The sequence below is a fragment of the Petromyzon marinus genome, unplaced genomic scaffold (assembly GCF_048934315.1).
Source record: "Petromyzon marinus isolate PM22_M1 ecotype Great Lakes invasive population unplaced genomic scaffold, UKy_Petmar_22M1.pri1.0 PM_G_Scaffold_105, whole genome shotgun sequence".
NCBI classification, from domain to species: domain Eukaryota; kingdom Metazoa; phylum Chordata; class Hyperoartia; order Petromyzontiformes; family Petromyzontidae; genus Petromyzon; species Petromyzon marinus.
The window spans coordinates 456,662-598,946 of record NW_027422657.1 but is presented as its reverse complement, the minus strand read 5'-3'; the positions used below and the strand labels follow the sequence as shown (position 1 = coordinate 598,946).

At 49.4% G+C, this 142,285-nt stretch overlaps 3 protein-coding genes, 2 long non-coding RNA genes and 1 pseudogene across 6 annotated transcripts; 3 read left to right on the top strand and 3 right to left on the bottom strand.

The window, feature by feature from the left end:
- LOC116938268 (putative RNA-binding protein 46 pseudogene) overlaps positions 1–1,214 on the top strand; it is a 5,152-nt pseudogene extending 3,938 nt beyond the window's left edge.
- A 2,429-nt stretch (positions 1,215–3,643) lies between these two features.
- Positions 3,644–20,734, top strand: LOC142908870 (dead end protein homolog 1-like). Its single transcript, XM_076059511.1, has 3 exons — positions 3,644–3,778; positions 10,956–12,277; positions 20,719–20,734. Exons 1-3 carry the CDS (start codon positions 3,728–3,730, stop codon positions 20,732–20,734), a joined length of 1,389 nt encoding a protein of 462 aa, XP_075915626.1. The 5' UTR covers positions 3,644–3,727.
- Positions 20,735–22,117: 1,383 nt separating this feature from the next.
- Positions 22,118–23,989, top strand: LOC142908866 (uncharacterized). Of its 2 annotated transcripts, none has more exons than XR_012932015.1 (3): positions 22,118–22,162; positions 22,462–22,530; positions 23,789–23,989. It is a non-coding gene; the product is annotated as an uncharacterized LOC142908866 (long non-coding RNA). The 2 variants fall into 2 exon arrangements; XR_012932014.1 differs by lacking the exon at positions 23,789–23,989 and adding an exon at positions 23,533–23,743.
- A 38,301-nt stretch (positions 23,990–62,290) lies between these two features.
- On the bottom strand, positions 62,291–123,540 carry LOC142908861 (uncharacterized). The gene is made up of 9 exons (XM_076059503.1): positions 123,401–123,540; positions 122,639–122,837; positions 121,322–121,500; positions 72,375–72,853; positions 72,001–72,166; positions 70,824–71,183; positions 64,628–65,305; positions 63,413–63,744; positions 62,291–63,238 (listed from the first exon to the last, which is right to left on the bottom strand). The coding sequence occupies exons 1-9, from the start codon at positions 123,495–123,497 to the stop codon at positions 63,191–63,193; spliced, it is 2,538 nt and encodes an 845-aa protein (XP_075915618.1). The 5' UTR covers positions 123,498–123,540; the 3' UTR covers positions 62,291–63,190.
- Positions 123,541–125,662: 2,122 nt separating this feature from the next.
- Positions 125,663–130,305, bottom strand: LOC142908860 (uncharacterized). Its single transcript, XM_076059502.1, has 2 exons — positions 130,238–130,305; positions 125,663–129,108 (listed from the first exon to the last, which is right to left on the bottom strand). The coding sequence occupies exon 2, from the start codon at positions 129,106–129,108 to the stop codon at positions 127,678–127,680; it is 1,431 nt and encodes a 476-aa protein (XP_075915617.1). The 5' UTR covers positions 130,238–130,305; the 3' UTR covers positions 125,663–127,677.
- Positions 130,306–136,339: 6,034 nt separating this feature from the next.
- On the bottom strand, positions 136,340–140,913 carry LOC142908859 (uncharacterized). Its single transcript, XR_012932013.1, has 4 exons — positions 140,775–140,913; positions 139,887–140,119; positions 138,926–139,270; positions 136,340–137,216 (listed from the first exon to the last, which is right to left on the bottom strand). It is a non-coding gene; the product is annotated as an uncharacterized LOC142908859 (long non-coding RNA).
- Positions 140,914–142,285: the final 1,372 nt, after the last annotated feature.

The following is a 142,285-nucleotide window of genomic DNA, read 5'->3' as shown; positions in this document are numbered from 1 at the left end:
GCCAGACCTGCTGCAGCCGGAGTGCACGGCCACCGGCAAGGCCGCGCACAGCCTGTTTGGGTGCTGGGGGGCAAGCACGTGGCTGTGGTGGGTACCTCTCCACCTGCGGCCCATGCCCGTGGCTCTCGAGGCGCTGCCGGAGGCGGCCATGCTGTCGTGGCAGGCGCGGCTGTGGATGCTGTGCCGGACCGCCGGCGTCAGCTACCCGACCTTCGAGCTGCACGCTCACTCGGGGCCCGGGATGCCCACGGGCCTCCTCTATAAGGTGTCGATTCCCAGGATGGGAGAAGGCGCCGGGATCTTCCCCGCATTTCTGAGCTCCAGCGAGGAGGGAGCACGGGAGGTGGCGTGTCAGCTCGCCCACAACATCCTCAGCGATGCGAATCCTCTGAGAATGCGCCCAGCCCCCGCCGCGACACCGCATCCCAGCCGCCTCTCCCAGGACCTCTCAGCGTAACCCGGCTCCTTCCCCATGACCCAGCAGGTGGTCGCCACGTGCTGTACCTGCTCCAAAAGCGACATGTACCCGTAGCGACATGCGTCCATTGCAGCGGCGTTCGTCAGACCGCTGACGATGTTCTACCCACGAGCCGTCACTTAGCGTTCACTCTGAACCTCGCGTCCATTGCGGCGTTCAAACTGCAAATTGCCCGGCCACTCGCTCTCCACGTTCACGTTCCCGCACGCTCTCTACTCAGCCATCCGCCCCCTTTCCTTTTTCCCTCGTGGGGGGGGGGGGGGGACCACCCCTGACTTCGTTGGACTCGTCGCTCCTCACCGGACCACGCGCCGCTACCTCGCTCGCTACGCACGTCTCACCAAATGACTCTCCACGTTAACGTCTCGTGACTGTGCCAGCTCTTCTTGGCCACGATTCCGGTTGGCGTCGTGACGACGACGGAGAGAGATGGCGGCGAACGACGACACGCCAGGACCCAGGACCCCACGCACGAGGCCCGAACTCCGGGTCCGCTCCCCCTTATATCCCCCCAGGCGTGGCTAGGCCCCGCCTCTGGCCACGCCCTCTCGTGGAACCTTTCGAGCAGGTGACCGGAGTAACTCGGCTAGCCCCACCTGTTGCCTTTGCCCCAGATGCGCCTCCTTCCCTGATTGGTTGTTACCTCTGTGGCCATACCCGTGAAGCCCTTGCCAGGCCAGCAGGTGTCACCCTGTCATGTCAGCAGGTGTCACCCTATGATGTCAGCAGGTGTCACCCTGGCAGCAGGTGTCACCCTGTGATGTCAGCAGGTGTCACCCTGTCATGTCAACAGGTGTCACCCTGTCATGTCAGCAGGTGTCACCCTGTGATGTCAGCAGGTGTCACCCTGTCATGTCAGCAGGTGTCACCCTGTGATGTCAGCAGGTGTCACCCTGTCAGCAGGTGTCACCCTGTGATGTCAGCAGGTGTCACCCTGTCAGCAGGTGTCACCATGTGATGTCAGCAGGTGTCACCCTGTCAACAGGTGTCACCCTGTGATGTCAGCAGGTGTCACCCTGTGATGTCAGCAGGTGTCACCCTGTGATGTCAGCAGGTGTCACCCTGTCATGTCAGCAGGTGTCACCCTGTGATGTCAGCAGGTGTCACCCTGTCAGCAGGTGTCACCCTGTGATGTCAGCAGGTGTCACCCTGTCAGCAGGTGTCACCATGTGATGTCAGCAGGTGTCACCCTGTCAACAGGTGTCACCCTGTGATGTCAGCAGGTGTCACCCTGTGATGTCAGCAGGTGTCACCCTGTCATGTCAGCAGGTGTCACCCTGTGATGTCAGCAGGTGTCACCCTGTCATGTCAGCAGGTGTCACCCTGTGATGTCAGCAGGTGTCACCCTGTCAGCAGGTGTCACCCTGTGATGTCAGCAGGTGTCACCCTGTCAGCAGGTGTCACCATGTGATGTCAGCAGGTGTCACCCTGTCAACAGGTGTCACCCTGTGATGTCAGCAGGTGTCACCCTGTCAGCAGGTGTCTCCCTGTGATGTCAGCAGGTGTCACCCTGTCAGCAGGTGTCACCATGTGATGTCAGCAGGTGTCACCCTGTCAACAGGTGTCACCCTGTGATGTCAGCAGGTGTCACCCTGTGATGTCAGCAGGTGTCACCCTGTGATGTCAGCAGGTGTCACCCTGTGATGTCAGCAGGTGTCACCCTGTCATGTCAGCAGGTGTCACCCTGTCATGTCAGCAGGTGTCACCCTGTCAGCAGGTGTCACCCTGTGATGTCAACAGGTGTCACCCTGTCAGCAGGTGTCACCATGTGATGTCAGCAGGTGTCACCCTGTCAACAGGTGTCACCCTGTGATGTCAGCAGGTGTCACCCTGTCAACAGGTGTCACCCTGTGATGTCAGCAGGTGTTACCCTGTGATGTCAGCAGGTGTTACCCTGTCATGTCAGCAGGTGTCACCCTGTCATGTCAGCAGGTGTCACCCTGTCATTACACTTTAATGAAAACCGACAACAGAATCCTTGAAGAAAAAAAACTCATTCAGGTGTTTGTCGACGCCATTTCGTTTTTGAAAATGCACGGGAGAAAAATATGTTTTGTTCACGTCGCATTCTGATGTCAGAACATTTGATTGTTTATCAAATTGAAAAACCCTTGAACAACTTTGCTGCACACGGAGATGTCCGTGCACCGCCTCGTTTCCACGGCCTCTATCCCGGTGCCATTTGTATTTCAGTTCTGTTCCTTCACCTGAAGAAGGCTACTTGTGTTGTGGCCGAAACATCGTGATTTTTGTTGTTTTATCTTTTTACTTACGTGGTGACTTTACCGAATAGAACCAAAGAGTACACATACAGCTGTTAAGAGTTTGATGTTTTATTGATTTTCAGTTTAGGTGTGTTTTTTTCCGGTAATGTTTCTGCTGTTAATGTTTCAGTGGAAATAAAGTCCTGAAAAGTCTCTCTCCACTCTCTCTCTCTCCACTCTCTCTCTCCACTCTCTCTCTCTCTCCACTCTCTACTCCCTCTCCACTCACTCTCTCTCCACTCTGTCCACTCTCTCTCTCCACTCTCTCCACTCTCTCTCTCCACTCTCTCCACTCTCTCTCTCCACTCTCTCTCCACTCTCTCTCTCCACTCTCACTCTCTCCACTCTCTCTCTCCACTCTCTCTCTCTCCACTCTCTCTCTCCACTCTCTCGGCCGAGTCTCTGCCACTTGTGGTTCTGAGTGTCACACGCTTGGGATCCTTCTTGCCCTCCTCTGCGGTTCTGTGTGTGACCGACGACGTGTGTGGAGAGCTGAAGGGTAGCGGTTAGATCTACGCTGCACCACGATCCTGGCGACCAAAGTTCGATTCCCACTCACATCCAACATCGCTGACGATTATCTGAACCGGTCCCGGCCCTCCCCTAGGTCGACTCCGCCTCAAATGAGTACTTGGTGCAGTGTGTAGTAAACATTGCCACTAGGGAGACAAAGGCGGCCGGGCGTGGTGCTGGCCACCCACCCCCTCGTGTACCGTGCTGGCCTTATAGGAGCTCGCTAACAGCACTTGCCCCTACGGTCTGTTAAGGGTATACGGGGGATCTTTGTCTGTGCGCGGCACGGTGAGTGTGTGCAGCGAGTGCCTCTGCTGGGCGTATCAGAAGGCAACGAAAATAAGGACAACTTGGCAGTCACACAGACACACACGCAGAGACACAGACACACACGCAGAGACACAGGCGCCATTTTGAGAGTCGTGAGGTGCGGATTTGAATTTTTTTTATTTCGGAGCAGAAATTAACGACGATGACGACCCCCCAGGGGTGCGAGATCGCCTCTCGTGAGGGAAAACGTGAGGTAAAAAGTGGCCTCAAATGTCCAGCCCGTGATTCGCAGATAGTTTAAATATGCACTGTTGAATTTATGGACAGTGCTGGGTCTATGGGGCAGTGCTGAGGCTATGGCCATTGACAAAATACAAACGATTTAATTTGTGAATAATAATGTAGCCTGGTTATTAAGTATGGTGAGTGTACTGACAGTCTATAATGTAGACTGTAGTAATGGTTATTAACCTGAGTGAGTGTACTGACAGTCTATAATGTAGACTGTAGTAATGGTTATTAAGTATGGTGAGTGTACTGACAGTCTATAATGTAGACTGTAGTAATGGTTATTAAGTATGGTGAGTGTACTGACAGTCTATAATGTAGACTGTAGCCTGGTTATTAAGTATGGTGAGTGTACTGACAGTCTATAATGTAGACTGTAGTAATGGATATTAAGTATGGTGAGTGTACTGACAGTCTATAATGTAGACTGTAGTAATGGTTATTAAGTATGGTGAGTGTACTGACAATCTATAATGTAGACTGTAGTAATGGTTATTAAGTATGGTGAGTGTACTGACAGTCTATAATGGATACTGTAGTAATGGTTATTAAGCTGAGTGAGTGTACTGACAGTCTATAATGTAGACTGTAGTAATGGTTATTAACCTGAGTGAGTGTACTGACAGTCTATAATGTAGACTGTAGTAATGGTTATTAAGTATGGTGAGTGTACTGACAGTCTATAATGTAGACTGTAGCCTGGTTATTAAGTATGGTTAGTGTACTGACAGTCTATAATGTAGACTGTAGTAATGGTTATTAACCTGAGTGAGTGTACTGACAGTCTATAATGTAGACTGTAGTAATGGTTATTAAGTATGGTGAGTGTACTGACAGTCTATAATGTAGACTGTAGCCTGGTTATTCAGCTGGGTGAGTGTACTGACAGTCTATAATGTAGACTGTAGCCTGGTTATTAAGTATGGTGAGTCTACTGACAGTCTATAGTGTAGACTGTAGTAATGGTTATTAAGTATGGTGAGTGTACTGACAGTCTATAGTGTAGACTGTAGTAATGGTTATTAAGTATGGTGAGTGTACTGGCAGTCCATAATGTAGACTGTAGTAACGGTTATTAAGTATGGTGAGTTTACTGACAGTCTATAATGTAGACTGTAGCCTGCTTATTCAGCTGGGTGAGTGTACTGACAGTCTATAATGTAGACTGTAGCCTGGTTATTAAGTATGGTGAGTGTACTGACAGTCTATAATGTAGACTGTAGTAATGTTATTAAGCTGAATGAGTGTACTGACAGTCTATAATGTAGACTGTAGTAATGGTTATTAAGTATGGTGAGTGTACTGGCAGTCTATAATGTAGGCTGTAGTAATGGTTATTAAGTATGGTGAGTGTACTAACAGTCTATAATGTAGACTGTAGTAATGGTTATTAAGTATGGTGAGTGTACTGACAGTCTATAATGTTGACTGTAGCAATGGTTATTAAGCTGAGTGAGTGTACTGGCAGTCTATAATGTAGACTGTAGCGGTACGTAGCTAACCGTGCTAATTGTGTTTTGGTTGCATTTTGCACAATTATAATCGTACAATATGGCACCAATCTTTAGCACGAATGTTCAGTTTTATCCTGAACATTCAGCTCTGACACTTTCAGTGAATACCTGAAATGATTTCCATTCAGAATGTCAATCTCTTGACGCTTAAGGGGAAAATACCCCGGTGGGTTATGACCACGCGATGCCTCGCATTCACCAAGACAATGCAGTGAATGTGCTGGGGGAAAGTAAGCACATTAAGAGCAAATATCCTAAAAAAAATGTTTTGATAAAACTTGACCATAACGTACTCTTTGGCTTTTTCGGTGAAGTCACATAACGGCCAGCATGTTTTTTTTTCCCTCCAAATGTTTTTGTAATCTGTGCACATGACCTGATGAAACGAATAACCTTTTTTTAAAATAACCCACGTGACAGATCCAACTAATCTCTCTTAAACTATAAACTAGTTTTTCTATTTTATTGTACAAGGTAAGGCCCACTGAGCTATGTAGCTTTTTTTCACAAGCGACCTGGCCATCACGAATGAAAGCTCAACACAAAGTGACTTCATCGTGTGGAAATGTATCGCAGTTAAATATTTTAAATGCGTGACGTTAATTCTAAATCTGGAGGGGGGAAACCGGAGGAACCAGAAATAAATCCATGCAACCACGAGGTAGAGACACGCACACTCCAAATATACTACCAGCAGCTCCACTATCAACAACAACAACCGCAGTTCGCCACTAAGTGGCGGTGACATCACCACGACGCTTGTGCCAGGCGATGTGCACCTTGAGGCCACGTGAATTGTCGAACGCCCGCTGGCAGGAGGTCACGGGGCAGACCCAGATGCGACAGGTCGACTGACTGAGACGACTGGCTGATGCACCACCTGTGCCCCCTACTGTGCCAACTTGCTGTCCTCAACGGATGGCACCTCAGCCAGCCACTCACAGGGGTGACTTCTTCCAATATTTGAGGCACCGCAGCCTCAGCAGGGTCATCCTCACTTTGTGCCACGATGTTTTCCTGGCTGAGGGATTTTCCCTCCCCCAGGACCTCACAGAAATGCTCAGCAAATCTGCGAACCTGTTCCTGGGGGTCGGAGATTGGATCACCGTTTTTTCCCCTAATGATGGTAATGGGTGTGGCGCTGCAGGTTACTTTTTTGATGGAGTTAAATAGAGATTTGTGATCACGGGCCACTGAGGCAGACTCCATCTCCTCAGCAACCCGCGACCACCACCCATCCTTGCAGTGCCTCACGGCTTTCCGAACCTCCGAGCGAAGGCTGCGGTAAGCCTCCTCATTCTCTGACGTGGGATTCTGTAGCCGATGACAGTGGGCCTGTCGCTTTTTCTCAACCATCCTGAACACCTCCTCTGTCAGCCAGGGTCTCTGGGGAGGTCTGGACCGCGTTCCCAAAGCAGCCATTGCAGCTGCATGAGTCACAGTCCTAAACCTCGCCCATTTACCCTCGACATCAGGAGGAGTCGGGGACGATGCCAATCCCAGCCGCAAGCGATGATGAAATTCTCGCTTGCAACTTTCATCAGATAACTGAGACCAGGCCACTTTATGTTGGAATGGGGTCCTGGGTGTACACCCACCACCGGAGTGGAAGAATGGCAGGCGCATCTTACAGATGACTAGTCGATGGTCAGAGGGCAGATCAGCTCCACGGTAGGTCCTGGTGTCAAGGACATGGGCTCGCATTCGCTGGTCCGTCACTATGTAGTCCAGCAGATGTTCTTGCTTGGACCCGGCATGCATCCATGATGTTGTGTGGATGCGCCGATGCCGGAACAGCGTGTTGGTAATTACAAGCCCATGGGCTGCACAAAAATCTAGCAGCCTCCTACCGTTGTTATTGAGCTGATCTGGCCCATGCCCTCCAATCACTCCAGACCAGGTGCCAGTATCATGACCAACTCGGGCATTGAAGTCACCCAACATGATGACTCTATCCCGAGGGGCCACTTTAGCCAGCACCTGTGACAGGAGGTCATAGAAGGCATCTGACTCATCGGCTTTGCCTGCATCCCTCCACGGATGTTCATCTTCGGTGGGGGCATAAGTAACCACGACCACCATTCCTCGCCTCCGGTTGATGGGAAGGCGAGCCCAAAGTAGCCTGGGGCTTACAGCTTCCCACACCTCACCGCCACGCTCCCACGCCCCCTTCATTCTTTTGTTCAAAAGAAGACCCACACCCTGTTGTTTGGCAGTCTGCTGCCCCGAGTAGAGGACTGTCCACCCCTCATGGTGGCAGGAGCCAGAGCCGGTCCACCGGACCTCCTGAATGCCGCATAGATCCAGGCGGTACCGGTCTAGCTCCCGACAGAGGAGTGGCAGCCTCTCCTCTGCAGTGAGCATTCGAACATTCCACGTGGCCACCCGTAGTGGCTTTTCGTTGTTTCTGGAGTAGCCCCGAGGGTAGGTATTCAATCTCTTGGCTCCGCCAATTGGGGTTTGGCCAGGAGACGTCATAGACGCCTGGCCCCCCGGGGCCTCCGGCACAAGCTTATTAGTTACATATTTCAGTTTAATTCGTGGTTTCGTGGTAATTAATTGAAGGTGGAGGGGTTACCAGCCCCTCGCACCCGTTCAGAGCCCCCGTTTAGCCCCTGTGGTGGACACATATGCCATGAGGGGAGGAGCCAATCAAAATTGGATCTCCCCCCACAGCACTGTCCACGACAGAGTTGCCCGTCCGGCACCGCGAGGAGGTAGGGGGTTGTTTTGCCGGACACACACTGACACACACACTGACACACCATGATACACACACTGACTGGAGGAGGTGGAGCGTGGTCAACACATCTACGCCTGAAACATTTTAGAAAGAAGCGGAGAATACGGAACAACCCACCTGTTGTCCATTTCGATTTCCGTGTTGCCTCTAATCTTCAGTCTTGCTGTGTATCCACCGTCTGCTGGAGCTCACCTTCTATAGCGAAGATATCCATCATCTCCAGTTTGTGTGTCTTTAATAAATTGTCTCGGATATTTCTTGCTGCTCTCTATGTCCTTCATACATGCTGCTGCATTGACATTAAGGTTTCCGCATGGTCCATGAATCATATTTGCGGTCACTACTGCAAACAGATTTTGGGTCTTCCTCTGGATTTGGAAACTCGGCAGATATAACATCGATTTGGATTGGATGATTTTTTTCTTTCAGCCAGATTAAAATCTGAGCATGGGGAAGTCATCTACATCATTAGACCACCTTTGGCGGTACCAAAATTAAGAACGGAAATGGTTTAAAACATCTTTCCTATGGTTACTAAGCCAGAATCTATCTTCTCGGTTGAAATTGTCTCTGTGCTTGTATATGTGAATGGCCTCATGAACAAATCTCTCATGGTAGCCGGTTGGTTTGCAAAGAACCTCCGTCTTGGAGAAGTCAATGTCATGTGAGCCCACTGAATTATAACAGTGATCTGCCACGGCAGAGGAGTTCGTTCTACCGTGTTTCAAGTCTGCTTTATGTTCGCGGATGCGGTCCGAGATATGTCGTTTGGTTTCTCCAATGTAGCTACTACCACAGAGGCACTTTAGTTTGTAAACGCCCGGGTACTGTATGTCTGGAACAGCATCTTTTACAGATGGAATCAGATCACGTATTTTATGTACTGTGTTGCATCGGACCTGGATCTTGTGTTTATTCAGGATTTTGGAGATCTTTTTAGTGACCCCTGCAATGTAGGATAAGGTGATGGTTTTGAGTGGATCCACAAGAGGATCCTTCATGACTGGAGTGATGGCTTTGCGGATTGTGTAGTCGGAGTAACCATTAGCCCTGAGAGGCTGAGAGCCTGGTGTACGTGCTAAAGTTGAGGGTAAGAATCCACCCATTTTTTCGCCATATAGCATTGTGATATATAACGACTTATTGTTGGTAGCTTAGCTGATTGGAGAATATATAGAGTTTATTGATAACATTGAGGTAATTTATATTTTAGTTTTTTATTGGTTCACTATATAGTATTCATTATATAGTGTAGTGTATACCCAGTTACTGTGAATAGCTCAGATGTGTAGGCTTTGACTTCAAGATAGCCATTTCTGTGACCAGTAACAAGCTGATCACTCAGCTATTTCAATGCTAAATTCTCCTAGTTATTTCAATGCTAAATTCTCCTGTTTGATTTGTAATAGGTGCCTCTGTGAATGTGTATGCTGACTTTAACATAGCCATTTCTGTGACCAGTCACAAGCTAATCACTCAGCCGTTTCAATGCTAAATTCCAAGCTAATTCCTTTGTCAAGGCGCTTTGTTTCTTCTAACACAGCTTAAAGGTTGCGATCTGAGCTTGGCTTTGTTCGCTCCAGCGCTGTCCTCCAGACAGTCTCGTCCCTTCACCTGATGAAGGCCGCTTGTGTTGTGGCCGAAACGTCGTGAGGATTTTTTGTGTTATTTTATTTTATCAATTTATTATTTTATTCTCATTCTACGTGACTTTACCGAAAGAACCAAAGAAGATATCCTGGATCGTTTTGGTGAACGCTACAACAACAATACTCATTTCTATACAACGTCTGCCTCACGTGATTACTCTGTGTGGTTCATAAGGTGGGGCGTGTGCTGCTTTGATGATGGCAATTCAACCCCCGACCCACCACCCTCCCCAACAACTCGCTCCAACCATTCTGCGGTCATGATTTGGGACTGTGATTCCATTTGCAAGTAAACTCACATTTCAACAATGAGGGTTTGAAAGCATTAAGCATTAGCTCTGTCTGCATGTCTGCTCTGTTGTAAAGATGATCCAATATGAACACAATTGTAGTACAACAGCTCACGTTGCTATTAGGGACCTAACAATGTTGAAAACTGGCCAAAATTGATTAAACGGCCCACTCATGGTCCAGAGCAGAACTCGGTACCACCTAAGGTAGCAAAACTTCAGTCGTACCCATTTATTTGGATGGAAAATGAAAGTAAATTACTTGATAGTCTCACTCATTGCATTTGTTTATCACTGGCCACATAGAGAAATTGAAACTGCTCAATGTAGGCCACCTCACGTGGTACCGACAAAGGAGACATCTCATGGGCTATGAAAAAATAAGAATAGGTTGTATCCTTTCTGGCAATAAAACAGATCTTAAGATTCATTGAAGAAGGTTTCTGTTTGGTGTTTGAACATTTAAACACCCGTTTTATTGCCAAAAAAGGATCAAATCTATTCTTATTTTGTCATACTTTGATACCGGCAAAACGGTCTCATTTTGAAGCGTCTCATGGACTATTGGATGGGGAGAAAAAAACCGGCGCTAAAAGTCAGCGCCGACCTCTCCTGTCGTGCCCAGTGACGTCATCACGGGCGAAGTTCACCGCGCGAAGTCAAACGCCGCCTCGTGAGCGCCGCTCGAAACGCAAAATCATCGCTCGGTGAACATTTCCGAGGACAAACAAATGCATGCCGGGAACCGTGTGAGTTTGTGTTTCTTGTTTCCTCTGCGCAATGTGGGGGAGGGCTTCATCCAGCAGTGGATTGACAAAAGCGCTATATGCATACTGCACAGGCTACGCTAACGTCACATTTAGGCCCATGGACCGAACAAACGCGGCTCTCTTTCTCCATCCGTCTCCACTCTCTCTCTCTTCCTCTCTCCACTGCTGGCCTGTAGGTTTGGGCCGAGCGAGTTCCTGCCGGGGATTTGGCTCTTCAGGAGCTGATTCCCCCCGTGGCTTTGTCGGCACGAGGCGACTGCGCGGAGTGTCAAGGGCTCCACCGGGCCCCAAGGCGCCGCCCCGGCACCACCGTAGTAGCCAAACCATCGGCGCTCGGCATGGCCTGTATGAAGGTCCTGCTGGACCGCATGTTGCGCACGGGGTACAACATCGTCCAGGAGAACGGACAGAGGAAGATCGGACCACCGCCCGACTGGCAGGGGCCCCCTCCCGCCCGTGGCTACGAGGTGTTTCTGGGGAGGATCCCGCGCAACCTCTACGAGGATGAGCTGGTGCCCGTGCTGGAGACGGTGGGGAAGCTCTACCAGCTCCGCCTCATGATGGAGATTAGCGGAGAGAACCGCGGCTATGCGTTCGCTACCTACGCGACGCTCGCCGAAGCCACGGATGCCGTCAAGAAACTCAACAAATTAGAGATCCGTCCCGGACACCGCATTGGAGTCCACTTTAGCGTGGACAATCGCCGCCTCTTCATTGGGGGGCTGCCAGAGGACAAGAAGCGAGCGGAGGTGATGATGGCGATGAGCGGTGCCACGGAGGGCGTGGTGGACGTCAAGATGAGCGTCTGTCGCTGGGACAAAACTCTCAACCGAGGCTACGCGTTCATCGAGTACGGGAGCCATCGCGCGGCCGCCATGGCCAGGAAGAAACTCCTTCGAATCACCTTGCAGCTATGGGGCCGGACCATCAAGGTGGACTGGGCCATCTCGGAGCGGGTGGCTGCGGCCGCGGCGGTGGAGATGGAGGCGGCCGTGCCAGACCTGCTGCAGCCGGAGTGCACGGGCACCGGCAAAGCCGCACAAAGCCAATTTGGGGGCTGGGGGGCACGCATGCAGCTGTGGTGGGTACCTCTCCACCTGCGGCCCATGCCCATTGCTCTCAAGGCGCTGCCGGAGGCGGCCATGCTGTCGTGGGAGGTGCGGCTGCGGATGCTGTGCCAGACCGCCGGCGTCAGCTACCCAATCTTCGAGCTGCACGCTTACTCGGAGCCCGGGATACCCGTGGGCCTCCTCTATAAGATGTCGATTCCTGGGGTGGGAGGAGGCGCCGGCATCTTCCCCGAATTTCTGAGCTCCAGCGAGGAGGGAGCACGGGAAGTGGCGTGTCAGCTCGCCTACAACATCCTCAGCAATGCGAATCCCCCGCCTCCGGCCACGCCCTCTCGTGGAACCTTGGAGCAGGTTACACGAGAGGGCGTGGCCAGAGGCGTGGCTAGGCCCCGCCTCCGGCCACGCTCTCTCGTGGAACCTTGGAGCAGGTTACACGAGAGGGCGTGGCCAGAGGCGTGGCTAGGCCCCGCCTCCGGCCACGCCCTCTCGTGGAACCTTTCGAGCAGGTTACCGGAGTAACTCGGCTAGCCCCACCTGTTGCCTTTGCCCCAGATGCGCCTCCTTCCCTGATTGGTTGTTACCTCTGTGGCCGTACCTGTTAAGCCCTTGCCAGGCCAGCAGGTGTCACCCTGTCATGTCAGCAGGTGTCACCCTGTCATGTCAGCAGGTGTCACCCTGTGATGTCAGCAGGTGTCACCCTGTGATGTCAGCAGGTGTCACCCTGTCATGTCAGCAGGTGTCACCCTGTGATGTCAGCAGGTGTCACCCTGTGATGTCAGCAGGTGTCACCCTGTGATGTCAGCAGGTGTCACCCTGTCATGTCAGCAGGTGTCACCCTGTGATGTCAGCAGGTGTCACCCTGTCATTACACTTTAATGAAAACTGACAACAGAATCCTTGAAGAAAAAACTAATTCAGGTGTTTGACATGTCGACGCCATTTCGTTTTGAAAATGTAGCAGAGAAAAATACATATTGTTCACATCGCATTCTGTTTTGTCAATGATCTCTGTAACGTGTGACTGCTCTGCAAGCCATGCATTAACCCCTTTCTGTCTCAATTTAATTCCCAGCATGCAATTCTCCAAGCCTCAGATTTTATAAAATCTTTCGCGCAACTTTAATCCTAGTAAATATATTTTTTTCTTTTAAAACACAAGCATTATATTTAGTCTATTGCATGGCTAAAGTATTCTAAGTAAAAATATAAATTGTATTAAACCAATGTTAGATCATCGCTATGATAAATATATTTCTACCCTACAATATACAAATCTACATTGTGCTAATGTTTCAATTCTACTTTTATTAACTTACAAATATATATAGTCTAGGACACATTTTCAAAGGAATATTTTCATGTACCCAGACAATATTTGCACGTGCCCACATAAAAAACTTGCAGCCTGCATACGTAGCTACGACAACAGAATCCTTGAAAAAACTAATTCAGGTGTTTGACATGTCAACGCCATTTCGTTTTGAAAATGTAGGGGAGAAAAATATATATTGTTCACATCGCATTCTGATGTCAAAACATTTGATTCTTTATAAAATTGAAAAATCCTTGAACAACTTTGCTGCACATGGAGATGTCCGTGCACCGCCTCGTTTCCACAGCCTCTATCTCGGTGCCATTTGTATTTCATGCACATACCGCTGTTAAGAGTTTGATGTTTGATTGATTTTCAATTTTGGTGTTTTTTTGCTGTAATGTTTTTTTGTTACTTTTTTAGTGGAAATAAAGTCCTGAAAAGTCTCTTCCTCTCTCTCTCCACTCTCTCGGCCGAGTCTCTGCCACTTTTGGTTCTGAGTGTCGCATGCTTGGGATCCTTCTTTCCCTCCTCTGTGGATTTAATTTGATTTGCTGATTTACACGTCAACATATTTCAGACTTTTTCCTAATCATTACCAACGTTTCCATGGCCATGCACTTTAGAGTAACTTATTACCTTTTACCACAGCATCATAATATAATTTTCCCGGATCATCGCCTTCATAGCTTTGATCAATCATCAATGGTTTACTCGTTCGTTTTTGTATTTACTTATGCCACCGTCTTTCCCCGTGGGACCATGTGGTGTGAAGTTGTGTCGCACATAAACAAAATCTGTTCACATCACGATTTTCCATACTCGACTGTCAGTTGCCATCCCCGGGGCGATGTGCACATTTGTCGACTCGGCGAATCGATTTGATTTCGGGGCCCCGTTGGGTCGCCCCTTTTGTGTTTTTGCGTGAGCCGGATTTCAACGCAATTCCTGATCCGTTGTGGTGCCACGGTCTCGGAGCAACTCTGTCATCGCCTCGACTCCCCCGTGGCCCCCCACACCGAGCACGCACCTGCAGCGCGCACACGTAGCGTCCTGGCGGGGGATTGCCCGTCACGACGGGTTTTCATCCGAAGGGTCTCTGGGATGAAAGTCCCGCGGTTTCCCGGTGCCAGGAGAATGGCCGACCCTCGCGGAGCGAGTCACATTGCGGCGCCCCTGAGTTGGCTTCAAATTGTTTGGGCGCGCGAAGGTTCGCCGGGTCGGCGGCGACGAGTCGCGCGCGACGCTCCCCGCCTTCTCGAGCCGCTCGCGGCATCCGTGCGACGCCGGTGAGCGCCGCTATGAGGCGGTGATAGGCAAAGTTCCCTTTTGTCTTCGTCCCTCTCACGGCCGCGAGGTACGTGATGGGGCCTGCGAGCATTTGCGGACTTGGGTAGCGGTAGGCCTAGGCTCCGCTCGTAGAATATTCCCTCCGGGCGGTGCGGGGTTTGCGCCACGAATAAAAGTTAGCAGAGAGCATCGGTGTGGTGCGTGTGTGATTCCTGTGCGGAGTGGCTCCGTGGGCGGATGCGCGGCGAGAGCGAGGGCGGAGCCGCGGCCGGAGCTCGCGCGTTGAGATCATCGCCCGTCGGCGGGGCCGCGAGTGGGCCGCCGCGTGCTGCGTCAGCGTCAGCCGTAGTGGGCGCGCGGCGTGCACGGACGCGCGTTGAGATAATCGCCCGCAGGTGCGAGACCGTTCGGGCCCCATGTTAAGGACGGCTGCGGTGCGCGCGGGGGTGCGTGGGTTTACTCCGTGCGGCCGTGAGCCAGCAGCACGAGTCTGTCCCTCGGAGAGGGCGCTAGCGCGGGGGGCCCGATCGCTCGGTCGGCGGGGGCCCGGCGGGAGCCGACCGACGCAGTGGAGGAGGCGGCGGAAGGGGCGGACATCGCGCCCCACCTGCCCAGCGAGGGCGGTGGGGTGGACGTCGGCCCCCACACCGCCATGGCCCTGTACACGTTAAAGTGTTGAGCACAAACTCAAGGAGCAGGGAAAATGGTAATGTTGCTTGGATTTAATTTTAATATCATTGCAACTGTATAGTTTTGATATGTTTTATTGAAAAACATTCACGTGCATTGGCATGTCCCTATGTCTCAAACATTAATAATGTATCATCTGCAAATGTCCTTTAGCAATGTAAATGTTTGTTCAACATTGGTATGCAGCTTGAAGAATGATGGAGTCTTATAACTGAAGACACTTTGGATTTTCAATCAAAATTTACAAATAATCCACTCTACCATAAACATGCTACATTCCAGCTAAAGTATAGTAGTATATTACTGTAAAGTAGTATGGTGTATAGCACAGATATTTTGTACAAACCCAGCGAGATGGGAGTGCTGCTTTGATGCATTACGCTAACCCCTAAGGGTACAATTTTATTTTTACAGTTTCAATCGGACCAAGTACCTGGGGAGGTTTATCCCAAGTCAACGTGGCTTAAAATCTGCCATGCTGAAATAAAATATCTGGACGTTATTGCTTCTGATGTGAGTGCAGGACTCGCTATCCATGCCAAGGTGCGGAGGCTCATTTGGGCGACCAAAGGAATTCCGAATGCATGTTACAATGACGTTCATTTCAGATGACTGGATTCATTTGGTAGAGTGCTCCAACTTGGGCAGAGATATCTGGCTGGAAAGTGATGTGGTTAAAACGTTTGTCTCGCAGTTTTAAAGGTTGCAATTTCAAAATACAGTTTGGGCATCAGAGCTCAATAAATTGAGTACTACTCTGTGTGAGGTTAACAGGAGTCATCCAATGGAGAGACTGGGCTACGCCATATAAATGTGGAATTTATATCAGTTGACAGGTCAAACGTACTCTTTGTCCTTTTTGGTCACTTTATTATTATTATAGGCTAGTGGTGTTTGTGTGTTTTAATCACACAGATGGGGGGGGAGGGGGGGCATTGCACCTCGCTACACCCATCCACTGCTGACGGTAGAGGTTGTGTCTGTGTGTGTACACACACACATTGTACACACACACAGTGTAAACACACAGTGTACACACACAGATTGTACATTCACAGAGTGTACACACACACAGTGTACACACAAAGTGTATACACACACAGTGTACACACACACACTGTACACACACAGTGTACACACACACAGTGTACACAGACACAGTGTACACACACAGTGTACACACACACACACTGTACACAGACAGTGTACACACACACACAGTGTAAACACACATAGAGTGTACACACACAGTGTACACACACACAGTGTAAACACAGTGTACACACACACAGTGTACACAGACACAGTGTACACACACACAGTGTACACACACACACTGTACACACACAGTGTACACACACACAGTGTACACAGACACAGTGTACACACACACACAGTGTACACACACACACACTGTACACAGACAGTGTACACACACACACAGTGTAAACACACATAGAGTGTACACACACAGTGTACACACACAGTGTAAACACACACAGTGTACACACACACAGTGTACACACACAGTGTAAACACACAGTATAAACACACACAGAGTGTACACACACACACAGTGTAAACACAGAGTGTACACACACAGTGTAAACACAGTGTAAACACACAGTGTACACACACAGAGTGTACACACACATTGTGTACACACACACATGTACACACACACACATTGTGTACACACACAGTGTACACACACAGTGTACACACTGTGCACACACAGTGTACACACACACAGTGTACACACACACAGTGTACACACACAGAGTATACACACAGTGTACACACACAATGTACACACACACAGTGTACACACACACAGACACAGTGTACACACACACAGTGTACGTGTACACACAGTGTACACACACACACAGTGTACACACACTGTGTACATACACACAGTGTACACACACACACAGTGTACACACACAGTGTACACACACAGTGTACACACACACAGTGTACACACACTGTGTACACACACACTGTGTACACACACACAGTGTACACACACACACAGTATATACACACAGTGTACACACAATAATGTCCACGTTGTTGTAGCTGAGCCCACGCACCCAAGGGAGGGAGCAATGAAAATGAATCTAAATCAACTTAAACTCCAATCCCGCTCTGTGACGTCACCACTCAGCATTACTTCATCGGCGTGAAACGCCAGGGGGAGGTGTACCTCGCTAGTGACGTCATGTCAACAAGGTATTACACCGCGCTCTTGAGCGTGACGTCAGCTCCGCTTGTGTCACTGCCGATTGCGTTCCAGTGCCAATCCTTATTTGGGCAAAGCTACGCCCAGTGACGGCAACTCATTAACATAATTTATTCGTTAAAGCCGACGAGATCATTGTCCACGACACATGGGACAAGTAATATTAACATAATTTATTCACTATTTAGTTACGGACCCGCTCATTGTGGGAGGAGCGTGTATCGTTCCCCGGATCTGACGTCACGTCACCTGCTGCCGCGTGACGTCACGAGGTAACACTGCACTGAAATCCGAGGTGAGAACTTCTCATTGCGATTGTGGTGTGGCGGTTGTGGTGGTTGTTGTTGTTTACCAAGGTAGAGCCTCTCTCGTAGGGATGTCAGTTGAGTAGCAGCGAGCATGGGAATCGATGTCCAGGTTGGAACTTTACAACGCGGGGCCTAGCCACGCGGGGCCTTGCCTCCTGCCCTCGCCTGATTGCGTTTACTTTAATTATCTCGCTTAAGTTTAATTTGTCTTCACCCGGCTCGCCACTTTGTAACTTTGTTTTATTGTAAATATTCAAGCAGTTTTTATTTTTTCCACCAGGCCAAGCCCGCTTGAGCTGCTATACCGCTCTTGTTATCAGAAGCGACCTGCCCACAACAACAATAACAACAACAAGGTGGGACTTGATAATTGTTTTTTTACACCGAAACAACTTTCTTTTTGGCGTCTTCTGGTCCAACACCAACATGAGACGAGGCTCTAAAGAAAGTTGTCTCGGGTGTGGACCAATCAATTTCAAGGACAGTGCCACATACATTATCAGAGTTGTTGTTTTTTGTTTGCATTCTGACCGCAGGTATTGTGGTCAATGTAAACATGACTCCTTGTAAAAAAGGTGTCAGTTTTGTTGTCAGATAAAAGGGTAAAAAACCAATTATCATTTTGTTACTGGCAAATGAGGTTTCCAATGGTGTAAGGTGGGGCTTGTCAACAGCGTGGTGGTCACTCTAGACGCCTTGGCGGTGTTCACTCTAGACACGTGGCGGTGTTCACTCTAGACGCGTGGCGGTGTTCACTCTAGACACGTGGCGGTGTTCACTCTAGACACGTGGCGGTGTTCACTTTAGACGCTTGGTGGTGTTCACTCTAGACGCGTGGAGGTGTTCATTCTCTACATGTAGAGGGGAGACCGTGGGATCGGAAAGGAAATCCGCACGACCACGGGGAGAGAGAGAGAAACGCAGCCTCGGCTGTGTTGATTGATCCTCAATTAACTACTTGGTGGAGTGAGGAAGCATTAATACTGAGCAGGTGAAGGTGGCCAGGCGTGGGTCTGGACACACCACCACCTGTGAACCATGCCAGTGTGTGACAGTGGTGGAGCCAGTGGGGGTGGAGTGGCACGTGCCCCCCAACGATCCGATAGAAATCCCTAATTTTGATAGGATCATTGGGGTTTATTAGTAACGAACTTCACTACCCAGCTTCGCCCGGAACTTGGATTCTTGTCTTTGGTTAACTTCGCATTCCCTTCTATTTAACTGAAAAACCCTGGAAAGAATTGATGCTTGCAAGAAAGAAAAAAGCCAAAACAAATCAATTTTAGATTTAAAGCTTCCGTGACTGCTAGGATCCATACTCTTTGGTTCTATTGGGTAAAGTCACGTAGGTGAAAATAAAATAACAAAAAATCACGACGTTTCGGCCACAACACAAGCGGCCTTCATCAGGTGAAGGGACGAGACTGTCTGGAGGACAGCGCTGGAGTGGGAGAAGCCACGCTTAGATCACGACCTTTAAGCTGTGTGAGAAGAAAAACACAAAGCGCCTTGACAAAGGAATTAGCATATAATTTAGCATTGAAATGGCTCATTGAAATAGCTAAGTTAAAGTATACACATCCGCAGAGGTACCCCTTGACAAAGGAATTAGCATAGAATTTAGCATTGAAATAGCTGAGTGATTAGCTTGTAACTGGTCACAGAAATAGCTATGTTAAAGTCAGAGCATATACATTCACCGAGGCACCAAGTACTCATCAAACAGGAGAATTTAGCGAAACACAACCACGCTCAGACAGCGGACCTTTAAACTGTGTGCGAGCAAACAAGGTGTTCTGACAAAGAAATTTGCATAAAAATTAGCATTTGATTGGCGGATTTTAGGAAAGAGGTGGTGTACGTGCCGTTTGGTGCGGGGGGGAAGGGGGGGGAGGGGGAGTTTACCTATTGATGGTGTGAAAAGGGAATTTATAAGAGCTGCGAAAGTTTGGGGTACCACTACTTAAAAAATATACTGTATCATTGAAATTAGTTTAATGTTTTGTTCGGTTTAGAACATCTTTCCAATGGTTGCTTAATTTGAAACCATCCTCTCGGTTGAAATTGTGTCTGTGTTTGTAGATCTGAATTGCTTCATGAACAAATCTCTGATAACAGCCCGTGGGTTTGCAAAGAACCTTGGTATCGGAGAAAATTATATCGTGATCCCCCACAGCGTTGTATCAGTGATCAGCCACGGCAGAAGAATTCGTTTTGCCGTGTTTCAAATCTGATTTGTGCTCGCGAATTCGGTCAGAGACATGTCGCTTTGTCTCATCGATATAGCAATCACCACAGGTACAACTCAATTTGTAAACCCCGGGGTACTGTAAATCAGGAATGACATCCTTCACGGATGGGATCAGATCACGAATTTTGTGCACTGTATTGAACCGGACCTGGATCTTGTGTTTGTTTAGAATTTTGGAAATCTTTTTAGTAACGCCTGCTATATATGGAAGTGTGATGGTTTTGACCGGAGTATCAAGTGGTTGTTTCTGTATGGAGGGAGAGACAGCTTGGTGGATGGTACGGTCAGAGTAACCATTCCTTTTGAGGGCCAGGTGTACATGTTTTAATTCACTGGTCAGGTGGTGTTGGTCCGAAATGTAATGAGCCCTATGGTATAAAGTTTTGATGAGAGATTTATTTTGGGCTGGGTGGTGGTGGGAATCAGGTTTCAAGTAGGAATCTGTGTGGGTGGGTTTCCTGTAGACAAAATGCCCCAATGAGCCATCAGGTCTCCTCTCAAACAGAACATCTAAGAATGGTAGCTTGCCATCTTTCTCCACTTCCATGGTGAATTTGATGGCGGGATGTCTGGAATTAATGTGGTGTAGGAAAAGGTTCAGAACTTGGAGGCCATGTGGCCAAATGACGAAAGTGTCATCCACATATCTCTTCCACAGGGAAGGTCTGAGGGTGGAAGTCTGGATGGCGTCTGATTCAAATTTGTCCATGAAAATATTGGCTATCACTGGTGATAAGGGGGATCCCATGGGGGTACCCTCATTTTTTTTGTAGGAGCGATTCCAAGTAAAGTAGGTATTGTTGAGGCAGTGCCTAACCAGTGCAGGTGTGTCGGGGTCTAGTCCATGTTGGACCAAATTTTCAATTATTTCAATGGTATCAGGTACTGGGACCTTGGTGAACAAAGAGACCACATCGAAGCTGACAAGGATATCGTCAGGGGACAGTACAACGTCTTTGACCTACGTGACTTTACCCAATAGAACCAAAGAGTATGGATCCTTGCAGTCACGAAAGCTTTAAATCTAGAAGTGTACACACACACACTGTACACGCACACAGAATCAGAATCAGAAAGGGTTTTATTCGCCATGTAAGTTCACACCGACACGGAATTTACTTTGGCAGGATGGTGCATACATTCAACATATAGGAATCTAAAATCTTAAATAAGTTTTAAACAAGTCTTACTATAATAAGGGTTAAAAGTCTAACACTAAGGGGCTGAAGTATATAAAATTAAATAAATATCGAATATAAAATAGCTTTAAGATATAATTTAAAAATACAAATAGGGAAACATAGTTAATATCAGCAACGTGTCGTTATGTAGATCAAATGTTAAAAACAGTGTTAGCCCTTGGCCTTGTTTAACAGGCCAGCAGCAGATGGGAAGAAACTGTTTTTATGGCGTGAGGTTTTGGTCCTGATGGACCGAAGCCTTCTGCCGGAGGGGAGTAGTAGCAGTACACAGTAGCAGTGTACACACACACACAGTGTACACACACACACAGTGTACACACATAGTGTACACACACACAGTGTATACACAGTGTACACACAGTGTACACACACACGGTGTACACACACACAGTGTACACACACACAGTACACACACACACTATACACAGACACACAGTGTATGCACACACAGTGTACACACACACACAGTGTACACACACACAGAGTATACACAATAATGTCCACGTTGTTGTTGCTGAGCTCACGCACCAAAGGGAGGGAGCAATGGAAAATTAATCTAAATCAACTTAAACTCCAATCCCGCTCTGTGACGTCACCACCCTGCATTACTTCATCGGCGTGAAATGCCAGGGGGAGGTTTACCTAGCTAGTGACGTCATGTCACCAAGGCATTCCCCCGTCCACCACGCTCTTGAGCGTGACGTCACCTCCGCTTGGGTCACTGCCGTTATCGGTCCAGTCGCAATCCTTATTTGGGCAAAGCTACGCCCAGTGACTGGCGGCTCATTAACATAATGTAATCTTAGAAGCCGTCGCGAATTTATTGCGACGGGTTCAGCACCTACAATATATCGAATGGCACATTAACATAATTTAATCATACTCTAATTTATTTACGGAGCAGCTCATTGTGGGAGGAGCGTGTCTCGTTGCCCATAAGTGATGTCATGTCACCTGCTGCCGCGTGACGTCACGAGGCAACAGGAAGATATCGCTTCCTGCACTGAAATCCGAGGTGAGAAATTCTCATTGCGATTGTGGTTGTTGTCGTGGTGGTTGTTGTTGTTGTTTACCAAGGTAGAGCCTCTCTCTCTCGTAGGGATGTCAGTTGAGTAGCAGCGAGCATGGGAATCGATGTCCAGGTTGGAACTTTACAACGCGGGGCCTAGCCACGCGGGGCCTTGCCTCCTGCCCTCGCCTCATTGCGTTCACTTTAATTATCTCGCCTAAGTTTAATTTGTCTTCACCCGGCTCGCCACTTTGTAACTTTGTTTTATTGTCAATATTCACGCAGTTTTTATTTTATTTTGTTAGCAGGCCAAGCCCCCTTGAGCTGCTATACCGCTCTTGTTATCAGAAGCGACCTGCCCACAACAACACAAGGTGAGGCTTTGTCAACGTGTGTGAATGTTTTGACTTAAAACTTTGGTGACTGCAGGAATTAATATTCTTGGTTCTTTCGGTAAAGTCACGTAGATAGAAAATAAAATTAAAATAACAGATAATCATTTTTCTTTTTTTACAATGAAGCAAAAAACCCCACAACGTTTCTATGGCAACATTAATGTTGAAGATGCGAGGGCTTACAGGAATATTTATGACATTTGCCCTCTCATTGCGTGCCATGACAGTGCTGTTTGCACAGTCACACATAGTCACTGTAAGATGATTTTCTTGGTCGTGTTGTTGTTTTGTTGCTTGTTGTGGTTGCACCCGATTCAAGAGCCGAATGGCTCACGGGACTATAACCAAAATAAATCAAACTGAAAATCAAAAAACTGAAACCGCGTGATGAATTTGGGAAAGTTTTTCACTGCATCTCCAAATATATATAAAAGGCAAAGTTGTGATTGTGTGTGTCCGTTCAAAATGTTTAGCGTACTTCCCGACATGCAACAAACTGTAAATTTGCCATGTGGGTACTTTCCAGACTGTACACCGTGCAAACATTATACAAATACACTTTTGTGTTTTTAGGGGGGGAGGGGAGCTCAATAATGTATAGATTTTTTGGATGGCAAGTGAGCTGTGACGTCAAATCTGTCACGTGACCCTCGCATGTGGAAGAGTAACGCGTTGTAGTGTAGTGGTTAGCGTTGTCTGTGTGTGTGTGTATGTGTGTCTGTGTGTGTGTATCTGTGTGTGTGTGTCTGTGTGTGTGTCTGTGTGTGTGTCTGTGTGTGTCTGTGTGTGTGTATCTGTGTCTATGTGTCTGTGTGTGTGTGTGTCTGTGTGTGTATGTGTCTGTGTGTATGTGAAAGCGTAACGCATTGCAGTGTAGCGGTTAGCGCTACGCCGCACTACGAACCCGGTGACCCGAGTTCGATTGCCGCTCACGGCCACCACCGGCGACGATTATTTGAACCGCTTCTGGGCCTCCCCTAGGTCGACTCAGCCTCAAACGAGTAACTGCTGTGGTGTGAACATCGCCACTGGGGAGACAAAGGCGGCCGGACGTGGTGGATCCAAGTCCCGGGCGAAGCCGGATAGTACAGCTAGTCATGAATACATGAATGAATATAGACGTGTAAGCCACGTGTGACTGTATATATTAATTCCTCCATGGCTCGATACTGACGTGTAGATGGTGTGGATATTCTTATTTTCTGTCTGCAGCTGACGCTGGTCTGATGGAGCAAAGGCAGTCAGCACAGCAAGCCGGGACGACAAGTCAACAATGCGACCAGCGTGCATACAGCACGGATCGGACTGGAAATTTGACACAGCACCAGAGAACTCGCAAAGAAGAGAAACCCTTCAAGTGCAGTGTGTGTGACAAGGCATTTGCATGGCCATCAGTTCTTGAGACCCACCAGAGAACACACACAGGAGAGAAACCCTTCAAGTGCACTGTGTGTGGGAAGGCATTTTCACAGTCATCTGCTCTTAAAATACACCAGAGAACACACACGGGAGAGAAACCTTTCAAGTGCAGTGTTTGTGGGAAGACATTTTCAGATTCATCTACTCTTAAAACACACCAGAGAACACACACGGGAGAGAAACCCTTCAAGTGCAGTGTGTGTGGGAAGGCATTTTCAGATTCATCTCATCTTCAAAGACACCAGAGAACACACACGGGAGAGAAACCCTTCAAGTGCAGTGTGTGTGGGAAGACATTTTCAGATTCATTTGCTCTTAAAACACACCAGAGAACACACACGGGAGAGAAACCCTTCAAGTGCAGTGTGTGTGGAAAGGCATTTTCACAGTCATTTGCTCTTAAAAAACACCAGAGAACACACACGGGAGAGAAACCCTTCAAATGCACTGTGTGTGGGAAGACATTTTCAGATTCATCTACTCTTAAAACACACCAGAGAACACACACGGGAGAGAAACCCTTCAAGTGCAGTGTGTGTGGGAAGATATTTTCATGGTCATCTGCTCTTAAAACACACCAGAGAACACACACGGGAGAGAAACCCTTCAAGTGCAGTGTGTGTGGGAAGACATTTTCAGATTCATCTACTCTTAAAAAACACCACAACACACACGGGAGAGAAACCCTTCAGGTGCAGTGTGTGTCGAAAGACATTTTCAGGTTCATTTGCTCTTAAAACACACCAGAGAACACACACGGGAGAGAAACCCTTCAAGTGCAGTGTGTGTGGGAAGACATTTTCAGATTCATCTACTCTTAAAAAACACCACAGAACACACACGGGAGAGAAACCCTTCAGGTGCAGTGTGTGTCGGAAGACATTTTCAGGTTCATTTGCTCTTAAAACACACCAGAGAACACACACGGGAGAGAAACCCTTCAAGTGCAGTGTGTGTGGGAAGGCATTTTCAGATTCATCTCATCTTCAAAGACACCAGAGAACACACACGGGAGAGAAACCCTTCAAGTGCAGTGTGTGTGACAAGGCATTTGCATGGCCATCAGTTCTTAAGACCCACCAGAGAACTCACACAGGAGAGAAACCCTTCAGGTGCAGTGTGTGTGGGAAGGCATTTTCACGGTCATCTGCTCTTAAAATACACCAGAGAACACACACGGGAGAGAAACCCTTCAAGTGCAGTGTGTGTGTGAAGGCATTTTCAGATTCATCTACTCTTAAAAAACACCAGAGAACACACACGGGAGAGAAACCCTTCAGGTGCAGTGTGTGTGCGAAGACATTTTCATGGTCATCCGCTCTTAAAACACACCAGAGAACACACACAGGAGAGAAACCCTTCAGGTGCAGTGTGTGTGGGAAGACATTTTCAGATTCATCTACTCTTAAAACACACCAGGGAACACACACGGGAGAGAAACCCTTCAGGTGCAGTGTGTGTGGGAAGACATTTTCAGGTTCATTTGCTCTTAAAACACACCAGAGAACACACGGGAGAGAAACCCTTCAAGTACAGTGTGTGTGGGAAGACATTTTCAGGTTCCTCTGCTCTTAAATCACACCAGAGAACACACACGGGAGAGAAACCTTTCAAGTGCAGTGTGTGCGGGAAGGCGTTTGCACATTCATCAAATCTTCAAGTACACCAGAGTACACACACGGGAGAGAAACCCTTCAAGTGCAGTGTGTGCGGGAAGGCATTTGCACATTCATCAAATCTTCAAGTACACCAGAGAACACAGAAGCATCAAAAGATCTGCAAGGAGTGGAGTCTGAAATCAGCTTGTGAAAGTCAAAGTGCCGCAATGAGCCCATCCCTCATGAAACACGAACCGGAAGAAAATCCCAGCCTGGACACTTTTAAAGGTATCGAGCTGAAATATGAAGAGGTGAAGGTAAAATGTGAAGAGGTGAAGAGGGAAGAAGTGATGGTGAAGAACGAAGAAGTGAAGGTGAAATGTGAAGATGAAGATTAAACACCAAAATGGGACCTTCACATCGATGGAGGCAACGTAAAGCAGGAGGAGAATTCTGACTGTGAGGGAGAGCGAGGCAACTCCCAGCAGTTTGTGGAAGTGGAGGTGTGGGTGGACTTCCTCCGAGACAATACAAAGTCAAGTGGAGACCCGGTAGATGTGTAAGCCAGAGACGATGTCGCTACAATAGATGCACCTTTGTCACAGGCCTTTAATGACAGGAATGTGAAGTTGAACACTCATTTCTTAGGTTCATCCTGCAGAGTAAGGGCGGCCAGTCTTTGTGGACCTGTGGGTTGGGTAGATCTCTAACCAGGAGCGAGAGACAATAAGCTCCCAAGCATTCACTATGTTATAACAATTGCATTTACACGGTGCTTGCTTTATCGCCTCAGCAACTCAAAGTTTCGTGTCGTACCTCGTCTGAAACACTCGAAGAGCATCCCCAAGTTGCAGCTGCCCCTGTGTGGCACAAGGTGGTGGCCCTGCACCGGCCTGCATGTGGACAAGAGCCTGTCAGTAAGGGGCGATGATTGATGTGTCATCCCAGTTGTGTAGTTTGTAGGCAATCTTGATTCCAAGCTTTCGTGACTGCAGGAATCCACACTCTTGAGTTCTTTCGGTAAAGTCACCACGTGGGTAGAAACATAACACATCACGGCATTTAGATCACAACACAAGCAATCGTCATCAGGTGGGACAACCACAGCAAGAGAAACTGCTGAAGAAGTAGGCGCCTACTCCAGCAGTTTCTTCTTGCTGCTGTGCTTGTCCCACCTGATGACGATTGCTTGTGTTGCCATCGAAACGCCGTGATTTATTATTTGTAGCGTAATGGTTTGAATTTGCTACATTTTGACCCAGACGCCAGCATGCAACGGCCTACTCATTTTGAATGACGCAACAATAGTACGTTGTACATACACTGTTAAGCAGACGGTGCGCATTTGTAAAATAACTTCTTGTTAATGCGATGTAACGTGATGCAGTCAATTTCGCTGCAGTAATTCAATGTTGTTAATATGCCCGTCAATGATTTAGAATGAATACTTGTCTGATTGTGCGCGTGCATGTAACATTTTGTCTGAGGGTCAAACATTGAATAAGTGATGTTAGGACAATGTGTGTGTGTGTGTTTTGGAAGTAACCTGTACAGAGAACTCGGGTGAGACCCGTTGTTCTTGTGATACAGGTCAAAGGGTACTTTTGTGTTTCACGAAGCGTCTGCCTCTGGAGCAACTCATTGTCTTTGAAATAGGGAGCACGCTCGGATCATTCATCAGTTACAAGGCATACCACTTGAAAGTTACACGTATAGGAGGAGGTACATTCTCTACAACACGAATTGTAGTTTTGTCTTACGTGTTGACGTAGATTTTGTCTTACTGGGACTATAAATGCTCCTTGCTGATTGACGTCTGGATGTTCGTACCTATCGGTTGAAGCAAACCCCACTGCTGTTGTTGAGACGCTGTGCACCAATAAGGGTCCAAGCATTTTAGGGCCTTCGGCCAGGAAAGTCACAACATTTGCACACGAAGGACGCATTCACGCAAGCGCCCCGTGCTCCATTTTGAAGTTTTAAAATGAAACATCTTTGAATCGTGTTGTGTTTTGAATTAGATGATTGTTATTTCTTCATTAAAAGCTTATTTCATATTACATCCGGAAGACTTCGTTGAGAAGGACATTTCGTGTGAATTTTCTCTCGTCGTTAAGTAGACGATGGCCTTGCCGGGGGTTCGGTTCGATGCGGACTTTCACCTGTTTGGGATTGCGGGATCGAGATAAGGCGACACAGAGCTGCTGGCCGTCTGCAGATCGATTCCAACGTAATCGAGCGTCTGTCCCTGCGCCTCCGTCGTTGGTACAGGGGGTGCGTGTCTCCATTGTGGAGTTTCTGGATAGTGTCTGGAATTGCCACAATTTTGACCGTGACACCAACATGCAATGTGCGTTGTGAGTGACACAGTGGTTTGTTTGACATTCGCTGTTAAGCAGACTGCGCATATTTTGGTGAATGTTACTGGGGTAGCCAGATATGCCTGTCGGATTTAAACCTTGAACCTCGGTAACAAATATAGAATGCGCTACCATATTCCTGGTTCTTTCGGTAAAGTCAGGTAGATAGAAAAATAAAAGATACAAATAATAAATTAACATTTTAATAATAAAAATAGTAACAAATAAAAAATAAATTGAAAATAAATTGATGAAAAGATGCCATGTGTCGACTGAGATGACTGGCCAATGCACCACCTGTGCCCCCCACTACACACACAGTGTACACACACAGCGTACACACAGTGTACACAGACACATTGTACACACACAGTGTACACACACAGTGTACACACACACAGTATATACACATTGTGTACACACACTGTACACACACACAGTGTACACACACAGTGTACACACACACACAGTGTACACACACACACACAGTGTACACACACACACACAGTGTACACACACACACAGTATACACACAGTGTACACACACACTGTACACACACACATTGTGTACACACACACACATTGTGTACACACAGTGTACACACACATTGTGTACAGACAGTGTACACACAGTGTATACACACACATAGAGTGTACACACACTGTACACACACACATTGTGTACACACACAGTGTACACACAGTGTACACACCCACAGTATATATACACACAGTGTACACACACACAGTGTACACACAGTGTACACACACAGAGTGTATACACACACAGTGTACACACACAGTGTATACACACAGTGTATATACGTACACAGTGTACACACACACACAGTATACACACACACAGTGTACACACACAGTGTATACACAATAATGTCCACGTTGTTGTTGTTGCTGAGCTCACGCACCCAAGGGAGGGAGCAATGGAAAATTAATCTAAATCAACTTCAACTCCAACCCCGCTCTGTGACGTCACCACTCAGTATTACTTCATCGGCGTGAAACTCCAGGGTGAGGTGTACCTCGCTAGGGACGTCATGTCACCAAGGTATTCACCCCTCACCCGTCCACCGGGCTCTTGAGCGTGACGTCACCTCCGCTTGGGTCACTGCCGATATAGTTCCAGTGGCAATCCTTATTTGGGCAAAGCTACGCCCAGTAACTGGTGGCTCATTAACATAATGTGTTCGTTAAAGCCGTCGCGAGTTTATTGCGACGGGTTCAGCGCCCACGCCCCCATACCTCGACATATGGCCCAGACTCATTAACATAATTTAATCAGTTACAGAGCCGCTCTTGGGAGGGAAGTGACGTCATACTACTTCCTGCTGTCGCCAGGCAACAGGAAGCTGCCGTGTGCGCGCTTGCACTGAAATCCGAGGTGCGAAATTCTCATCGTTGTGGTGGTGGTCGTTGTGGTGGTGGTTGTTGTTGTTGTTGTTTACCAAGGTAGAGCCTCGCTCTCTCTCGTAGGGATGTCAGTTGAGTAGCAGCGAGCATGGGAATCGATGTCCAGGTTGGAACTTTACAACGCGGGGCCTAGCCACGCGGGGCCTTGCCTCCTGCCCTCGCCTGATTGCATTCACTTTAATTATCTCGCTTAAGTTTAATTTGTCTTGACCCGGCTCGCCACTTTGTAACTTTGTTTTATTGTAAATATTCACACAGTTTTAATTTTCTTTTGTTAGCAGGCCAAGCCCGCTTGAGTTGCTATACCGCTCTTGTTATCAGAAGCAACCTGCCCACAACAACACAAGGTGAGGCTTTGTCAACGTGTGTGAATGTTTTGACTTAAAACTTTGGTGACTACAGGAATTAATATGCTTGGTTCTTTCGGTAAAGTCACGTAGATAGAAAATAAAATAACAATAAAATAAACAAATAATTGCAAATAAAGCAAAAACAACTCACGTCGTTTTGATCGCAACACAAGTGGTCTTTATTTAATGTAATTGTATTATCTGTTATTGTTATTTTCTATCTATGTAACTTTACCGAAATCAACAAGAATACGTGTGTCAATGTCTATCGGTCAAAGACGCTAAACGGAGTGACGCTCAAACTCCAAATATACAGCAGGCGTCAGGGTCGGGATCGAACCCACGACTTCCTGTATACCAGGTGAGGTAGTTAACATCTCACCATGGAGAGAGACACGCAAACTCCAGTTAGCCACGGCTATGTTCGTTGATCCTCAATTAATTACTTGGTGGAGTGAGGAAGCATTCATGCCACACAGATGAAGGTGGCCAGGCGTGATTCTAGACACGCCACCGCCTGTTTACCCAGTGACAGTGTACAGTTTGTGTTTGCAGTAACGTCTATTAACTCTGTTCAACACGGAGGTTATATCATAACATAGTTTACTTTTGTTTTCCTCTGGAACTCTTTGTAAGAATGGACACAGGAAGTTAACACAGCACACACATTCAGCTGAAGTCGGAACTGTTCATCCCAGCATTCAAGGACATCTGAGCCTGGATTCACACCTCTAAGTTGCGATTGAACATTAATTTATGAATTTCTGCACAACCCAAATAGTATTATTTTCAACACCCTTTGCTATGTCCGCTGAATTTAGCTCTCATGAATATTCCTTTTGTAGCCAGACAGCCGAAATTGTGTGCTCGGAGTTTTGGGTGAACATTCATTTTGAAGATACGAGGGCTTCCAGGCATATTTATGACCATTTGCCCTCTCATTGTGTGCCATAACAGCCCGTGTGATGAATTTGGGAAACGTTTTTACTACATCATGAATGTATGAATATAGACGTGTAAGTCACATGTGACTATATATGCATTCCTCTGTGCCTCGATACTGTCGTGTAGATGGTGTGGATATTACTTTTTTTCTGTCTGCAGCTGACGCTTCCTCTGACGCTTCCTCCGCAGAATTGGTCTGATGAAGCAAATGCACTCAGCGCAGCTCGGTATGACAAGTCAACAATGCGACCAGCGTGCATACAGCACGGATCGGACTGGAAATTTGACACGGCACCAGAGAACTCACACAGGAGAGAAACCCTTCAGGTGCACTGTGTGTGGGAAGGCATTTGCATGGCCATCAGTTCTTCAGACCCACCAGAGAACACACATAGGGGTGAAACCCTTCAGGTGCACGATGTGTGGGAAGGCATTTGCACATTCATCAAATCTGCAACGACACCAGAGAACACACACGGGAGAGAAACCCTTCAAGTGCACTGTGTGTAGGAAGGCATTTTCACTGTCATCTGTTCTTAAAAAACACCAGAGAATACACACAGGAGAGAAACCCTTCAGGTGCATTTTGTGTGGGATGATGTTTGCACAGTCATCAAATCTTCAAGTACACGAGAGAACACATACGGGAGATAAACCATTCAAGTGCACTCTGTGCGGGATGGCATTTTCACAGTCACCACATCTTAAAGTACACCAGAGAACACACACGGGAGAGAAACCCTTCAAGTGCAGTGTGTGTGGGAAGGCATTTTCAGATTTATCTACTCTTAAAAAACACCAGAGAACACACACAGGAGAGAAACCCTTCAAGTGCAGTGTGTGCGTGAAGGCATTTGCACAGTCATCTGATCTTGTAAAACACCAGAGAACACACACAGGAGAGAAACCCTTCAGGTGCAGTGTGTGCGTGAAGGCATTTTCACAGTCATCTGCTCTTAAAACACACCAGAGAACACACACGGGAGAGAAACCCTTCAGGTGCAGTGTGTGTGGCAAGACATTTTCAGATACATCTACTCTTAAAAAACACCTGAGAACGCACACGAGAGAGAAACCCTTCAAGTGCAGTGTGTGTGGGAAGGCATTTTCAGATTCATCTCATATTAAAACACACCAGAGAACACACACGGGAGAGAAACCCTTCAGGTGCAGTGTGTGTGGGAAGACATTTTCAGGTTTATCTGCTCTTAAAACACACCAGAGAACGCACAGGGGAGAGAAACCCTTCAGGTGCAGTGTGTGTCGGAAGACATTTTCAGGTTCATTTGCTCTTAAAAAACACCAGAGAACACACACGGGAGAGAAACCCTTCAAGTGCAGTGTGTGTGGGAAGACATTTTCAGATTCATCTACTCTGAAAACACACCAGAGAACACACACAGGAGAGAAACCCTTCAAGTGCAGTGTGTGTGGAAAGGCATTTTTAGATTCATCTACTCTTAAAACACATCAGAGAACACACACGGGAGAGAAACCCTTCAAGTGCACTGTGTGTGGGAAGACATTTTCAGATTCATCTGCTCTTAAAACACACCAGAGAACACACACGGGAGAGAAACCCTTCAGGTGCAGTGTGTGTGGGAAGACATTTTCACAGTCATCTGCTCTCAAAACACACCAGAGAACACACACGGGAGAGAAACCCTTCAGGTGCAGTGTGTGTGGGAAGACATTTTCACAGTCATCTGCTCTTAAAACACACCAGAGAACACACACGGGAGAGAAACCCTTCAAGTGCAGTGTGTGTGGGAAGACATTTGCACATTCATCAAATCTTCAAGTACACCAGAGAACACAGAAGCATCAGAAGATCCACAAGGAGTGCAGTCTGAAATCAGCTTGTGAAAGTCAAAGTGCCGCAATTAGCCCACCCCTCATGAAACACGAACCGGAAGAAAATCCCAGCTTGGACACTTTTAAAGGTATCGAGGTGAAATGTGAAGAGGTGATGGTGAAATGTGAAGAAGTGATGGTGAAGAGCGAAGAAGTGATGGTGAAGAGTGAAGAAGTGAAGGTAAAATGTGAAGATGAAGATTCAACTCAAAAATGGGACCTTCACATCAATGGAGGCAACATGAAGCAGGAGGAGAATTCTGACTGTGAGGCAGAGCGAGGCAACTCCCAGCAGTTTGTGGAAGTGGAGGTGTGGGTGGACTTCCTCCGAGACAATACAAAGTCAAGTGGAGACCCGGTAGATGTGTAAGCTTGAGATGATGTCGCTCCAATAGATGCACCTTTGTCACAGGCCTTTAATGACAAGAACGTGAAGTTGGACACTCAGTTGCTAGGTTCATCCTGCAGAGTAAGAGCGGCCAGTCTTTGTGGACCTGTCTGTTGGGTAGATCTTTAACCAGGAGCAAGAGACAATAAGCCCCCCAGCATTCACTATGTTATAATTGCATTTACACGGTGCTTGCTTTATCGCCTCGGCAACTCGGAGTTTTGTGTCGTACCTCGTCTGAAACACTCGAAGAGCATCCCCAAGTAGCAGCTGCCCCTGTGTGGCACAAGGTGGTGACCCTGCACAGGCCTGCATGTGGACAAGAGCCTGTCAGTAGGGGGCGATGATTGATGTGTCATCTCAGTTGTGTAGTTTGTAGGTAATCTTGATTCTAAACTTTCGTGACTGCAGGATTCCACACTCTTGAGTTCTTTCGGTAAAGTCACCACGTGGGTAGAAACATAACAGATAACGGCGTTTATATCACAACACAAGCAATCGTCATCAGGTGGGACAACCACAGCAAGAAGAAGACGAAGTAGTAGGCGCCTACTCCAGCAGTTTCCTCTTATTGCTGCTGTGCTTGTCCCACCTGATGACGATTGCTTGTGTTGCCATCGAAGCGCCCTCATCTATTATTGTAGCGTAATGTTTAGAATTACCTTCATTTTGACCCAGGCGCCAACATGCAACGGCCTACTCGTTTTGAATGACGCTACAATAGTACGTTGTACATACACTGTTAAGCAGACGGTGCGTATTTGTAAAATAACTTCTTGTTAATACGTTGTAACGTGATGCAGTCAATTTCGCTGCAGTAATTCAATGTTAATATGCCCGTCAATAATTTAGAATTAATACTTGTCTGATTGTGCGCGTGCATGTAACATTTTGTCTGAGGGTCAAACATTGAATAAGTGATGTTAGGACAAAGTGTGTGTTTTGGAAGTAACCTGTACAGAGAACTCAGGTGAGACCCGTTGTTCTTGTGATACAGGTCAAAGGGTATTTTTGTGTTTCACGAAGCGTCTGCCTCTGGAGCAACTCATCGTCTTTGAAATAGGGAGTACGCTCGGATCATTCATCAGTTACAAGGCATACCACTTGAAAGTTACACGTATAGGAGGAGGTACATTCTCTACAACACGAATTGTAGTTTTGTCTTACGTGTTGACGTACGATTTTGTCTAACTTGGACTAGAAATGCACTTTGCTGATTCACGTCTGGATGTTTGTAACCATCGGTTGAAGCAAACCCCACTGCTGTTGTTGAGACGCTGTGCACCAATAAGGGTCCAACACGTTGACGGCCTTCAGGCCAGGAAAGTCACAACATTTGCACACGAAGGACGCATTCACGCAAGTACCCCATGCTCCGTTTTGAAGTTTTAAAATGAAACATCTTTGAATTGTGTTGTGTTTTGAATTAGATGATTTTATTTCTTCATTAAAAGCTTGTATCAATTTACATCTGGAAGACTTCATTGAAAAGGACATTTCGTGTGAATTTTCTCTCGTCGTTAAGTGGATGGCCTTGCCGGGGGTTCGGTTCAATGCGGACACAAATAGTGTACACACACACAGTGTGTATACACAGTGTGTACACACACAGTGTACACACACACAGTGTACACACACAGTGTATACACACAGTGTACACACATAGTGTACACACACAGTGTACACACATAGTGTACACACACAGTGTACACACACAATGTACACCCACACAATGTACACACACAGTGTATACACAGTTTATACACAGTGTACACACAATGTACACACACAGTGTACACAGTGTACACACACACAGTGTACACACACACAGTGACACACACAGTGACACACAGTGACAGAGCGACACACAGTGACACACAGTGTATACACACAGTGTAGACACACATTGTATACACACAGTGTACACACACAGTGTATACACACAGTGTACACACACACAGTGTACACACACACAGTGTATACACAAGAATGTCCACGTTGTTGTAGCTGGGCTCACACACCCAAGGGAGGGAGCAATGGAAAATGAATCTAAATCAACTTAAAAACCAACTCTGTGACGTCACCACTCTGCATTACCTCATCGGCGTGAAACGCCAGGGTGAGGTGTACTTCGCTAGTGACGTCATGTCACCAAGGTATTCACCCCTCCCCCGTCCACCGCGCTCTTGAGCGTGATGTCACCTCCGCTTGGGTCACTGCCGATATAGTTCCATTGGCAATCCTTATTTGGGCACAGCTACGCCCAGTGACTGGTGGCTCATTAACATAATGTTCCGTTAAAGCCGTCGCGAGTTTGTTGCGACGGGTTCAGCGCCCACGCCCCCATCCCTCGACGTAGGGTCCAGCCTCATTAACATAATTTATTCAGTTAGAGAGCCGCTCGTGGGAGGGAATTGACGTCATTCTACTTCCTGCTGTCGCGAGGAAACAGGAAGCTGCCGTGTGTGCGCTTGCACTGAAATCCGAGGTGAGAAATTCTCATCGTTGTGGTGGTGGTTGTTGTTGTTTACCAAGGTAGAGCCTCTCTCTCTCGTAGGGATGTCAGTTGAGTATCAGCGAGCATGGGAATCGATGTCCAGGTTGGAACTTTACAACGCGGGGCCTAGCCACGCGGGGCTTTGCCTCCTGCCCTCGCCTGATTGCGTTCACTTTAATTATCTCGCTTAAGTTTAATTTGTCTCCACCCGGCTCGTCACTTTGTAAATTTGTTTTATTGTAAACATTCACGCAGTTTTTATTTTCGTTCTTTTGTTAGCAGGCCAAGCCCGCTTGAGCTGCTATACCGCTCTTGTTATCAGAAGCGACCTGGCCACAACAACACAAGGTGAGGCTTTGTCAACGTGTGTGAATGTTTTGACTTAAAACTTTGGTGACTGCAGGAATTAATATTCTTGGTTCTTTCGGTAAAGTCACGTAGATAGAAAATAAAAATAACAGATAATAATTTTTCTTTTTTACAATGAAGCAAAAAACCCCACAACGTTGCGATGGCAACATTAATGTTGAAGATGCGAGGGCTTACAGGAATATTTATGACATTTGCCCTCTCATTGCGTGCCATGACAGTGCTGTTTGCACAGTCACACAGTCACTGTAAGATGTTTCTCTCGGTCGTGTTTTTGTTTTGTCGCTTGTTGTGGTTGCACCCGATTCAAGAGCCGAATGGCTCACGGGACTATAACCAAAATAAATCAAACTGAAAATCAAAAAACTGAAACCGCGTGATGAATTTGGGAAAGTTTTTCACTGCATCTCCAAATATATATAAAAGGCAAAGTTGTGATTGTGTGTGTCGTACTTCCCGACATGCAACAAACTGGAAATTTGCCATGTGGGTACTTTCCAGACTGTACACCATACAAACATTATACAAATACACTTTTAGTTTCTTTTTGGAGGGTAGAGGGGAGCTCAATAATGTATAGATTTTTTGCACGGCAAGTGAGCTGTGACGTCAAATCTGTCACGTGACCCTCGCATGTGGAAGCGTAACGCATTGTAGTGGAGCGGTTAGCGTTCTGTGTGTCTGTGTGTGTATCTGTGTGTGTCTGTGTGTGTGTGTGTATCTGTGTGTGTGTTACTGTGTGTGTGTCTGTGTGTGTGTCTGTGTGTGTCTATGTGTGTCTTTGTGTCTGTGTGTGTGTGTGGAAGCGTAACTCATTGCAGTGTAGCGGTTAGCGCTACGCTGCGCTACGAACCCGGCGACCCGAGTTCGATTCCCGCTCACGGCCACCACCGGTGATAATTGTTTGAACCGGTCCTGGGCCTCCCCTAGGTCGACTCAGCCTCAAACGAGTAACTGCTGTGGTGTGAACATCGCCACTGGGGAGACAAAGGCGGCCGGACGTGGTGGATCCAAGTCCCGGGCGAAGCCGGGTAGTATAGCTAGTCGTGAATACATGAATGAATATAGACGTGTAAGTCACGTGTGACTGTATATATTCATTCCTCCATGGCTCGATACTGACGTGTAGATGGTGTGGATATTCTTATTTTCTGTCTGCAGCTGAGACTGGTCTAATGGAGCAAAGGCAGTCAGCACAGCAGCTCTGTACGACAAGTCAACAATGCGACCAGCGTGCATACAGCATGGATCAGCCTGGAAATTTGACACAGCACCAGAGAACTCGCACAGGAGAGAAACCCTTCAAGTGCACTGTGTGTGGGAAGACATTTTCAGGTTCATTTGCTCTTAAAACACACCAGAGAACACACACGGGAGAGAAACCCTTCAAGTGCAGTGTGTGTGGGAAGGCATTTTCAGATTCATCTCATCTTCAAAGACACCAGAGAACACACACGGGAGAGAAACCCTTTAAATGCACTGTGTGTGGGAAGCCATTTTCAGATTCATCTACTCTTAAAACACACCAGAGAACACACACGGGAGAGAAACCCTTCAGGTGCAGTGTGTGTGGGAAGACATTTTCAGATTCATCTACTCTTAAAACACACCAGAGAACACACACGGGAGAGAAACCCTTCAGGTGCAGTGTGTGTGGGAAGACATTTTCAGATTCATCTACTCTTAAAACACACCAGAGAACACACACGGGAGAGAAACCCTTCAGGTGCAGTGTGTGTTGGGAAGACATTTTCAGATTCATCTACTCTTAAAACACACCAGAGAACACACACGGGAGAGAAACCCTTCAGGTGCAGTGTGTGTGGGAAGACATTTTCAGATTCATCTACTCTTAAAACACACCAGAGAACACACACGGGAGAGAAACCCTTCAGGTGCAGTGTGTGTCGGAAGACATTTTCAGATTCATCTGCTCTTAAAAAACACCAGAGAACACACACAGGAGAGAAACCCTTCAAGTGCAGTGTGTGTGGAAAGGCATTTTCAGATTCATCTCATCTTCAAAGACACCAGAGAACACACACGGGAGAGAAACCCTTCAGGTGCAGTGTGTGTGGGAAGACATTTTCAGATTCATCTACTCTTAAAACACACCAGAGAACACACACGGGAGAGAAACCCTTCAGGTGCAGTGTGTGTCGGAAGACATTTTCAGATTCATCTGCTCTTAAAAAACACCAGAGAACACACACAGGAGAGAAACCCTTCAAGTGCAGTGTGTGTGGAAAGGCATTTTCAGATTCATCTCATCTTCAAAGACACCAGAGAACACACACGGGAGAGAAACCCTTCAAGTGCAGTGTGTGTGGGAAGACATTTTCAGATTTATTTGCTCTTAAAACACACCAGAGAACACACACGGGAGAGAAACCCTTCAAGTGCAGTGTGTGTGGAAAGGCATTTTCAGTTTCATCTACTCTTAAAAAACACCAGAGAACACACACGGGAGAGAAACCCTTCAAGTGCACTGTGTGTGGGAAGGCATTTGCACAGTCATCTGCTCTTAAAAAACACCAGAGAACACACACGGGAGAGAAACCCTTCAAGTGCACTGTGTGTGGGAAGACATTTTCAGATTCATCTCCTCTTAAAACACACCAGAGAACACACACGGGAGAGAAACCCTTCAAGTGCACTGTATGTGGGAAGGCATTTGTACAGTCATTTGCTCTTAAAACACACCAGAGAACACACACGGGAGAGAAACCCTTCAGGTGCAGTGTGTGTGGGAAGGCATTTTCACAGTCATCAAATCTTCAAGTACACCAGAGAACACAAAAGCATCAGAAGATCCACAAGGAGCGGAGTCAGAGTCTGAAATCAGCTTGTGAAAGTCAAAGTGCCACAATGAGCCCATCCCTCATGAAACACGAACCGGAAGAAAATCCCAGCTTGGACACTTTTAAAGGTATCGAGGTGAAATGTGACGAGGTGATGGTGAAATGTGAAGAAGTGATGGTGAAGAGTGAAGAAGTGATGGTGAAGAGCGAAGAAGTGATGGTGAAGAGCGAAGAAGTGAAGGTAAAATGTGAAGATGAAGATTCAACTCCAAAATGGGACCTTCACATTGATGGAGGCAACGTAAAGCAGGAGGAGAATTCTGACTGTGAGTCAGAGTGAGGCAACTCCCAGCAGTTTGTGGAAGTGGAGGTGTGGGTGGACTTCCTCCGAGACAATCCAAAGTCAAGCGGAGACCCGGTAGATGTGTAAGCCAGAGACGATGTCGCTACAATAGATGCACCTTTGTCACAGGCCTTTAATGACAAGAACGTGAAGTTGGACACTCAGTTCCTAGGTGCAACCTGCAGAGCAGTGGTTCTTAACCTTGTTGGAGGTACCGAACCCCATCAGTTTCATATGCGCATTCACCGAACCCCTCTTTAGTGAAAAATAAAATGTGATTTTTTTCAAATTCAAGACATAGATATGTTTTTTACTGGTACACAAAATGAGCCGTGCATGAACATTACCTTGTTCAAAGAATAAAACCAACACAATGCATAAACTCACAACAAATTACATACCTGGAAATCAATGTGACTTCTGCTGTTGCCTTTGAGAGATCAGTTCAGATATGCGTGGCTTCACCTTGGCAAGTGCCACTCTCATGTCATTTTCACAGCAAAGTCTGTTCCTTTTCGTTTTTATGTCCAGCATCCTCGAAAATGATTGCTCACAAAGATATGTTGTAACAAATGGTATAAAAAAAATCCAGGGCTTTCTTAGCAATAACTGGATACTTGTTCATTTGTCGACACCAAAACGTTGAGAGCGTTGTTGTTCTGAAGAGTTGCTGTTGAACCTGGCTCTGCTGAATTTCAATGATTTCGTCGAGGAATTCATCATTGACATCTGTTTCAACAGCAAACGTGAACGGCTGTCTCACCCATGCTGGATATGACTCTCTTGTAGGGAAATATCCGTCGAGAGACTTTGCAAGCTCATCTAAGTGCGTGGCAATTGTTTGCTTCAGTTCCGTGGATACAGAAATATCTCCGATTCCAGACACATCTTCGATCTTACTTGCACAGTCGTCCAGAAGCGGGAAGTTTGCGAAGTTATTGTTCTCTGTTCGTCGTTTCCATAACGGTAGCTTTTTTTGAAAAGCCTTCAGGTGTTCTTCCGCTTCCATGATATTGACTCCACCACCCTGCATCTGCTGATTGAGATGATTGAGAGCTGCGAATATATCAGCCATGTACGCTAAAATGAGAATGAACTCAGGATTTTTGAAGCAATCTGCATGGCAGTGTTGGTGCTCTTGCAAAAACAGGGCTAATTCCACACGCATGGCAAAAACACGATTCAGCACCTGTCCCCGGGATAACCACCGAATATTAGAATGGAGCAGAAGTACCTCAAATTCAGAGCCCATTTCTTTACACAGCTCACTGAAGATGCGGTGCCTCAGAGCACTTTTTCGCACATAGTTCACACATTCCACCACAGTTTTTAATACTTCTGCCATTTTTGGAGGTAAGGTTTTTGTTGCCAACGCATGCCTGTGCAGAATACAATGCGTCACAATGATGTGTGGTGCATCGGCCTTTACTAGCGCACCAAAACCAGACTTTCTTCCCAGCATGACTGGAGCTCCGTCCGTACAAACTGCAGAAACCATATCCCATGAAAGATTGTTGTCTCTGAAGAAGTCATCCACAAGCTTCTTCACATCGGCTGCCTTCGTTGTTGTTGTAAGAGGCTTACAAAATAAAAACTCTTCTTTTATCATGTCGTCTTTCACATAGCGTACAAAAACAGCAAGCTGGCTTAGATCAGAAACGTCTGTGGTTTCGTCGAGTTGAAGGCTGAATTTTGCCGGGCTTGAAATCAGATCCGCGACTACTTGAGCCAAGATGTCTTTACTCATGTCTTCTATTCTGTCACTGACGGTGTCATTTGAAAGGGGAATTTGGGATAATTTACCTTCGGCCGCTGTTCCGAGTATCAGATTCACCATCTTTAATACAGCTGGTTTCACAAGTGTTTCACCAATGGTGTGTGGCTTGCCCTGCTTTGCGATCAGGTAAGCAACTTCGTACGATGCTGTCAGGATCGGTTTGTTAACAGGTACAAATCCAAGAGCAGGCAGAGTGGCCCTTTCATCGAATCTGGCTCTCTTCACCCTGAATTCAGCAAGTGTTGTGTTCTTGTATTCCCCGTCTCCTTGCAGCTTCAAGAAGTGTTCCTTTAGTTTTGCCGGTGCAAGACTAGAGTTGCTCAACTTGGCGTTGCAAATCATGCAGATAGGACGCTCACTCCCATCACGTTCCGTGATACATGAGAATCCATGTTGTACATATTCGTCCGACCACTTTCTTCTTTTGCCCGACATAGTATGGATAAAATATTAAAGAAATCACACGACGTACGACAACAACAGTCACACGTTGACTACTGAGTATGCACTAAATTCCCCGCAGCGCTGATTGGCCAAGCAGTGTAGCATGATCATCTGCAGCCAGTGATGGCCAAGCGGGCCGTGTGTGTCATCACAAATTTACACAATAATTCAAGTGTGTCCGGACCTCCGTGGCGGGGGCTCTGCCGAACCCCTGAGATCGACTCACCGAACCCCTGGGGTTCGATCGAACCCAGGTTAAGAACCACTGTGTTAAATAATATGGGAGCCAGAGGACATCCCTGTCGCACCCCAAGGTTAACAGGGAATGGCTCTGACTCCCGGCTACGTAGTTTTACCCGGGCCCGCTCACCATCATGAAGGTCCTTAATGATCGTGAGCAGAGGGTCAGGTACTCCAAAAGCACGAAGAACAACCCAGAGCCCAGGCCTACTGATGGTATCATAGGCCTTGACCAGGTCAATAAAGCAGACATGTAGGTCTTGTTGGAATTCCCTACACCTCTGCTGTAGCAGACGGACATAAAATATGGCATCTGTGCAGGACCGCCCTTTCCTGAAACCGCATTGGGGCTCTGCAAGCCTCTCATCAGCGTGCCTGGCAAGGCGATGTTGAATAATCCTTGCCAGGACCTTTTCCGGCACACTGAGGAGTGAGATGCCCCTGTAGTTGTTACAGTCTGTGCGGTCCCCCTTCTTAAAAAAGGGGGACCACCAGGGCATCCTTCCAATCCTGCGGGACCCGTCCAGTGTCCAGATTGTTGTTATGATGTCACATAGAGGGGCTGGTAACCCCTCCACCTTCAAAAAATTACCAAGAAACTACGACTTAAACTTAAATATGTAACAAATAAGCTTGTTCATAATAAAGGTTTTTGGGTTAGATTGCGTTTATTTATAAATGTGTCGTAACCCTCCACCACCCGACACGGCCAATCAGCAAAAAAAGTGTCACGTTGACAAAAGACAAATAATTCACTACTTCAGCCCACCGGTGTGTTGAAGAGTTAATCCACATTTACAGTTTGAGTACGACGTTTCGCTGGTAAATACATCCAGCGTCATCGGGCAATTCGCCAGAATGGTAAAGCCCTCGCTTGCTCCCGGTTTTATATAGAGCAGCAGGGTGACGTCATCACTTAACTCATATCAGGTGCAGTGATTAGAGGCGGAGGGGGGGGGGTATTGTAATTATATAATCGATTAGTAATCAGTCATTGGTTATGATTAGTAATGAGTTGTAGATTAGTAATTCTTTAAATCAAAATGTAATGTGTATTATTTAATAATACGCTTCCAGGCCGGACTAAGCTGGTAGCTGTCAGAGCGATTAAAGTTATTCTTGTTCCTCTCAATTTCAATGGATTCTCTAATTAGTCTTTGCCAGTAATAATTAGTTTTACACACCACTGCAACATTGTCAAAATCAATTGAGTGTCCTTGTTGACAAGCATGTTCTGCCATGAGGGGTGGACAGTCCTCTACTCGGGGCAGGAGACTGTCAAACAACAGGGTGTGGCTCTTCTTTTGAACAAAAGAATAAAGGGGGCGTGGGAGCGTGGCGGTGAGGTGTGGGAAGCTGTAAGCCCCAGGCTACTTTGGGCTCGCCTTCCCATCAATCGGAGGCGAGGATTGGTGGTCGTGGTTACTTATGCTCCCACCGAAGACGAACATCCGTGGAGGGATGCAGGCAAAGCCGATGAGTCAGATGCCTTCTATGACCTCCTGTCATAGGTGCATCTGACTCATCGGCAAGTCCACTCAGCTCCACGTCCTCCTGTACCACATCACTCTATCTCTTCTCTAGCCCGTGCCGCGCCCGTTTAGCCCCCTCAATCCGGCCGAACAAAAGCTGTTTCGGCATGCGGTGGCTGGGCATGCGGGCTACATGACCCACCCATCGCAGCCTTGCCCGCCGGAGGAGCTCACCGATGGGACCTTGCCCAGATCTTTCAAGGATTTGTGAGCTCCTCACACAATCCAGTCTGGTTAAACTCAGGATAGATCGTAGGCAGGCCAGCCTAAATGTTTCTAAGCGGCGAAGATGTTCCATTAGGGGGGTCCATGTTTCGCAAGCGTAGAGAAGGGAGGGAATGACCGTGGCCGAGAAGACCTGAAGCTTAGTGTGGAGTGACAGACCAAGTAGCTTCCACACAGCATTACGCAACCGATGAAAAGATATTGCTGCTCGACTGATTCCGAGTGAGACCTCTGCTGCTAAACTGGAGCCGGTCATAAGCACACTTCCCAGGTATGGGAAACTCTCCACTCTCTCCACAACTGCCCCATCACCAATTGGGAGTTGTGGGGATGGAGTGTCCGATGGTACAAAATACCCAGACAGGTGCTTAGTTTTGGTGGGGCTGATGGTAAGGCCCCACCTCTTAGTGGCACGCTCCAGTCTCAGCAGCAGCGTCTCCAACTCCTCCTCCGAATGAGCAGCTATTACCAAATCATCAGCATACATAACGTGGTTGAGCAATAGGGAGCCATCCCTTGACCGCACCCGGGCATCGATCAGCCTCCCATTATATCTGTACCATATGGAGATTCCCCCGCTACAGCTATTGAAGGCTTCACGAACTACATGGTCGAAATAGATGTTAAATAATGTGGGAGCCAGAGGACATCCCTGTCGCACCCCAAGGTGTACAGGGAAAGGCTCGGACTCCCGGCCACGTAGTTTTACCCGGGCCTGCTCACCATCATGAAGGTCCTTAATGATCGTGAGCAGAGGGTCAGGTACTCCAAAAGCACGAAGAACAACCCAGAGCCCAGGCCTATTGATGGTATCATAGGCCTTGACCAGGTCAATAAAGTAGAGATGTAGGTCTTGCTTGAATTCCCTACACCTCTGCTGTAGCAGACGGACAGAAAATATGGCATCTGTGCAGGACCGCCCTTTCCTGAAACCGCACACACACACACATACACACACACACAACAACAACAACCGCCATTCGCCACTAAGTGGCGGTGACGTCACCACGACGCTTGTGCCAGGACATGTGCACCTTGAGGCCACGTGGAGTGTCGAACACCCGCTGCACATACACACATACACACATACATACACACATACACACACACATACATACACACATACACATACACACGAATGTCTTACCGCCCGTCCAGCCTCTCGATGCGTTTCCTCTCCACTGGATCCTCCGGCTTGTGGTCGCGTGTCAACGCCACGGCAAGTAGCGGCACCACCTCGTCCACCACCTCGTCCACCACCTCGTCCACCACCTCGTCCACCACCTCCTCCTCCACCTCGTCCACCACCTCGTCCACCACCTCGTCCACCACCTCCTCCTCCTCCATCTCGTCCAGCACCTCCTCCTTGTCCACCACCTCGTCCACCACCTCCTCCTTGTCCACCTCCACCTCGTCCACCACCTCCTCCTTGTCCACCTCCACCTCGTCTACCACCTCCTCCTTGTCCACCTCCACCTTGTCCACCACCTCCTTCTTGTCCACCTCCACCTCCACCTCGTCCACCACCTCGTCCAGCACCTCCTCCTTGTCCACCTCCACCTCGTCCACCACCTCGTCGTTGTCCACCTCCTGCCGGGGCGGTGGCGGTGGTGGTTGTGACAGTGGTGGTTGTGGTGGTTGTGGTGGTGGTTGTGACAGTGTTGGTGGTTGTGACAGTGGTGGTGGTGGCGGTGTTGGTGGTTGTGGTGGTGGTGTTGCCACGGCTTGGCCGATGGCCGCTATGAAGTCCGCCGCGACTTGGCCATGCGTAGGTGGGGGGCCGTCCCAGGCTAGGTGGGCCTTCACAGAAGGGGGGCCCGTTGCCGAAGGGGGGCCCATGGAAAAAATGGGGTGCATTGAAGGGGGGGGTCCGTCGGGGTGGCGCTGGGCGATGACGGCTCGCGAGTGTCCCACGTGGGCGACGTAGAGCTCGTCAGCGCCCCTGATGAGGCAGCAGCAAGCCGTGGTGCCTGCCGTGCTGGGATGGCCCTGCCGTGTGCGCGGCCAGCTGCCTGTAGGGGGGGGGGGTTAGACAGGGGTGTGGGTGAGTGACTGAGTGGGTGAGTGACTGTGTGAGTGGGTGGGTGAGTGATTGAGTGGGTGGGTGAGTGACTGAGTGGGTGAGTGACTGTGTGAGTGGATGGGTGAGTGATTGAGTGGGTGGGTGAATGACTGAGTGGGTGAGTGACTGTGTGGGTGGGTGAATGACTGTGTGGGTGAGTGACTGTGTGAGTGGGTGTGTGGGTGAGTGATTGAGTGGGTGGGTGGGTGTGCCAAAAAAATCCTCTGGAAGGTAAGATGGACAATTGTTGCTCGGAATTTTATGTTGTTAAATTTGTTAAAAAATTTAAAATTGTAAAAGTTTTTTTGGTATTTTGAAACGTTTTACAATTTTCAATGTTATTGAACAAAAATATATCAAACATGAAAAATGTTGCGAGAATCTCTTACACATTAGCCATGGGTGAAATAAATGTATCGTGCAACATTCACTGCCATTAATGCAGTGCTACAGTGAAATGCAGCGAAGTGTTTGATGACGTTATTTCTGTCAATATTCCCTGTCATTACATTGAGACAAAATAAAATTAGACTCTGATCAATTTATTGGTAACTCTACCGCTTCTCTTTGCTCTTCGTGATTTCCTAGGTAACTTCAGACAGCATCAGCCACACTCACGTTTCTTCACTCTCCGCTATCAAGCAGCGTCCATCGGAGAAGATCAAATTCATTATGAGACCTCCTTTGCCAGTAACAAGATATAGTAATAGGTTTTACCCTTTTAACTGGCACAAAAACTGACACCTTTATTCAAGGCATCATGTCTCTTTTGTTTGCATTTTGACTGCTTGTGTTGTGGTTATTGCAAACATGATGCCGTGAATAAGGTGTCAGTTTTTGTGCCAGTTAAAAGGGTAAAACCTATTACTATACTAAGATAAAATTCGTCAGTTAAGAGTTTCGGGTGATTGAAAACAGCGCTAAGGTGAAGTTACGGGGGGGGGGGGTTGTTCAAATTACGCAGCAGCCAAAGAGATTGTTCCCCCTTCGTCTATTGTGGAAGATACAGAAAACTTCCCTGATCAACAAATTAAACCAATTTCAATGTTTATTTTGCCTCTATCAGCTACATTTGGGCCCAATCACACGACAAAACGTTGCGCCTTTTGGGGTCATCATCACCTGGTCTAACACTGCAAGTGTGAGACGTCATCATCATCTGGTCTAACACCGCAAGTGTGAGACGTCATCATCACCTGGTCTAACACCGCAAGTGTGAGACGTCATCATCATCTGGTCTAACACCGCAAGTGTGAGACGTCATCATCACCTGGTCTAACACCGCAAGTGTGAGACGTCATCATCACGTGGTCTAACACCATGTGTGAGACGTCATCATCATCTGGTCTAACACCGCAAGTGTGAGACGTCATCATCACCTGGTCTAACACCGCAAGTGTGAGACGTCATCATCACCTGGTCTAACACCGCGTGTGAGACGTCATCATCACTTGGTCTAACACCGGAAGTGTGAGACGTCATCATCACCTGGTCTAACACCGCAAGTGTGAGACATCATCATCTGGTCTATCACCGCAAGTGTGAGACGTCATCATCACCTGGTCTAACACCGCAAGTGTGAGACGTCATCATCATCTGGTCTAACACCGCAAGTGTGAGACGTCATCATCACCTGGTCTAACACCGCAAGTGTGAGACGTCATCATCACCTGGTCTAACACCGCAAGTGTGAGACGTCATCATCACTTGGTCTAACACCGCAAGTGTGAGACGCCATCATCATCTGGTCTAACACCGCGTGTGAGACGTCATCATCACCTGGTCTAACACCGTGTGTGAGACGTCATCATCATCTGGTCTAACACCGGAAGTGTGAGACGTCATCATCACCTGGTCTAACACCGCGTGTGAGACGTCATCATCACCTGGTCTAACACCGCGTGTGAGACGTCATCATCACCTGGTCTAACACCGCAAGTGTGAGACGTCATCACCTGGTGTAACACCGCAAGTGTGAGACGTCATCACCTGGTGTAACACCGCAAGTGTGAGACGTCATCATCATCATCACCTGGTCTAACACCGCAAGTGTGAGACGTCATCATCGTCTGGTGTTAACACCACAAATGTGAGACGTCATCATCACCTGGTCTAACACCGCGTGTGAGACGTCATCATCACCTGGTCTAACACCGCAAGTGTGAGACGTCATCATCACCTGGTCTAACACCGTGTGTGAGACGTCATCATCATCTGGTCTAACACCGCAAGTGTGAGACGTCATCATCACCTGGTGTAACACCGCAAGTGTGAGACGTCATCATCATCTGGTCTAACACCGCAAGTGTGAGACGTCATCATCATCTAGTCTAACATCGCAAGTGTGAGACGTCATCATCACCTGGTCTAACACCGCAAGTGTGAGACGTCATCATCACCTGGTCTAACACCGCAAGTGTGAGACGTCATCATCATCACCTGGTCTAACACCGCAAGTGTGAGACGTCATCATCACCTGGTCTAACACCGCAAGTGTGAGACGTCATCATCACCTGGTCTAACACCGCAAGTGTGAGACGTCATCATCACCTGGTGTAACACCGCAAGTGTGACACTTCATCATCACCTGGTCTAACGCCGCAAGTGTGAGACGTAATCATCACCTGCTCTAACACCGCGTGTGAGACGTCATCATCATCATCTGGACTAACACCGCAAGTGTGAGACGTCATCATCACCTGGTCTAACACCGCAAGTGTGAGACGTCATCATCACCTGGTCTAACACCACAAGTGTGAGACGTCATCATCATCTGGTCTAACACCGCAAGTGTGAGACGTCATCATCACCTGGTGTAACACCGCAAGTGTGAGACGTCATCATCATCTGGTCTAACACCGCAAGTGTGAGACGTCATCATCATCTAGTCTAACATCGCAAGTGTGAGACGTCATCATCACCTGGTCTAACACCGCAAGTGTGAGACGTCATCATCACCTGGTCTAACACCGCAAGTGTGAGACGTCATCATCATCACCTGGTCTAACACCGCAAGTGTGAGACGTCATCATCACCTCGTCTAACACCGCAAGTGTGAGACGTCATCATCACCTGGTCTAACACCGCAAGTGTGAGACGTCATCATCACCTGGTGTAACACCGCAAGTGTGACACTTCATCATCACCTGGTCTAACGCCGCAAGTGTGAGACGTAATCATCACCTGCTCTAACACCGCGTGTGAGACGTCATCATCATCATCTGGACTAACACCGCAAGTGTGAGACGTCATCATCACCTGGTCTAACACCGCAAGTGTGAGACGTCATCATCACCTGGTCTAACACCACAAGTGTGAGACGTCATCATCACCTGGTCTAACACCGCAAGTGTGAGACATCATCATCATCATCTGGACTAACACCGCAAGTGTGAGACGTCATCATCACCTGGTCTAACACCGCAAGTGTGAGACGTCATCATCATCTGGTCTAACACCGCAAGTGTGAGACGTCATCATCACCTGGTCTAACACCGCAAGTGTGAGACGTCATCATCATCATCTGGTCTAACACCGCGTGTGAGACGTCATCATCATCACCTGGTCTAACACCGCGTGTGAGACGAGGCTCTAAGGGAAGCTGTCTCGGGTGTGGACTTATCAATTCCACTCCAATGCATTATCAGAGCTGCGTGTTTTGTGTTTGCATTCCGACCGCAGGTATTGTGCTCAATGCACAAACAATGACTCCTTGTACACAACAAACATTGGTCTCAGTTTTGTTGCCAGATGAAAGGGTAAAAAAAACAATAATCATATTGTGCTACAGGCAAACGAGGTTCCAATGGTGGAACAAAACGTTAATTTGGTGTAGTGTATAGTGTAGTGTATAGTGTAATATAGTGTGTAGTGTAGTGTGTAGTATATAGTGTAGTGTGTAGTATATAGTGTAGTGTATAGTGTAGTATATAATAGTGTATAGTAGTGTATAGTGTAGTGTATAGTATAGTGTAGTGTATAGTAGTGTATGGTGTAGTGTATAGTAGTGTATAGTAGTGTAGTGTATAGTGTAGTGTATAGTGTATATAGTAGTGTATAGTGTAGTGTATAGTGTAGTGTATAGTAGTGTATAGTGTAGTGTATAGTAGTGTATAGTAGTGTAGTGTATAGTGTAGTGTATAGTAGTGTAGTGTATAGTAGTGTATAGTGTAGTGTATAGTAGTGTAGTGTATAGTGTAGTGTAGTGTGTAGTGTATAGTAGTGTAGTGTATAGTGTAGTGTATAGTAGTGTATAGTGTAGTGTACAGTAGTGTAGTGCATAGTAGTGTATAGTAGTGTAGTGTATAGTAGTATATAGTAGTGTAGTGTATAGTGTAGTGTATAGTGTAGTGTATAGTAGTGTAGTGTATAGTGTAGTGTACAGTGTAGTATATAGCGTAGCGCGCGTGAGACCCACCCAGCTCCTCCCACATGGCGCGCTGGCACGCCAGGAAGCCGTCACGGATGGCGTGGCAAACTCCCGCGGGGTCGGCGGCGCCCCACAGCCCGGGCTGGGCGCGGATCGAGGGCCAGAGGCAGCGGCGGGCGAATCGAGCGGCCTGGGGGCCGCCGTGGCCGTCGAACACGGCCAGGAAGACGGCGTCCCCGTCGCCCTCGGTGGAGACCTGCGGGCACGGGGGGGGCGGCGAGGGGAACGTCATGTGATGTGAGCGGTGCATTGTGGGTCGGTCCTAGGCCTCGACCGGCGACCCGCCGGACAGAGACAAAGATCCCCCCGTGTAGGCCTTTGCGGACCGTGGAGGCGAGCGGCGCCCGCGATGGCCGCGAGGGCACACGAGGGGGTGGGTGGCCGGCACCAAGCCCGGCCGCCTTTGTTTCCCCGGTGGCGATGTTCACGCGCCGCACCGGGTACTCGTTTGAGGCCGAGTCGACCTAGGGGGAGGCCCAGGACCAGTTCAGATAATCGCCACTGGGTGGTGGCCGTGAGCGGGAATCGAACTCGGGGTCGCCGGGTTCGTAGCGCAGCGTAGCGCTAACCGCTACACTACCGCTACCCACACACACAGACACACACAGAGACACACACAGAGACACACACACAGACACACAGAGACACACAGACACACACAGACACACAGAGACACACAGAGACACACACAGAGACACACACAGACAACAACAACAACCGCCATTCGCCACTAAGTGGCGGTGACGTCACCACGGCGCTTGTGCCAGGCTATGCGCACCCTGAGGCCACGTGAAGTGTAGAACGCCCGTTGGCAGGAGGTCACGGGGCAGACCCAGGTGCCACAGGTCGACTGACTGAGATGACTGGCTGATGCACCACCTGTGCCCCCTACTGTGCCAACCTGCTGTGCTTTAGCCACCCGGCGCTCCACTCGTTGTTCTGAGCATCGCTCCTCCGCCCTCTGTTGTTGTTGGAGGGCGACTACCTCCAACTGCCCGGTAGCATCCTTCACGAGCCTCCTCCACAGAGGCCGATCTTGACACCGCTGGTACCAGTCATCGGCAAGTCCACTCAGCTCCACGTCCTCCTGTACCACATCACTCCATCTCTTCTCTAGCCCGTGCGGCGCCCGCTTAGCCCCCTCAATCCGGCCGAACAAAAGCTGTTTCGGCATGCGGTGGCTGGGCATGCGGGCTACATGACCCAGCCATCGCAGCCTTGCCCGCCGGAGGAGCTCACCGATGGGACCTTGCCCAGATCTTTCAAGGATTTGTGAGCTCCTCACACAATCCAGTATGGTTAAACCCAGGATGGATCGTAGGCAGGCCAGCCTAAATGTTTCTAACCGGCGAAGATGTTCCATTCGGGGGGTCCACGTTTCGCAAGCGTAGAGAAGGGAGGGAATGACCGTGGCCGAGAAGACCTGAAGCTTAGTGCGGAGCGACAGACCAGGTAGCTTCCACGCAGCGTTATGCAACCGATGAAAAGATATTGCCGCTCGACTGATTCAGAGTGAGACCTCTGCTGTTAAACTGGAGCCAGTCATAAGCACACTGCCCAGGTATGGGAAACTCTCCACTCTCTCCACAACTGCCCCATCACCGATTGGGAGTTGTGGGGGTGGAGTGTCCGATGGTACAAAATACCCAGGCAGGTGCTTAGTTTTGGTGGGGCTGATGGTAAGGCCCCACCTCTTAGTGGCACGCTCCAGTCTCAGCAGCAGCGTCTCCAAGTCCTCCTCTGACTGAGCAGCTATTACCAAATCATCAGCATACATAACGTGGTTGAGCAATAGGGAGCCATCCCTTGACCGCACCCGGGCATCGATCAGCCTCCCATTATATCTGTACCATATGGAGATTCCCCCGCTACAGCTATTGAAGGCTTCACGAACTACGTGGTCAAAATAGATGTTAAATAATGTGGGAGCCAGAGGACATCCCTGTCGCACCCCAAGGTGTACAGGGAATGGCTCTGACTCCCGGCCACGTAGTTTTACCCGGGCCCGCTCACCATCATGAAGGTCCTTAATGATCGTAAGCAGAGGGTCAGGTACTCCAAAAGCACGAAGAATGACCCAGAGCCCAGGCCTACTGATGGTATCATAGGCCTTGACCAGGTCAATAAAGCAGAGATGTAGGTCTTGTTGGAATTCCCTACATCTCTGCTGTAGCAGACGGACAGAAAATATGGCATCTGTGCACGACCGCCCTTTCCTGAAACCGCATTGGGGCTCCGCAAACCTCTCCTCAGCGTGCCTGGCAAGGCGATGCTGAATAATCCTTGCCAGGACCTTTCCCGGCACACTGAGGAGTAATATGCCCCTGTAGTCGTAACAGTCTGTGCGGTCCCCCTTCTTAAAAAGGGGGACCACCAGGGCATCCTTCCAATCCTGCGGAACCCGTCCAGTGGTCCAGACTGTTGTTATGATGTCATATAGGGGAGTCTGTGCACAAACGCCACCCTCCCTCAGCATTTCGCTTGGGAGATCATCTCTGCCCGCTGCCTTTCCTGGTCTCAGACTCCGGATCGCCTTCAGTACTTCCTCAAGAGATGGCACCTCAGCCAGCCACTCACAGGGGGTGACTTCTTCCAATATTTGAGGCACCGCAGCCTCAGCAGGGTCATCCTCCCTTTGTGCCACGATGTTTTTCTGGCTGAGGGATTTTCCCTCCCCCAAGACCTCACAGAAATGCTCAGCAAATCTGTAAACCTGTTCCTGGGGGTCGGAGATTGGATCACCGTTTTTTCCCCTAATGATAGTAATAGGTGTGGCGCTGCAGGTTACTTTTTTGATGGAATTAAATAAAGATTTGTGATCACGGGCCACTGAGGCAGACTCCATCTCCTCAGCAACCCGCGACCACCACCCATCCTTGCAGCGCCTCACGGCTCTCCGAACTTCCGAGCGAAGGCTGCGGTAAGCCTCCTCATTCTCTGACGTGGGATTCTGTAGCCGATGACAGTGGGCCTGTCGCTTTTTATCAACCATCCTGAACACCTCCTCTGTCAGCCAGGGTCTCTGGGGAGGTCTGGACCACGTACCCAAAGCAGCCATTGCAGCTGCATGAGTCACTGTCCTAAACCTCGCCCATGTATCCTCGACATCAGGAGGAGTCGGGGACGATGCCAATCCCAGCCGCAAGCGATGATGAAATTCTCGCTTGCAACTTTCATCAGATAACTGAGACCAGGCCACTTTAGGTCGGGATGGGGTCCTGGGTGTACACCCACCACCGGAGTGGAAGAATGGCAGGCGCATCTTACAGATGACTAGTCGATGGTCAGAGGGCAGATCAGCTCCACGGTAGGTCCTGGTGTCAAGGACATGGGCTCGCATCCGCTGGTCCGTCACTATGTAGTCCAGCAGATGTTCTTGCTTGGACCCGGCATGCATCCATGATGTTGTGTGGATGCGCCGATGCCGGAACAGCGTGTTGGTAATTACAAGCCCATGGGCTGCACAAAATCTAGCAGCCTCCTAACGTTGTTATTGAGCTGATCTGGCCCATGCCCTCCAATCACTCCAGACCAGGTGCCAGTATCATGACCAACTCGGGCATTGAAGTCACCCAACATGATGACTCTATCCCGAGGGGCCACTTTAGCCAGCACCTGTGACAGGAGGTCATAGAAGGCATCTGACTCATCGGCTTTGCCTGCATCCCTCCACGGATGTTCATCTTCGGTGGGGGCATAAGTAACCACGACCACCATTCCTAGCCTCCGGTTGATGGGAAGGCGAGCCCAAAGTAGCCTGGGGCTTACAGCTTCCCACACCTCACCGCCACGCTCCCTTCATTCTTTTGTTCAAAAGAAGAGCCACACCCTGTTGTTTGGCAGTCTGCTGCCCCGAGTAGAGGACTGTCCACCCCTCATGGTGGCAGGAGCCAGAGCCGGTCCACCGGACCTCCTGAATGCCGCATAGATCCAGGCGGTACCGGTCCAGCTCCCGACAGAGGAGTGGCAGCCTCTCCTCCGCAGTGAGCGTTCGAACATTCCACGTGGCCACCCGGAGTGGCTTTTTGTTGTTTCTGGGGGTAGATATTCAATCTGAGGGTAGATATTCAATCTCCTGGCTCCACCAATTGGGGTTTGGCCAGGAGACGTCAAAGACGCCTGGCCCCCCGGGGCCTCCGGCACAAGCTTATTAGTTACATATTTCAGTTTAACTCGTGGTTTCGTGGTAATTAATTGAAGGTGGAGGGGTTACCAGCCCCTCGCACCTGTCCAGAGCCCCCGTTTAGCACCTGTGGTGGACACATATGCCATGAGGGGAGGAGCCAATCAAAATTGGACCTCCCCCCACAGCACTGTCCACGACAGAGTTGCCCATCCGGCACCGCGAGGAGGTAGGGGGTTGTTTTGCCAGACACACACAGACACACACAGAGACACACACACAGACACACACACAGACACACACACACAGACACACACAGACACACACACAGACACACACACAGAGACACACACACAGACACACACACACAGACACACAAACACAGACACACAGACACACAGACACACACACACAGACACACAGACACACACACACAGACACACAGACACACACACACAGACACACACAGACACACACACAGACACACACACAGACACACACAGACACACACACAGACACACACACAGACACACACAGAGACACACACACAGAGACACACAGAGACACACACACAGAGACACACACACAGACACACACAGATGCACACACACACAGACACACACACAGAGACACACACAGACACACACACAGACACACACACACAGACACACACACAGACACACACACACAGACACACACACACAGACACACACACAGACACACACACAGACACACACACAGACACACACACACAGACACACACACAGACAAACACACACACAGACAAACACACACACAGACAAACACACAGAAACTCCGCCCACCTCTGTGATGTCCTCCATGTAGCGCCGCCCCCCACGGTTGGAATCGGCGCTCACGATCAGCTTCAATGGGCTCGACATGGTGCAACCTTAACACACACACAGTCACACACACACAGACACACACACAGACACACACACAGACACACACAAAGATCCCCCGTATAGCCTTAACAGACTGTAGGGGCAAGTGCTGTTAGCGAGCACCTATGAAGGCCGGAACGGTACACGAGGGGGTGGGTGGCCAGCACCACGCCCGACCGCCTTTGTCTCCCTAGTGGCAATGTTTACACACCGCACCAGGTATTCATTTGAGGCTGAGTCAACCTAGGGGAGGCCCGGGACCGGTTCAGACAATCGTCACTGGTGTTGGCCGTGAGCGGGAATCGAACCCGGGTCGCCAGGTTCATAGCGCAGCGTGCTAACCGCTACACTATCGCTCCCCCTAAACACACACAGACACACACACACAGACAGTCACACACACACACAGACACACACACACACATACAGACACACACAGACACACACAGACACACATACAGACAGACACACAGACACACACACAGATGCACACAGACACACACACAGAGACACACAGACACACACACAACAACCTGTGTCTCTGTGTGTGTGTCTGTGTTTCTGTGTGTCTCTGTGTGTGTCTCTGTGTGTGTCTGTGTGTGTGTCTGTGTGTGTCTCTGTGTGTGTCTGTGTGTGTCTCTGGTGCAACCTTACCCCACACATACACACAACAACCTGTGTGTGTCTGTGTGTGTGTGTCTCTGTGTGTTTCTGTGTGTGTGTGTCTCTATGTGTGTCTGTGTCTCTGTGTGTGTCTCTGTGTGTGTCTGTGTGTCTGTGTGTGTCTCTGTGTGTGTGTCTCTGTGTGTGTGTCTCTGTGTGTGTGTCTGTGTGTGTCTCTGTGTGTGTCTGTGTGTGTGTCTGTGTGTGTGTCTCTGTGTGTGTGTCTGTGTGTGTGTCTGTGTGTCTGTGTGTGTGTCTCTGTGTGTGTCTGTGTGTGTCTGTGTGTGTCTCTGTGTGTGTCTCTGTGTGTGTCTGTGTGTGTCTCTGGTGCAACCTTACCCCACACATACACACAACAACCTGTGTGTCTGTGTGTGTGTCTCTGTGTGTGTGTCTGTGTGTGTGTCTGTGTCTCTGTGTGTGTCTGTGTGTGTGTCTGTGTGTGTGTAGTCGTGCTCTCACTGCGGGCTACTCACAACACTGATGACAAATGTCGCCATGACTACCACGTTTTTGCCGTCGTAAAATGACAGATTAATAATAAACAAAAATAAGGTTAATAATTAAAAATGAAAGATTAATAATAAACACAAATTAGGTTAATAATGAAAAATGTCAGATTAATGACAGACTCATAATGAACAATGACAGATTAATAATGAAAACCACAGACTAATCATGGAAAATGACAGATTCATAATAAACAGAAAAGCCTTAAAGCCCTAAGCGTGTTGTGGTGGCAGCAGCAGTGACGAGACACACCACGTGACGTTGCCGGGGCAAGCCAGGGCAAGCCAGGGCAAGACACAGCCTCACTCTACACACACACAGCCTCACAGTACACACACAGCCTCACACCACACACACAGCCTGACACTACACACAGCCTCACACCACACACACACAGCCTCACACTACACACAGCCTCACACTACACACACACAGCCTCACACTACACACACACACAGCCTCACACTACACACAGCCTCACACTACACACATAGCCTCACACTACACACACAGCCTCACACTACACACAGCCTCACACTACACACAGCCTCACACTACACACACAGCCTCACACCACACACACAGCCTGACACTACACACAGCCTCACACCACACACACACAGCCTCACACTACACACAGCCTCACACTACACACACACAGCCTCACACTACACACACACACAGCCTCACACTACACACAGCCTCACACTACACACACAGCCTCACACTACACACACAGCCTCACACTACACACACACAGCCCCGCCCACAGCCCCTGCTCACAGCCCCGCCCACAGCCCCGGTGCGTGACAGATGGAGGCTGCTGTTGTGTTCAGCTTGCAGGAGGAGAATCCCAAGAGCTGTGAAGCCTCTGCGGGGAGCGTTTCCACGTCGCCGTGAAGATCTTTTAACAAACTCCCGAGCACAAGAAAGCCCATCCCGATCGAGTCGCTCACGTGTCCTGAAGAGATGTGAGCCACTCTCAAAGGGAACGCCGATCTCATTTACACACCGACCCCCCTGGTTCCATCTCTGGGGGGCTAGTGCCCCCCTCCACACTCCCCACTAGGTGAGGGGGGGGCTGATCTCCCCCTCCACACTCCCCACTAGGTGGGGGGGGGGGGCTGATCTCCCCCTCCCCACTCCCCATTAGGTGGGGGGGGCTGATCTCTCCCTCCCCACTCCCCACTAGGTGGGAGGGGGGGCTGATCTCCCCCTCCCCACTCCCCATTAGGTGGGGGGGGCTGATCTCTCCCTCCCCACTAGGTGGGTAGGTGGGAGGGGGGGATGATCTCCCCCTCCCTGCTCCCCACTAGGTGGGGGGGGGGGCTGATCTCCCCCTCCCCGCGAGCGGGTGGGGTGTGACGTCAGCATCCCCCCCACTCGCCGCTGGCGGCTGCTCAGAGTTAATTATTTATTTATACTAAGCCGTTGTGTCAACAGCCAACGGGCGCGCTGGACGGCCCTCCCCCACCCACGTGACCCCTCCCCCACCCACGTGACCCCCCCCGCCCCGCGCGCGCGACCCCCCGGGCAGCCGCAGTAGGGTAGTTTAATATGCGGCGCTCGGTAAGCAATCAATTAATGAATTAATCTCTGCGCGCGCCCGGTAAGCAATTAATTAAATAAATAATCCCTGCGCGCGCTCGCGGTGAAGGTCAAACGGCCCTCTGTTTTATTATTTATTTACGGGTGCCTATGCTGATTAAAGCCACCCACACACACAGCGTCGTACGCCGATCGCTGTCCCACCGCTCTTCACAAAGATCCCCCGTATAGCCTTAACAGACTGTAGGGGCAAGTGCTGTTAGCGAACAGCACCTATGAAGGCCGTAACCGCTCTTCACACACACACGCACACACGCGTCACAAAGTCAGCAGTCTGCGCTAAGATTTATTTCCCGTGTATGTCTCCCTCCAGCCAGCAGCAGCCCTTCCTCCTCTCTCACCTACCCGTCTCAGAGTGCGTCTACCGCCTAAGCCCGAGCCGACCGAACTGGCCTCCCTTGTCCGTGTCCGCCGCTCACCTCTGCGGCCACTGCTGCTGCTGCCCGACGGGGCCAAGGGAGATGTTCTCTCTCTCTCTCTCGCCTTGGAGGACTTTGTCTCGTCGATCGCTCTCAGCTCCACCCTGCGGGCGTCCCGAGCGCGGACCCTGAGGACGGCTAGCTTGTCTCCCGCCGCCGCCGCCGCTCCAGAAGGACTCTGCCACAAATTCTCCCTCCTGCACCACCCTTATATATGTCCCAAGCCCCTTAACCCCACCCCCCACCCCACCGGGTCATATGACGTCATCCTGTGCATCCAATCGAATCCCCCCCACCCCCTCCCCCGGGTCATGTGACGTCATCCTGCGCATCCAATCGAATCCTCTTTGGGGCCGTTAGGAGCGCTCTGGCCGTTGGGGATGGGGGGAGGGGGTGGTCGCGTCATCCACCCCCCTCCCCATTGTCTCTCTGTGTCTACTTATTATCGGCCCGTTGCTTTAACCCTCCCAGCCCGCTGTTTACTCCGACACTGGGTGCTGGATGAAGTTCCCACCACCCCCACGTGTTGTGTATGCTTCATCGCGGCCGGCCTGTAAAGCTCTAAGCTCTATGCCCCCCTTTTTTGTGGGGGGAGGGCACCACATAATCCTGTCTGGGGGGGCTCGGAAAATTTCCTGGTTCGGGGAAACCGTGGAACGTCCCCGCTAGCAGGGTCCTCGGGTGAAAACCCATCGTACCACGTGATCCCTGCTAGTGGGGTCCTCGGGTGAAAACCCATCGTACCACGTGATCCCTACTAGTGGAGTCCTCGGGTGAAAACCCATTGTACCACGTGATCCCTGCTAGCGGGGTCCTCGGGTGAAAACCCATCGTACCACGTGATCCCTGCTAGCGGGGTCCTCGGGTGAAAACCCATCGTACCACGTGATCCCTGCTAATGGAGTTCTCGGGTGGAAACCCATCATACCACGTGATCCCTCCTCGAGACCCTACGGGGGGCGCATGCGAGTGTTTAGTGGGGGCGTGCGTGCGTTCGTGGGGGGGGGGAGGCCGAGCTGCCCCGCTCCGGTGGCACCACACATCACGTCTTCCAATGCCAAACGAATCTTGTTCAGGGGCCTATAGCTTGGCCCCTGATCTAAGAGAGAATTAGACTGCTACGCGCTGAACTAGATCACGCGGACGAGACACTCTGGAAATCGCACTTAACAATGACGGGGGGGAAATAAAATGTCTACGTCTGATTGGGAACATGTAGATAACGTGTCAGCCCTATTTGCAATGGTCTGAAGCCGGCTTTGGCTAACGGTTAAACTTTGTAGTCACCACAAACACAAACCAGCGGATGATATCGTTGCCCAGGTCCATGTCGCTCTTAAGGGTTTGGGGGCACGTCGCTGCAGACGCGACAAGATCTGAGATCGCTGCAACCCTCAAGAGCGCTAAGATGCCAGTCAGCAATGTCAGTAAGGATGAGAGTTTTGAGTTATCTCAATTGAAAAAGAGAGATGATATCATGATCCTCTCAGCCGATAAGGGCAATGCCACGGTCATCATGGACAAAATCACATAGAACAATAACAATTCAGGAGCTACTTAATGATGGTAGCTACACAAAAAATTTAAAGAGATCCCACCAACAGCCTCGTTACAAAAACGAACAGCATCATCACTGATTCAGCTTCATTAATTGAACAGACCAAACGGTTTTCCTTAAAACCTTCTGCTGCTAGACCACCCAGATTATATGGCTTACCAAAAATCCATAAAGAAGGTACACCACTCCGTCCCATCGTCTCCACCATTGGCTCACCCACCTACGAACTGGCCCGATATCTGAGACCTTGCAGCCATTCACTGGTAAGACCACCTCTTCTGTACTTAACTCAGCTCACCTGTCAAGGCGCTTTGTTTCCTCTCACACAGCTTAAAGGTCGTGATCTGAACGTGGCTCTTTCACTCCAGCGCTGTCCTACCAGACAGTCTCGTCCCTTCACCTGATGAAGGCCGCTTGTGTTGTGGCCGAAACGTCGTGAGAATATTATTGTGTTATTTCATTTTATCAATTTATTATTTTATTCTCATTCTACACGACTTTACCGAAAGAACCAAAGAAGATCACCTGGTATCTTCAATTAAAGACATCTCACTGTCCCCAGGTGACTTACTCGTCAGTTTTGATGTAGTTTCTTTGTTCACCAAAGTTCCTGTGCCCGATACCCATTGCAATCATTGAGGATTTGGTCCATCGAGGATTGAATGTCGATGTACCGGCCCTGGCGAGACACTGCCTCACCAATACTCACCCGGAATGGAACATTCGACAAACAAGTTGAAGGCACCCCAATGGGTTCTCCCTTATTACCGGTTGTGGCAAATATTTTCATTTAAAATTTTTGGCGACGGACGCCATCCAGGCATCCACTCTACGTCCGTCCTTGTGGAAGAGCTACGTGGATGACACGTTTGTCATCTGGCCACTTGGCCGACCGGCTCAAAACTAATTCCTCAACCACATCAATTCCATAAACCCAGCCATCAAATTCACCATGGAGGTAGAAACGGATGGCATGCCACCTTTCTTGTATGCCTTAATCAAAGAGAGACCAGATGGCTCAATGAGCCATTCTGTCTACAGGAGAGTAACCCAGACTGACGCCTACCTAAGACCCGATTCCCACCACCATCCATCCCGGAAGAATTCCCTCGTCACAACGCTACACCACAGAGCTCAGTGCATCTCCGGCCACGAACACCTGACCAGTAACTCAAAACACGTACACCAGGACCTCAAGGCGAATGGATATTCTGACTAGACAATCCGCAAAGCAATCACCCCACCCGTGAGGAAGGAGCCATCTGAGGATCCAATAAAAACCATCACCCTGCCATACATAGCAGGGGTAACCAAAAGGATTTCCAAAATCATGAACAAACACAAGATCCAGGTACGATTTAACACAGTACATAAAATTCGCGATCTGATCCCATCTGTGAAAGACAAGATTCCTGACATGCAATATCCCGGCGTCTACAAACTAAGCTGTCTGCAGTTACATTGGGGAAACTAAGCGACGTGTCTCGGACCGTGTTCGTGAGCAGAAGGCAGATTTGAAACACGGTAGGACCAACGCTTCTACCGTGGCTGATGATTATTTTAATACTACGGCTGGCTCACACGAAGTTGATTTCTCTAAGACGATGGCCATCAACAAAGATTCGTTCATATTCTTAGCTCTTTCGGTAAAGTCACGTTGAAGGGAAACAATAAAATAATAAAAAATATATAAAACATTGTTGAAGGGAAACAAAATAATAAAACATATATAAAACAATGTTTTATATTTTTATATATTTTTTTATTTTATTGTTTCCCTTCAACGTGACTTCACCAAAAGAGCTAAGAATATGAATTACTGCAGTCACGAAAGCTTTAAATCAAAAAAAGATTCGTTCACGAAGCCATCCATGTACACAGCAGACACAATATCAACCTGTGGAGGATGGTGGTTATAAACTCGGCAATCATTGGAAAGATGTAATCAAACCACTTTGGGTCGTGACTTGACTGTGTTTTCTTATTCTTAGCTCTTTCGGTAAAGTCACGTTGAAGGGAAACAATAAAAATAATAAAATATATAAACTTTTTATTGTTTCCCTTCAACGTGACTTTACCGAAAGAGCTAAGAATATGAATTACTGCAGTCACGAAAGCTTTGAATCAAAATTTGTGTGTTTCTTGTCAATCAACCTCCACCATCAGCAGCGTGCTGTGTGGAGCAGGGTGCAGTGATATCCTGGCAATCCCTTTGCTACTGCGTCGGCATTGCTGCCGCACCCACGCTGCTGACGCGCTTGGGCTACGCCCATCTGCAAACCTTTATATAAACGGTGAGAACCGCGGAGATGGAACGCCCCAGGACTCGGAATGATTCGGTGATGGAACAAAATTGTCGACCATTTTGTTGCGTAGTGTATAGTAGTGTATAGTGTAGTATATAGTAGTGTATAGTAGTGTATAGTAGTGTAGTGTATAGTGTAGTGTAGTGTATAGTAGTGTATAGTAGTGTAGTGTATAGTGTATAGTAGTGTATAGTGTAGTGTATAGTATAGTGTAGTATATAGTGTAGTGTATAGTGTAGTGTATAGTGTAGTGTATCATGTAGTGTATAGTGTAGTGTATAGTGTAGTGTATAGTGTAGTGTATAGTAGTGTATAGTGTAGTGTATAGTGTAGTGTGTAGTGTACAGTGTATTGTATAGTGTAGAGTATAGTGTAGTGTATAGTGTAGTGTATAGTGTAATGTATAGTGTAGTGTATAGTGTAGTGTATAGTATAGTGTAGTATATAGTGTAGTGTATAGTAGTATATAGTGTAGTATATAGTGTAATGCATAGTGTAGTGTAGTACACTAGTACAGCACACTGGTGGGTTAGCGAGCACTCTGGATACCGTGACATTTCGCCAGCAATCACAACAACCAGCTTCGTCAGGCGACAGCCACATTTGTGCATTTATTCATTCACACAATCTAACCCGGATGATATCGGCTCGCCGAAAACCAACAGCGTCAAACTACGAAAGTGCTGCGGCATCGTGGGAGCGGCCGATGAAACTGGCCGGGTTCGGGGAGAAATAAAAAAACCGAGACGCTGACGTGGCGCACGAAGGCTCACGACGTTGTACGCGCCATCGTGACGCCGCCTGTCGCCCCGGTAAAACAATAATATAAACACGCGGAACTCCCTCTCGGTGCCGGACGTCGTGACGGACCGTGCCGATGTCGCCGCTCGTCGACCCCCGGCGAGGGCGAATTTAAATTCTCCCCCCACCCCACCCCACCCCCCTGGCTCCCTGGCACGACGCCCAGTCGCCTCCCGTCCAGCGGCACAACGCCGGGGGAAAGCGCTGGGAGGTGAGAGACCGTCGCGAAGGCCAAAATAAAATAACAAAAAACTGCGTCCGGTAACGGAGAGCTCTTTCGTAAAACAAAATTCCCACCCCCACCCCCACCCCACCCAAAAAAAAAAGTGAAAAGCCAAACTCGGGGCACCGATTGTAACCGGCACGAGGCAAATATCCCCCAACGCTGAAAAACATCGCTCAGTTGGGATCAAACAACAACAACAAATATTCTTGCTTCTTTCGGGGGGGGGTTCACCCGCTCGCAAAGCGACAAGCCCCGGCGTTGCCGCCGGCAACCACGGCAAGGCGGAGCACTCCAAGGTGGAGCACGGCAAGGCGGAGCACTCCAAGGTGGAGCACTCCAAGGTGGAGCACTCCAAGGCGGAGCACTCCAAGGTGGAGCACTCCAAGGTGAAGCACTCCAAGGCAGAGCACTCCCAGGTGGAGCACTCTCGTTCCTCCACCCCCCACCCCACCCCCCTTCTCAAAAATCTTCCTCCCTCGCCTCGTCGTCATCTTCGTCTGTGAAAACCTGCGGGGGTCGGAATAAATTAGAGAGACGGTGACCGACCCCACCCCCACCCCCCCCCCACCCACTGGGGTGGCCAGAAGCAGATCGCTCACTCAGCCTAAGCAGGAGCATCGGTGATGTGGGCGGACACTCACTCGCCGCTCACCGCTCAACTCACCACCCACCCCTCCTCACCGCATAGCCGTAGCTTCCAGCTCCGCCGTCTTGGTGCAGAGGCTGCGGCGGGAACCCGTGCAACCCCTCATCCGCCTTGTTGCCACTCTCCAGCGCTAGCAAGCAGCCACGGTGGCCCTCCGCGTTTCTCCGCGGTGCCTTGGGGAGCGTGGGGGGACCCTCCGTGGGGCCCCAGGGCTCGTGACGACGCCGACGCTGCCGGCAGCGGCGGCGGCGTCGGCGGCGGTAGAACAGCGGCATCAGCAGCAGCAGCGTGGCCACCAGGGCGAGGCACACGCCGAGGATTGTGGCCGGAGCGGCCCAGCTGGCCCGGCCCGCCGCCGCCGCCTTCCCTGCGTGGCACAACAACGATCCCCCGCGTGGCGTCAGCGTGCCGCCGTAGCACGACGACGACAACCGTCGCGGTGATGACACGCGCCAGGCTAGGTGCGCTTTGAGGCTCGCGGCGCTCGCACCCAGGCGTTGCGGGTCGAGGGAGCGAGACGGAGGGACGGACGCCGTGAAGGCCCTGGCGGACTGTCGGGGCGGGTGCCGTTAGCGAGTGTCAGCAGCTGTGAAGGCCGTGATTGTGACAAACGAGGGGATGGGTGGGCAGAACAGGGACACACACACACACGCACAAACACGGACACACACACACACGAACAAGCACGCACACGCACACACGCACATGCACACGTGCATGCACGCACACACGCACACACGCACAGATATGCATGCACACGCACACGGACAGACACGCACCAACACACCTGCATGCACACACACACGTACAGACACGCACCAAGACACATACATGCACACACACACACGGACAGACATGCATGCACACGCACACGGACAGACATGTATGCACACGCACACAGACAGACACGCACCAACACACCTGCATGCACACACACACGTACACACACGCACCAACACACACACATGCATGCACACGTACACACATGCACCAACACACACACACACGTACACGGACACACATGCACCAACACACACACACACGCACACACACACGTACACGGACACACACGCACCAACACACACACACACGTACACGGACACACACACACGTACACGGACACACACACACACGGACACACACACACGTACACGGACACACACACACGTACACACACACGTACACGGACACACACACACACACGTACACGGACACACACACACGTGCAACACTCAGAGATGCGAACAAACCTGTTCGTGTGTCCAGTTGCCTGTTCGGACCGAAAGTCGTGAGTTCAACCGGCGTGCAACAGACGGCGGTGGTGGCGTCTACATCGGTAGAACGTGAAGATCCAGTGGGATCTACATCTGTAGAACGTGAAGAACCAGTGGCATCTACATCTGTAGAACGTGAAGAACCAGTGGCATCTACATCTCCAGAAGGTGAAGAACCAGTGGCATCTACATCTGTAGAGCGTGAAGAACCAGTGGCGTCTACATCTGTAGAACGTGAAGAACCAGTGGCATCTACATCTGTAGAACGTGAAGAACCAGTGGCATCTACATTTGTAGAACGTGAAGAGCCAGTGGCGTCTACATCTGTAGAACGTGAAGAACCAGTGGCGTCTACATCGGTAGAACGTGAAGAACCAGTGGCATCTACATCTGTAGAACGTGAAGAACCAGTGGCATCTACATCTGCAGAACGTGAAGAACCAGTGGCATCTCCATCTGCTGAACGTGAAGAACCAGTGGCGTCTACATCGGTAGAACGTGAAGAACCAGTGGCATCTATGTCTGTAGAACGTGAAGAACCAGTGGCATCTACATTTGTAGAACGTGAAAAACCAGTGGCATCTACATCTGTAGAACGTGAAGAGCCAGTGCCATCTACATTTGTAGAACGTGAAGAACCAGTGGCATCTACATCTGCAAAACGAGAAGAACCAGTGACATTAACATCAACAGAATACGAAAAACCAGTGACATGTACATCTGCAGAACGTAAAGAATCAGTGGCATCTACATCTCCAGAAGGTGAAGAACCAGTGGCATCTACATCTGTAGAACGTGAAGAACCAGTGGCATCTACATCTGTAGAACGTGAAGAACCAGTGCCATCTACATCTGTAGAACATGAAGAACCAGTGGCATCTACATTTGTAGAACGTGAAGAACCAGTGGCATCTACATCTCCAGAAGTTGAAGAACCAGTGGCATCTACATCTGCAAAACGAGAAGAACCAGTGACATTAACATCAAGAGAATACGAAAAAACAGTGACATGTACATCTGCAGAACGTAAAGAACCAGTGGCATCTACATCTCCAGAAGGTGAAGAACCAGTGGCATCTACATCTGTAGAACGTGAAGAACCAGTGGCATCTACATCTCCAGAAGTTGAAGAACCAGTGGCATCTATATATGTAGAACGTGAAGAACCAGTGGCATCTACATCTCCAGAAGTTGAAGAACCAGTGGCATCTACATTTGTAGAACATGAAGAACAAGTGCATTCTACATCTCCAGAACGTGAAGAACTAGTGGCATCTACATCTGCAGAACGTGAAGAACAAGTGGCATCTAAATCTGCAGAGCGTGAAGAACCAGCGGCATCTACATCTGTAGAACGTGAAGAACCAGTGGCATCTACATCTGCTGAACATGAAGAATTAGTGGCATCTACATCTGTAGAACGTGAAGAACCAGTGGCATCTACATCTGCAGAACGTGAAGAACCAGTGGCATCTACATCTGGAGAACGTGAAGAACCAGTGGCATCTACATCTGTAGAACGTGAAGAATTAGTGGCATCTACATCTGTAGAACATGAAGAACCAGTGACATCTACATTTGCAGAACGTGAAGAATTAGTGGCATCTACATCTGTAGAACGTGAAGAACCAGTGGCATCTACATCTGCTGAACGTGAAGAACCAGTGGTATCTACATCTGCAGAGCGTGAAGAACCAGTGGCATCTACATCTGCTGAACGTGAAGAACCAGTGGCATCTACATCTGCAGAACGTGAAGAACAAGTGGCATCTACATCTGCTGAACGTGAAGAACCAGTGGCATCTACATCTGCAGAAGATGAGCTTTGGGTCTCTGTGTGAGTCTATGGGTCTCTGTGTGAATAGTCTATGGGTGTCTGCGTGATGAGTCTATGGGTCTCTGTGTAATGAGTCTATGGGTCTCTGTGTGAGTAGTATATGGGTGTCTGTGTGAGTAGTCTATGGGTCTCTGTGTGAGAAGTCTATGGGTCTCTGTGTGAGTAGTCTATGGGTGTCTGTGTGAGTAGTCTATGGGTGTCTGTGTGAGTAGTCTATGGGTCTCTGTGTGAGTAGTCTATGGGTGTCTGTGTGAGTAGTCTATGGGTGTCTGTGTGAGTAGTCTATGGCTGTCTGTGTGAGTAGTCTATGGGTCTCTGTGTGAGTAGTCTATGGGTGTCTGTGTGATGAGTCTATGGGTGTCTGTGTGAGTAGTCTATGGGTCTCTGTGTAAGTAGTCTATGGGTCTCTGTGTGAGTAGTCTATGGGTGTCTGTGTGATGAGTCTATGGGTCTCTGTGTGATGAGTCTATGGGTACTCTTTGGTTCTATTGGGTAAAGTCACGTAGGTGAAAATAAAATAACAAAAAATCATGACGTTTCGGCCACAACACAAGCGGCCTTCATCAGGTGAAGGGACGAGACTGTCTGGAGGACAGCGCTGGAGTGAGAGAAGCCACGCTTAGATCACGACCTTTAAGCTGTGTGAGAAGATAAAGAAGACCAAGCGCCTTGACAAAGGAATTAGCATATAATTTAGCAATGAAATGGCTCATTGAAATAGCTAAATTAAAGTATACACATCCACAGAGGTACCCCTTGACAAAGTAATTAGCATAGAATTTAGCATTGAAATAGCTGAGTGATTAGCTTGTAACTGGTCACAGAAATAGCTATGTTAAAGTCAGAGCATATACATTCACCGAGGCACCTAGTACAAATCAAACAGGAGAATTTAGCGAAACACAACCACGCTCAGACAGCGGACCTTTAAGCTGTGTGCGAGCAAACAAGGTGTTCTGACAAAGAAATTAGCATAAAAATTAGCATTTGATTGGCGGATTTTAGGAAAGAGGTGGTGTACGTGCGGGTGGACTTGCCGTTTGGCGCGGGGGGGAAGGGGGGGGAGGGGGAGTTTACCTATTGATGGTGTGAAAAGGGAATTTATAAAAGCTGCGAAAGTTTGGGGTAGCACTACTTGAAAAATATACTGTACCATTGAAATTAGTTTAATGTTTAGTTCAATTTAGAACATCTTTCCAATGGTTGCTTAATTTGAAACCATCCTCTCGGTTGAAATTGTGTCTGTGTTTGTAGATCTGAATTGCTTCATGAACAAATCTCTGATAAAAGCCCGTGGGATGCAAATAACCTTGGTATCGGAGAAAATTATATCGTGATCCCCCACAGCGTTGTAACAGTGATCAGCCACGGCAGAAGAATTCGTTTTGCCGTGTTTCAAATCTGATTTGTGCTCGCGAATTCGGTCAGAGACATGTCGCTTTGTCTCCCCGATATAGCAATCACCGCAGGTACAACTCAATTTGTAAACCCCGGGGTACTGTAAATCAGGAATGACATCCTTCACGGATGGATCAGATCACGAATTTTGTGTACTGTATTGAACCGGACCTGGATCTTATGTTTGTTTAGAATTTTGGAAATCTTTATAGTAACGCCTGTTTGAGTAGTCTATGGGTGTCTGCGTGATGAGTCTCTGGGTCTCTGTGTGAGTAGTCTATGGGTCTCTGTGTGAGTAGTCTATGGGTGTCTGTGTGAGTAGTCTATGAGTCTTTGTGTGACTAGTCTATGGGTCTCTGCATGATGAGTCTATGGGTCTCTATGTGATCAGTCTATGGGTCTCTGTGTGAGTAGTCTATGGGTCTCTGTGTGAGTAGTCTATGTGTCTCTGTGTGAGTAGTCTATGGGTCTCTATGTGAGTAGTCTATGGGTCTCTGCGTGAGTAGTCTATGGGTGTCTGCGTGATGAGTCTATGGGTCTCTGTGTGGTGAGTCTATGGGTCTCTGAGTGAGTAGTCTATGGGTGTCTGTGTGAGTAGTCTATGGGTCTCTATGAGTAGTCTATGGGTGTCTGTGTGATGAGTTTATGGGTCTCTGCGTGATGAGTCTATGGGTCTCTGTGTGATGAGTCTATGGGTCTCTGTGTGAGTAGTCTATGGGTCTCTGTGTGAGTAGACTATGGGTCTCTGTGTGAGTAGTCTATGGGTGTCTGCGTGATGAGTCTATGGGTCTCTGTGTGGTGAGTCTATGGGTCTCTGAGTGAGTAGTCTATGGGTGTCTGTGTGAGTAGTCTATGGGTCTCTATGAGTAGTCTATGGGTGTCTGCGTGAGTAGTCTATGGGTATCTGTGTGATGAGTCTATGGGTCTCTGCGTGATGAGTCTATGGGTCTCTGTGTGATGAGTCTATGGGTCTCTGTGTGAGTAGTCTATGGGTCTCTGTGTGAGTAGTCTATGGGTCTCTGCGTGAGTAGTCTATGGGTCTCTGCGTGAGTAGTCTATGGATCTCTGCGCTCTATGGGTCTCTGCGTGAGTAGTCTATGGGTCTCTGTGTGAGTAGTCTATGGATCTCTGCGTGATGAGTCTATGGGTCTCTGTGTGAGTAGTCTATGGGTCTCTGCGTGAGTAGTCTATGGGTCTCTGCGTGATGAGTCTATGGGTCTCTGTGTGATGAGTCTATGGGTTTCTGTGTGAGTAGTCTATGGGTGTCTGTGTGATGAGTCTATGGGTTTCTGTGTGAGTAGTCTATGGGTGTCTGTGTGAGTAGTCTATGGGTCTCTGTGTGATGAGTCTATGGGTCTCTGTGTGAGTAGTATATGGGTGACTGTGTGATGAGTCTATGGGTCTCTGTGTGAGTAGTCTATGGGTCTCTGTGTGAGTAGTCTATGGGTCTCTGTGTGAGTAGTCTATGAGTCTCTGTGTGAGTCTATGGGTCTCTGTGTGAGTAGTCTATGGGTCTCTGTGTGAGTAGTCTATGGGTCTCTATGTGATGAGTCTATGGGTCTCTGTGTGAGTAGTCTATGGGTCTCTGTGTGAGTAGTCTATGGGTCTCTGTGTGAGTAGTCTATGGGTCTCTATGTGAGTAGTCTATGGGTCTCTGCGTGAGTAGTCTATGGGTGTCTGCGTGATGAGTCTATGGGTCTCTGTGTGGTGAGTCTATGGGTCTCTGAGTGAGTAGTCTATGGGTCTCTGTGTGAGTAGTCTATGGGTGTCTGCGTGATGAGTCTATGGGTCTCTGTGTGGTGAGTCTATGGGTCTCTGAGTGAGTAGTCTATGGGTGTCTGTGTGAGTAGTCTATGGATCTCTATGAGTAGTCTATGGGTGTCTGCGTGAGTAGTCTATGGGTGTCTGTGTGATGAGTCTATGGGTCTCTGCGTGATGAGTCTATGGGTCTCTGTGTGATGAGTCTATGGGTCTCTGTGTGAGTAGTCTATGGGTCTCTGTGTGAGTAGTCTATGGGTCTCTGCGTGAGTAGTCTATGGGTCTCTGCGTGATGAGTCTATGGGTCTCTGTGTGATGAGTCTATGGGTCTCTGTGTGAGTAGTCTATGGGTGTCTGTGTGATGAGTCTATGGGTCTCTGTGTGATGAGTCTATGGGTCTCTGTGTGAGTAGTCTATGGGTGTCTGTGTGATGAGTCTATGGGTCTCTGTGTGAGTAGTCTATGGGTCTCTGTGTGAGTAGTCTATGAGTCTCTGTGTGAGTCTATGGGTCTCTGTGTGAGTAGTCTATGGGTCTCTGTGTGAGTAGTCTATGGGTCTCTGTGTGAGTAGTCTATGGGTCTCTGCGTGAGTAGTCTATGGGTCTCTGCGTGAGTAGTCTATGGATCTCTGCGTGATGAGTCTATGGGTCTCTGCGTGAATAGTCTATGGGTCTCTGTATGAGTAGTCTATGGATCTCTGCGTGATGAGTCTATGGGTCTCTGCGTGAGTAGTCTATGAGTCTCTGTGTGAGTAGTCTATGGATCTCTGCGTGATGAGTCTATGGGTCTCTGTGTGAGTAGTCTATGGGTGTCTGCGTGAGTAGTCTATGGGTCTCTGCGTGATGAGTCTATGGGTCTCTGTGTGATGAGTCTATGGGTCTCTGTGTGTGTAGTCTATGGGTGTCTGTGTGATGAGTCTATGGGTCTCTGTGTGAGTAGTCTATGGGTCTCTGTGTGAGTAGTCTATGGGTCTCTGTGCGAGTAGTCTATGAGTCTCTGTGTGAGTCTATGGGTCTCTGTGTGAGTAGTCTATGGGTCTCTCTGTGAGTAGTCTATGGGTGTCTGCGTGAGTAGTCTATGGGTCTCTGCGTGATGAGTCTATGGGTCTCTGCGTGATGAGTCTATGGGTCTCTGCGTGATGAGTCTATGGGTCTCTGCGTGGGGCAGTGCCAATCCTCACCGATGACAGAGAGGCTGACCCTCCCCTCGTAGTTGCCGTGGGGGAAGGTGGCCACGTGGCAGAGGAAGAGGCCCCCGTCGCCAGCCCGTACGTCCAGCAGCTCCAGCGAGACGTCGCCGGGAGGCCCCCCAACGTGGAACCTTAGTCGGCCCGCGAGGGACGAGTTGGAGTACGCCGTGCCGTGCAGCGGGCTGAGTGTGGCCAAATTGGCCCCCGCCCAGACGTAGTCACGGGAGGCCTTCAGCCAGTTGGCCTGCACCACCACCACGGCCGCTCCCCACAGGACGCAGCGCAGCAGCGCCACCTTCTGGCCGACGACCGCCGTGACCTGGCCGTCCGTGTCGACACCCACACGAGGGGCTGGGTGGGAAGACCACACAGAGACCCATAGACTACTCATAGAGACCCATAGACTACTCATAGAGACCCATAGACTACTCATAGAGACCCATAAACTACTCACACAGACACCCATAGACTACTCACAGAGACCCATAGACTACTCACACAGAGACCCATAGACTACTCGCACAGAGACCAATAGACTTCTCACGCAGAGACCCAAAGACTACTCATAGAGACCCATAGACCACTCACACAGAGACCCATAGACTAGTCACACAGAGACCCATAGACTATTCACACAGAAACCCATAGACTACTCACGCAGAGACCCATAGACTACTCACGCAGAGACCCATAGACTACTCACGCAGAGACCCATAGACTACTCACGCAGAGACCCATAGACTACTCATAGAGACCCATAGACTACTCACACAGAGACCCATAGACTACTCACGCAGAGACCCATAGATTACTCACGCAGAGACCCATAGACTACTCATAGAGACCCATAGACTACTCACACAGAGCCCCATAGACTACTCATAGAGACCCATAGACTACTCACACAGAGACCCATAGACTACTCACACAGAGACCCATAGACTACTCACGCAGAGACCCATAGATTACTCACGCAGAGACCCATAGACTACTCATAGAGACCCATAGACTACTCACACAGAGACCAATAGACTACTCATAGAGACCCATAGACTACTCACACAGAGACCCATAGACCACTCATAGAGACCCACAAGGCTACTCACACAGAGACCCACTTCACACGCACAAAAATACCTCTCACTCATTCACCCAGCCACCCACTCACCCACGGTGCTGTGTGGTGGAGGGACGGAGACACACGACAATGGAGACCATTCCCCTGCCTTCCACCGTGGGAAGTCGGCTACCATTCTCACGCGGACGCAGTACTCATCCTCGCGTCCCGGCAGAAGCATCATTTGGTGTTGGTACCGGCATCCGATGAAGCGCTCCTGGCAGTAAGCATCATCATCATCAGTAGTAGCAGCAGTAGTAGTAGCAGCAACAGCATGATCATCAGTAGTAGTAGCATCATCAGTAGTAGTGTCATTGGTAGCATCATCATCATCATCAGTAGCAGCATCGCCACCCACCCACTCAACCACACACATCTCCCGCCACAACCTCCCGACCCCCGTCACAACTCCGGCAACCTCTCACCGTGCGTCGAACGCCGCCTCTTGTCGAGATGTCAACCTGATGGTGGAACTCCACGTCGTGGGACACCAGCGTCCTCAACCCACGCCCGACGGAGACCAACAACGACAGCCTCCACACCTCCGGCTCTCCGTCAACCACCGCCTCCAACTCCCCAGCCTCCCCAGGACCATCGTCGTCGAGGTTGTCGCCATCGACCTCGACGTCGTCGTAACGGCGGTCATCGTCACCGCCGTCACGGCCATCGTCATCGTCGTCGAAGTCGTCGCCATCGACCTCAACGTTATAGTCACGGCGGTCGTCATCACCGCCGTCACGGACATCGTCATCGTCGTTGTAGCCATCATCGTCGTTGTCTTCATCGTCACCCACAACACCGCACTCCTCATCCTTCTCCTCCTCACCATGACCATCGCCCTCCTCCTCCTTCCCCAGCGTCAGTTTGTCGACCCTCAGGGTGAACGACGGAGCGCTGAGCACAGCTGAGACACGGGAGAGGGGGGGTCATGGCGAGGGATGTTTGTGTGATCTCCCCCTGTCCTACAGAGTGTGTGGAGTTTGTGTGATCTCCCCCTGTCCTACAGAGTGAGTGAGTTGAGTTTGTGTGATCTCCCCCTGTTTTACAGAGTGAGTGGAGTTTGTGTGATCTCCCCGTGTTCTACAGAGTGAGTGGAGTTTGTGTGATCTCCCCCTGTCCTACAGAGTGAGTGGAGTTTGTGTGATCTCCCCGTGTTCTACAGAGTGTGTGGAGTTTGTGTGATCTCCCCCTGTCCTACAGAGTGTGTGAGTGGAGTTTGTGTGATCTCCCCCTGTTCTACAGAGTGAGTGGAGTTTGTGTGATCTCCCCCTGTCCTACAGAGTGTGTGGAGTTTGTGTGATCTCCCCCTGTTCTACAGAGTGAGTGGAGTTTGTGTGATCTCCCCCTGTCCTACAGAGTGTGTGAGTGGAGTTTGTGTGATCTCCCCCTGTCCTACAGTGAGTGAGTGGAGTTTGTGTGATCTCCCCCTGTCCTACAGAGTGAGTGTGTGGAGTTTGTGTGATCTCCCCCTGTTTTACAGAGTGAGTGGAGTTTGTGTGATCTCCCCCTGTCCTACAGAGTGAGTGAGTGGAGTTTGTGTGATCTCCCCCTGTCCTACAGAGTGAGTGAGTGGAGTTTGTGTGATCTCTCCCTGTCCTACAGAGTGAGTGGAGTTTGTGATCTCCCCCTGTCCTACAGAGTGAGTGGAGTTTGTATGATCTCCCCCTGTTCTACAGAGTGAGTGTGTGGAGTTTGTGTGATCTCCCCCTGTTCTACAGTGTGAGTGGAGTTTGTGTGATCTCCCCCTGTCCTACAGAGTGAGTGAGTGGAGTTTGTGTGATCTCCCCCTGTTCTACAGAGTGAGTGAGTGAAGTTTGTGTGATCTGCCCCTGTTTTACAGAGTGAGTGGAGTTTGTGTGATCTCCCCCTGTCCTACAGAGTGAGTGAGTGGAGTTTGTGTGATCTCCCCCTGTCCAACAGAGTGAGTGAGTGGAGTTTGTGTGATCTCCCCCTGTCCTACAGAGTGAGTGGAGTTTGTGTGATCTCCCCCTGTCCTACAGAGTGAGTGGAGTTTGTGTGATCTCCCTCTGTCCTACAGAGTGAGTGAGTGGAGTTTGTGTGATCTCCCCCTGTTTTACAGAGTGAGTGGAGTTTGTGTGATCTCCCCCTGTCCTACAGAGTGAGTGAGTGAAGTTTGTGTGATCTCCCCCTGTCCTACAGAGTGAGTGAGTGGAGTTTGTGTGATCTCCCCCTGTCCTACAGAGTGAGTGGAGTTTGTGTGATCTCCCCCAGTCCTACAGAGTGAGTGGAGTTTGTGTGATCTCCCCCTGTCCTACAGAGTGAGTGGAGTTTGTGTGATCTCCCCCTGTCCTACAGAGTGAGTGGAGTTTGTGTGATCTCCCCCTGTTCTACAGTGAGTGAGTGGAGTTTGTATGATCTCCCCCTGTCCTACAGAGTGAGTAGAGTTTGTGTGATCTCCCCCTGTTCTACAGAAGGAGTGTGTGGAGTTTGTGTGATCTCCCCCTGTTTTACAGAGTGAGTGGAGTTTGTATGATCTCCCCCTGTCCTACAGAGTGAATGAGTGGAGTTTGTGTGATCTCCCCCTGTACTACAGAGTGAGTGAGTGGAGTTTGTGTGATCTCTCCCTGTCCTACAGAGTGAGTGGAGTTTGTGTGATCTCCCCCTGTCCGACAGAGTGTGTGAGTGGAGTTTGTGTGATCTACCCAGGTCCTACAGAGTGAATGAGTGGAGCTTGTGTGATCTCCCCCTGTCCTACAGGGTGAGTGGAGTTTGTGTGATCTCCCCCTTTCCTACAGAGTGTGTGAGTGGAGTTTGTGTGATCTCCCCCTGTCCTACAGAGTGAGTGGAGTTTGTGTGATCTTCCCCTGTCCTACAGAGTGAGTGAGTGGAGTTTGTGTGATCTCCCCCTGTCCTACATAGTGAGTGGAATTTGTGTGATCTCCCCCTGTCCTACAGAGTGAGTGGAGTTTGTGTGATCTCCCCCTGTTCTACAGAGTGAGTGGAGTTTGTGTGATCTCCCCCTGTTCTACAGAGTGAGTGGAGTTTGTGTGATCTCCCCCTGTTCCACAGAGTGAGTGTGAGTGGAGTTTGTGTGATCTCCCCCTGTCCTACAGAGTGTGTGAGTGGAGTTTGTGTGATCTCCCCCTGTCCTACAGAGTGTGTGGAGTTTGTGTGATCTCCCCCTGTCCTAAAGAGTGAGTGAGTGGAGTTTGTGTGATCTCCCCGTGTTCTACAGAGTGAGTGGAGTTTGTGTGATCTCCCCCTGTCCTACAGAGTGAGTGGAGTTTGTGTGATCTCCCCGTGTTCTACAGAGTGTGTGGAGTTTGTGTGATCTCCCCCTGTCCTACAGAGTGTGTGAGTGGAGTTTGTGTGATCTCCCCCTGTTCTACAGAGTGAGTGGAGTTTGTGTGATCTCCCCCTGTCCTACAGAGTGTGTGGAGTTTGTGTGATCTCCCCCTGTCCTACAGAGTGAGTGGAGTTTGTGTGATCTCCCCCTGTCCTACAGAGTGTGTGAGTGGAGTTTGTGTGATCTCCCCCTGTCCTACAGTGAGTGAGTGGAGTTTGTGTGATCTCCCCCTGTCCTACAGAGTGAGTGTATGGAGTTTGTGTGATCTCCCCCTGTTTTACAGAGTGAGTGGAGTTTGTGTGATCTCCCCCTGTTCTACAGAGTGAGTGTGTGGAGTTTGTGTGATCTCCCCCTGTTCTACAGTGTGAGTGGAGTTTGTGTGATCTCCCCCTGTCCTACAGAGTGAGTGAGTGGAGTTTGTGTGATCTCCCCCTGTCCAACAGAGTGAGTGAGTGGAGTTTGTGTGATCTCCCCCTGTCCTACAGAGTGAGTGGAGTTTGTGTGATCTCCCCCTGTCCTACAGAGTGAGTGGAGTTTGTGTGATCTCCCTCTGTCCTACAGAGTGAGTGAGTGGAGTTTGTGTGATCTCCCACTGTTTTACAGAGTGAGTGGAGTTTGTGTGATCTCCCCCTGTCCTACAGAGTGAGTGAGTGGAGTTTGTGTGATCTCCCCCTGTTCTACAGAGTGAGTGGAGTTTGTGTGATCTCCCCCTGTCCTACAGAGTGTGTGGAGTTTGTGTGATCTCCCCCTGTCCTACAGAGTGAGTGGAGTTTGTGTGATCTCCCCCTGTCCTACAGAGTGTGTGAGTGGAGTTTGTGTGATCTCCCCCTGTCCTACAGTGAGTGAGTGGAGTTTGTGTGATCTCCCCCTGTCCTACAGAGTGAGTGTGTGGAGTTTGTGTGATCTCCCCCTGTTTTACAGAGTGAGTGGAGTTTGTGTGATCTCCCCCTGTCCTACAGAGTGAGTGAGTGGAGTTTGTGTGATCTCCCCCTGTCCTACAGAGTGAGTGAGTGGAGTTTGTGTGATCTCTCCCTGTCCTACAGAGTGAGTGGAGTTTGTGATCTCCCCCTGTCCTACAGAGTGAGTGGAGTTTGTGTGATCTCCCCCTGTTCTACAGAGTGAGTGTGTGGAGTTTGTGTGATCTCCCCCTGTTCTACAGTGTGAGTGGAGTTTGTGTGATCTCCCCCTGTCCTACAGAGTGAGTGAGTGGAGTTTGTGTGATCTCCCCCTGTCCAACAGAGTGAGTGAGTGGAGTTTGTGTGATCTCCCCCTGTCCTACAGAGTGAGTGGAGTTTGTGTGATCTCCCTCTGTCCTACAGAGTGAGTGAGTGGAGTTTGTGTGATCTCCCACTGTTTTACAGAGTGAGTGGAGTTTGTGTGATCTCCCCCTGTCCTACAGAGTGAGTGAGTGGAGTTTGTGTGATCTCCCCCTGTTCTACAGAGTGAGTGGAGTTTGTGTGATCTCCCCCTGTCCTACAGAGTGTGTGGAGTTTGTGTGATCTCCCCCTGTCCTACAGAGTGAGTGGAGTTTGTGTGATCTCCCCCTGTCCTACAGAGTGTGTGAGTGGAGTTTGTGTGATCTCCCCCTGTCCTACAGTGAGTGAGTGGAGTTTGTGTGATCTCCCCCTGTCCTACAGAGTGAGTGTGTGGAGTTTGTGTGATCTCCCCCTGTTTTACAGAGTGAGTGGAGTTTGTGTGATCTCCCCCTGTCCTACAGAGTGAGTGAGTGGAGTTTGTGTGATCTCCCCCTGTCCTACAGAGTGAGTGAGTGGAGTTTGTGTGATCTCTCCCTGTCCTACAGAGTGAGTGGAGTTTGTGATCTCCCCCTGTCCTACAGAGTGAGTGGAGTTTGTGTGATCTCCCCCTGTTCTACAGAGTGAGTGTGTGGAGTTTGTGTGATCTCCCCCTGTTCTACAGTGTGAGTGGAGTTTGTGTGATCTCCCCCTGTCCTACAGAGTGAGTGAGTGGAGTTTGTGTGATCTCCCCCTGTCCAACAGAGTGAGTGAGTGGAGTTTGTGTGATCTCCCCCTGTCCTATAGAGTGAGTGGAGTTTGTGTGATCTCCCCCTGTCCTACAGAGTGGAGTTTGTGTGATCTCCCTCTGTCCTACAGAGTGAGTGAGTGGAGTTTGTGTGATCTCCCCCTGTTTTACAGAGTGAGTGGAGTTTGTGTGATCTCCCCCTGTCCTACAGAGTGAGTGAGTGGAGTTTGTGTGATCTCCCCCTGTCCTACAGAGTGAGTGAGTGGAGTTTGTGTGATCTCCCCCTGTCCTACAGAGTGAGTGGAGTTTGTGTGATCTCTCCCTGTCCTACAGAGTGAGTGGAGTTTGTGATCTCCCCCTGTCCTACAGAGTGAGTGGAGTTTGTGTGATCTCCCCCTGTTCTACAGAGTGAGTGTGTGGAGTTTGTGTGATCTCCCCCTGTTCTACAGTGTGAGTGGAGTTTGTGTGATCTCCCCCTGTCCTACAGAGTGAGTGAGTGGAGTTTGTGTGATCTCCCCCTGTCCAACAGAGTGAGTGAGTGGAGTTTGTGTGATCTCCCCCTGTCCTATAGAGTGAGTGGAGTTTGTGTGATCTCCCCCTGTCCTACAGAGTGGAGTTTGTGTGATCTCCCTCTGTCCTACAGAGTGAGTGAGTGGAGTTTGTGTGATCTCCCCCTGTTTTACAGAGTGAGTGGAGTTTGTGTGATCTCCCCCTGTCCTACAGAGTGAGTGAGTGGAGTTTGTGTGATCTCCCCCTGTCCTACAGAGTGAGTGAGTGGAGTTTGTGTGATCTCCCCCTGTTCTACAGTGTGAGTGGAGTTTGTGTGATCTCCCCCTGTCCTACAGAGTGAGTGGAGTTTGTGTGATCTCCCCCTGTCCTACAGAGTGAGTGGAGTTTGTGTGATCTCCCCCTGTCCTACAGAGTGAGTGGAGTTTGTGTGATCTCACCCTGTTCTACAGTGAGTGAGTGGAGTTTGTATGATCTCCCCCTGTCCTACAGAGTGAGTAGAGTTTGTGTGATATCCCCCTGTTCTACAGAAGGAGTGTGTGGAGTTTGTGTGATCTCCCCCTGTTTTACAGAGTGAGTGGAGTTTGTATGATCTCCCCCTGTCCTACAGAGTGAATGAGTGGAGTTTGTGTGATCTCCCCCTGTACTACAGAGTGAGTGAGTGGAGTTTGTGTGATCTCTCCCTGTCCTACAGAGTGAGTGGAGTTTGTGTGATCTCCCCCTGTCCGACAGAGTGTGTGAGTGGAGTTTGTGTGATCTACCCAGGTCCTACAGAGTGAATGAGTGGGGCTTGTGTGATCTCCCCCTGTCCTACAGGGTGAGTGGAGTTTGTGTGATCTCCCCCTTTCCTACAGAGTGTGTGAGTGGAGTTTGTGTGATCTCCCCCTGTCCTACAGAGTGAGTGGAGTTTGTGTGATCTCCCCCTGTCCTACAGAGTGAGTGAGTGGAGTTTGTGTGATCTCCCCCTGTCCTACAGAGTGAGTGGAGTTTGTGTGATCTCCCCCTGTCCTACAGAGTGAGTGGAGTTTGTGTGATCTCCCCCTGTTCTACAGAGTGAGTGGAGTTTGTGTGATCTCCCCCTGTTCTACAGAGTGAGTGGAGTTTGTGTGATCTCCCCCTGTCCTACAGAGTGAGTGGAGTTTGTCTGATCTCCCCCTGTCCTACAGAGTGAGTGGAGTTTGTGTGATCTCCCCCTGTTCTACAGAGTGAGTGGAGTTTGTGTGATCTCCCCCTGTTCTACAGAGTGAGTGGAGTTTGTGTGATCTCCCCCTGTTCCACAGAGTGAGTGTGAGTGGAGTTTGTGTGATCTCCCCCTGTTTTACAGAGTGAGTGGAGTTTGTATGATCTCCCCCTGTCCTACAGAGTGAATGAGTGGAGTTTGTGTGATCTCCCCCTGTACTACAGAGTGAGTGAGTGGAGTTTGTGTGATCTCTCCCTGTCCTACAGAGTGAGTGGAGTTTGTGTGATCTCCCCCTGTCCGACAGAGTGTGTGAGTGGAGTTTGTGTGATCTACCCAGGTCCTACAGAGTGAATGAGTGGGGCTTGTGTGATCTCCCCCTGTCCTACAGGGTGAGTGGAGTTTGTGTGATCTCCCCCTTTCCTACAGAGTGTGTGAGTGGAGTTTGTGTGATCTCCCCCTGTCCTACAGAGTGAGTGGAGTTTGTGTGATCTCCCCCTGTCCTACAGAGAGAGTGAGTGGAGTTTGTGTGATCTCCCCCTGTCCTACAGAGTGAGTGGAGTTTGTGTGATCTCCCCCTGTCCTACAGAGTGAGTGGAGTTTGTGTGATCTCCCCCTGTTCTACAGAGTGAGTGGAGTTTGTGTGATCTCCCCCTGTTCTACAGAGTGAGTGGAGTTTGTGTGATCTCCCCCTGTCCTACAGAGTGAGTGGAGTTTGTGTGATCTCCCCCTGTCCTACAGAGTGAGTGGAGTTTGTGTGATCTCCCCCTGTTCTACAGAGTGAGTGGAGTTTGTGTGATCTCCCCCTGTTCTACAGAGTGAGTGGAGTTTGTGTGATCTCCCCCTGTTCCACAGAGTGAGTGTGAGTGGAGTTTGTGTGATCTCCCCCTGTCCTACAGAGTGTGTGAGTGGAGTTTGTATGATCTCCCCCTGTCCTACAGAGTGTGTGAGTGGAGTTTGTGTGATCTCCCCCTGTCCTACAGAGTGTGTGGAGTTTGTGTGATCTCCCCCTGTCCTACAGAGTGAGTGAGTGGAGTTTGTGTGATCTCCCCGTGTTCTACAGAGTGAGTGGAGTTTGTGTGATCTCCCCCTGTCCTACAGAGTGAGTGGAGTTTGTGTGATCTCCCCCTGTTCCACAGAGTGAGTGTGAGTGGAGTTTGTGTGATCTCCCCCTGTCCTACAGAGTGTGTGAGTGGAGTTTGTATGATCTCCCCCTGTCCTACAGAGTGTGTGAGTGGAGTTTGTGTGATCTCCCCCTGTCCTACAGAGTGTGTGGAGTTTGTGTGATCTCCCCCTGTCCTACAGAGTGAGTGAGTGGAGTTTGTGTGATCTCCCCGTGTTCTACAGAGTGAGTGGAGTTTGTGTGATCTCCCCCTGTCCTACAGAGTGAGTGGAGTTTGTGTGATCTCCCCGTGTTCTACAGAGTGTGTGGAGTTTGTGTGATCTCCCCCTGTCCTACAGAGTGTGTGAGTGGAGTTTGTGTGATCTCCCCCTGTTCTACAGAGTGAGTGGAGTTTGTGTGATCTCCCCCTGTCCTACAGAGTGTGTGGAGTTTGTGTGATCTCCCCCTGTCCTACAGAGTGTGTGAGTGGAGTTTGTGTGATCTCCCCCTGTCCTACAGTGAGTGAGTGGAGTTTGTGTGATCTCCCCCTGTCCTACAGAGTGAGTGTATGGAGTTTGTGTGATCTCCCCCTGTTTTACAGAGTGAGTGGAGTTTGTGTGATCTCCCCCTGTTCTACAGAGTGAGTGTGTGGAGTTTGTGTGATCTCCCCCTGTTCTACAGTGTGAGTGGAGTTTGTGTGATCTCCACCTGTCCTACAGAGTGAGTGAGTGGAGTTTGTGTTATCTCCCCCTGTCCAACAGAGTGAGTGAGTGGAGTTTGTGTGATCTCCCCCTGTCCTACAGAGTGAGTGGAGTTTGTGTGATCTCCCCCTGTCCTACAGAGTGAGTGGAGTTTGTATGATCTCCCTCTGTCCTACAGAGTGAGTGAGTGGAGTTTGTGTGATCTCCCCCTGTTTTACAGAGTGAGTGGAGTTTGTGTGATCTCCCCCTGTCCTACAGAGTGAGTGAGTGGAGTTTGTGTGATCTCCCCCTGTCCTACAGAGTGAGTGAGTGGAGTTTGTGTGATCTCCCCCTGTCCTACAGAGTGAGTGGAGTTTGTGTGATCTCCCCCTGTCCTACAGAGTGAGTGAGTGGAGTTTGTGTGATCTCCCCCTGTTCTACAGAGTGAGTGGAGTTTGTGTGATCTCCCCCTGTCCTACAGAGTGTGTGGAGTTTGTGTGATCTCCCCCTGTCCTACAGAGTGAGTGGAGTTTGTGTGATCTCCCCCTGTCCTACAGAGTGTGTGAGTGGAGTTTGTGTGATCTCCCCCTGTCCTACAGTGAGTGAGTGGAGTTTGTGTGATCTCCCCCTGTCCTACAGAGTGAGTGTGTGGAGTTTGTGTGATCTCCCCCTGTTTTACAGAGTGAGTGGAGTTTGTGTGATCTCCCCCTGTCCTACAGAGTGAGTGAGTGGAGTTTGTGTGATCTCCCCCTGTCCTACAGAGTGAGTGAGTGGAGTTTGTGTGATCTCTCCCTGTCCTACAGAGTGAGTGGAGTTTGTGATCTCCCCCTGTCCTACAGAGTGAGTGGAGTTTGTGTGATCTCCCCCTGTTCTACAGAGTGAGTGTGTGGAGTTTGTGTGATCTCCCCCTGTTCTACAGTGTGAGTGGAGTTTGTGTGATCTCCCCCTGTCCTACAGAGTGAGTGAGTGGAGTTTGTGTGATCTCCCCCTGTCCAACAGAGTGAGTGAGTGGAGTTTGTGTGATCTCCCCCTGTCCTATAGAGTGAGTGGAGTTTGTGTGATCTCCCCCTGTCCTACAGAGTGGAGTTTGTGTGATCTCCCTCTGTCCTACAGAGTGAGTGAGTGGAGTTTGTGTGATCTCCCCCTGTTTTACAGAGTGAGTGGAGTTTGTGTGATCTCCCCCTGTCCTACAGAGTGAGTGAGTGGAGTTTGTGTGATCTCCCCCTGTCCTACAGAGTGAGTGAGTGGAGTTTGTGTGATCTCCCCCTGTCCTACAGAGTGAGTGGAGTTTGTGTGATCTCCCCCAGTCCTACAGAGTGAGTGGAGTTTGTGTGATCTCCCCCTGTCCTACAGAGTGAGTGGAGTTTGTGTGATCTCCCCCTGTCCTACAGAGTGAGTGGAGTTTGTGTGATCTCCCCCTGTTCTACAGTGAGTGAGTGGAGTTTGTATGATCTCCCCCTGTCCTACAGAGTGAGTAGAGTTTGTGTGATATCCCCCTGTTCTACAGAAGGAGTGTGTGGAGTTTGTGTGATCTCCCCCTGTTTTACAGAGTGAGTGGAGTTTGTATGATCTCCCCCTGTCCTACAGAGTGAATGAGTGGAGTTTGTGTGATCTCCCCCTGTACTACAGAGTGAGTGAGTGGAGTTTGTGTGATCTCCCCCTGTCCTACAGAGTGAGTGGAGTTTGTGTGATCTCCCCCTGTCCTACAGAGTGAGTGGAGTTTGTGTGATCTCCCTCTGTCCTACAGAGTGAGTGAGTGGAGTTTGTGTGATCTCCCCCTGTTTTACAGAGTGAGTGGAGTTTGTGTGATCTCCCCCTGTCCTACAGAGTGAGTGAGTGGAGTTTGTGTGATCTCCCCCTGTCCTACAGAGTGAGTGAGTGGAGTTTGTGTGATCTCCCCCTGTCCTACAGAGTGAGTGGAGTTTGTGTGATCTCCCCCTGTCCTACAGAGTGAGTGAGTGGAGTTTGTGTGATCTCCCCCTGTTCTACAGAGTGAGTGGAGTTTGTGTGATCTCCCCCTGTCCTACAGAGTGTGTGGAGTTTGTGTGATCTCCCCCTGTCCTACAGAGTGAGTGGAGTTTGTGTGATCTCCCCCTGTCCTACAGAGTGTGTGAGTGGAGTTTGTGTGATCTCCCCCTGTCCTACAGTGAGTGAGTGGAGTTTGTGTGATCTCCCCCTGTCCTACAGAGTGAGTGTGTGGAGTTTGTGTGATCTCCCCCTGTTTTACAGAGTGAGTGGAGTTTGTGTGATCTCCCCCTGTCCTACAGAGTGAGTGAGTGGAGTTTGTGTGATCTCCCCCTGTCCTACAGAGTGAGTGAGTGGAGTTTGTGTGATCTCTCCCTGTCCTACAGAGTGAGTGGAGTTTGTGATCTCCCCCTGTCCTACAGAGTGAGTGGAGTTTGTGTGATCTCCCCCTGTTCTACAGAGTGAGTGTGTGGAGTTTGTGTGATCTCCCCCTGTTCTACAGTGTGAGTGGAGTTTGTGTGATCTCCCCCTGTCCTACAGAGTGAGTGAGTGGAGTTTGTGTGATCTCCCCCTGTCCAACAGAGTGAGTGAGTGGAGTTTGTGTGATCTCCCCCTGTCCTATAGAGTAAGTGGAGTTTGTGTGATCTCCCCCTGTCCTACAGAGTGGAGTTTGTGTGATCTCCCTCTGTCCTACAGAGTGAGTGAGTGGAGTTTGTGTGATCTCCCCCTGTTTTACAGAGTGAGTGGAGTTTGTGTGATCTCCCCCTGTCCTACAGAGTGAGTGAGTGGAGTTTGTGTGATCTCCCCCTGTCCTACAGAGTGAGTGAGTGGAGTTTGTGTGATCTCTCCCTGTCCTACAGAGTGAGTGGAGTTTGTGATCTCCCCCTGTCCTACAGAGTGAGTGGAGTTTGTGTGATCTCCCCCTGTTCTACAGAGTGAGTGTGTGGAGTTTGTGTGATCTCCCCCTGTTCTACAGTGTGAGTGGAGTTTGTGTGATCTCCCCCTGTCCTACAGAGTGAGTGAGTGGAGTTTGTGTGATCTCCCCCTGTCCAACAGAGTGAGTGAGTGGAGTTTGTGTGATCTCCCCCTGTCCTATAGAGTAAGTGGAGTTTGTGTGATCTCCCCCTGTCCTACAGAGTGGAGTTTGTGTGATCTCCCTCTGTCCTACAGAGTGAGTGAGTGGAGTTTGTGTGATCTCCCCCTGTTTTACAGAGTGAGTGGAGTTTGTGTGATCTCCCCCTGTCCTACAGAGTGAGTGAGTGGAGTTTGTGTGATCTCCCCCTGTCCTACAGAGTGAGTGGAGTTTGTGTGATCTCCCCCTGTTCCACAGAGTGAGTGTGAGTGGAGTTTGTGTGATCTCCCCCTGTCCTACAGAGTGAGTGAGTGGAGTTTGTGTGATCTCCCCCTGTTTTACAGAGTGAGTGGAGTTTGTGTGATCTCCCCCTGTCCTACAGAGTGAGTGAGTGGAGTTTGTGTGATCTCCCCCTGTCCTACAGAGTGAGTGGAGTTTGTGTGATCTCCCCCTGTTCCACAGAGTGAGTGTGAGTGGAGTTTGTGTGATCTCCCCCTGTCCTACAGTGAGTGAGTGGAGTTTGTGTGATCTCCCCCTGTCCTACAGAGTGAGTGTGTGGAGTTTGTGTGATCTCCCCCTGTTTTACAGAGTGAGTGGAGTTTGTGTGATCTCCCCCTGTCCTACAGAGTGAGTGAGTGGAGTTTGTGTGATCTCCCCCTGTCCTACAGAGTGAGTGAGTGGAGTTTGTGTGATCTCTCCCTGTCCTACAGAGTGAGTGGAGTTTGTGATCTCCCCCTGTCCTACAGAGTGAGTGGAGTTTGTGTGATCTCCCCCTGTTCTACAGAGTGAGTGTGTGGAGTTTGTGTGATCTCCCCCTGTTCTACAGTGTGAGTGGAGTTTGTGTGATCTCCCCCTGTCCTACAGAGTGAGTGAGTGGAGTTTGTGTGATCTCCCCCTGTCCAACAGAGTGAGTGAGTGGAGTTTGTGTGATCTCCCCCTGTCCTATAGAGTAAGTGGAGTTTGTGTGATCTCCCCCTGTCCTACAGAGTGGAGTTTGTGTGATCTCCCTCTGTCCTACAGAGTGAGTGAGTGGAGTTTGTGTGATCTCCCCCTGTTTTACAGAGTGAGTGGAGTTTGTGTGATCTCCCCCTGTCCTACAGAGTGAGTGAGTGGAGTTTGTGTGATCTCCCCCTGTCCTACAGAGTGAGTGGAGTTTGTGTGATCTCCCCCTGTTCCACAGAGTGAGTGTGAGTGGAGTTTGTGTGATCTCCCCCTGTCCTACAGAGTGAGTGAGTGGAGTTTGTGTGATCTCCCCCTGTTTTACAGAGTGAGTGGAGTTTGTGTGATCTCCCCCTGTCCTACAGAGTGAGTGAGTGGAGTTTGTGTGATCTCCCCCTGTCCTACAGAGTGAGTGGAGTTTGTGTGATCTCCCCCTGTTCCACAGAGTGAGTGTGAGTGGAGTTTGTGTGATCTCCCCCTGTCCTACAGAGTGTGTGAGTGGAGTTTGTATGATCTCCCCCTGTCCTACAGAGTGTGTGAGTGGAGTTTGTGTGATCGCCCCCTGTTCTACAGAGTGGAGTTTGTGTGATCTCCCTCTGTCCTACAGAGTGAGTGAGTGGAGTTTGTGTGATCTCCCCCTGTTTTACAGAGTGAGTGGAGTTTGTGTGATCTCCCCCTGTCCTACAGAGTGAGTGAGTGGAGTTTGTGTGATCTCCCCCTGTCCTACAGAGTGAGTGGAGTTTGTGTGATCTCCCCCTGTTCCACAGAGTGAGTGTGAGTGGAGTTTGTGTGATCTCCCCCTGTCCTACAGAGTGTGTGAGTGGAGTTTGTATGATCTCCCCCTGTCCTACAGAGTGTGTGAGTGGAGTTTGTGTGATCGCCCCCTGTTCTACAGAGTGAGTGGAGTTTGTGTGATCTCCCCCTGTACTACAGAGTGAGTGGAGTTTGTATGATCTCCCCCTGTTCTACAGATTGAGTGAGTGGAGTTTGTGTGATCTCCCCCTGTTCTACAGAGTGAGTGGAGTTTGTGTGATCTCCCCCTGTTCTACAGAGTGAGTGGAGTTTGTGTGATCTCCCCCTGTCCTACAGAGTGAGTGAGTGGAGTTTGTGTGATCTCCCCCTGTTCTACAGTGAGTGAGTGGAGTTTGTATGATCTGCCCCTGTTCTACAGAGTGTGTGAGTGGAGTTTGTATGATCTCACCCTGTCCTACAGAGTGAGTGAGTGGAGTTTGTATGATCTCCCCCTGTCCTACAGAGTGAGTGGAGTTTGTGTGATCTCCCCCTGTTCTACAGAGTGAGTGTGTGGAGTTTGTGTGATCTCCCCCTGTTTTACAGAGTGGAGTTTGTATGATCTCCCCCTGTCCTACAGAGTGAGTGAGTGGAGTTTGTGTGATCTCCCCCTGTTCTACAGAGTGAGTGACTGAAGTTTGTGTGATCTCCCCCTGTTTTACAGAGTGAGTGGAGTTTGTGTGATCTCCCCCTGTCCTACAGAGTGAGTGAGTGGAGTTTGTGTGATCTCCCCCTGTCCTACAGAGTGAGTGAGTGGAGTTTGTATGATCTCCCCCTGTCCTACAGAGTGAGTGGAGTTTGTGTGATCTCCCCCTGTCCTACAGAGTGAGTGGAGTTTGTGTGATCTCCCCCTGTTCCACAGAGTGAGTGTGAGTGGAGTTTGTGTGATCTCCCCCTGTCCTACAGAGTGAGTGGAGTTTGTGATCTCCCCCTGTCCTACAGAGTGAGTGGAGTTTGTGTGATCTCCCCCTGTTCTACAGAGTGAGTGTGTGGAGTTTGTGTGATCTCCCCCTGTTCTACAGTGTGAGTGGAGTTTGTGTGATCTCCCCCTGTCCTACAGAGTGAGTGAGTGGAGTTTGTGTGATCTCCCCCTGTCCAACAGAGTGAGTGAGTGGAGTTTGTGTGATCTCCCCCTGTCCTATAGAGTAAGTGGAGTTTGTGTGATCTCCCCCTGTCCTACAGAGTGGAGTTTGTGTGATCTCCCTCTGTCCTACAGAGTGAGTGAGTGGAGTTTGTGTGATCTCCCCCTGTTTTACAGAGTGAGTGGAGTTTGTGTGATCTCCCCCTGTCCTACAGAGTGAGTGAGTGGAGTTTGTGTGATCTCCCCCTGTCCTACAGAGTGAGTGGAGTTTGTGTGATCTCCCCCTGTTCCACAGAGTGAGTGTGAGTGGAGTTTGTGTGATCTCCCCCTGTCCTACAGAGTGAGTGAGTGGAGTTTGTGTGATCTCCCCCTGTTTTACAGAGTGAGTGGAGTTTGTGTGATCTCCCCCTGTCCTACAGAGTGAGTGAGTGGAGTTTGTGTGATCTCCCCCTGTCCTACAGAGTGAGTGGAGTTTGTGTGATCTCCCCCTGTTCCACAGAGTGAGTGTGAGTGGAGTTTGTGTGATCTCCCCCTGTCCTACAGTGAGTGAGTGGAGTTTGTGTGATCTCCCCCTGTCCTACAGAGTGAGTGTGTGGAGTTTGTGTGATCTCCCCCTGTTTTACAGAGTGAGTGGAGTTTGTGTGATCTCCCCCTGTCCTACAGAGTGAGTGAGTGGAGTTTGTGTGATCTCCCCCTGTCCTACAGAGTGAGTGAGTGGAGTTTGTGTGATCTCTCCCTGTCCTACAGAGTGAGTGGAGTTTGTGATCTCCCCCTGTCCTACAGAGTGAGTGGAGTTTGTGTGATCTCCCCCTGTTCTACAGAGTGAGTGTGTGGAGTTTGTGTGATCTCCCCCTGTTCTACAGTGTGAGTGGAGTTTGTGTGATCTCCCCCTGTCCTACAGAGTGAGTGAGTGGAGTTTGTGTGATCTCCCCCTGTCCAACAGAGTGAGTGAGTGGAGTTTGTGTGATCTCCCCCTGTCCTATAGAGTAAGTGGAGTTTGTGTGATCTCCCCCTGTCCTACAGAGTGGAGTTTGTGTGATCTCCCTCTGTCCTACAGAGTGAGTGAGTGGAGTTTGTGTGATCTCCCCCTGTTTTACAGAGTGAGTGGAGTTTGTGTGATCTCCCCCTGTCCTACAGAGTGAGTGAGTGGAGTTTGTGTGATCTCCCCCTGTCCTACAGAGTGAGTGGAGTTTGTGTGATCTCCCCCTGTTCCACAGAGTGAGTGTGAGTGGAGTTTGTGTGATCTCCCCCTGTCCTACAGAGTGAGTGAGTGGAGTTTGTGTGATCTCCCCCTGTTTTACAGAGTGAGTGGAGTTTGTGTGATCTCCCCCTGTCCTACAGAGTGAGTGAGTGGAGTTTGTGTGATCTCCCCCTGTCCTACAGAGTGAGTGGAGTTTGTGTGATCTCCCCCTGTTCCACAGAGTGAGTGTGAGTGGAGTTTGTGTGATCTCCCCCTGTCCTACAGAGTGTGTGAGTGGAGTTTGTATGATCTCCCCCTGTCCTACAGAGTGTGTGAGTGGAGTTTGTGTGATCGCCCCCTGTTCTACAGAGTGGAGTTTGTGTGATCTCCCTCTGTCCTACAGAGTGAGTGAGTGGAGTTTGTGTGATCTCCCCCTGTTTTACAGAGTGAGTGGAGTTTGTGTGATCTCCCCCTGTCCTACAGAGTGAGTGAGTGGAGTTTGTGTGATCTCCCCCTGTCCTACAGAGTGAGTGGAGTTTGTGTGATCTCCCCCTGTTCCACAGAGTGAGTGTGAGTGGAGTTTGTGTGATCTCCCCCTGTCCTACAGAGTGTGTGAGTGGAGTTTGTATGATCTCCCCCTGTCCTACAGAGTGTGTGAGTGGAGTTTGTGTGATCGCCCCCTGTTCTACAGAGTGAGTGGAGTTTGTGTGATCTCCCCCTGTACTACAGAGTGAGTGGAGTTTGTATGATCTCCCCCTGTTCTACAGATTGAGTGAGTGGAGTTTGTGTGATCTCCCCCTGTTCTACAGAGTGAGTGGAGTTTGTGTGATCTCCCCCTGTTCTACAGAGTGAGTGGAGTTTGTGTGATCTCCCCCTGTCCTACAGAGTGAGTGAGTGGAGTTTGTGTGATCTCCCCCTGTTCTACAGTGAGTGAGTGGAGTTTGTATGATCTGCCCCTGTTCTACAGAGTGTGTGAGTGGAGTTTGTATGATCTCACCCTGTCCTACAGAGTGAGTGAGTGGAGTTTGTATGATCTCCCCCTGTCCTACAGAGTGAGTGGAGTTTGTGTGATCTCCCCCTGTTCTACAGAGTGAGTGTGTGGAGTTTGTGTGATCTCCCCCTGTTTTACAGAGTGGAGTTTGTATGATCTCCCCCTGTCCTACAGAGTGAGTGAGTGGAGTTTGTGTGATCTCCCCCTGTTCTACAGAGTGAGTGACTGAAGTTTGTGTGATCTCCCCCTGTTTTACAGAGTGAGTGGAGTTTGTGTGATCTCCCCCTGTCCTACAGAGTGAGTGAGTGGAGTTTGTGTGATCTCCCCCTGTCCTACAGAGTGAGTGAGTGGAGTTTGTATGATCTCCCCCTGTCCTACAGAGTGAGTGGAGTTTGTGTGATCTCCCCCTGTCCTACAGAGTGAGTGGAGTTTGTGTGATCTCCCCCTGTTCCACAGAGTGAGTGTGAGTGGAGTTTGTGTGATCTCCCCCTGTCCTACAGAGTGTGTGAGTGGAGTTTGTATGATCTCCCCCTGTCCTACAGAGTGTGTGAGTGGAGTTTGTGTGATCGCCCCCTGTTCTACAGAGTGAGTGGAGTTTGTGTGATCTCCCCCTGTACTACAGAGTGAGTGGAGTTTGTATGATCTCCCCCTGTTCTACAGATTGAGTGAGTGGAGTTTGTGTGATCTCCCCCTGTTCTACAGAGTGAGTGGAGTTTGTGTGATCTCCCCCTGTTCTACAGAGTGAGTGGAGTTTGTGTGATCTCCCCCTGTCCTACAGAGTGAGTGAGTGGAGTTTGTGTGATCTCCCCCTGTTCTACAGTGAGTGAGTGGAGTTTGTATGATCTGCCCCTGTTCTACAGAGTGTGTGAGTGGAGTTTGTATGATCTCACCCTGTCCTACAGAGTGAGTGAGTGGAGTTTGTATGATCTCCCCCTGTCCTACAGAGTGAGTGGAGTTTGTGTGATCTCCCCCTGTTCTACAGAGTGAGTGTGTGGAGTTTGTGTGATCTCCCCCTGTTTTACAGAGTGGAGTTTGTATGATCTCCCCCTGTCCTACAGAGTGAGTGAGTGGAGTTTGTGTGATCTCCCCCTGTTCTACAGAGTGAGTGAGTGGAGTTTGTGTGATCTCTCCCTGTTCTACAGAGTGAGTGGAGTTTGTGTGATCTCCCCCTGTCCTACAGAGTGAGTGAGTGGAGTTTGTGTGATCTCCCCCTGTTCTACAGTGAGTGAGTGGAGTTTGTATGATCTGCCCCTGTTCTACAGAGTGTGTGAGTGGAGTTTTTATGATCTCCCCCTGTCCTACAGAGTGAGTGAGTGGAGTTTGTATGATCTCCCCCTGTCCTACAGAGTGAGTGGAGTTTGTGTGATCTCCCCCTGTTCTACAGAGTGAGTGTGTGGAGTTTGTGTGATCTCCCCCTGTTTTACAGAGTGGAGTTTGTATGATCTCCCCCTGTCCTACAGAGTGAGTGAGTGGAGTTTGTGTGATCTCCCCCTGTTCTACAGAGTGAGTGACTGAAGTTTGTGTGATCTCCCCCTGTTTTACAGAGTGAGTGGAGTTTGTGTGATCTCCCCCTGTCCTACAGAGTGAGTGAGTGGAGTTTGTGTGATCTCCCCCTGTCCTACAGAGTGAGTGAGTGGAGTTTGTATGATCTCCCCCTGTCCTACAGAGTGAGTGGAGTTTGTGTGATCTCCCCCTGTCCTACAGAGTGAGTGGAGTTTGTGTGATCTCCCCCTGTTCCACAGAGTGAGTGTGAGTGGAGTTTGTGTGATCTCCCCCTGTCCTACAGAGTGTGTGAGTGGAGTTTGTATGATCTCCCCCTGTCCTACAGAGTGTGTGAGTGGAGTTTGTGTGATCGCCCCCTGTTCTACAGAGTGAGTGGAGTTTGTGTGATCTCCCCCTGTACTACAGAGTGAGTGGAGTTTGTATGATCTCCCCCTGTTCTACAGATTGAGTGAGTGGAGTTTGTGTGATCTCCCCCTGTTCTACAGAGTGAGTGGAGTTTGTCTGATCTCCCCCTGTTCTACAGAGTGAGTGGAGTTTGTGTGATCTCCCCCTGTCCTACAGAGTGAGTGAGTGGAGTTTGTGTGATCTCCCCCTGTTCTACAGTGAGTGAGTGGAGTTTGTATGATCTGCCCCTGTTCTACAGAGTGTGTGGAGTTTGTGTGATCTCCCCCTGTACTACAGAGTGAGTGGAGTTTGTATGATCTCCCCCTGTTCTACAGATTGAGTGAGTGGAGTTTGTGTGATCTCCCCCTGTTCTACAGAGTGAGTGGAGTTTGTGTGATCTCCCCCTGTTCTACAGAGTGAGTGAGTGGAGTTTGTGTGATCTCCCCCTGTCCAACAGAGTGAGTGAGTGGAGTTTGTGTGATCTCCCCCTGTCCTATAGAGTGAGTGGAGTTTGTGTGATCTCCCCCTGTCCTACAGAGTGGAGTTTGTGTGATCTCCCTCTGTCCTACAGAGTGAGTGAGTGGAGTTTGTGTGATCTCCCCCTGTTTTACAGAGTGAGTGGAGTTTGTGTGATCTCCCCCTGTCCTACAGAGTGAGTGAGTGGAGTTTGTGTGATCTCCCCCTGTCCTACAGAGTGAGTGAGTGGAGTTTGTGTGATCTCCCCCTGTCCTACAGAGTGAGTGGAGTTTGTGTGATCTCCCCCAGTCCTACAGAGTGAGTGGAGTTTGTGTGATCTCCCCCTGTCCTACAGAGTGAGTGGAGTTTGTGTGATCTCCCCCTGTCCTACAGAGTGAGTGGAGTTTGTGTGATCTCCCCCTGTTCTACAGTGAGTGAGTGGAGTTTGTATGATCTCCCCCTGTCCTACAGAGTGAGTAGAGTTTGTGTGATATCCCCCTGTTCTACAGAAGGAGTGTGTGGAGTTTGTGTGATCTCCCCCTGTTTTACAGAGTGAGTGGAGTTTGTATGATCTCCCCCTGTCCTACAGAGTGAATGAGTGGAGTTTGTGTGATCTCCCCCTGTACTACAGAGTGAGTGAGTGGAGTTTGTGTGATCTCCCCCTGTCCTACAGAGTGAGTGGAGTTTGTGTGATCTCCCCCTGTCCTACAGAGTGAGTGGAGTTTGTGTGATCTCCCTCTGTCCTACAGAGTGAGTGAGTGGAGTTTGTGTGATCTCCCCCTGTTTTACAGAGTGAGTGGAGTTTGTGTGATCTCCCCCTGTCCTACAGAGTGAGTGAGTGGAGTTTGTGTGATCTCCCCCTGTCCTACAGAGTGAGTGAGTGGAGTTTGTGTGATCTCCCCCTGTCCTACAGAGTGAGTGGAGTTTGTGTGATCTCCCCCTGTCCTACAGAGTGAGTGAGTGGAGTTTGTGTGATCTCCCCCTGTTCTACAGAGTGAGTGGAGTTTGTGTGATCTCCCCCTGTCCTACAGAGTGTGTGGAGTTTGTGTGATCTCCCCCTGTCCTACAGAGTGAGTGGAGTTTGTGTGATCTCCCCCTGTCCTACAGAGTGTGTGAGTGGAGTTTGTGTGATCTCCCCCTGTCCTACAGTGAGTGAGTGGAGTTTGTGTGATCTCCCCCTGTCCTACAGAGTGAGTGTGTGGAGTTTGTGTGATCTCCCCCTGTTTTACAGAGTGAGTGGAGTTTGTGTGATCTCCCCCTGTCCTACAGAGTGAGTGAGTGGAGTTTGTGTGATCTCCCCCTGTCCTACAGAGTGAGTGAGTGGAGTTTGTGTGATCTCTCCCTGTCCTACAGAGTGAGTGGAGTTTGTGATCTCCCCCTGTCCTACAGAGTGAGTGGAGTTTGTGTGATCTCCCCCTGTTCTACAGAGTGAGTGTGTGGAGTTTGTGTGATCTCCCCCTGTTCTACAGTGTGAGTGGAGTTTGTGTGATCTCCCCCTGTCCTACAGAGTGAGTGAGTGGAGTTTGTGTGATCTCCCCCTGTCCAACAGAGTGAGTGAGTGGAGTTTGTGTGATCTCCCCCTGTCCTATAGAGTAAGTGGAGTTTGTGTGATCTCCCCCTGTCCTACAGAGTGGAGTTTGTGTGATCTCCCTCTGTCCTACAGAGTGAGTGAGTGGAGTTTGTGTGATCTCCCCCTGTTTTACAGAGTGAGTGGAGTTTGTGTGATCTCCCCCTGTCCTACAGAGTGAGTGAGTGGAGTTTGTGTGATCTCCCCCTGTCCTACAGAGTGAGTGGAGTTTGTGTGATCTCCCCCTGTTCCACAGAGTGAGTGTGAGTGGAGTTTGTGTGATCTCCCCCTGTCCTACAGAGTGTGTGAGTGGAGTTTGTATGATCTCCCCCTGTCCTACAGAGTGTGTGAGTGGAGTTTGTGTGATCGCCCCCTGTTCTACAGAGTGGAGTTTGTGTGATCTCCCTCTGTCCTACAGAGTGAGTGAGTGGAGTTTGTGTGATCTCCCCCTGTTTTACAGAGTGAGTGGAGTTTGTGTGATCTCCCCCTGTCCTACAGAGTGAGTGAGTGGAGTTTGTGTGATCTCCCCCTGTCCTACAGAGTGAGTGGAGTTTGTGTGATCTCCCCCTGTTCCACAGAGTGAGTGTGAGTGGAGTTTGTGTGATCTCCCCCTGTCCTACAGAGTGTGTGAGTGGAGTTTGTATGATCTCCCCCTGTCCTACAGAGTGTGTGAGTGGAGTTTGTGTGATCGCCCCCTGTTCTACAGAGTGAGTGGAGTTTGTGTGATCTCCCCCTGTACTACAGAGTGAGTGGAGTTTGTATGATCTCCCCCTGTTCTACAGATTGAGTGAGTGGAGTTTGTGTGATCTCCCCCTGTTCTACAGAGTGAGTGGAGTTTGTGTGATCTCCCCCTGTTCTACAGAGTGAGTGGAGTTTGTGTGATCTCCCCCTGTCCTACAGAGTGAGTGACTGAAGTTTGTGTGATCTCCCCCTGTTTTACAGAGTGAGTGGAGTTTGTGTGATCTCCCCCTGTCCTACAGAGTGAGTGAGTGGAGTTTGTGTGATCTCCCCCTGTCCTACAGAGTGAGTGAGTGGAGTTTGTATGATCTCCCCCTGTCCTACAGAGTGAGTGGAGTTTGTGTGATCTCCCCCTGTCCTACAGAGTGAGTGGAGTTTGTGTGATCTCCCCCTGTTCCACAGAGTGAGTGTGAGTGGAGTTTGTGTGATCTCCCCCTGTCCTACAGAGTGTGTGAGTGGAGTTTGTATGATCTCCCCCTGTCCTACAGAGTGTGTGAGTGGAGTTTGTGTGATCGCCCCCTGTTCTACAGAGTGAGTGGAGTTTGTGTGATCTCCCCCTGTACTACAGAGTGAGTGGAGTTTGTATGATCTCCCCCTGTTCTACAGATTGAGTGAGTGGAGTTTGTGTGATCTCCCCCTGTTCTACAGAGTGAGTGGAGTTTGTGTGATCTCCCCCTGTTCTACAGAGTGAGTGGAGTTTGTGTGATCTCCCCCTGTCCTACAGAGTGAGTGAGTGGAGTTTGTGTGATCTCCCCCTGTTCTACAGTGAGTGAGTGGAGTTTGTATGATCTGCCCCTGTTCTACAGAGTGTGTGAGTGGAGTTTGTATGATCTCACCCTGTCCTACAGAGTGAGTGAGTGGAGTTTGTATGATCTCCCCCTGTCCTACAGAGTGAGTGGAGTTTGTGTGATCTCCCCCTGTTCTACAGAGTGAGTGTGTGGAGTTTGTGTGATCTCCCCCTGTTTTACAGAGTGGAGTTTGTATGATCTCCCCCTGTCCTACAGAGTGAGTGAGTGGAGTTTGTGTGATCTCCCCCTGTTCTACAGAGTGAGTGAGTGGAGTTTGTGTGATCTCTCCCTGTTCTACAGAGTGAGTGGAGTTTGTGTGATCTCCCCCTGTCCTACAGAGTGAGTGAGTGGAGTTTGTGTGATCTCCCCCTGTTCTACAGTGAGTGAGTGGAGTTTGTATGATCTGCCCCTGTTCTACAGAGTGTGTGAGTGGAGTTTGTATGATCTCCCCCTGTCCTACAGAGTGAGTGAGTGGAGTTTGTATGATCTCCCCCTGTCCTACAGAGTGAGTGGAGTTTGTGTGATCTCCCCCTGTTCTACAGAGTGAGTGTGTGGAGTTTGTGTGATCTCCCCCTGTTTTACAGAGTGGAGTTTGTATGATCTCCCCCTGTCCTACAGAGTGAGTGAGTGGAGTTTGTGTGATCTCCCCCTGTTCTACAGAGTGAGTGACTGAAGTTTGTGTGATCTCCCCCTGTTTTACAGAGTGAGTGGAGTTTGTGTGATCTCCCCCTGTCCTACAGAGTGAGTGAGTGGAGTTTGTGTGATCTCCCCCTGTCCTACAGAGTGAGTGAGTGGAGTTTGTATGATCTCCCCCTGTCCTACAGAGTGAGTGGAGTTTGTGTGATCTCCCCCTGTCCTACAGAGTGAGTGGAGTTTGTGTGATCTCCCCCTGTTCCACAGAGTGAGTGTGAGTGGAGTTTGTGTGATCTCCCCCTGTCCTACAGAGTGTGTGAGTGGAGTTTGTATGATCTCCCCCTGTCCTACAGAGTGTGTGAGTGGAGTTTGTGTGATCGCCCCCTGTTCTACAGAGTGAGTGGAGTTTGTGTGATCTCCCCCTGTACTACAGAGTGAGTGGAGTTTGTATGATCTCCCCCTGTTCTACAGATTGAGTGAGTGGAGTTTGTGTGATCTCCCCCTGTTCTACAGAGTGAGTGGAGTTTGTGTGATCTCCCCCTGTTCTACAGAGTGAGTGGAGTTTGTGTGATCTCCCCCTGTCCTACAGAGTGAGTGAGTGGAGTTTGTGTGATCTCCCCCTGTTCTACAGTGAGTGAGTGGAGTTTGTATGATCTGCCCCTGTTCTACAGAGTGTGTGAGTGGAGTTTGTATGATCTCACCCTGTCCTACAGAGTGAGTGAGTGGAGTTTGTATGATCTCCCCCTGTCCTACAGAGTGAGTGGAGTTTGTGTGATCTCCCCCTGTTCTACAGAGTGAGTGTGTGGAGTTTGTGTGATCTCCCCCTGTTTTACAGAGTGGAGTTTGTATGATCTCCCCCTGTCCTACAGAGTGAGTGAGTGGAGTTTGTGTGATCTCCCCCTGTTCTACAGAGTGAGTGACTGAAGTTTGTGTGATCTCCCCCTGTTTTACAGAGTGAGTGGAGTTTGTGTGATCTCCCCCTGTCCTACAGAGTGAGTGAGTGGAGTTTGTGTGATCTCCCCCTGTCCTACAGAGTGAGTGAGTGGAGTTTGTATGATCTCCCCCTGTCCTACAGAGTGAGTGGAGTTTGTGTGATCTCCCCCTGTCCTACAGAGTGAGTGGAGTTTGTGTGATCTCCCCCTGTTCCACAGAGTGAGTGTGAGTGGAGTTTGTGTGATCTCCCCCTGTCCTACAGAGTGTGTGAGTGGAGTTTGTATGATCTCCCCCTGTCCTACAGAGTGTGTGAGTGGAGTTTGTGTGATCGCCCCCTGTTCTACAGAGTGAGTGGAGTTTGTGTGATCTCCCCCTGTTCTACAGAGTGAGTGGAGTTTGTGTGATCTCCCCCTGTCCTACAGAGTGAGTGAGTGGAGTTTGTGTGATCTCCCCCTGTTCTACAGTGAGTGAGTGGAGTTTGTATGATCTGCCCCTGTTCTACAGAGTGTGTGAGTGGAGTTTGTATGATCTCACCCTGTCCTACAGAGTGAGTGAGTGGAGTTTGTATGATCTCCCCCTGTCCTACAGAGTGAGTGGAGTTTGTGTGATCTCCCCCTGTTCTACAGAGTGAGTGTGTGGAGTTTGTGTGATCTCCCCCTGTTTTACAGAGTGGAGTTTGTATGATCTCCCCCTGTCCTACAGAGTGTGTGAGTGGAGTTTGTGTGATCTCTCCCTGTTCTACAGAGTGAGTGAGTGGAGTTTGTGTGATCTCTCCCTGTTCTACATAGTGAGTGGAGTTTGTGTGATCTCCCCCTGTCCTACAGAGTGAGTGAGTGGGGTTTGTGTGATCTCCCCCTGTTCTACAGAGTGAGTGAGTGGAGTTTGTGTGATCTCCCCCTGTTTTACAGAGTGAGTGGAGTTTGTGTGATCTCCCCCTGTCCTACAGAGTGAGTGAGTGGAGTTTGTGTGATCTCCCCTTGTCCTACAGAGTGAGTGAGTGGAGTTTGTGTGATCTCCCCCTGTCCTACAGAGTGAGTGGAGTTTGTGTGATCTCCCCCAGTCCTACAGAGTGAGTGGAGTTTGTGTGATCTCCCCCTGTCCTACAGAGTGAGTGGAGTTTGTGTGATCTCCCCCTGTCCTACAGAGTGAGTGGAGTTTGTGTGATCTCCCCCTGTTCTACAGTGAGTGAGTGGAGTTTGTATGATCTCCCCCTGTCCTACAGAGTGAGTGGAGTTTGTGTGATCTCCCCCTGTCCTACAGAGTGAGTGGAGTTTGTGTGATCTCCCCCTGTCCTACAGAGTGAGTGGAGTTTGTGTGATCTCCCCCTGTCCTACAGAGTGAGTGGAGTTTGTGTGATCTCCCCCTGTCCTACAGAGTGAGTGAGTGGAGTTTGTGTGATCTCCCCCTGTCCTACAGAGTGAGTGAGTGGAGTTTGTATGATCTCCCCCTGTCCTACAGAGTGAGTGGAGTTTGTGTGATCTCCCCCTGTCCTACAGAGTGAGTGGAGTTTGTGTGATCTCCCCCTGTTCCACAGAGTGAGTGTGAGTGGAGTTTGTGTGATCTCCCCCTGTCCTACAGAGTGTGTGAGTGGAGTTTGTATGATCTCCCCCTGTCCTACAGAGTGTGTGAGTGGAGTTTGTGTGATCGCCCCCTGTTCTACAGAGTGAGTGGAGTTTGTGTGATCTCCCCCTGTACTACAGAGTGAGTGGAGTTTGTATGATCTCCCCCTGTTCTACAGATTGAGTGAGTGGAGTTTGTGTGATCTCCCCCTGTTCTACAGAGTGAGTGGAGTTTGTGTGATCTCCCCCTGTTCTACAGAGTGAGTGGAGTTTGTGTGATCTCCCCCTGTCCTACAGAGTGAGTGAGTGGAGTTTGTGTGATCTCCCCCTGTTCTACAGTGAGTGAGTGGAGTTTGTATGATCTGCCCCTGTTCTACAGAGTGTGTGAGTGGAGTTTGTATGATCTCACCCTGTCCTACAGAGTGAGTGAGTGGAGTTTGTATGATCTCCCCCTGTCCTACAGAGTGAGTGGAGTTTGTGTGATCTCCCCCTGTTCTACAGAGTGAGTGAGTGGAGTTTGTGTGATCTCTCCCTGTTCTACAGAGTGAGTGGAGTTTGTGTGATCTCCCCCTGTCCTACAGAGTGAGTGAGTGGGGTTTGTGTGATCTCCCCCTGTTCTACAGAGTGAGTGAGTGGAGTTTGTGTGATCTCCCCCTGTTTTACAGAGTGAGTGGAGTTTGTGTGATCTCCCCCTGTCCTACAGAGTGAGTGAGTGGAGTTTGTGTGATCTCCCCTTGTCCTACAGAGTGAGTGAGTGGAGTTTGTGTGATCTCCCCCTGTCCTACAGAGTGAGTGGAGTTTGTGTGATCTCCCCCAGTCCTACAGAGTGAGTGGAGTTTGTGTGATCTCCCCCTGTCCTACAGAGTGAGTGGAGTTTGTGTGATCTCCCCCTGTCCTACAGAGTGAGTGGAGTTTGTGTGATCTCCCCCTGTCCTACAGAGTGAGTGGAGTTTGTGTGATCTCCCCCTGTCCTACAGAGTGAGTGAGTGGAGTTTGTGTGATCTCCCCCTGTACTACAGAGTGAGTGGAGTTTGTATGATCTCCCCCTGTTCTACAGATTGAGTGAGTGGAGTTTGTGTGATCTCCCCCTGTTCTACAGAGTGAGTGGAGTTTGTGTGATCTCCCCCTGTTCTACAGAGTGAGTGGAGTTTGTGTGATCTCCCCCTGTCCTACAGAGTGAGTGAGTGGAGTTTGTGTGATCTCCCCCTGTTCTACAGTGAGTGAGTGGAGTTTGTATGATCTGCCCCTGTTCTACAGAGTGTGTGAGTGGAGTTTGTATGATCTCACCCTGTCCTACAGAGTGAGTGAGTGGAGTTTGTATGATCTCCCCCTGTCCTACAGAGTGAGTGGAGTTTGTGTGATCTCCCTCTGTTCTACAGAGTGAGTGAGTGCAGTTTGTGTGATCTCTCCCTGTTCTACAGAGTGAGTGGAGTTTGTGTGATCTCCCCCTGTCCTACAGAGTGAGTGAGTGGGGTTTGTGTGATCTCCCCCTGTCCTACAGAGTGAGTGAGTGGAGTTTGTGTGATCTCCCCCTGTTTTACAGAGTGAGTGGAGTTTGTGTGATCTCCCCCTGTCCTACAGAGTGAGTGAGTGGAGTTTGTGTGATCTCCCCTTGTCCTACAGAGTGAGTGAGTGGAGTTTGTGTGATCTCCCCCTGTCCTACAGAGTGAGTGGAGTTTGTGTGATCTCCCCCAGTCCTACAGAGTGAGTGGAGTTTGTGTGATCTCCCCCTGTCCTACAGAGTGAGTGGAGTTTGTGTGATCTCCCCCTGTCCTACAGAGTGAGTGGAGTTTGTATGATCTCCCCCTGTCCTACAGAGTGAGTGGAGTTTGTGTGATCTCCCCCTGTTCTACAGAGTGAGTGAGTGGAGTTTGTGTGATCTCTCCCTGTTCTACAGAGTGAGTGGAGTTTGTGTGATCTCCCCCTGTCCTACAGAGTGAGTGAGTGGGGTTTGTGTGATCTCCCCCTGTTCTACAGAGTGAGTGAGTGGAGTTTGTGTGATCTCCCCCTGTTTTACAGAGTGAGTGGAGTTTGTGTGATCTCCCCCTGTCCTACAGAGTGAGTGAGTGGAGTTTGTGTGATCTCCCCTTGTCCTACAGAGTGAGTGAGTGGAGTTTGTGTGATCTCCCCCTGTCCTACAGAGTGAGTGGAGTTTGTGTGATCTCCCCCAGTCCTACAGAGTGAGTGGAGTTTGTGTGATCTCCCCCTGTTCTACAGAGTGAGTGGAGTTTGTGTGATCTCCCCCTGTCCTACAGAGTGAGTGAGTGGAGTTTGTGTGATCTCCCCCTGTTCTACAGTGAGTGAGTGGAGTTTGTATGATCTGCCCCTGTTCTACAGAGTGTGTGAGTGGAGTTTGTATGATCTCACCCTGTCCTACAGAGTGAGTGAGTGGAGTTTGTATGATCTCCCCCTGTCCTACAGAGTGAGTGGAGTTTGTGTGATCTCCCCCTGTTCTACAGAGTGAGTGAGTGGAGTTTGTGTGATCTCTCCCTGTTCTACAGAGTGAGTGGAGTTTGTGTGATCTCCCCCTGTCCTACAGAGTGAGTGAGTGGGGTTTGTGTGATCTCCCCCTGTTCTACAGAGTGAGTGAGTGGAGTTTGTGTGATCTCCCCCTGTTTTACAGAGTGAGTGGAGTTTGTGTGATCTCCCCCTGTCCTACAGAGTGAGTGAGTGGAGTTTGTGTGATCTCCCCTTGTCCTACAGAGTGAGTGAGTGGAGTTTGTATGATCTCCCCCTGTCCTACAGAGTGAGTGAGTGGAGTTTGTGTGATCTCCCCCTGTTCTACAGAGTGAGTGAGTGGAGTTTGTGTGATCTCTCCCTGTTCTACAGAGTGAGTGGAGTTTGTGTGATCTCCCCCTGTCCTACAGAGTGAGTGAGTGGGGTTTGTGTGATCTCCCCCTGTTCTACAGAGTGAGTGAGTGGAGTTTGTGTGATCTCCCCCTGTTTTACAGAGTGAGTGGAGTTTGTGTGATCTCCCCCTGTCCTACAGAGTGAGTGAGTGGAGTTTGTGTGATCTCCCCTTGTCCTACAGAGTGAGTGAGTGGAGTTTGTGTGATCTCCCCCTGTCCTACAGAGTGAGTGGAGTTTGTGTGATCTCCCCCAGTCCTACAGAGTGAGTGGAGTTTGTGTGATCTCCCCCTGTCCTACAGAGTGAGTGGAGTTTGTGTGATCTCCCCCTGTCCTACAGAGTGAGTGGAGTTTGTGTGATCTCCCCCTGTTCTACAGTGAGTGAGTGGAGTTTGTATGATCTCCCCCTGTCCTACAGAGTGAGTGGAGTTTGTGTGATCTCCCCCTGTCCTACAGAGTGAGTGGAGTTTGTGTGATCTCCCCCTGTCCTACAGAGTGAGTGGAGTTTGTGTGATCTCCCCCTGTCCTACAGAGTGAGTGGAGTTTGTGTGATCTCCCCCTGTCCTACAGAGTGAGTGAGTGGAGTTTGTGTGATCTCCCCCTGTCCTACAGAGTGAGTGAGTGGAGTTTGTATGATCTCCCCCTGTCCTACAGAGTGAGTGGAGTTTGTGTGATCTCCCCCTGTCCTACAGAGTGAGTGGAGTTTGTGTGATCTCCCCCTGTTCCACAGAGTGAGTGTGAGTGGAGTTTGTGTGATCTCCCCCTGTCCTACAGAGTGTGTGAGTGGAGTTTGTATGATCTCCCCCTGTCCTACAGAGTGTGTGAGTGGAGTTTGTGTGATCGCCCCCTGTTCTACAGAGTGAGTGGAGTTTGTGTGATCTCCCCCTGTACTACAGAGTGAGTGGAGTTTGTATGATCTCCCCCTGTTCTACAGATTGAGTGAGTGGAGTTTGTGTGATCTCCCCCTGTTCTACAGAGTGAGTGGAGTTTGTGTGATCTCCCCCTGTTCTACAGAGTGAGTGGAGTTTGTGTGATCTCCCCCTGTCCTACAGAGTGAGTGAGTGGAGTTTGTGTGATCTCCCCCTGTTCTACAGTGAGTGAGTGGAGTTTGTATGATCTGCCCCTGTTCTACAGAGTGTGTGAGTGGAGTTTGTATGATCTCACCCTGTCCTACAGAGTGAGTGAGTGGAGTTTGTATGATCTCCCCCTGTCCTACAGAGTGAGTGGAGTTTGTGTGATCTCCCCCTGTTCTACAGAGTGAGTGAGTGGAGTTTGTGTGATCTCTCCCTGTTCTACAGAGTGAGTGGAGTTTGTGTGATCTCCCCCTGTCCTACAGAGTGAGTGAGTGGGGTTTGTGTGATCTCCCCCTGTTCTACAGAGTGAGTGAGTGGAGTTTGTGTGATCTCCCCCTGTTTTACAGAGTGAGTGGAGTTTGTGTGATCTCCCCCTGTCCTACAGAGTGAGTGAGTGGAGTTTGTGTGATCTCCCCTTGTCCTACAGAGTGAGTGAGTGGAGTTTGTGTGATCTCCCCCTGTCCTACAGAGTGAGTGGAGTTTGTGTGATCTCCCCCAGTCCTACAGAGTGAGTGGAGTTTGTGTGATCTCCCCCTGTCCTACAGAGTGAGTGGAGTTTGTGTGATCTCCCCCTGTCCTACAGAGTGAGTGGAGTTTGTGTGATCTCCCCCTGTTCTACAGTGAGTGAGTGGAGTTTGTATGATCTCCCCCTGTCCTACAGAGTGAGTGGAGTTTGTGTGATCTCCCCCTGTCCTACAGAGTGAGTGGAGTTTGTGTGATCTCCCCCTGTCCTACAGAGTGAGTGGAGTTTGTGTGATCTCCCCCTGTCCTACAGAGTGAGTGGAGTTTGTGTGATCTCCCCCTGTCCTACAGAGTGAGTGAGTGGAGTTTGTGTGATCTCCCCCTGTACTACAGAGTGAGTGGAGTTTGTATGATCTCCCCCTGTTCTACAGATTGAGTGAGTGGAGTTTGTGTGATCTCCCCCTGTTCTACAGAGTGAGTGGAGTTTGTGTGATCTCCCCCTGTTCTACAGAGTGAGTGGAGTTTGTGTGATCTCCCCCTGTCCTACAGAGTGAGTGAGTGGAGTTTGTGTGATCTCCCCCTGTTCTACAGTGAGTGAGTGGAGTTTGTATGATCTGCCCCTGTTCTACAGAGTGTGTGAGTGGAGTTTGTATGATCTCACCCTGTCCTACAGAGTGAGTGAGTGGAGTTTGTATGATCTCCCCCTGTCCTACAGAGTGAGTGGAGTTTGTGTGATCTCCCTCTGTTCTACAGAGTGAGTGAGTGGAGTTTGTGTGATCTCTCCCTGTTCTACAGAGTGAGTGGAGTTTGTGTGATCTCCCCCTGTCCTACAGAGTGAGTGAGTGGGGTTTGTGTGATCTCCCCCTGTCCTACAGAGTGAGTGAGTGGAGTTTGTGTGATCTCCCCCTGTTTTACAGAGTGAGTGGAGTTTGTGTGATCTCCCCCTGTCCTACAGAGTGAGTGAGTGGAGTTTGTGTGATCTCCCCTTGTCCTACAGAGTGAGTGAGTGGAGTTTGTGTGATCTCCCCCTGTCCTACAGAGTGAGTGGAGTTTGTGTGATCTCCCCCAGTCCTACAGAGTGAGTGGAGTTTGTGTGATCTCCCCCTGTCCTACAGAGTGAGTGGAGTTTGTGTGATCTCCCCCTGTCCTACAGAGTGAGTGGAGTTTGTGTGATCTCCCCCTGTTCTACAGTGAGTGAGTGGAGTTTGTATGATCTCCCCCAGTCCTACAGAGTGAGTGGAGTTTGTGTGATCTCCCCCTGTCCTACAGAGTGAGTGGAGTTTGTATGATCTCCCCCTGTCCTACAGAGTGAGTGGAGTTTGTGTGATCTCCCCCTGTTCTACAGAGTGAGTGAGTGGAGTTTGTGTGATCTCTCCCTGTTCTACAGAGTGAGTGGAGTTTGTGTGATCTCCCCCTGTCCTACAGAGTGAGTGAGTGGGGTTTGTGTGATCTCCCCCTGTTCTACAGAGTGAGTGAGTGGAGTTTGTGTGATCTCCCCCTGTTTTACAGAGTGAGTGGAGTTTGTGTGATCTCCCCCTGTCCTACAGAGTGAGTGAGTGGAGTTTGTGTGATCTCCCCTTGTCCTACAGAGTGAGTGAGTGGAGTTTGTGTGATCTCCCCCTGTCCTACAGAGTGAGTGGAGTTTGTGTGATCTCCCCCAGTCCTACAGAGTGAGTGGAGTTTGTGTGATCTCCCCCTGTTCTACAGAGTGAGTGGAGTTTGTGTGATCTCCCCCTGTCCTACAGAGTGAGTGAGTGGAGTTTGTGTGATCTCCCCCTGTTCTACAGTGAGTGAGTGGAGTTTGTATGATCTGCCCCTGTTCTACAGAGTGTGTGAGTGGAGTTTGTATGATCTCACCCTGTCCTACAGAGTGAGTGAGTGGAGTTTGTATGATCTCCCCCTGTCCTACAGAGTGAGTGGAGTTTGTGTGAACTCCCCCTGTTCTACAGAGTGAGTGAGTGGAGTTTGTGTGATCTCTCCCTGTTCTACAGAGTGAGTGGAGTTTGTGTGATCTCCCCCTGTCCTACAGAGTGAGTGAGTGGGGTTTGTGTGATCTCCCCCTGTTCTACAGAGTGAGTGAGTGGAGTTTGTGTGATCTCCCCCTGTTTTACAGAGTGAGTGGAGTTTGTGTGATCTCCCCCTGTCCTACAGAGTGAGTGAGTGGAGTTTGTGTGATCTCCCCTTGTCCTACAGAGTGAGTGAGTGGAGTTTGTGTGATCTCCCCCTGTCCTACAGAGTGAGTGGAGTTTGTGTGATCTCCCCCAGTCCTACAGAGTGAGTGGAGTTTGTGTGATCTCCCCCTGTCCTACAGAGTGAGTGGAGTTTGTGTGATCTCCCCCTGTCCTACAGAGTGAGTGGAGTTTGTGTGATCTCCCCCTGTTCTACAGTGTGTGAGTGGAGTTTGTATGATCTCCCCCTGTCCTACAGAGTGAGTGGAGTTTGTGTGATCTCCCCCTGTCCTACAGAGTGAGTGGAGTTTGTGTGATCTCCCCCTGTCCTACAGAGTGAGTGGAGTTTGTGTGATCTCCCCCTGTCCTACAGAGTGAGTGGAGTTTGTGTGATCTCCCCCTGTCCTACAGAGTGAGTGAGTGGAGTTTGTGTGATCTCCCCCTGTACTACAGAGTGAGTGGAGTTTGTATGATCTCCCCCTGTTCTACAGATTGAGTGAGTGGAGTTTGTGTGATCTCCCCCTGTTCTACAGAGTGAGTGGAGTTTGTGTGATCTCCCCCTGTTCTACAGAGTGAGTGGAGTTTGTGTGATCTCCCCCTGTCCTACAGAGTGAGTGAGTGGAGTTGGTGTGATCTCCCCCTGTTCTACAGTGAGTGAGTGGAGTTTGTATGATCTGCCCCTGTTCTACAGAGTGTGTGAGTGGAGTTTGTATGATCTCCCCCTGTCCTACAGAGTGAGTGGAGTTTGTGTGATCTCCCCCTGTTCTACAGAGTGAGTGAGTGGAGTTTGTGTGATCTCTCCCTGTTCTACAGAGTGAGTGGAGTTTGTGTGATCTCCCCCTGTCCTACAGAGTGAGTGAGTGGGGTTTGTGTGATCTCCCCCTGTTCTACAGAGTGAGTGAGTGGAGTTTGTGTGATCTCCCCCTGTTTTACAGAGTGAGTGGAGTTTGTGTGATCTCCCCCTGTCCTACAGAGTGAGTGAGTGGAGTTTGTGTGATCTCCCCTTGTCCTACAGAGTGAGTGAGTGGAGTTTGTGTGATCTCCCCCTGTCCTACAGAGTGAGTGGAGTTTGTGTGATCTCCCCCAGTCCTACAGAGTGAGTGGAGTTTGTGTGATCTCCCCCTGTCCTACAGAGTGAGTGGAGTTTGTGTGATCTCCCCCTGTCCTACAGAGTGAGTGGAGTTTGTGTGATCTCCCCCTGTTCTACAGTGAGTGAGTGGAGTTTGTATGATCTCCCCCTGTCCTACAGAGTGAGTGGAGTTTGTGTGATCTCCCCCTGTCCTACAGAGTGAGTGGAGTTTGTGTGATCTCCCCCTGTCCTACAGAGTGAGTGGAGTTTGTGTGATCTCCCCCTGTCCTACAGAGTGAGTGAGTGGAGTTTGTGTGATCTCCCCCTGTCCTACAGAGTGAGTGAGTGGAGTTTGTATGATCTCCCCCTGTCCTACAGAGTGAGTGGAGTTTGTGTGATCTCCCCCTGTCCTACAGAGTGAGTGGAGTTTGTGTGATCTCCCCCTGTTCCACAGAGTGAGTGTGAGTGGAGTTTGTGTGATCTCTCCCTGTTCTACAGAGTGAGTGGAGTTTGTGTGATCTCCCCCTGTCCTACAGAGTGAGTGAGTGGGGTTTGTGTGATCTCCCCCTGTCCTACAGAGTGAGTGAGTGGAGTTTGTGTGATCTCCCCCTGTTTTACAGAGTGAGTGGAGTTTGTGTGATCTCCCCCTGTCCTACAGAGTGAGTGAGTGGAGTTTGTGTGATCTCCCCTTGTCCTACAGAGTGAGTGAGTGGAGTTTGTGTGATCTCCCCCTGTCCTACAGAGTGAGTGGAGTTTGTGTGATCTCCCCCAGTCCTACAGAGTGAGTGGAGTTTGTGTGATCTCCCCCTGTCCTACAGAGTGAGTGGAGTTTGTGTGATCTCCCCCTGTCCTACAGAGTGAGTGGAGTTTGTGTGATCTCCCCCTGTTCTACAGTGAGTGAGTGGAGTTTGTATGATCTCCCCCAGTCCTACAGAGTGAGTGGAGTTTGTGTGATCTCCCCCTGTCCTACAGAGTGAGTGGAGTTTGTATGATCTCCCCCTGTCCTACAGAGTGAGTGGAGTTTGTGTGATCTCCCCCTGTTCTACAGAGTGAGTGAGTGGAGTTTGTGTGATCTCTCCCTGTTCTACAGAGTGAGTGGAGTTTGTGTGATCTCCCCCTGTCCTACAGAGTGAGTGAGTGGGGTTTGTGTGATCTCCCCCTGTTCTACAGAGTGAGTGAGTGGAGTTTGTGTGATCTCCCCCTGTTTTACAGAGTGAGTGGAGTTTGTGTGATCTCCCCCTGTCCTACAGAGTGAGTGAGTGGAGTTTGTGTGATCTCCCCTTGTCCTACAGAGTGAGTGAGTGGAGTTTGTGTGATCTCCCCCTGTCCTACAGAGTGAGTGGAGTTTGTGTGATCTCCCCCAGTCCTACAGAGTGAGTGGAGTTTGTGTGATCTCCCCCTGTTCTACAGAGTGAGTGGAGTTTGTGTGATCTCCCCCTGTCCTACAGAGTGAGTGAGTGGAGTTTGTGTGATCTCCCCCTGTTCTACAGTGAGTGAGTGGAGTTTGTATGATCTGCCCCTGTTCTACAGAGTGTGTGAGTGGAGTTTGTATGATCTCACCCTGTCCTACAGAGTGAGTGAGTGGAGTTTGTATGATCTCCCCCTGTCCTACAGAGTGAGTGGAGTTTGTGTGATCTCCCCCTGTTCTACAGAGTGAGTGAGTGGAGTTTGTGTGATCTCTCCCTGTTCTACAGAGTGAGTGGAGTTTGTGTGATCTCCCCCTGTCCTACAGAGTGAGTGAGTGGGGTTTGTGTGATCTCCCCCTGTTCTACAGAGTGAGTGAGTGGAGTTTGTGTGATCTCCCCCTGTTTTACAGAGTGAGTGGAGTTTGTGTGATCTCCCCCTGTCCTACAGAGTGAGTGAGTGGAGTTTGTGTGATCTCCCCTTGTCCTACAGAGTGAGTGAGTGGAGTTTGTGTGATCTCCCCCTGTCCTACAGAGTGAGTGGAGTTTGTGTGATCTCCCCCAGTCCTACAGAGTGAGTGGAGTTTGTGTGATCTCCCCCTGTCCTACAGAGTGAGTGGAGTTTGTGTGATCTCCCCCTGTCCTACAGAGTGAGTGGAGTTTGTGTGATCTCCCCCTGTTCTACAGTGTGTGAGTGGAGTTTGTATGATCTCCCCCTGTCCTACAGAGTGAGTGGAGTTTGTGTGATCTCCCCCTGTCCTACAGAGTGAGTGGAGTTTGTGTGATCTCCCCCTGTCCTACAGAGTGAGTGGAGTTTGTGTGATCTCCCCCTGTCCTACAGAGTGAGTGGAGTTTGTGTGATCTCCCCCTGTCCTACAGAGTGAGTGAGTGGAGTTTGTGTGATCTCCCCCTGTACTACAGAGTGAGTGGAGTTTGTATGATCTCCCCCTGTTCTACAGATTGAGTGAGTGGAGTTTGTGTGATCTCCCCCTGTTCTACAGAGTGAGTGGAGTTTGTGTGATCTCCCCCTGTTCTACAGAGTGAGTGGAGTTTGTGTGATCTCCCCCTGTCCTACAGAGTGAGTGAGTGGAGTTGGTGTGATCTCCCCCTGTTCTACAGTGAGTGAGTGGAGTTTGTATGATCTGCCCCTGTTCTACAGAGTGTGTGAGTGGAGTTTGTATGATCTCCCCCTGTCCTACAGAGTGAGTGGAGTTTGTGTGATCTCCCCCTGTTCTACAGAGTGAGTGAGTGGAGTTTGTGTGATCTCTCCCTGTTCTACAGAGTGAGTGGAGTTTGTGTGATCTCCCCCTGTCCTACAGAGTGAGTGAGTGGGGTTTGTGTGATCTCCCCCTGTTCTACAGAGTGAGTGAGTGGAGTTTGTGTGATCTCCCCCTGTTTTACAGAGTGAGTGGAGTTTGTGTGATCTCCCCCTGTCCTACAGAGTGAGTGAGTGGAGTTTGTGTGATCTCCCCTTGTCCTACAGAGTGAGTGAGTGGAGTTTGTGTGATCTCCCCCTGTCCTACAGAGTGAGTGGAGTTTGTGTGATCTCCCCCAGTCCTACAGAGTGAGTGGAGTTTGTGTGATCTCCCCCTGTCCTACAGAGTGAGTGGAGTTTGTGTGATCTCCCCCTGTCCTACAGAGTGAGTGGAGTTTGTGTGATCTCCCCCTGTTCTACAGTGAGTGAGTGGAGTTTGTATGATCTCCCCCTGTCCTACAGAGTGAGTGGAGTTTGTGTGATCTCCCCCTGTCCTACAGAGTGAGTGGAGTTTGTGTGATCTCCCCCTGTCCTACAGAGTGAGTGGAGTTTGTGTGATCTCCCCCTGTCCTACAGAGTGAGTGAGTGGAGTTTGTGTGATCTCCCCCTGTCCTACAGAGTGAGTGAGTGGAGTTTGTATGATCTCCCCCTGTCCTACAGAGTGAGTGGAGTTTGTGTGATCTCCCCCTGTCCTACAGAGTGAGTGGAGTTTGTGTGATCTCCCCCTGTTCCACAGAGTGAGTGTGAGTGGAGTTTATGTGATCTCCCCCTGTCCTACAGAGTGTGTGAGTGGAGTTTGTATGATCTCCCCCTGTCCTACAGAGTGTGTGAGTGGAGTTTGTGTGATCGCCCCCTGTTCTACAGAGTGAGTGGAGTTTGTGTGATCTCCCCCTGTCCTACAGAGTGAGTGAGTGGAGTTTGTTTGATCTCCCCCTGTTCTACAGTGAGTGAGTGGAGTTTGTATGATCTGCCCCTGTTCTACAGAGTGAGTGGAGTTTGTGTGATCTCCCCCTGTTCTACAGAGTGAGTGAGTGGAGTTTGTATGATCTCCCCCTGTCCTACAGAGTGAGTGGAGTTTGTGTGATCTCCCCCTGTTCTACAGAGTGAGTGAGTGGAGTTTGTGTGATCTCTCCCTGTTCTACAGAGTGAGTGGAGTTTGTATGATCTCACCCTGTCCTACAGAGTGAGTGAGTGGAGTTTGTATGATCTCCCCCTGTCCTACAGAGTGAGTGGAGTTTGTGTGATCTCCCCCTGTTCTACAGAGTGAGTGAGTGGAGTTTGTGTGATCTCTCCCTGTTCTACAGAGTGAGTGGAGTTTGTGTGATCTCCCCCTGTCCTACAGAGTGAGTGAGTGGGGTTTGTGTGATCTCCCCCTGTTCTACAGAGTGAGTGAGTGGAGTTTGTGTGATCTCCCCCTGTTTTACAGAGTGAGTGGAGTTTGTGTGATCTCCCCCTGTCCTACAGAGTGAGTGAGTGGAGTTTGTGTGATCTCCCCCTGTCCTACAGAGTGAGTGGAGTTTGTGTGATCTCCCCCAGTCCTACAGAGTGAGTGGAGTTTGTGTGATCTCCCCCTGTCCTACAGAGTGAGTGGAGTTTGTGTGATCTCCCCCTGTCCTACAGAGTGAGTGGAGTTTGTGTGATCTCCCCCTGTTCTACAGTGAGTGAGTGGAGTTTGTATGATCTCCCCCCGTCCTACAGAGTGAGTGGAGTTTGTGTGATCTCCCCCTGTCCTACAGAGTGAGTGGAGTTTGTGTGATCTCCCCCTGTCCTACAGAGTGAGTGGAGTTTGTGTGATCTCCCCCTGTCCTACAGAGTGAGTGGAGTTTGTGTGATCTCCCCCTGTCCTACAGAGTGAGTGAGTGGAGTTTGTGTGATCTCCCCCTGTACTACAGAGTGAGTGGAGTTTGTATGATCTCCCCCTGTTCTACAGATTGAGTGAGTGGAGTTTGTGTGATCTCCCCCTGTTCTACAGAGTGAGTGGAGTTTGTGTGATCTCCCCCTGTTCTACAGAGTGAGTGGAGTTTGTGTGATCTCCCCCTGTCCTACAGAGTGAGTGAGTGGAGTTTGTGTGATCTCCCCCTGTTCTACAGTGAGTGAGTGGAGTTTGTATGATCTGCCCCTGTTCTACAGAGTGTGTGAGTGGAGTTTGTATGATCTCACCCTGTCCTACAGAGTGAGTAAGTGGAGTTTGTATGATCTCCCCCTGTCCTACAGAGTGAGTGGAGTTTGTGTGACCTCCCTCTGTTCTACAGAGTGAGTGAGTGGAGTTTGTGTGATCTCTCCCTGTTCTACAGAGTGAGTGGAGTTTGTGTGATCTCCCCCTGTCCTACAGAGTGAGTGAGTGGGGTTTGTGTGATCTCCCCCTGTCCTACAGAGTGAGTGAGTGGAGTTTGTGTGATCTCCCCCTGTTTTACAGAGTGAGTGGAGTTTGTGTGATCTCCCCCTGTCCTACAGAGTGAGTGAGTGGAGTTTGTGTGATCTCCCCTTGTCCTACAGAGTGAGTGAGTGGAGTTTGTGTGATCTCCCCCTGTCCTACAGAGTGAGTGGAGTTTGTGTGATCTCCCCCAGTCCTACAGAGTGAGTGGAGTTTGTGTGATCTCCCCCTGTCCTACAGAGTGAGTGGAGTTTGTGTGATCTCCCCCTGTCCTACAGAGTGAGTGGAGTTTGTGTGATCTCCCCCTGTTCTACAGTGAGTGAGTGGAGTTTGTATGATCTCCCCCAGTCCTACAGAGTGAGTGGAGTTTGTGTGATCTCCCCCTGTCCTACAGAGTGAGTGGAGTTTGTATGATCTCCCCCTGTCCTACAGAGTGAGTGGAGTTTGTGTGATCTCCCCCTGTTCTACAGAGTGAGTGAGTGGAGTTTGTGTGATCTCTCCCTGTTCTACAGAGTGAGTGGAGTTTGTGTGATCTCCCCCTGTCCTACAGAGTGAGTGAGTGGGGTTTGTGTGATCTCCCCCTGTCCTACAGAGTGAGTGAGTGGAGTTTGTGTGATCTCCCCTTGTCCTACAGAGTGAGTGAGTGGAGTTTGTGTGATCTCCCCCTGTCCTACAGAGTGAGTGGAGTTTGTGTGATCTCCCCCAGTCCTACAGAGTGAGTGGAGTTTGTGTGATCTCCCCCTGTTCTACAGAGTGAGTGGAGTTTGTGTGATCTCCCCCTGTCCTACAGAGTGAGTGAGTGGAGTTTGTGTGATCTCCCCCTGTTCTACAGTGAGTGAGTGGAGTTTGTATGATCTGCCCCTGTTCTACAGAGTGTGTGAGTGGAGTTTGTATGATCTCACCCTGTCCTACAGAGTGAGTGAGTGGAGTTTGTATGATCTCCCCCTGTCCTACAGAGTGAGTGGAGTTTGTGTGATCTCCCCCTGTTCTACAGAGTGAGTGAGTGGAGTTTGTGTGATCTCTCCCTGTTCTACAGAGTGAGTGGAGTTTGTGTGATCTCCCCCTGTCCTACAGAGTGAGTGAGTGGGGTTTGTGTGATCTCCCCCTGTTCTACAGAGTGAGTGAGTGGAGTTTGTGTGATCTCCCCCTGTTTTACAGAGTGAGTGGAGTTTGTGTGATCTCCCCCTGTCCTACAGAGTGAGTGAGTGGAGTTTGTGTGATCTCCCCTTGTCCTACAGAGTGAGTGAGTGGAGTTTGTGTGATCTCCCCCTGTCCTACAGAGTGAGTGGAGTTTGTGTGATCTCCCCCAGTCCTACAGAGTGAGTGGAGTTTGTGTGATCTCCCCCTGTCCTACAGAGTGAGTGGAGTTTGTGTGATCTCCCCCTGTCCTACAGAGTGAGTGGAGTTTGTGTGATCTCCCCCTGTTCTACAGTGTGTGAGTGGAGTTTGTATGATCTCCCCCTGTCCTACAGAGTGAGTGGAGTTTGTGTGATCTCCCCCTGTCCTACAGAGTGAGTGGAGTTTGTGTGATCTCCCCCTGTCCTACAGAGTGAGTGGAGTTTGTGTGATCTCCCCCTGTCCTACAGAGTGAGTGGAGTTTGTGTGATCTCCCCCTGTCCTACAGAGTGAGTGAGTGGAGTTTGTGTGATCTCCCCCTGTACTACAGAGTGAGTGGAGTTTGTATGATCTCCCCCTGTTCTACAGATTGAGTGAGTGGAGTTTGTGTGATCTCCCCCTGTTCTACAGAGTGAGTGGAGTTTGTGTGATCTCCCCCTGTTCTACAGAGTGAGTGGAGTTTGTGTGATCTCCCCCTGTCCTACAGAGTGAGTGAGTGGAGTTGGTGTGATCTCCCCCTGTTCTACAGTGAGTGAGTGGAGTTTGTATGATCTGCCCCTGTTCTACAGAGTGTGTGAGTGGAGTTTGTATGATCTCCCCCTGTCCTACAGAGTGAGTGGAGTTTGTGTGATCTCCCCCTGTTCTACAGAGTGAGTGAGTGGAGTTTGTGTGATCTCTCCCTGTTCTACAGAGTGAGTGGAGTTTGTGTGATCTCCCCCTGTCCTACAGAGTGAGTGAGTGGGGTTTGTGTGATCTCCCCCTGTTCTACAGAGTGAGTGAGTGGAGTTTGTGTGATCTCCCCCTGTTTTACAGAGTGAGTGGAGTTTGTGTGATCTCCCCCTGTCCTACAGAGTGAGTGAGTGGAGTTTGTGTGATCTCCCCTTGTCCTACAGAGTGAGTGAGTGGAGTTTGTGTGATCTCCCCCTGTCCTACAGAGTGAGTGGAGTTTGTGTGATCTCCCCCAGTCCTACAGAGTGAGTGGAGTTTGTGTGATCTCCCCCTGTCCTACAGAGTGAGTGGAGTTTGTGTGATCTCCCCCTGTCCTACAGAGTGAGTGGAGTTTGTGTGATCTCCCCCTGTTCTACAGTGAGTGAGTGGAGTTTGTATGATCTCCCCCTGTCCTACAGAGTGAGTGGAGTTTGTGTGATCTCCCCCTGTCCTACAGAGTGAGTGGAGTTTGTGTGATCTCCCCCTGTCCTACAGAGTGAGTGGAGTTTGTGTGATCTCCCCCTGTCCTACAGAGTGAGTGAGTGGAGTTTGTGTGATCTCCCCCTGTCCTACAGAGTGAGTGAGTGGAGTTTGTATGATCTCCCCCTGTCCTACAGAGTGAGTGGAGTTTGTGTGATCTCCCCCTGTCCTACAGAGTGAGTGGAGTTTGTGTGATCTCCCCCTGTTCCACAGAGTGAGTGTGAGTGGAGTTTGTGTGATCTCCCCCTGTCCTACAGAGTGTGTGAGTGGAGTTTGTATGATCTCCCCCTGTCCTACAGAGTGTGTGAGTGGAGTTTGTGTGATCGCCCCCTGTTCTACAGAGTGAGTGGAGTTTGTGTGATCTCCCCCTGTACTACAGAGTGAGTGGAGTTTGTATGATCTCCCCCTGTTCTACAGATTGAGTGAGTGGAGTTTGTGTGATCTCCCCCTGTTCTACAGAGTGAGTGGAGTTTGTGTGATCTCCCCCTGTTCTACAGAGTGAGTGGAGTTTGTGTGATCTCCCCCTGTCCTACAGAGTGAGTGAGTGGAGTTTGTGTGATCTCCCCCTGTTCTACAGTGAGTGAGTGGAGTTTGTATGATCTGCCCCTGTTCTACAGAGTGTGTGAGTGGAGTTTGTATGATCTCACCCTGTCCTACAGAGTGAGTGAGTGGAGTTTGTATGATCTCCCCCTGTCCTACAGAGTGAGTGGAGTTTGTGTGATCTCCCCCTGTTCTACAGAGTGAGTGTGTGGAGTTTGTGTGATCTCCCCCTGTTTTACAGAGTGGAGTTTGTACGATCTCCCCCTGTCCTACAGAGTGAGTGAGTGGAGTTTGTGTGATCTCCCCCTGTTCTACAGAGTGAGTGAGTGGAGTTTGTGTGATCTCTCCCTGTTCTACAGAGTGTGTGAGTGGAGTTTGTATGATCTCCCCCTGTCCTACAGAGTGTGTGAGTGGAGTTTGTGTGATCTCCCCCTGTCCTACAGAGTGAGTGAGTGGAGTTTGTGTGATCTCCCCCTGTCCTACAGAGTGAGTGGAGTTTGTGTGACCTCCCTCTGTTCTACAGAGTGAGTGAGTGGAGTTTGTGTGATCTCTCCCTGTTCTACAGAGTGAGTGGAGTTTGTGTGATCTCCCCCTGTCCTACAGAGTGAGTGGAGTTTGTGTGATCTCCCCCTGTACTACAGAGTGAGTGGAGTTTGTATGATCTCCCCCTGTTCTACAGATTGAGTGAGTGGAGTTTGTGTGATCTCCCCCTGTTCTACAGAGTGAGTGGAGTTTGTGTGATCTCCCCCTGTTCTACAGAGTGAGTGGAGTTTGTGTGATCTCCCCCTGTCCTACAGAGTGAGTGAGTGGAGTTGGTGTGATCTCCCCCTGTTCTACAGTGAGTGAGTGGAGTTTGTATGATCTGCCCCTGTTCTACAGAGTGTGTGAGTGGAGTTTGTATGATCTCCCCCTGTCCTACAGAGTGAGTGGAGTTTGTGTGATCTCCCCCTGTTCTACAGAGTGAGTGAGTGGAGTTTGTGTGATCTCTCCCTGTTCTACAGAGTGAGTGGAGTTTGTGTGATCTCCCCCTGTCCTACAGAGTGAGTGAGTGGGGTTTGTGTGATCTCCCCCTGTTCTACAGAGTGAGTGAGTGGAGTTTGTGTGATCTCCCCCTGTTTTACAGAGTGAGTGGAGTTTGTGTGATCTCCCCCTGTCCTACAGAGTGAGTGAGTGGAGTTTGTGTGATCTCCCCTTGTCCTACAGAGTGAGTGAGTGGAGTTTGTGTGATCTCCCCCTGTTCTACAGTGAGTGAGTGGAGTTTGTATGATCTCCCCCTGTCCTACAGAGTGAGTGGAGTTTGTGTGATCTCCCCCTGTCCTACAGAGTGAGTGGAGTTTGTGTGATCTCCCCCTGTCCTACAGAGTGAGTGGAGTTTGTGTGATCTCCCCCTGTCCTACAGAGTGAGTGAGTGGAGTTTGTGTGATCTCCCCCTGTCCTACAGAGTGAGTGAGTGGAGTTTGTATGATCTCCCCCTGTCCTACAGAGTGAGTGGAGTTTGTGTGATCTCCCCCTGTCCTACAGAGTGAGTGGAGTTTGTGTGATCTCCCCCTGTTCCACAGAGTGAGTGTGAGTGGAGTTTGTGTGATCTCCCCCTGTCCTACAGAGTGTGTGAGTGGAGTTTGTATGATCTCCCCCTGTCCTACAGAGTGTGTGAGTGGAGTTTGTGTGATCGCCCCCTGTTCTACAGAGTGAGTGGAGTTTGTGTGATCTCCCCCTGTACTACAGAGTGAGTGGAGTTTGTATGATCTCCCCCTGTTCTACAGATTGAGTGAGTGGAGTTTGTGTGATCTCCCCCTGTTCTACAGAGTGAGTGGAGTTTGTGTGATCTCCCCCTGTTCTACAGAGTGAGTGGAGTTTGTGTGATCTCCCCCTGTCCTACAGAGTGAGTGAGTGGAGTTTGTGTGATCTCCCCCTGTTTTACAGAGTGAGTGGAGTTTGTGTGATCTCCCCCTGTCCTACAGAGTGAGTGAGTGGAGTTTGTGTGATCTCCCCCTGTCCTACAGAGTGAGTGGAGTTTGTGTGATCTCCCCCAGTCCTACAGAGTGAGTGGAGTTTGTGTGATCTCCCCCTGTCCTACAGAGTGAGTGGAGTTTGTGTGATCTCCCCCTGTCCTACAGAGTGAGTGGAGTTTGTGTGATCTCCCCCTGTTCTACAGTGAGTGAGTGGAGTTTGTATGATCTCCCCCTGTCCTACAGAGTGAGTGGAGTTTGTGTGATCTCCCCCTGTCCTACAGAGTGAGTGGAGTTTGTGTGATCTCCCCCTGTCCTACAGAGTGAGTGGAGTTTGTGTGATCTCCCCCTGTCCTACAGAGTGAGTGGAGTTTGTGTGATCTCCCCCTGTCCTACAGAGTGAGTGAGTGGAGTTTGTGTGATCTCCCCCTGTACTACAGAATGAGTGGAGTTTGTATGATCTCCCCCTGTTCTACAGATTGAGTGAGTGGAGTTTGTGTGATCTCCCCCTGTTCTACAGAGTGAGTGGAGTTTGTGTGATCTCCCCCTGTTCTACAGAGTGAGTGGAGTTTGTGTGATCTCCCCCTGTCCTACAGAGTGAGTGAGTGGAGTTTGTGTGATCTCCCCCTGTTCTACAGTGAGTGAGTGGAGTTTGTATGATCTGCCCCTGTTCTACAGAGTGTGTGAGTGGAGTTTGTATGATCTCACCCTGTCCTACAGAGTGAGTAAGTGGAGTTTGTATGATCTCCCCCTGTCCTACAGAGTGAGTGGAGTTTGTGTGACCTCCCTCTGTTCTACAGAGTGAGTGAGTGGAGTTTGTGTGATCTCTCCCTGTTCTACAGAGTGAGTGGAGTTTGTGTGATCTCCCCCTGTCCTACAGAGTGAGTGAGTGGGGTTTGTGTGATCTCCCCCTGTCCTACAGAGTGAGTGAGTGGAGTTTGTGTGATCTCCCCCTGTTTTACAGAGTGAGTGGAGTTTGTGTGATCTCCCCCTGTCCTACAGAGTGAGTGAGTGGAGTTTGTGTGATCTCCCCTTGTCCTACAGAGTGAGTGAGTGGAGTTTGTGTGATCTCCCCCTGTCCTACAGAGTGAGTGGAGTTTGTGTGATCTCCCCCAGTCCTACAGAGTGAGTGGAGTTTGTGTGATCTCCCCCTGTCCTACAGAGTGAGTGGAGTTTGTGTGATCTCCCCCTGTCCTACAGAGTGAGTGGAGTTTGTGTGATCTCCCCCTGTTCTACAGTGAGTGAGTGGAGTTTGTATGATCTCCCCCAGTCCTACAGAGTGAGTGGAGTTTGTGTGATCTCCCCCTGTCCTACAGAGTGAGTGGAGTTTGTATGATCTCCCCCTGTCCTACAGAGTGAGTGGAGTTTGTGTGATCTCCCCCTGTTCTACAGAGTGAGTGAGTGGAGTTTGTGTGATCTCTCCCTGTTCTACAGAGTGAGTGGAGTTTGTGTGATCTCCCCCTGTCCTACAGAGTGAGTGAGTTGGGTTTGTGTGATCTCCCCCTGTTCTACAGAGTGAGTGAGTGGAGTTTGTGTGATCTCCCCCTGTTTTACAGAGTGAGTGGAGTTTGTGTGATCTCCCCCTGTCCTACAGAGTGAGTGAGTGGAGTTTGTGTGATCTCCCCTTGTCCTACAGAGTGAGTGAGTGGAGTTTGTGTGATCTCCCCCTGTCCTACAGAGTGAGTGGAGTTTGTGTGATCTCCCCCAGTCCTACAGAGTGAGTGGAGTTTGTGTGATCTCCCCCTGTTCTACAGAGTGAGTGGAGTTTGTGTGATCTCCCCCTGTCCTACAGAGTGAGTGAGTGGAGTTTGTGTGATCTCCCCCTGTTCTACAGTGAGTGAGTGGAGTTTGTATGATCTGCCCCTGTTCTACAGAGTGTGTGAGTGGAGTTTGTATGATCTCACCCTGTCCTACAGAGTGAGTGAGTGGAGTTTGTATGATCTCCCCCTGTCCTACAGAGTGAGTGGAGTTTGTGTGATCTCCCCCTGTTCTACAGAGTGAGTGAGTGGAGTTTGTGTGATCTCTCCCTGTTCTACAGAGTGAGTGGAGTTTGTGTGATCTCCCCCTGTCCTACAGAGTGAGTGAGTGGGGTTTGTGTGATCTCCCCCTGTTCTACAGAGTGAGTGAGTGGAGTTTGTGTGATCTCCCCCTGTTTTACAGAGTGAGTGGAGTTTGTGTGATCTCCCCCTGTCCTACAGAGTGAGTGAGTGGAGTTTGTGTGATCTCCCCTTGTCCTACAGAGTGAGTGAGTGGAGTTTGTGTGATCTCCCCCTGTCCTACAGAGTGAGTGGAGTTTGTGTGATCTCCCCCAGTCCTACAGAGTGAGTGGAGTTTGTGTGATCTCCCCCTGTCCTACAGAGTGAGTGGAGTTTGTGTGATCTCCCCCTGTCCTACAGAGTGAGTGGAGTTTGTGTGATCTCCCCCTGTTCTACAGTGTGTGAGTGGAGTTTGTATGATCTCCCCCTGTCCTACAGAGTGAGTGGAGTTTGTGTGATCTCCCCCTGTCCTACAGAGTGAGTGGAGTTTGTGTGATCTCCCCCTGTCCTACAGAGTGAGTGGAGTTTGTGTGATCTCCCCCTGTCCTACAGAGTGAGTGGAGTTTGTGTGATCTCCCCCTGTCCTACAGAGTGAGTGAGTGGAGTTTGTGTGATCTCCCCCTGTACTACAGAGTGAGTGGAGTTTGTATGATCTCCCCCTGTTCTACAGATTGAGTGAGTGGAGTTTGTGTGATCTCCCCCTGTTCTACAGAGTGAGTGGAGTTTGTGTGATCTCCCCCTGTTCTACAGAGTGAGTGGAGTTTGTGTGATCTCCCCCTGTCCTACAGAGTGAGTGAGTGGAGTTGGTGTGATCTCCCCCTGTTCTACAGTGAGTGAGTGGAGTTTGTATGATCTGCCCCTGTTCTACAGAGTGTGTGAGTGGAGTTTGTATGATCTCCCCCTGTCCTACAGAGTGAGTGGAGTTTGTGTGATCTCCCCCTGTTCTACAGAGTGAGTGAGTGGAGTTTGTGTGATCTCTCCCTGTTCTACAGAGTGAGTGGAGTTTGTGTGATCTCCCCCTGTCCTACAGAGTGAGTGAGTGGGGTTTGTGTGATCTCCCCCTGTTCTACAGAGTGAGTGAGTGGAGTTTGTGTGATCTCCCCCTGTTTTACAGAGTGAGTGGAGTTTGTGTGATCTCCCCCTGTCCTACAGAGTGAGTGAGTGGAGTTTGTGTGATCTCCCCTTGTCCTACAGAGTGAGTGAGTGGAGTTTGTGTGATCTCCCCCTGTTCTACAGTGAGTGAGTGGAGTTTGTATGATCTCCCCCTGTCCTACAGAGTGAGTGGAGTTTGTGTGATCTCCCCCTGTCCTACAGAGTGAGTGGAGTTTGTGTGATCTCCCCCTGTCCTACAGAGTGAGTGGAGTTTGTGTGATCTCCCCCTGTCCTACAGAGTGAGTGAGTGGAGTTTGTGTGATCTCCCCCTGTCCTACAGAGTGAGTGAGTGGAGTTTGTATGATCTCCCCCTGTCCTACAGAGTGAGTGGAGTTTGTGTGATCTCCCCCTGTCCTACAGAGTGAGTGGAGTTTGTGTGATCTCCCCCTGTTCCACAGAGTGAGTGTGAGTGGAGTTTGTGTGATCTCCCCCTGTCCTACAGAGTGTGTGAGTGGAGTTTGTATGATCTCCCCCTGTCCTACAGAGTGTGTGAGTGGAGTTTGTGTGATCGCCCCCTGTTCTACAGAGTGAGTGGAGTTTGTGTGATCTCCCCCTGTACTACAGAGTGAGTGGAGTTTGTATGATCTCCCCCTGTTCTACAGATTGAGTGAGTGGAGTTTGTGTGATCTCCCCCTGTTCTACAGAGTGAGTGGAGTTTGTGTGATCTCCCCCTGTTCTACAGAGTGAGTGGAGTTTGTGTGATCTCCCCCTGTCCTACAGAGTGAGTGAGTGGAGTTTGTGTGATCTCCCCCTGTTCTACAGTGAGTGAGTGGAGTTTGTATGATCTGCCCCTGTTCTACAGAGTGTGTGAGTGGAGTTTGTATGATCTCACCCTGTCCTACAGAGTGAGTGAGTGGAGTTTGTATGATCTCCCCCTGTCCTACAGAGTGAGTGGAGTTTGTGTGATCTCCCCCTGTTCTACAGAGTGAGTGTGTGGAGTTTGTGTGATCTCCCCCTGTTTTACAGAGTGGAGTTTGTACGATCTCCCCCTGTCCTACAGAGTGAGTGAGTGGAGTTTGTGTGATCTCCCCCTGTTCTACAGAGTGAGTGAGTGGAGTTTGTGTGATCTCTCCCTGTTCTACAGAGTGAGTGGAGTTTGTGTGATCTCCCCCTGTCCTACAGAGTGAGTGAGTGGGGTTTGTGTGATCTCCCCCTGTTCTACAGAGTGAGTGAGTGGAGTTTGTGTGATCTCCCCCTGTTTTACAGAGTGAGTGGAGTTTGTGTGATCTCCCCCTGTCCTACAGAGTGAGTGAGTGGAGTTTGTGTGATCTCCCCCTGTCCTACAGAGTGAGTGAGTGGAGTTTGTGTGATCTCCCCCTGTCCTACAGTGAGTGAGTGGAGTTTGTATGATCTGCCCCTGTCCTACAGAGTGAGTGGAGTTTGTGTGATCTCCCCCAGTCCTACAGAGTGAGTGGAGTTTGTGTGATCTCCCCCTGTCCTACAGAGTGAGTGGAGTTTGTGTGATCTCCCCCTGTCCTACAGAGTGAGTGGAGTTTGTGTGATCTCCCCCTGTCCTACAGAGTGAGTGAGTGGGGTTTGTGTGATCTCCCCCTGTTCTACAGAGTGAGTGAGTGGAGTTTGTGTGATCTCCCCCTGCTCTATAGAGTGAGTGTGTGGAGTTTGTATGATCTCCCCCTGTTCTACAGTGTGAGTGGAGTTTGTGTGACCCCCCCCTGTCCTACACAGCAAGTGAGTTGAGTTTGTGTGATCTCCCCCTGTCCTACAGAGTGAGTGAGTGGAGTTTGTGTGATCTCCCCCTGTCCTACAGAGTGAGTGAGTGAGTTGAGTTTGTATGATCTCCCCCTGTCCTACAGAGTGAGTGAATGGAGTTTGTGATCTCCCCCTGTTCTACAGAGTGAGTGGAGTTTGTGTGATCTCCCCCTGTCCTACACAGCGAGTGAGTGGAGTTTGTGTGATCTCCCCCTGTCCTACAGAGTGAGTGAGTGGAGTTTGTCTGATCTCGCCCTGTCCTACAGAGTGAGTGGAGTTTGTGTGATCTCCCCCAGTTCTACAGAGTGAGTGGAGTTTGTGTGATCTCCCCCTGTCCTACAGAGTCAGTGAGTGGAGTTTGTGTGATCTCCCCCTGTCCTACAGAGTGAGTGGAGTTTGTGTGATCTCCCCCTGTTCTACAGTGAGTGAGTGGAGTTTGTATGATCTCCCCCTGTCCTACAGAGTGAGTGGAGTTTGTGTGATCTCCCCCTGTTCTACAGTGAGTGAGTGGAGTTTGTATGATCTCCCCCTGTCCTACAGAGTGAGTAGAGTTTGTGTGATCTCCCCCTGTCCTACAGAGTGAATGAGTGGAGTTTGTGTGATCTCCCCCTGTACTACAGAGTGAGTGAGTGGAGTTTGTGTGATCTTTCCCTGTCCTACAGAGTGAGTGGAGTTTGTGTGATCTCCCCCTGTCCGACAGAGTGTGTGAGTGGAGTTTTTGTGATCTCCCCCTGTCCTACAGAGTGAATGAGTGGAGCTTGTGTGATCTCCCCCTGTCCTACAGAGTGTGTGAGTGGAGTTTGTGTGATCTCCCCCTGTCCTATAGAGTGAGTGGAGTTTGTGTGATCTCCCCCTGTTCTACAGTGTGAGTGGAGTTTGTGTGATCTTCCCCTGTCCTACAGAGCAAGTGAGTGGAGTTTGTGTGATCTCCCCCTGTCCTACAGAGTGTGTGAGTGGAGTTTGTGTGATCTCCCCCTGTCCTACACAGCGAGTGAGTGGAGTTTGTGTGATCTCCCCCTGTTCTACAGTGTGAGTGGAGTTTGTGTGATCTTCCCCTGTCCTACAGAGCAAGTGAGTGGAGTTTGTGTGATCTCCCCCTGTCCTACAGAGTGTGTGAGTGGAGTTTGTGTGATCTTCCCCTGTCCTACACAGCGAGTGAGTGGAGTTTGTGTGATCTCCCCCTGTGAGCCGAATACACACACACAGGCAGAAAAAGTCACAGACATACACAGAGACACAAACACACAGAGAGACACACACAGACAAAGATGACAAAGATCCTCCGTGTAGCCTGAAAAACACCGTTGGGGCAAGTGCTGTTAGTGAGCACCAGACAGGCACGGACAAAGAGAGACACAGAGAGAGAGACACAGAGAGAGACACACACACACACAGACACAGAGAGAGACACACACACAGAGACACAGAGAGAGAGACACACACAAAGACACAGGCATATGTACAATCTCGTGCCACTCACTTTCCCTCAAGGGCACGACCACAACCGCTATCCAGGGTGAGGATCGCGATGGCGAGGATGAGAAGGAGAATCTCACACGGAGGAAGTAGCGGCCACCGGGATCGTCCAGCGCCGAGGAAACGTCGCACCGCGTCTCCGTTGTGGCAGCGCAGACGGTCTGCCAGCGGGCTCGTCTGAAGCTGCGCAGACAGAGACACAGGGAGGAGTGGTGAGGGTGGTGAGGAGCCAGTGGGTGAGAGAGACGTGTGTGTGTGTGAGTGGGTTGGTGGGTGAGTGGGTTGGTGAGTGAGTGGGTGAATGGGTGTGTGTGTGAGTGGGTTGGTGGGTGAGTGGGTTGGTGAGTGAGTGGGTGAGTGGGTTGGTGAGTGGGTGAATGGGTTTGTGAGTGAGTGGGTGAATGGGTGATTGAGTGGGTGAGTGAGTGGGTGATTGAGTGGGTTGGTAAGTGAGTGGGTGAGGGGGTTGGTGAGTGGGTTGGTGAGTGAGTGGGTGAGTGAGTGGGTTGGTCAGTGAGTGGGTTGGTGAGTGGGTTGGTGAGTGAGTGGGTGAGTGGGTGGGTGAGTGGGTTGGTGAGTGAGTGGGTAAGTTGGTTGGTGAGTGGATGAGTGAGTGGGTTGGTGAGTGAGTGGGTGAGTGAGTGGGTTGGTGAGTGAGTGGGTTGGTGAGTGGGTTGGTGAGTGAGTGGGTGAGTGGGTGGGTGAGTGGGGTGGTGAGTGAGTGGGTAAGTTGGTTGGTGAGTGGATGAGTGAGTGGGTTGGTGAGTGAGTGGGTGAGTGAGTGGGTTGGTGAGTGAGTGGGTTGGTGAGTGGGTTGGTGAGTGAGTGGGTGAGTGGGTGGGTGAGTGGGGTGGTGAGTGAGTGGGTGAGTGAGTCGGCTGGTGAGTGAGTGGGTTGGTGAGTGGGTTGGTGAGTGAGTGGGTGGGTGAGTGGGGTGGTGAGTGAGTGGGTTGGTGAGTGGGTTGGTGAGTGAGTGGGTGGGTGAGTGGGTTGGTGAGTGAGTGGGTTGGTGAGTGAGTGGGTTGGTGAGTGGGTTGGTGAGTGAGTGGGTGGGTGAGTGGGTTGGTGAGTGAGTGGGTAATTGGTTGGTGAGTGGGTGAGTGAGTGGGTTGGTGAGTGAGTGGGTGAGTGAGTAGGTTGGTGAGTGAGTGAGTGGGTAAGTGAGTGGGTGAGTGAGTGGGTGAGTGGGTTGGTGAGTGGGTTGGTGAGTGAGTGGGTGAGTGAGTGGGTTGGTGAGTGAGTGGCTGAGTGAGTGGGTGAGTGAATGGGTTGGTGAGTGGGTTGGTGAGTGAGTGGCTGAGTGAGTGAGTGAGCATCTCACAGTTTGCTCTGAACTGTGTATGTAACATTCAGGAACGTTGAGTTGGTCGTGGTCGTGGTGGTCGAGTTGATGGTGAAAGGATCAACAAGTGGGGGTCTATCCCCTCCATCCCCACTGGGAGCCGCTTCAACGGGGTCCCAGCAAAGGGTCACCAGGAGGTCTCGAGACTCCAAACGAACATTCAGTGGGAACAGCGGAGCTGGGCAGATGGGGAAAAACACTCAAGAGTGCGCTAACCACTGCACCACCACTCCTCACACACACAGTGCGTTAACCACTGCACCACCACTCCTCACACACACACACAGTGCGCTAACCACTGCACCACCACTCCCCACACACACACACAGTGCGCTAACCACTGCACCACCACTCCACACTCACACAGTGCCCTAACCACTGTACCACCACTCCCCACTCACACTTACACACACAGTGTGCTAACCACTGCACCACCACTCCACACACACACAGTGCGTTAACCACTGCACCACCACTCCCCACTCACACCCACACAGTGCGCTAACCACTGCACCACCACTCCTCACTCACACACACGGTGCGCTAACCACTGCACCACCACTCCTCACACACACAGTGCGCTAACCACTGCACCACCACTCCCCACTCACACACACAGTGACCTAACCACTGCACCACCACTCCCCACACTCACACAGTGTGCTAACCACTGCACCACCACTCCCCACACAATCACACAACCTGGCACCCGATTTATCGACCACCTCGGGCTCTGCTCACCGTGGCTGCTGCACGTGACGGGGTGGTGGTGGAGGAGGAGGAGAGGCAGGATGAAGGGGAAGAGTAGGCCAAGTTTGTAGAGTTTCGACATCGCCATTAACCCCACACGCAGCCACGCACCCGCCTCACCCAAGTCACGTGCTGAGTAAATCGATTCAAGGTTAAATTAAAGACTCGGATCGATTCCTGTGGGGATAACAAATGCGAATCGATAGTGGTCAAAAATGTAGCCGATGGCGTCGATCCACATTGGGACTGCATTGGAATTGACGTTGGTCGTGAGTGTAAAATGGAATCGAATACATTTTCGATAACATGGGAATTGATTATGGCGATTTGTTCTAATAACATAGGAATCGATCTAGCTAGGGATTTAAAGCGCATAAAATCGAATCCCATTGGGATACCTACCATGAGAATCGATTGTGTTAGAAAAGGAGAGCGTTTAGAATCGATTCCTATTGAGAATGAATCAGAATCAGAAATGGTTTTATTCGCCATGAAAGTTCACACCGACACGGAATTTACTTTGGCAGGATGGTGAATACATTCAACATATAGGAATCTAAAATCTTAAATAAGTTTTAAACAAGTCTTACTATAATAATAATAGTTAAAAGTCTAACTAACGCCAAGGGGCTGAATTATATAAAATTGAATAAATATCGAATATAAAATAGCTTTAAGATATAATTTAAAAATAAAAAATACAAATAGGTTAACATAGTTAATATCGGCAAGGTGTCATTATGTAGATAAAATATTAAAATCAGTGTAAGCCCTTGACCTTGTTTAACAGGCCAGCAGCAGATGGGAAGAAACTGTTTTTATGGCGTGAGGTTTTGGTCCTGATGGACCGAAGCCTTCTGCCGGAGGGGAGTAGCTGAAACAGAGAGTGTCCAGGGTGGGAGAAATCGGCCACAATCTTCCTCGCTCGCCTCATGGTCCTTGTCGTGTGCAGGTCCTCGAGGGTTGGTAGATTGCAGGCAATTACCTTCTCAGCAGTGTGGATGATACGCTGCAGTCTGCTCTTGTCCTTGGCAGTGGCAGCAGCGTACCAGACGGTTATGGAGGTGAGGATGGATTCAATGATCGCTTTATAGAATTGCACCATCATTGTCTTTGGCAGGTTGAATTTCTTCAGCTGCCATAGAAAGTACATCCTCTGTGCAGTCTGCTTAACAGCGGATGTCAAACAAGCCACTGTGTCACTCACAACGCACATTGCATGTTGGTGTCACGGTCAAAATTGTGGCAATTCCAGTAACACTATCCAGAAACTCCACAGGGAGATGACGCGTCAATGATCGCCCCCTACCGACAGACTCATGCCACGTGCAGGCCGGTGCAGGGCCACCTTGTGCCACACAGGGGCAGCTGCCACTAGGGGGCGCCCTTCGATTGTTTGAGATGAGGTTCGATACGAAACACCGAGTTGCTGAGGCAATTAGGCAAGCGACTTATGAGTGCAAATATGTTTATAACGTAGTGAATGCTTGGGAACTTAATTGTCTCTCGCTCCTGCTCACAGATTTACACAGCCCACAGGTCCACAGATACCAGCCGCTCCTCCTGGGCAGGTTCGGTTACGTACGGTGCGAAATAAGTTCCAGATACACACACACTCACACAGAGACCCATCGATTATCACGGTTGGCTACGTACGGTGCGAAATAAGTTCCAGATACACACACAGAGACTCACACAGATACACACACAGAGACTCACACAGAGACTCACACAGATACACACACAGACTCACACAGATACACACACAGAGACTCACACAGAGACCCATAGATTATCACGGTTGGCTACGTACGGTGCGAAAGAAGTTCCAGAGACTCACACAGAGACCCATAGATTAACACGGTTGGCTACGTACGGTGCGAAAGTTACAGATAAACAAGTTTGAGTCGCGGGCCGTGCAAGTTGACCGGGCGCGTGTTGCTACTGACAGTCGTTGAATACGGTTGGATAGACGCTGATAGAGAGACACACACACAGACAAGACAGGCGGACAAACAGACAAGAGGAACACAAAGACCACAGAGAGACACAGGCAGAAAGAAACACAGAGGCAAACAGATGACACAGACGGACAGAGAGATGTTGAATCGAACACACTTAACTCGCTCCATTGAAAGAGATTCCTCGATCTTCGCAATGCCCGGAAGTCGTTCTTATTTTTATTGATTTAATTGCGTGTGGTGTGTACGTACAAGAAATGTGGGATATCGATGTACACAGATATGAACAAGATCAGCAGACAAGACGTCTTTAATTTAATCGGTCTCTCCACGAAACAAAGGAATGTTGAACACGAAATATAAATCCCACGGCCTTCGTGCGAGTCCATAATTACTGCAGCATTGATTCAGTGCAAGCCAACTGTGGACCGGTTTTGGTGGACAATGTCTCAACAGCAGTGGGGCTTGCTTCAAGCCATGGTTGTGAACATCCAGACGTGAATCAGCAAGGAGCATTTCTAGTCCGAGTTCGACAAAATCTACGTCAACACGTAAGACAAAATTATAATTCGTGTTTTAGAGAATGTATCTCCTCTGCGTGTAACTTTAAGGTGGTATGCCTTGTAACTGATGAATGATCCGAGTGTGCTTCCTATGTCAAAGACAATGAGTTGCTCCAGATGCTTCCTGAAACACAAAAATACCCTTTGACCTGTATCACAAGAACATCGGGTCTCACCTGAGTTATCTGTACAGGTTGCTTCCAAAACACACACACACTTTGTCCTAACATCACTTATTCAATGTTTGACCCTTATAAAAAATAAAGTGATGCATGTACTCACAAAATCAGACAAGTGTTCATTCTAAATTTCGATTTAAAGCTTTCGTGACTGCAAGGATTCATCTTAAGTCACGTAGACTGAGAATAAAATAATAAATTAATAAAATAACACAATAAAGCAATTTCTATGACCAGTCTATTTCTATGACCAGTCACAAGCTAATCACTCAGCTATTTCAATGCTAAATTCTCCTGTTTTATATGTAAACCCCTTTGTCAAGGTTGCTCACCTCTCTAAACCAGCTTAAAAGACGCTACGAATCTTAACAGCGTTCATGAAGCTCTGTCGTCCCGACAGGTCTGTTCCTTTCACCTGAAAGCCACTTGTGTTGTGGCCGAAACGTCGTGAGAATTTTATTGTGTTATTTGTTTTTATTATTATAATCCCATTCCACGTGACTTTACCGAAAGAACCAAAGAAAATGTTCATTCTAAATTATTGACTGGAGTTTTAACAAAATGTAATTACTGCAGTAAAATCTACTGCATCAGATAACATCGGATTAAAAAGCTATTTGAAAAAATATGCACCGTCTGCTTAAAAGTGGATGTAAAACATACTATTGTGTCATTCAAAACGAGTAGGCCATTGCATGCTGGCGAATTCTAAACATTAGCGACAAATTACAAAACTGAGATGAAACATCAATCGCCCCCTACTGACAGCCTCTTGTTCACATACTCTTTGGTTCTTTCAGTAACGTCACGTAGGTAGACAAAATAATAATAGATCACGACGTTTCGATCGCAACACAAGCGGTCGTCCTCAGGCGGAAAACAAAATAAATGCAGGCCGGTGCAGGGCCACCACCTTGTGCCACACAGGGGCAGCTGCTACTTGGGGATGCTCTTCGAGTGTTTCAGACGAGATACAAAACTCCTAGTTGCCGAGACGATTAAGCAAGCACCGAGTAAATGCAATTATTATAACATAGTGAATGCTTGGGGGCTTATTGTCTCTCGCTCCTGGTTAAAGATCTACCCAACCCACGGGCCCACAAAGACTGGCCGCTCTTACTCTGCAGGTTGAACCTAGAAACTGAGTGTCCAACTTCACGTTCTTGTCATTAAAGGCCTGTGACAAAGGTCTATTGTAGCGACATCGTCTCTGGCTTACACATCTACCGGGTCTCCACTTGACTTTGTATTGCCTCGGAGGAAGTCCACCCACAACTCCACTTCCACAAACTGCTGGGAGTTGCCTCGCTCTACCTCACAGTCAGAATTCTCCTCCTGCTTCACGTTGCCTCCATCAATGTGAAGGTCCCATTTTGGAGTTGAATCTTCATCTTCACTTTTCACCTTCACTTCTTCCCTCTTCACCATCACTTCTTCCCTCTTCACCATCACCTCTTCATATTTCACCTCGATACCTTTAAAAGTGTCCAAGCTGGAATTTTCTTCCGGTTCGTGTTTCATGAGGGATGGGCTTATTGTGGCACTTTGACTTTCACAAGCTGATTTCAGATTCCACTCCTTGTGGATCTTCTGATGCTTCTGTGTTCTCTGGTGTACTTGAAGATTTTATGAATGTGCAAACGCCTTCTTGCAGAGTGCACCTGAAGGGTTTCTTTCCTGTGTGTTCTCTGGTGTACTTGAAGATTTGATGAATGTGCAAACATCATCCCGCACAAAATGCACCTGAAGGGTTTCTCTCCCGTGTGTGTTCTCTGGTGTACTTTAAGATGTGTTGACTGTGAAAACGCCTTCCCGCACAGAGTGCACTTGAAGGGTTTCTCTCCCGTGTGTGTTCTCTCGTGTACTTTAAGATTTGATGAATGTGCAAACATCATCCCGCACAAAATGCACCTGAAGGGTTTCTCTCCTGTGTGTGTTCTCTGGTGTTTTTTAACAACAGATGACCGTGAAAATGTCTTCCCACACACAGTGCACTTGAATGGTTTCTCTCCTGTGTGTGTTCTCTGGTGTTTTTTAAGAACAGATGAGAGTGAAAATGCCTTCCCACACACACTGCACTTGAAGGGTTTCTCTCCCGTGTGTGTTCTCTGGTGTTCTACAAGAGTAGATGAATGTGCAAATGCCTTCCCACACATCGTGCACCTGAAGGGTTTCACTCCCGTATATGTTCTCTGGTGTGTTACAAGAGCAGATGAATGTGCAAACGCCTTCCCACACACACTGCACTTGAAGGGTTTCTCTCCCGTGTGTGTTCTCTGGTGTATTACAAGAGCAGATGAACGTGCAAACGCCTTCCCACACACACTGCACTTGAAGGGTTTCTCTCCCGTGTGTGTTCTCTGGTGTTCTACAAGAGTAGATGAATGTGCAAACGCCTTCCCACACACACTGCACCTGAAGGGTTTCTCTCCCGTGTGTGTTCTCTGGTGTATTACAAGAGTAGATGAACGTGCAAACGCCTTCCCACACACAGTGCACTTGAAGGGTTTCTCTCCCGTGGGAATTCTCTGGTGGGTCTGAAGAACTGATGGCCATGCAAATGCCTTCCCAGACACAGTGCACTTAAAGGGTTTCTCTCCCGTGTGTGTTCTCTCGTGTACTACAAGAGTAGATGAATGTGCAAACGCCTTCCCACACATCGTGCACCTGAAGAGTTTCTCTCCTGTGTGAGTTCTCTGGTGTGTTACAAGAGCAGATGAACGTGCAAACGCCTTCCCACACACACTGCACTTGAAGGGTTTCTCTCCTGTGTGTGTTCTCTGGTGTTCTTTAAGAACAGATGACTGTGAAAATGCCTTCCCACACACAGTGCACTTGAAGGGTTTCTCTCCCGTGTGTGTTCTCTGGTGTATTTTAAGAGCAAATGACCGTGTAAATGCCTTGTTACACACATTGCACTTGAAGGGTTTCTCTCCCGTGTGTGTTCTCTGGTGTCTTTGCAGCTGTGATGAATGTGCAAATGCCTTCCCGCACATCTGCGGAGGAAGCGTCAGAGGAAGCGTCAGCTGCAGACAGAAAAAAATAATATCCACACCATCTACACGTCAGTATCGAGGCACAGAGGAATGCATATATAGTCACATGTGACTTACACGTCTACATTCATATATTCATGATGTAGTAAAAACGTTTCCCAAATTCATCACACGGGCTGTTATGGCACACAATGAGAGGGCAAATGGTCATAAATATGCCTGGAAGCCCTCGTATCTTCAAAATGAATGTTCACCCAAAACTCCGAGGACACAATTTCAGCTGTCTGGCTACAAAAGGAATATTTATCAGAGCTAAATTAAGCTCACATAGCAAAAGGTGTTGAAAACAATACTATTTGTGTTATGCAGAAATTCATAAATTAACGTTCAATCGCAACTTAGAGGTGTGAATCCAGGCTCAGATGTCCTTGAATGCTGGGATGAACAGTTCCGATTTCAGCTGCATGTGCGTGCTGTGTTAACTTCCTGTTTCCATTCGTATAAAGAGTTCCAGAGGAAAACAAAAGTAAACTATTGTTATGAGATAACCTCCGTGTTCAACAGAGTTAATAGACGTTACTGCAAACACAAACTGTACACTGTCACTGGGTAAACAGGCGGTGGCGTGTCTAGAATCACGCCTGGCCACCTTCATCTGCTTGGCATGAATGCTTCCTCACTGCACCAAGTAATTAATTGAGGATCAACGAACACAACCGAGGCTAACTGGAGTTTGCGTGTCTCTCTCCGTGGTGAGATGTTAACTACCTCACCTGGTATACAGGAAGTCGTGGGTTTGATCCCGACCCTGACGCCTGCTGTATATTTGGAGTTTGTGTCACTCCGTTTAGCGTCTTTGACCGATAGACATTGACACACGTATTCTTGTTTCTTTCAGTAAAGTTACGTAGATAGAAAATAACAATAACAGATAATACAATTACATTAAATAAAGACCACTTGTGTTGCGATCAAAACGACGTGAGTTTTTTTGCTTTATTTACATTTTTTTTGTTATTTTCATTTTATTTTCTATCTACGTGACTTTACCAAAAGAACCAAGAATATTAATTCCTGCAGTCACCAAAGTTTTAAGTCAAAACATTCACACACGTTGACAAAGCCTCACCTTGTGTTGTTGTGGGCAGGTCGCTTCTGATAACAAGAGCGGTATAGCAGCTCAAGTAGGCTTGGCCTGGTGAAAAAAAATAAAAAAAACTGCGTGAATATTTACAATAAAACAAAGTTACAAAGTGGCGAGCCGGGTGAAGACAAATTAAACTTAAGCGAGATAATTAAAGTAAATGCAATCAGGCGAGGGCAGGAGGCAAGGCCCCGCGTGGCTAGGCCCCGCGTTATAAAGTTCCAACCTGGACATCGATTCCCATGCTCGCTGCTACTCAACTGACATCCCTACGAGAGAGAGAGGCTCTACCTTGGTAAACAACAACAACAACCACCACCACAACCACCACCACCACCACAACGATGAGAATTTCTCACCTCGGATTTCAGTGCAAGCGCGGATCGGCAGCCTCCTGTTACCTCGCGACATCACGCGGGTCAGCAGGTAACATGACGTCACTTCCGGGGTAAGAGACACGCCCCTCCCATAATGAGCGGCTCTGTTAATATTAATGTGTTCACTGGCCATACGTCAGGGGATGGGGCGTGGCTGCTGAACCCGAAGGCTTTAACGGAAACATTATGTTAATGATTCGCCAGTCACTGGGCGTAGCTTTGCCCAAATAAGGATTGCCACTGGAACGATATCGGCAGTGATCTGAGCGGAGGTGACGTCACGCTCAAGAGCGCCGTGGACGGGGGTTGGGGGAGTGTGGATGCCTTGGTGACATGACGTCACTAGCGAGGTATACCTCCCGCTGGCACTTCATGCCGATGAGGTCGGCTGAGTGGTGACGTCACAGAGCGGGGATGGAGTTTAAGTTGATTTAGATTCATTTTCCATTGCCCCCTCCCTTGGGTGCGTGAACTCAGCAACAACAACGTTGACATTATTGTGTGTACAGTGTGTGTGTGTACACACTGTGTGTGTGTACGTACACACTGTGTGTGTACACACTGTGTACGTACACACTGTCTGTGTGTATACACACACACAGTGTGTACGTGTGTGTGTACGTACACAGTGTGATTTGGCCTATGAGGGTCGACTGACTGAGATGACTGGCCAATGCACCGCCTTTGCTCCCCACTACACACACACACGTACACAGTGTGTACGTGTGTGTGTGTACGGTGCATTGGCCAGTCATCTCAGTCAGTCGACCCTCATAGGCCAAATCGCTTCTGTAAAATGAGTGAATAGCACCTCAGTGGGCTTTGCCTGGTAGGACGGGGATGGTTTAGTTGCGTGCGTGTGTTTGGGCGATTTATTTACCATTGTTGTACTTTGCACTACCATCACGTGTTCTACTTTGTGTTGTTTTAACGTTCTTATCCCGTGCGCCTACTGGACATCTGTGAAAAAGAGCTTCATAGCTCATCGGATTTCTCCAGTACAAATAAACATTCTGCTTCCGAGGTGCTCGCTAACGGGCACTTGCCCCAACAGTCTGTTAAAGGTTACCACGGGGGGGATCTGCGTCTTTTGTTGGCCGGGCTAACGCTACGTTAATTCACGATGCTTCAGAGACATTGCACACGAGGTTTCTTTGCTAGTGGGAGTCATCAAGTGAGTACCTCTCAGTCAAGCGTCTCAGCCGTGCCGCTGCAAACTGCAAGGGAGGTCCCCCCCCCCCCACAAGACTTGTCGGTCAAATCATTGCGGTGTGTCACGATATTTGTTGCAATATTTCAGATTTGTTCATGCGTGTTTGATTTTCGCGAATGTGTATTGCGTGCACATTTGGAATACGGTTCGTTTTTCGAGAGAGAGAGAGGAAAATATAAAATGACGTATTTAATTTGTTGTTGATAGCTGAGGATATATTTGACGTGGTTTGTTGGCGGAAAATAAAAACTATAACTGATGTAGCACAGCAACACTGAGTGTACGGCGTCTCGCTGCACGTGGTCTGTGCCCGCCAGACCAGAGACACGTGACTAGTGTAGCTAGCCAGGTGGTGACCACCAGGCTAGCTACACTAGTTACCACGTGACTAGTGTAGCTAGCCAGGTGGTGACCATGTGACTAGTGTACCTAGCCAGGTGGTGACCACCAGGCTAGCTACACTAGTTATCACGTGACTAGTGTAGCTAGCCAGGTGGTGACCAACAGGCTAGCTACACTAGTTATGACGTGACTAGTGTATCTAGCCAGGTGATGACCACCAGGCTAGCTACACTAGGTACCACGTGACTAGTGTAGCTAGCCAGGTGGTGACCACCAGGCTAGCTACACTAGTTACCACGTGACTAGTGTAGCTAGCTAGGTGGTGACCACCAGGCTAGCTACACTAGTTACCACGTGACTAGTGTATCTAGCCAGGTGATGACCACCAGGTTAGCTACACTAGTTACCACGTGACTGGTGTAGCTAGCTAGGTGGTGATCACCAGGCTAGCTACACTAGTTATCACGTGACTAGTGTAGCTAGCCAGGTGGTGACCACTGAGTGTATGGCGTTTCGCTGCACGTGGTCTATGCCCGCCAGACCAGAGACATCAATCGCACGCCCGACCCGACCCACGATTAGACAGGCTAAAAAGCTGCGTGCATTATATCGTTGTTGATTCAAATGTCACAAGCAGTAAACAATTGAAACGGCGCATATGTTTGATAGTTCAACATGTTTATAACATTTCATGTTAATGTTATTTGAGGATATTGCCACGAATTTAACCTACCATATATAAAATCAAACGTAGCAACGCAACGTTTTGATTGGCCATCGAACAAAGACGGCCACCGCATCGCACGCTTTCAGATGCACTGCCGCGGCCGTCTGGAACGCTCTTCCTTCCGATATTAGGAAGCCACTGGAGCTATGCGCTTTTAAATCATCTGGATTTAAAATTTATTTCTTTAGAACTAAACTTGGTTCGAAGCTTTTGTGACTGCAGGAATTAATCTTTGTTTTTTTCGGTAAAGTCACGTATACATAAGAAATAATAAAATAACATAATAGCGTACGACGTTTCGGTTGCAACACAAGCAGCCATCATCAGGTACAGAAGAGCTAAATTTACGAGAGAGGGGAAACACATAACCCCAGATGTATACACAGACACCCAAGTAGGGGGAACTAACACCGACACAATAGGGGACACAGCGAGAGAAGCATACCAAACAGAGTTTATGTGTATCTATGTGTGTGTGTGTGCCGACTGTATCTTAAATTTCATACTTAACTTGCAATTTAGCAATCTTTGAAATAACGTAATCAACCTGGCTATGCGTTAATTGTGTTTTGACTGACCGTCTGTGTTGCTTTATTTGGTTTCTAAATTTTGCTAAACTCTGTCTGGTATGCTTCTCTCTCTGTGTCGCCTATTGTGTCGGTGTCAGTTCCCCCTACTTGGGTGTCTGTGTATACATCTGGGGTTATGTGTTTCCCCTCTCTCTTAAATTTAGCTCTTCTGTACCTGATGATGGCTGCTTGTGTTGCAACCGAAACGTCATACGCTATTATGTTATTTTATTATTTCTTATTTATACGTGACTTTACCGATAAAAAACAAAGATTATTTAGAACTGTTTTTTCCCTGTGATTATTGACGTGTGATTAATGTGATGTTTCGTACGTAACGAACGTGATGATTCAATGGCATCGCCTTCTAAGTTTGACGATGAGATGATGTCACACGACGTCATGCTTTCTGACGTCATCACCTTGGCCAGAAAACGTTTTGGGAAACCCTTTGGTCAATTTGTCTCGTTTTCTTTTTGGGCAAGTCTCTAGTAACGCAAGTTAAAACTAAAGTTGTACGCGTATTAGATCATATTGACGAGAGCAATTGTGAGCCCAAGTTACAGACAGACAGAGCTCAAGTATTAGCACCCCCAACCTTAGCCGCAACAAATATATTTGTTTAATTCTCTACTTGACCTCCGCCCTTCCTCTCTTACCGATGTTTGGTTCTTCTAATCATATTTGCAGGTGTATGGAACCAGAACGCTTTTGGAACTCACAGGAATACCTCTGACGTATGAACAAATCAGCTCCAGAGCAGATTTGTGCTCCCAAAAGGAAATAATGAAAATGAGATGTGTGTGTGCTTGTCCAATCAAATTCCCCAGGAGTTTAAAAGCGAGAACTTTAAGTCATAGATCGATAGTCATTACAAGTGCAGTAGTAAACACAAGTTTAGAACACGGTGGCAGCCAATCATCCCACTGCTAATGTACCAAGGATAGGTTATATCACACACATATATATAAGCATGCCAACCTTGGATGGTACATTACAACTAAACTATTACAACTATTTATTATTTTACCAGGTAAGGCCCAGTGAGCTATATAGTTCTATTTCAGAAGCGACCTTGCTATCTCAAATTAATCTTGCCTTTTTAAAGCTTTCGCGACTGCAGGAATTCATCTTCTTGGTTCTTTCGGTAAAATCACCACGTAGAATGGAAATAATAAAATAATAAAGTAGTAAAAATAAAACAATAAAATAAAATTCTCACGTTTTGGCCACAACACAAGTAGCCTTCCTCAGGTGAAGGAACATAACTGTCGGGAAGACAGCGCTTTAGTTATTATGTTTAATTTTTATTATTTGATTCCCATTCTACGTGACTTTACCGAAAAAACCAAGAAGATTAATCTCGCCATCCCGATTGCTTGGGTTGCCGATTGAAAGCGTCCCAAACATTGTGAGTAACGCCTGGCCTACGTAACATCGGCACCAACGTCATGTGGCAATATGCCTGCAGGATCTCATCGTTCAAACAGGCGTCTGGCTTTGATGAAAGAATCCTTGAAAACAAAGCTCCATGAGCATCCCGGTCTCATGACGGTTCCCATTGCGCACACGGACAGCTGCTCTTCCACTCCGCTGCTGGACGAAGGCCTCCCCACGCCGCAGTCGAAACGTTGTGAGAATTTTATTGTTTTATATTTTTATTATTTTGTTTCCCTTCGAGGTGACTTTACCGAAAAAACCAAGAATACTCATCTGTTCCAGTTATCGACGTAACTGATGATTTGAGATTAGAATGTATATGCTCTGAACCCTCAGCCCTGTTCACAAAAATGTAATGCTGCTTTGGTTAATTCATGAGAACCAGACAGGAGTTAATTAAGGGTAGACACTCGGATAGTAATACAAGAATGGTTATGACAAGAATGTTTATTAATTCAATTATAATTGCCCAAGCGTCGTAGCATTGAAATGGTTGTGGTGGCTTTTGAATAGTGAAAAACTCCTTTTAAAAACGGTTTTATTTTAAAGTGCACTAAAAAGTAAAGAAATCGATTGGACAACGGGAAGTGGACGACATCTTGAGTACAAGATTTGACCACGACATCAAACACAGGAATGAAGTTTAATAACTTTTTTGTCACAACTTCGTTCAACTGACCATCGAGAAGTGCGTCAATGATGCGGCGCCATCTCCCACATCAACGCTTACTTGAATTAATTGGTTATTTTATAAATCAATCTTCAATGTACAACTTTTGTTTGTGTGGAGTGAGGGTGCCCGTAGCTCGTTCACACGGAGCAGGCGAGGCGATTCCACAGTTTAGGGACCGCGGCGTTTTTGACCTACACATATACATATGAATAAGGCGTACATACAAAATGTTAATCGCTTTAAAGGAGCCAATTAATTGATTCATTGATGCCGATTTTGATACAGGCATGCATTGTCACCGGATCTGAGTACCGTGTGCAAAATGTGGAATTGATTGGACGGCGGGAAGTGGACAAAATTTTTATCACAACATTTGACCACGACAGAGGAATCAAGTTAAGTAAAACCATTTTGAACGCGAATGAGAAATCCCCCCCCACCCTCCACCGATGACGCGCGAGCATTGCTAGGGGCAACCCCCGGGCAGCTTTAGCGGAGCAAGGAAATACTTAAATACTGCGAAATAGCAATAAATTGTTAATTTAACAATTTTAAAGTTTACGGATGGGAAAACGGAATGGTGCTGGCTCACCACGGGGCTTGCGGCGTGGTACCCGGCTACTTTTTTTAAACGTAAACTCCACGGTTCACGAGCAAGTGTGCGTCCACACAGAGACAGACAGACAGACACACAGAAAAAATGCCTTTTATAGGTAAGAAAAGAAAAACGATGATGAGACTCAATGTGTGAAGAACACAGGATTTATTCGGCTCACAAGTCAACGGATATAACTTCAAAACACTTTTATCGGTCATCTCTTTCTCGAGACAGTGTTCCCGTGGGATTATTTCCAAGTCGATAGACGACACCTTTTTTTACTTATCCTGGCAGACACACAGACACGCCTGTCTATATGTGTCTGTGTCTCTGTGTGTGTCTATGTGTCTGTGAGTATGTCTGTGTTTGTGTGTGTCTGTGTGTGTCTGTGTCTCTGCATGTGCCTGTGTCTCTGTGTGTGTCTGTCTCTGCGTGTGTCTATGTGTCTTGTGTGTGTCTGTGTCTATGTATCTCTGCGTGTGTCTGTGTCTTTGTGTGTGTGTGTCTATGTGTCTCTGCGTGTGTGTCTGTGTGTCTCTGCATGTGCCTGTGTCTCTGTGTGTCTGTGTCTCTACGTGTGTCTGTGTCTTGTGTGTGTCTGTGTCTATGTATCTCTGCGTGTGTGTCTGTGTCTTTGTGTGTGTCTATGTGTCTCTGCGTGTGTGTCTATGTGTCTCTGCGTGTGCCTGTGTCTCTGTGTCTGTGTCTCTGCGTGTGTCTATGTGTCTTGTGTGTGTCTGTGTCTATATATCTCTGCGTGTGTCTGTCTGTGTGTTTGTCTATGTGTCTGTGTCTATGTGTCTATGTGTCTGCATGTGTCTATGTGTCTGTGTGTGTCTACAGTGACGCGCGGTGGTGGTAGTGATGGCGGTAGTGGTGGCGGCCGTGTGGTGCGTGTCGAACTTCTTTCACGCCGTACGTATCGTGAACATCGCCACTGGGGAGATTAAGGTGGCTGCGGGTGCTGGCGATGATTACTGGGCGCCCCCCCTGCCCGCCTTCGCCGCTAAACGTCGCTCGCCAGTCTGTTCCAAGCCATAGGGTAGGGGGAGCGAGATAGAGAGGGGGGGGGGGTGGTGGTGGTGGACCTTTGTCTTGCGGCGTGTAAATATTGTTGTGTGCGTGCGGGGTTTGTCCATGTGGTGGCGGTAATGGTGAGTCGAGCAAAAGTGGTGAAAGTTTGTGGGGTCGCTCCGAGCTCACCCTGTCACCCATCGCTCTCGAGCTCCCTCCTAGGGGAAGATGATGAGGTTGACGAGGTTGATGATCCTCATCGTTTGTGAATGCAGAAATAAACATCAGAATCTGGTGGTTTCATTCTGACCTCCGATCCTGGTCAGCAATTGAACGTCGGGAAACCCTCGCGCCGAGGGGCCCCACTAGTGGGCGTGGCCGTGCCCCACCAGTGGGCGTGGCCGTGCCCCACCAGTGGGCGTGGCAGTGCCCCCACCAGTGGGCGTGGCCGTGCCCCCATCACGTGGCGTGTGTAGTGACGGCAGCTACGCTCGGAGTGGCTGGATAATAAAGCTTGAAACGCACAGCAAACCACGTGGCCTCGGTGACACGCGATGCGAGGAGGACAGGCAGCCTATACAAAGACAAAGGCACCCCCAGTAGCCTCAGCACACTTTTGTGGCAAGTTCTGTTGGGAGTAGCAATTAAGGGCAGCACTGTAGGGCACTCCGGGGTGGGGAGATAGGGGGGTGGACAGCACCACAGGCCATCAGCCAGCTGCAGAAACATTCCCCTCCTCCACTCATCTCACTCACCCAGTCACCCCTCCACTCACCCCACCACTCATCTCACTCACCCCTCCATTCATCTCACTCACCCAGTCACCCCATTCACCCCCCCACTCACCCCTCCACTCACCCCTCCACTCACCGCTCCACTCATCTCACTCACCCCTCCACTCATCTCACTCACCCCTCCACTCACCCCTCCACTCACTCCTCCACTCATCTCACTCACCCATCCACTCACCCCTCCACTCACCCCTCCACTCATCTCACTCACCCAGTTACCCACTCACCCCTCCACTCACCCCTCCGCTCACCCCTCCGCTCACCCCTCCACTCATCTCACTCACCCCTCCACTCACCACTCCGCTCACCCCTCCGCTCACCCATCCACTCACCCCACTCACCCCTCCACTCATCTCACTCACCCAGTCACCCACTCACCCCTCCACTCACCCCTCCGCTCACCCTCCGCTCACCCCTCCACTCATCTCACTCACCCCTCCACTCACCCCTCCACTGATCTCACTCACCCCTCCACTCACCCCTCCGCTCACCCCTCCGCTCACCCCTCCACTCATCTCACTCACCCCTCCACTCACCCCACTCACCCCTCCGCTCATCTCACTCACCCCTCCACTCACCCCACTCACCCCTCCACTCATCTCACTCACCCAGTCACCCACTCACCCCTCCACTTATCCCACTCACCCCTCCACTCATCTCACTCACCCACTCACCCCTCCACTCACCCCACCACTCACCCCTCCACTTATCTCACTCACTCACCCCTCCACTCACCCCACTCACCCCTCCATTCATCTCACTCACCCAGTCACCCACTCACCCCTCCACTCATCTCACTCACCCACTCACCCCTCCGCTCACCCCTCCGCTCACCCCTCCACTCATCTCACTCACCCCTCCGCTCACCCCTCCGCTCACCCCTCCACTCACCCCTCCGCTCACCCCACCACTCATCTCACTCCGCTCACCGCCCAGCCCCCCAGTAGCCCGAGCTGCTGCTGCTGCTGGGGGGCGTTGTCCCCCAGCGCCGCGTTGGCCCTCAGCAGGAACCTCGTGCGGTGACGCCGCCTCTCCCCCCCCCCTCCCTCCCCTGCCAGCAGCGCCCTCCTGCACCACCACCTCGTCCGCCTCCTCCTCCTCCGCATAGGCCGCTGCCAGCAGCAGCTCCGCAATGCCTCCCACCGTGTCGCCGTCCCTCAGGGCCCTCCCCGGGGGGGTCGCCCCCCCCCCCACCGCCCCCCCCGCCGCGTGGATCCGCGCCGAGCGGCGCACCGGCGTCACGAGCCGCGGCCGCGAGGGGGGGGCTGCCGGCGCTGTGGTGGAAGGGGGGGCCGTGATGTTAGGGGGGGCAGCCAGGGTGGTGGTGGTGGTGCAGGAGATGTTGGCGGCTGGGGTGGTGGTGGTGCAGGAGATGTGGGCGACTGGGGTGGTGGTGCAGGAGATGTGGGCGGCTGGGGTGGTGGTGGTGCAGGAGGTGTGGGCGGCTGGGGTGGTGGTGGTGGTGCAGGAGATGTTGGCGGCTGGGGTGGTGGTGCAGGAGGTGTGGGCGGCTGGGGTGGTGGTGGTGCAGGAGATGTGGGCGGCTGGGGTGGTGGTGGTGCAGGAGGTGTGGGCAGCTGGGGTGGTGGTGGTGCAGGAGATGTGGGCGGCTGGGGTGGTGGTGCAGGAGATGTGGGCGGCTGGGGTGGTGGTGGTGGTGCAGGTGTGGGCGGCTGGGGTGGTGGTGGTGGTGCAGGAGGTGTGGGCGGCTGGGGTGGTGGTGGTGCAGGAGGTGTGGGCGGCTGCAGTCACGAAAGCTTTAAATAAAAAATGTTCGACTTTAAATTAAAAAAAAATTTCGACTAAATTAAATTAAAAACTTAAAACATTTTTCGACTTAAATAAATTTAAACAAATTTAAAAAAAATTCGCCCTCAAAATCACTCGAACCTTGGGCAGCTGAGGCGCGCGAGTTCACTTCGTCCATCGTAGACATCGCCGGAGAAGTTGTTGTTGTGCTGTTGTTTAGTCGTCGTTGTATAGTCGTTGTTTATTTGTAGTTTAATGTTTAAAGTTGTAAAGTTAAATGGTTAAAGTCGCAGCCTAAGTGGAGGCCTTCGAGGCGGCCATCGACAAATTCTGAAATTTCGCGACCCTTGCCCCCTGAACTTGCCTCCGATTGGCTGCAGGAGAGGACACACACGAGTGTACACCATCACACCATCACACACACAGTGCACACCACCACACTATCACACATACAGAGTGCACACCACCACACTATCACACACACAGAGTGTACATCACCACACCATCACACACACCTCACGCTTTCTCTCTGTTTAAACGTGAAAACTCTTAAACTCTTAAAACACCAACCCTTAAACACTAACCCTTAAAAGCCAACTCTTAAACACCAACCCTTAAACGCCAACCCTTAAACACCAACCCTTAAACATCAACCCTTAATCACCTCCCGTTAAACACCAATCCTTAAACACCAACCTTTAAACACTACCCTTAAACACCAACCCTTAAACACCAACCCTTAAACACCAACCTTTAAACGCCAACCCTTAATCACCACCCGTTAAACACCAATCCTTAAACGCCAAGCCTTAAACACCAAGCCTTAAACACAAACCCTTAAACACCAACCCTTAAACGCAAACCCGTAAAAGCCAACCCATAAACGCCAACCCTTAAAAACAAACCCTTAAACACCAACCCTTAAACGCCATCCCTTAAACTCCAAACCTTAAACAGCAGCCGTTAAACACCAACCCTTAAAGGCCAAACTTACACGCCACAACCTGGACGGTAGAGGGCATTCTTTACCTCACGCTTTCTCTCAAAAGTGGCGACCTCACACTCCTAGCGGGTCCTCCTCCACCTCGTCGTCGTCCTCCTCCTCGTCGTTAATTGAGCAACAAAAATAAATTTTCCGGCGTCTGCACCCCCCTCACGAATTAAAAAAAAATGGCGGTGGGTGAGGGGGAGGAGCCAAAACAAATTGGCGGGAAAACAAAAAAAACTTCGCGTCACGTGGGAAGGGAGACACCAAATCCGATTGGCTCCGAGGCGGGAGCGACTTTGAGGAAAACTTTTTTACAGTAAGAAATTACAAAACTCAACATCGACAATAAAACTCGCGTTGGCATTCTCGCGGTGTAAATAAATGTAAAAAAAAGTTGTATTGTTGACGTACCATATTTAAATCAAATGTTTTTTTACTCAAACGCGATTCCATTGTTTCGATTCCTTCTCAGTCCTGAATCGTGTCGAGCTATGATTACGAAACGCGAATCGTGGTCCGCGTTTGCTGAGCCAATAGGAGCGCAACGCTGCTGAAGGCAGCGTCCAGTAGGAGAAGGCGATGGTGGGAGGTGGCCGGGTGCCGCTTGGACCAATCAGTGAGCAGGGTGTTCAATGTTTCCCGCTCTTTCTGGGTTTTTTTTAAATCACAAAACAATATTTAAACCCCGGGGTAAAAGTTATCGAGAGCATTGTTTTAATAAGTGTGTAGTCGGCAAAGTTTGTACGTAAATTATATTTAAACAGAGGAGCAGTAACAATATAACTACACCAATATTATCCCAATAGTAATCGATTCCATCAGCTATAATCACTACCACCATCTAGATTCCCGCTTTATCCCCCACTCCATTAAAATCGATTCCACAAGCTCCATTCACCAACGATCGATTCCCATGTTACTAACAACGGGAATCGATTACATCTAAAACGTCGGAAGCCGCAACGGGAATCGACTCCATCTAAAACGTCGGAAGCCGCAACGGGAATTGACTCCATCTGAACGTCGGAAGCCGCAACGGGAATCGACTCCATGTTATTTTTTAACAATGTCTAAGAGTGTTATTCTATTACAACGTTGCTCTGTTTTTTTCTTCATAACCACAATCATATAAACAGAAATCTATGCATTGTTACATGAAGACAAGTCCACATATTGTGGCCAAGGTTTAGAAAATTGTTATTTTTATTTACATAGCATAGCAATTATTATTTTTGTTTAAATATTTTGAATAGCAATATATTGGGGGGGGGGGCATTTTGAGCAATATTTTTTTTGGGGAAATCTTTTTATTCTTCTACAAGCCGCCACAACATGTACACTTAGCCAGCTCTTACAATGAACAATACTTCAATGGTACGCGTTGAAACTTAAGCCTAAGGTGTTTCTCCCCTCTGAGAAACACTTTCAAGGTCCCTCTTGTCATTTCAATATCGTTGATACAGTTTGTATTTGCAGTAAAGTCTAACTCTATTGAGCACGGAGGTTATATAAAAACAGTAGTTTATTTTTGTTTTCCTCTGCTACTCTTTCT

Excerpts from the sequence above, each read along its gene's own strand:
- LOC142908870 (XM_076059511.1), top strand. The coding sequence starts at position 3,728 with ATGACGACCCCCCAGGGGTGCGAGATCGCCTCTCGTGAGGGAAAACGT. Across the intron at positions 3,779-10,955 it reads CTCGTGAGGGAAAACGTGAG|GTTTGGGCCGAGCGAGTTCC; the intron begins GTAAAAAGTGGC and ends GCTGGCCTGTAG.
- LOC142908861 (XM_076059503.1), bottom strand. The coding sequence starts at position 123,497 with ATGGCGATGTCGAAACTCTACAAACTTGGCCTACTCTTCCCCTTCATC. Across the intron at positions 122,838-123,400 it reads CGTCACGTGCAGCAGCCACG|CTCCGCTGTTCCCACTGAAT; the intron begins GTGAGCAGAGCC and ends CCATCTGCCCAG. Across the intron at positions 72,167-72,374 it reads GAGGCGGCGTTCGACGCACG|GAGCGCTTCATCGGATGCCG; the intron begins GTGAGAGGTTGC and ends GCTTACTGCCAG.
- LOC142908860 (XM_076059502.1), bottom strand. The coding sequence starts at position 129,108 with ATGTGCGGGAAGGCATTTGCACATTCATCACAGCTGCAAAGACACCAG.